Genomic DNA, 116044 nt, shown 5'->3' on the forward strand with positions numbered 1-116044 from the left:
AATGCACCACTATATTCAGGGCACCACATTAAGCAATGCACCACTATATTCAGGGCACCACATTAAGCAATGCACCACTATATTCAGGGCACCACATTAAGCACAATCAGCACAATACTTAATGCACCACCATAAGCAGCACAATAATTATTACACCACCATATTCAAAGACCGCAATAAGCAATCCACCACTATATTCAATGCACCACAATAAGCAATTATTGGCAAAGGCGGAAGGATGAAGGTGAAAATTCTTCCCCCTCCGTTCACAATGGCTAATTCCGGGGCTAACAAGAAAGCCCCGTACTTAGCCCCGTACACACTCGTAGTGAGTCGCTCTCCCCCACTTCCGTTCGAAGAGTCTGTATCCGCTTATGACACTACCCGTCAAGCACATCCCCCACTAAACCACACATGCACCTCGTCTATATTTCTCTGCGGAACCTCTAACGAATTGGTACATGCGGGGATGTGCGTGTACGTGTAGTGAATCCTGACGTGAAGTTTGTTTCTGTGTAATGCTTGTTATGAGTAGTGCTGCCATCTGCCATCAGCTTTTCTAACTATGAGTGAAGTGTAATGATTGAATAATTTATCGTTGTAGGCCTGTTGCTCTCTGTGGCGAGACTTTTTAATGAGGAGATCGGCTCGCATTTGCGCCACGAAGTTGGGAGCCACAGGAAACCAACTTCAGCCGACCACCACTGCGGTGACGGTGGGGTTTAAACCCGGATCCTTGCGATGCGTGTCCGTCATTACCCGTCAAGCACACCACCATCTGCAATACATCACAATAAGCAAAACAACACAATGCGTATCACCACGTCCGGTAATACACAACAATAAAAAATAAACCACCGTCATAGGCTATAGAGCACAATAAGCAATGCACCACAATATGCAGTGCACCGCTATGCGCAATGAACCACAATACACCGTAAGCACTGCAGAATAAGCAATACGGCACGTGATGCACTAAAATATGTAATATATTAAAATATAATGCAATATGCGCAAATACAGAAAAATATTTGCAGTGCACCATACAATAAGCAATGCAGCACGATACCCCCATACACCGAACACACCCCCCCATACAACGCACAATACGCGATGCATCGCAATAAGCAAAGCACCATAATACGAGCTAAGACATACATGCTAGACATCATCATGAGCTGAGAGAAATGTATTCGGGTTTGTTTTAGGCATTGGTACAAAGTCGATTAGTTAACTTATACTTGTTTCAGACAAGTAACTGTTTGCAGCGACATCTAATGAGTCTTTATATGCTGAGAAATTATCATAAGCTGAGAGAAGTGTATGGGCTTTTACTATGTTTTAGGCATTGGTACAAAAGTCGATTTGTTTACTTATATTTGTTTCAGACAAGTAACGGTTTGCAGCGACATCTAATGAGTCTTTATATGCTGAGAAATTATCATAAGCTGAGAGAAGTGTATGGGGCTTTTACTATGTTTTAGGCATTGGTACAAAGTCGATTTGTTTACTTATATTTGTTGCAGACAAGTTCGCAATGACATCTAATGAGTCTTTATATGGTAAGTACAGTAACTGAGGGCTGTGTATTGGGCTTTTACTACGTTTTAGGCTGAAAATCGGATTCGTCCATGTCATATGTCACATGTCATATTTATATTTGTTGCGGACTAGAAACTATTTGTAGTGACATGTATACAGGCTGACCATATTTCCTTGAGAGAAATACGGGAAATTAGAATTCCAAATACGGTAAAATATGGGACACCGCCAATTATCGCCAAAAGTGTACAAAGTTGACAAATATTGCTGAAATTGCGAAAAAATCGCAATGGCGAGAAACGAAGCGTTACTGCAAATTGCAGTGGATTAAAATGAATTCCACGGAATAAAACATTCAACAAGACAAATGTGGGAGATTAATGTTCTTATTTATAATTGTAATTATCATAATATAATTTGGGAAAAGGAAATTGGAACTCCAAATACGGAAAAATACGGGACATCGCCAATTATCGCCAAGAAAAACACCAAAAGTGTACAAAGTTGCCAAATATTGCTGAAATCGTGGAAAAATCGCAATGGTGAGAAACGAAGCGTTACTGCAAATTGCAGTGGATTAAAATGAATTCCACGAAATAAAACGTTCAACAAGACAAATGTGGGAGATTAATGTTCTTATGCGGCATGTAAAAAACGGGAAAAACTGGGACACTTTTGCAAAAAAGTCGGGACAGAAAGAAAAACCAAGAAAACCGGGACTGTCCTGGGAAATACGGGACGTATGGTCACTCCAAATGTATTGAGCTTTTATATGCTCACCATTAGTAGACTTACCGTATTTCCTCGAGAAAAATACGGTACATTAAGCTCAGAAATACGGAATACCGCCAATTATCGAAAAAATTGATGTGCTAGAATTAATTAAGCATATTTGCTAACTCGTACACAGAAAAGTCACCAATCTCGGGAAATGAAGTCCGCTTCAAATTGCAATGAATTTAAAAAAAACATGAAAAGAATGTGAAATGATTTTTTTTGTTTGTAGTCGTGATATAATTTCTGAGTTCGGAACATACTTCTATTTGTTGATTTGATGAATTTAACTCTTGCATATCGGGACCCATTTGACCCCTCGGGACTAAGTTATGTGTATGTACCGAGAGGCTACCACATCTTACAGCAGGGCCCTAGGATGGGCGAGATGGTGGGCCCCCACATCCTGGAGCAGGGCTCCTAGGCTTGGATCTTTTCAGGCCCCCCGACTAGACTTTCACGGGCCCCTTTATGACCAATTTATAGCATGAAAAAGCAAAAAACTCTGAAAATCGTCCCGGGCCCCAGGGCTGGAGCCTTATCAGCCCACCCCTTGTAGGGGCCATGGCCCCAAACTAGCTTTTTCACGGGCCCCCTCTGTGGTTAATTTATAATGTGAAAAATCAAAAAGTGATAAGAATCGTTCCGGCCCCCTACTAAAAATCTGCGTATTGGGTGCCCGTTAGTGGATGTGAGGGCCCTCGATTTTATTCGTTGTAAAACTAATAAAAATGAGAAATTTTCGTGGCCCCTCACAGAGTGGACATCCGACAATCCTCCAGGTCGGGGGCCCCCATGAAAAATTTGACAGTTCCATTTCGGAGCTCCTAGAATGGATCCCATATCTCATACATTTTTGTTTAATATTGTAATATTTGCAACCATCGGTAGCCCGAGATAAAGCAAGTCTGGGGCTCCACTAAAAGTATGCGAATTGTGTCCTGGGTAATTGGCGGGAGCCGTGGATGATGAAAATGAAAATTCTTCGCGGCACTCGCAGCGGGGGACGTCGGACAAGCTTCCAAGTCGGGGGCCCATGTGAAAATTGACAGGTTTCATTTTGTGGGCCCTGGCTTAATCTCATTGTTTTGTTGTTTAACATTATAAAATTTGCAACATGGGTAGCCCGAGATCAATCCAGCCTATGGTCCCACTAAAATTCAGCGAATTGGAGTCTGAGGACCCTCATGGAGAAGTTTTCTGGTGGTACTTGATGAATCATGTTTTTTTTTTTTATATAAAATTCGCTTTAATAATTTAAAAAATAATAATTATAATAATATATATATAATTTATAAATAAATTATAACTAATTTAAAATTCTCTTTTTTTTTTAAATTCGCTTCTTCAGTAAGCTGGTGCTTTCACACGTCTCTTTTACAGAGGGAATTGTCCGCCAAAGGCGGTATAGGGGACAGAACCGCCGTTGCCCCCCCCCCCCCCCCCCAGTTCTAAAATATAAAATCACAAACTCAAAAACTTGCCTGTTCCTATGCAACAGAAATCGGTTACGTTTTTTGGTGAAGTTTTCATTTAACTATCGGGAACCATTTGACCCATCAGGACCAAATTATGTGCATGTACCGAGGCGTTGTGGCGGAGTTTCGCCAACGCTTGGCGTTAAAAGTTACTCCGCAGATCACGCGCGCCAAGCGACCGAAAAAGAAAAATATATAGTGTGTGAATTTTTGTAAATAAAATTAATGTGATTGTTGACAAGTCGTCTTATAATTACAGCGGAGTCAGATATGCGTTATCAAACCAACTCAGTCAGCATCCAAAAGCATGCCCCCCCCCCCACATCCTGTAGCCGGGCCCCCAAACCAGCTTTTTCATGGGGGCCCTCTCCTGTGGTTAATTTATACTGTGAAAAATCAAAAAGTAAGAATCTTTTCGGCCCGTCAGTCCTACCCTTTTGGGAACCATGCAGAGATATATGTATAATATGTCACCAGTGCTTGCAGCGCACAAGCTCGGGATATCCGGAGAGTGGTATTGCACATATATCTTCACGGGGAAAGCATAAGGTTTCATTTCCAATAGCCTTTGATGGATCTCAATGTTTTCTTGCTGCTTTAACATTGAAAAATGTGCAATAGCGGGAGCCCAACATATATCCAGTATGCTCCCATAAAAATCTGCGAACTGGGTTCCGGTTCCTTGATTGGGCGGACCTGGGGTTTTATTCATTGGTAAAATGACTACAAATAAAAAATTTTCGTGGTCCTCACGGAGGGGATGTCCGACAAGCTTCCGGATCAGGGGCTGCATGGGGAAGTTGGCAGGTTTCATTTTGGGGGCCTGGATGAATTGCATTCTAAAATTCTTCAAATTGGGTCCCGGGTGCTTGATTAGGGGCCCTGGAATTTATTTGTTGGTAAATTGAATACAAGTGAAAATTTTTTGTGGCCCTTACAGAGGGGATGTCCAACCATCTTCCTGGTCGGTGGACCCATGTGGAAGTTGACAGGTTTCATTTTGGTTTCATCATGCTTGAATCAAGGAGGTGATTACGTAGAGAAATGATATAAAGACCACTTAGATATATAAGGTTAATTATTTATAAGATTATAAATATTTTTATTTTTAATATTAGCCAATAGGACGTTACTTTGTGGATGACCCTCGTACATGCAGTAATATCAATTTGAATGTTTTATTTTATTAAGCATGAAATTAAAAATGTATCCATCTATACAGAGTATCCTGTAAGTACTAGCATGACCTTTATCACACCATCCGTCCATGTTAGAGGTGTGACTCCAGTTTATAAAATGCTCAACAGGCATTAAAAACTTACCCTGTAGCAGTTTTGACAGTTAAAATACAATGCGTCACAAAATAAAAAATCTAAACTTTTATATGGTCCCTGTGTGCTTAAGAAACAAATTACAAAAAGTTGTTGCCCTTCTCTCTCTCCTGATGCCATAAAAAAATTCCATATTTCTAAGTGTGATATTCAATGAGATATTTGAATTCGAAAAACAGAGGAGGAAAGAACAGTGTTGAATGCAGATGCTGTTCTTTTCCAAATTTCCTACGTTTCTCGAATTTGAATATCTCTGTGAATATTGCACACAGTTGGGAACACAGAATTTTTTTATGGCATCAGGAGAGACAGGGCAAAATTTTTATAATTAAAGATTAGAGCAGGGGGGGGGGGTGTGGGGCTGTATAAGGATTTATTTTTATTTTGCTACACACTGTATTTTCACTCACTCTCTAAACTGATACAGGGTAATTTTTGAATGCCTGCTGAGCAATTGTGCCTCCATGACAGATGGTTGATGAGATAAAGGTCATGCTAGTACTTACAGGACACACTGTACATTATTAATATTGAACTGCATCAATTCATAGTTAGCTATTATATTTTAAATTTTTTGATGACCCATAAATTACGTAGAAGAAAGTTTGCAGCTTCAATCAAATCATTTTTCGATTCTAAAACAAACAGGTTTGAATTTCAAAAAAAAAAAAATCTACTGCCAATCACGAAGAATAAAATCTATCCGCAAACATACATTTCTACTCTCTTTTAATTTAAACTTATTTCTTCAATAAGCATTTAAGGAAGTCACTATATTGGTTACTTTGGTTTGCGTGACCCTCAAAATCACCACTGGGGGGGGGGAATGTGATCCAAAAAAGCTTGTATTCATGACCAATCTAAAAAAAATGTGCTCTAGGTCATCTTTTAGCAAAAAAAGTTGTTTAAATGGAAAATTTACTTCATTCAGAGATTATGATATAGAAACAAAAAAAAAAGAACATTTATTGCAAATTAAAAAAAAAAAGGTTTTAAAAACCACCCAGAAAATGAAGAGAAATGAAAACTTTGAATGATATGGACATTTTACATACAAGTTGCTTTCATGAAGTGTACAGGAAAAGAAAAAAATTCACAGTAGTCGCAGTTCATAAAACCGAACAGAAAAAAATGAAATGTATTTTTTTCTCTTGAATATGTTATGTCACCCACGAATACACACAAACACGCACACATAATGAAAATATAATTTTTCTTCATTTCGCCTGACTGTCCTCAGGAAATTCTGTCAGGTCACAAGTGAGCACTCGACTGATGGTACACTCGCCAGGCTGCAAGATCAGAGAAACAAACATCAAAATCAAATTCATACTTCATACATGATCTAACTATCGGAACACACATATAGAAAAATATAAGAGCAATTCACTGTAGTGAATTGCAGTTTCAACCCTCAGCAATTTGACAACATTGTAAAAAGCCCCCTGCTACTTCCAAATCAAGGCGGAAAGAGATAGAGGGGGGGGGGGGGGCTTTTTTTCAATCCACAGTGCGTAAAACAAGGATGGTAGGGTCATGTCTCTAGTGGTGTAGATAGTAGCATGCTTGCCCGGTATGCACACAAGAATGAGCAGGAGACCACTGCTGCTCTCTCTGTTCCACATGTTAAAGACTTACGAAACTTTTAGCAAACAAAAACAGTATTGAAATACTGATGCATCCCATCTGTATTTTTCATAGATTTCAAATATGCTGTTTAGTAACCTGATGTTAAGTTTCCAAACATGAAATGATGTAAAATGTTTTGCAATGGCAGACTCATTAGCTGAACACATTTTATTGTGTAAAGAACACACTACGTTGTATCATGCTTATTGCTTTCTATTATGATTTATAATATTGCAGGGAGATGTGGAAACAAATTGAAAAGTTATTAGGGAAGATTTCTTTCAAGGTACAAGTAACTTTTAGAAATAAATTGAACTCAATGCACCACTGCCTTCTGAATTAAAACCAATTCAACATTTACATTATGTAAAATGCAGAAAATTATACTTACATCTGGAACAATTCCAACCAAAGCATCTGCATGACCATAAAACTCTTCTTTGAGGGAAATGACGATGCACTGAAATGATGTCTCTGTTTGTTCTCGGATGAAACGAGCAACCTAGAAAACACAAAATGTAACAAAATAGTACTCTAATGGCTTCAATATAAGAACCTATATGAATACTCAGATAAGTTTACCATAGAGTTCTTATGGACCTAGCAGATTTCCTACAAGCTTACGGAATAATTTTCTGGAACAATAATGGACCTTTCTTCCTGCACATCACGAGGCCATCGCCAAGGGTAATTTATTACTGAGTGAATTGTGCTGAAAGTGAGTGTACATACCTAACAGTCTGAGTGTGTGTATAAATTGTCTGAAATTTTCAGTGATGCCATCTTTATTTCTTATTTTGAAGTGAAGTGTAATGATTGTGTATTTGTACCATTGTAAGACTGCTGCTCTCTGTGGCAAGACATTTTAATGAGGAGATTGGCTTGCATTCGCGCATTAAAGTTGGGAACCACAGGAAACCAACTTCAGGTAACCATGACTGTGGTGACCGTGGGGCTCGTATCCAGGTCCTCGTGATGCGAGTCCATCACTATGACTACTCAAACACCACAGTGGCAATAATGGACCTGTTCCAACGAGACAACTTAGATAAATTAATAGGTCTCACATAGGCCAAGGTTCTATTGAGTTTTCTTCAAGACAAATGATTGATAGCTTTTGAATACATCAAAGTACTCACCAGGTTTACACAACCAGGAAAAAATACTTTATATAGGGAGGGATTTGTTTTCTTTTAAAGATGGCCGCTACACACACTGCTGTAGAAATGTTGTCGAACGAAACCAGGATATATTGTTTATACCACAGGCCATTTACACACACACACACCCACTACCTCACAGCAGATGAACTCACCCTACCCTTCCGATGGTGACAACAAGAACAGAGGCTATTATGAGTGAGCGGTCTAGCACAGTATGCTCATAATGTTTTTGAAACGGCAGCAGAACTAGATAAAAAAGTTAAAGGTACTGGAGATCATACAGCTTTGCAGTGTCACCAAGGTCTCCATGAGTTGTGTAGAGCATCTGCATTACTTTTTCCTTCAGAAAAAAAACCAAAATAAGTGAAAGCACACATCGAAAAATGCTCCAAAACGCTAAAGCACCGGAGAAGGAGTGTTTGTTCAGTCACTGGGGGTGACATTGCCAGCGGTTCTCAACCTTTTTTGACTCGTGGAGCCCCATAGACCCATTTTTAATTATTCATTAAAGTCACTTATTTATTTTTACTATTTAAAAATATTTGGTTTTTTTTTAATTTACTGGGGTTTTTTCTCCCCTCGAGCAGTAGCGGAGCCCCTGGGGAGTGCACAAGGAGCTCCAAGAGCTCCGCTGCTCTATACAATCTTCTGTACCCTACAGATTGAAATCTGTATATCTTTAACCTAATCCCTAAAATGAAGGAACCACTTCGTGACTTGACTCCTGAACAGAACTCAGTGTCTACGACATACCCAAAGGTACATTCAATGACTTTTTCTTGACTTATTTAGTGATTTAACACTTGTTATTGGGGTAAGGAGGGGGACATAATTTGCTGTTTAACACTCATTATTTGTCAGAATAGCCCTTCTGCTTGCAAAATGAAACATTTTGTCAAAATTCACCACAACGACAATCAACAGTAAAAACCCTCATCATTTCTGCTGCTGGCTGTTGCGATGTTTTTGTGATGGAAACCGACTAGCATTTACACTGCTTTAAAGACAGAAAACCATCTTTAGCTGCCTTCTGTGTGTTTACGGGTATCAGACTTTCACGAGAGGAAGCCTGATAAGGGACCATAATTTTCAACCAAAAAAACCAAGCACAGAAACTTGCTGGGAAAAACCTAAAAATAGATTTGTAAAAAAATCTGTGACCTTTTATATTTCATGGTATTTTTTTACTTCTGTGACTTTTCCATGATGGTAGACACCTTGGAACTTACAACTTAAGGGAATAGACTGCTCTCTTCACACAATCAACAGATCAGGCCATGCTGAGGACTTAGACAATGCTGGCGAAAAGTCTTACACAATGTTAATGCCTTCATCAAACACCTATATAACATACCTAATAATTAATTTATTCTGTCTCTAGTAAATAAGTTGTTATAACCTCCTTGCTGCCAAATCATGACAAAAGTTTCTATTAATGGTCATATGCACCAACAGAATATAGACTACAATCACAGGATTGGAGATCAATACGGAATGATTAAAAACCTGAATTTAACCAATTCGTGTCTATCTCCAATTATTTCACCTGTGATTGCAGTTTAAATTCTGTCTGTGAATACGACCATTAATGAATGTCTATTCACCATAGTCACCAAATGAGAGTTTCCATCACCCAATATTGCCAATCTATGAGTCAAATCAATTAACTTTTCCCCTAATGCGGTTTTTTTTTGTCTGATTAGACAATATTTCTACTACAATTAATAAAACACCAATGGAGAGAAAACCTGTGATTGCAGAAGCAATTTTTAAAAGAGGCCACTTCTCATGTATATGTATTTTATCTCTTTGTATAACAAAGTTTCTTCCTCCCATGAAAAAAAAATTGTTATACTGAACATTTTTCTAAAAAATATAATTCCAAATTAAGTGAACACATATCAAGGAAAATGTGAGCATATTGTGAGAAATTTTCAATATGAGAAACCATACCTTTATAATAAGTCCAAAAAATATGCAAAAACAAACAAAGCGTATTAATAGTTTGGATATTCAGCATACCTTTCCAATATTTGTATTATCCAATGCCGCATCTATCTCATCTAACACGAAGAATGGGGCTGGCTGATAGCTGTGCAACAAAAATTTAATAAGAAAACCAAATATTACATAGGTGAAATAATTGAGAAGTTTTCAAAAAAATCATGGATGAATGACACTGACGTGAAAAAAAAAAGACATGTTACCTGTGGACTGCAAAGAGCAGCGCAAGCGCAGCAACTGTCTTCTCACCACCAGACAAATTGCTCATTGGTTGAAATCTTTTACCGGGAGCTACACAATTGTAGTTGAGGCCTTCCAAATAAGGCTCTTCAGGATTTTCAGGGCCAAGGAATGCCTGTGCACTCTGGTTGTTGGTCAATGCCTATCAAGGGGAGTAAAACGATTTTCAAAATTAATGACTGATATATCTATTGGAACAGCACAGAAAAACTAAACCTTTAGGTTGATGCGGTATGTAGGCAAAGATCATCAAACTTGACAGAATCAAAACCTACTGAAGGGAAAACAATTTAAAATAGCTAATCAAGCACAATATGAGTGTGATATAAAGTGTAATACATCTTTCTATGAAAATTATATTTTCATAGATTGTTTTGGCCAAAATGCTCTTATCAGTATTGACAATATATTGAGCAAAAGCTGGTATGTTGTATTTCAGCACTGTGTTATTGTATACATCTTGTTATCCAAATGGAATTCCCTCACTGATCTGCCGGAATTCCGTGCAATTTGAGTTGAATATATTATTATTAATTATAATTTTCTTTTTTCTTCTCTATTTTCTTTTGTCAACTCTGTATGCTGTAAGTTGTGTTTTTTTTTTTAACTTTTTTATCATGTATTTTACTTACATGGAAAATAGTTCCTAACACTATCCAGGCTGAAATTGGCAAATGTAGACATAGCCTGGGTGGTGTACAGCTAAAAAGTAAAACAAAACACTGGCATGTATATCACCTCTTCAGAAACAGCTTATTTCTAAAATGACATGCCCAGTTATTTTTAAAGCTGATTTCTCAATAGAAAATCATTTCCTACCCTTTACTTTTCACCTGCTTAAAATCAAAAATCTTCACCTGGTCAAAAAAAAAGTGAGCTGTTTTTAGAAGGGCTTAGTGATTTCTGATGTAATTGTGCTTTATTCTAAAATTAGGATATGTTATTGCCTATACAGCTTTGAAACCAATATAATTTAAATATAATTTAAATGTAACTTAAATTATATTTAAAAAATCCAAATAAAAATATTTGGATTTTTTTCTTTAAATTATATGGAAATGAAAAGAAATGTCATTTATTGGTTTTCACTAGTTTTCCTGTGAAGTAATGCACAAAGGAGGGATAACACTCTTTACCTCTGGAGTAGATATCAACAGAAATATTTTTAGACAAAAATATTACTGAAACTAAAAAATATTAATTTCAACGACCTCTTTATTAAAGATATAGTTTACCTTATAGATATCATCAATTCTGTTTGACACATGCTCAAAGCATTTCATGAACTTGTCATATCGATCTCTTTTCACGCGCTCGAATGTCTGCTTACACCTTTTTGCTCTTTTCCTGGCATTTTCAAATTCTGTGTCAGTTTCCTTCATTCGTTCTTTCACACCATCAAGCCTGCAGCAAAATATTTTAGATAGTACTATCAAAATAATTACCAATAACAACAAGATCATTTTGGAAAGATAAAATTTAAGAATAGGTGCAAAAATTCAGGAAAATACAGAGTAAAGAGTTGTAAAAAAGGCCAAAAATGATTAGGCCTACCTCTCCATGGCTTTCATGTTTGGAGCCTGGATTCTCTGTAAGTTTGTCAGCATATCATTGATTTCTTTATTCAGGCGATTGCCTTCTCTCTTTATTTCATCATTTGTATCCAACTGCAATAGATAATAATAAGCAAGGAATCATTTTGAATCTCTAACACTCAGACAAGGAAGTCACAAGAGGATGGTATATAGGTATATAAAATGTATGCTGTGATGCTTATCAGAAAATTGACGAAAATTCCAAAACGTTTGCAGTAATTTTCAAAATTGTCAAGAATCAAATGCTATTGTGCAACTCCTTTTAGAAAGTTTCTTCAATGGTCTTTAAATGCTAGAAATTCAAATGAACTACATTTTTACATAAGTTATTCAAATTAATTGCAAAACTTGAAAGAGGTTTGGTTAATAATTTCTTTGAACTAAAATTATTGAAACATAATATAAAAATTTCTGGGGTTTTTGTTTTATCAGAGAAAATTGCAGGCACATTTATAAGGTACATAATGTTACTAGTCTGGTGATTATGAATAATTGCTGACGATTTTGATGTTTGGTAAATTTTGTTCATATGTTGCAAATTTATCACATTCTCCAGCTCATTGATAAATAAAATAAATCACCAACAAATTACATAAATTTACTGGACATTTTACATAAATTCAGCCCAAGGCTGTGGCTCTCAAACTTTTGTTGATTGCAGTTCCCTTGCCAACCTCTATCTGCTACTCACCACAGCCTAACACAGAATAGCTTTAAAGCAAAGAAACAGATATGTATCAATATCAACAGCACACTGCAATGCCTTTGACAATAGTTGATAGCACCCCCGATGAGCTGTGTCGCACATTTTGAGAAACCGTGGTCTAAGGTGATCAATTTGATTGGTAATGTTGGTACACTTTGATAACAATGAAGAAAAATCAACATTAACAAGACAAATAAAAAATTTAATTTTCCTTTGTTCATCTCTTTTGCAAACTTATTTTGATATAATTTTTTTAGCAAAATATGTGTAGTGCAAGCATCATGCACAGGCAAAACTTATTAGTGATTAAATTAAAGTGATATTTCCATACAATTTCTTTTCCATATTTATCAAACTTACCAACTTCATTTGGGAATTATGCATAATTTCTGGTAAAAGTAATAAATGTAGTGAACATCTTTGTGAAGTAGGCAGCGATTGGTAGGTGAGCAGTTACTTTGCTGAGTGTCCAGGATTTAAGCATATAAATATTGTGATATTAACCCATAAGCTGCTCTGATTGAAAAAAATAGATGAGCATAGTAACCTATTAAATAACATTCTGATTACTTGCAATCACGGCCAACACAAGCATAGGGCTGACAGAGCTCCAGCCCTGGAGCGCAGGTCAATTCTTATTTTATTTACTTTTTTTTTCTCTTGCACTCTAAATTCACTATAGTTGGGTTCTTGAAAAGTCACCCTAGGGCCCGCGGAAAATCTCAGCCTAGGAACTGCACTTAGGGTGTGAGGGGAGCATGTTTGCAGTGCAGGGAAAAGAAATAGGGTAAAAAGAAGTTTGTTGCATGAATGAAATTATAAAACTACATTGGAAAATACATACCTCTTTCAAATCATCCGACAAATCCGAATAATTGATGATGATATGGGCTTCTTTTTCATATATTTTTTGTGTGCTTGGTGTGCCAGATGTGTCAGTCATATCTCCATCTTCATTCTGGCTGGAAGTGTGGTCTATATCATCCATTGAACCTCTTTCCATTGGTAATGTTATATCCTCAAGCTGCAAAATTCCAATTGACATTCATCATTTCTTAATGCCAATGGTTAGGGCATCAATATTGTTACTGACAAAATTTGCATACATTTATGACATCAAAGTTTCAACTAATACAAACATTTGCACTGATTCTATTGTTTTATAGTTCACTTTGATCCCACGAATTTCTCTTTTATTTACAATGAATGATCAAATGAATGAATTTAATGAATTATTATTTGAATTCCAATATAGAAATGCCAAACACCCAGATATACTAAGTTCAATGATACATGTCATCTACACATGGAAGATCAAACCATGGGGTGGTCGAAAATTAAAAATTCCATACCTTTGAATTGAGGGTAATGACATACAGATTAGGAAAAAAATAATAATGCTTTGTATTAATCAACAAATTAATGTAGCTATCTTACCTTGCAAGTTTGGAGTAAGCTATGTCGGTCAGCTCGCTTCTGTTCAAGTTTGGTTTCCAATGATGTTACAGCCTTTTGAGCAGCAGTTATGTCCTTCTGAGAAGCAGATAAACGCTTACGAATCTCAGCAGTCACCTCTTCAACAGAATCAACTTCAGTTTTCTTTGACATCTTGGAAGTTTTTAACTTCTCCAAATTTTGCATCTCTTCATCAATCAGCTGTAGCACATGACAAAGCAACAAAAAATCTTAATTTTTGTCAGCTTTATTCTAGATATTGAGAAACTTTAGAGAATAAGAAACCGATGTCCCAACACAAAATAATTTGTGCTGAATTTTCAGATGATAATTTTTAAAATACCAGTGCTGTGTGATATCAAAACTTGACACTAAATGTATAAATTTAGGATATGAGAAACATAAAGGGCATGTTTGAGTAAATAAACTGAAGAGCAAAAAAAACCGGTACAGGCATGCATTTGCAAATAAAGAGATATGGAACCAATCAGAGTACGGCGCTGCGGTCGGCAACGCCTATATAGCACAACAAGTGTCTGGCATAGTTGTTAGATCGGTTACTGCTGCTACAATGGCAGGTTATCGAGATTTAAGTGAGTTTGAACGTGGTGTTATAGTCGTCGCACGAGAGATGGGACATAGCATCTCCGAGGTAGCGATGAAATTTGGATTTTCACGGTCGATCATTTCACGAGTGTACCGTGAATATCGGGAATCCGGTACAAAATTAAATCTACGACATCGCTGCGGCCGGAAAACGATCGTGCAAGAACGGGATCAACGACGACTGACGAGAATCATTAAACCTGACAGACGTGAAACCCTTCCACAAATTGCTGCAGATTTCAATGCTGGGCCATCAACAAGTGTCAGCATGCGAACCATTCAACGAAACATCATCGATATGGGCTTTCGGAGCCGAAGGCCCACTCGTGTACCCTTGATGACTGCACGACACAAAGCTTTACGCCTCGCCTGGGCCCGACAACACTGACATTGGACTGTTGAGGACTGGAAACACGTTACCTGGTCTGACGAGTCTCGGTTCTAATTGCTTTGAGCTGATGAACGTGTACGGAGACAACCTCATGAATCCATGGACCCTACATGTCAACAGGGGACTGTTCAAGCTGGTGGAGGCTCTGTGATGGTATGGGGCGTGTGCAGTTGGCATGATATGGGACCCCTGATACGTCTAGATACGACTCTGACAGGTACGTAAGCATCCTGTCTGATCACCTGCACCCATTCATGTCCATTGTGCATTCCGACGGACTTGGACAATTTCAGCAGGACAATGTGACACCCCACACGTCCAGAATTGCTACAAAGTGGCTACAGGAACACTCTTCTGACTTTAGACACTTCTGCTGGCCACCTAAATCCCCAGACATGAACATTATTGAACATATCTGGGATGCCTTGCAACGTGCTGTTCAGAAGAGATCTCCACCCCCTCTTACTCCTACGGATTTATGGACAGCCCTGCAGGATTCATGGTGTCAATTACCTCCAGCACTACTTCAGACATTAGTCGAGTCCATGCCATGTCCTGTTGCGGCACTTCCGCGGGCTCGCGGGGGCCCTACGCGATATTAGGCAGGTGTACCAGTTTTTTTTTTTTTTTGGCTCTTCAGTGTAAATGGCTTATGAAAATGTTTGAAGTGTTTAGAATGTTCAATAAATTACCAAGGCATCATTTTTATTTCAGAGAAGAAATCATGTTTAATTGCTACTATTCATGATACACTTAAATTCCATACCAAATGAACCGTCTGATACAGATTTACACTTCCGTCACTGATATTGAATAATTGCTGAAGCTATTTTCTAAGTCTAAATTTAATATAACCATTGAATCCTAAATTGCAAATACCTGCATCTGCTTTGTTTCAGCTTTTTTCAGTTTCTCAAGCTCATGTTCATCTTCTTCAACAGTCTTTGTCCATTTCTTGACATTTTCTGTAAGCCCAAATGCATTGTTATCAGTGTTTCGTTTTCTACATGGTGTTTTAAGCATGTAAGTTAAAGACATGAGAGCAAACAATAAAATTCTTATCTAGCCATGAGAAAATTAATTTATAAAAAAAATTATAAAGTCAAAAGAAAAAGAAGAAACCAACAACAGAAAAAATGTAAAAAAAAACTATAGCACATCAATCAAAATAAAGACCAAGAAAATACAGGATGAGTTGTATTAAGACCTGAAACTGAGCTTTTGTGTACACTCTGCACACCAATGTTGTTACAACAAAACAAAAAAAGAAACTTGAGTATAGTTCTTGTCTCTCCCCCTCCCTACATATTCTCATTAATAGTTGTAATTATCATAAAATAATGTCAACCTTTGACTTAAGAATAAAAATGCAAGTAGGCTTCACGTAAAATACGGGAAAAACTGGACACTTTCGCCTAAAAGTCGGGACAATCAAAAAGCAGAAAATACCGGGACTGTCCTGGGAAATACACCCTATTCATATCCAAATAATTGAAATCCAATTCATAGTTAGTTCATATTTGAATGTTACATGATAATGAATCTACTAAAATGAGTGGAAGGGGGTGAATCTTTCTGAAATTCTCTGTCTCTTTCTATCTGATGTCAAAAAACTTCAAACCCGAATTTGTATCAATCAAAGATTCAGACTCTGTGCACATAGATTAAACTAACACAAAGAGAAAAATGTTTCTCACAAAATACAGAAACTACTACCCAATTACCATAGGTATCCTTAGATTTTTCATACTCGAGCCTGTTGATAATACGATTCTTCTGGTTTTCGTATTCCAGGCATTTCTTGTCTCTTTCTTGGGTCGCCCTGAGTTCTCTTTCTTCATATTGTCTAGACATAACATAAAAAAGTTTGAAACAACAGTTGCAGAATGAAATGGTTTATGAGCAAAGTATTTACAGTGTAATAATATGTGAAATCCCTGATTGATGAAACCTTGCACACTGCTTTAGTTTGACAGTTTTTCTCATCAAATAAAAGTACAAGATAGCTAATTCTATATAATTAATGATCTTAATTTATTTAATGTTATCTATTTTCCTGTCAAAGTGATCAAAACTGGATTTAACATAGAACCATTTTCTATATAGTCTCCACCCTTTTATAAATCAGTCAGAATTTAATTTAGAGACATTATTCAAATTTTCATGAGAATTTTTCAAGAAAAAACACCAGCATTCATTGATTTGGTTTTAATTTCACAGATCAAGCAACTCAGAAAATGACTGACTAGCGAGAAAGACTTACTCACCTTTTTGTGTACATAACTGTTCAGATGAATTCACAGAAATTTTAATGAATTTTATAACTGCAATTATCGCTCATTACCTACCTGATGTTTTCTACACCTATGGATCTGCAGAAATCTGAAAATACTCTGTCCTCGACTGTGTTCATGGACTCTTTAACTTCCTGGATGCGGCCCTCTCTTTCCTTCATTCTCTCTTCCAAATCAGTAATCTTTCAAGCAAATAATGCAAAATATATGCACACATGCAAACATCTCATTTGTAATAAATGTTACATGGGAGTAACCACATTAAATTAAACATATATTAAAGTAAACATGAATATTAATGCACATAAGTTCAATCTTTATACAAAAAAAATTAATCATTTCACTCACATCGAATGTCTCAAGTTGTTTCTCCAATGCAGCAATTTCCTGTACAAGGGGTGCAACAACCCTTCGCTCCTAAGGAATAGGTAAGTATACATGAGCAAAACCCACTTTATTTAAGCTAAAAAAGGTGTTAATTAAATACTAATTTTATACATAGCTCTACACTGTTTTTTACGAGAGAAAAATATTACCGTGTTATCTTTATCAGTAATGGAATACTTGAGCCTCGTCTCCAAGCCCTTGATCTGAGACTGTATGGTTGTGAGGTCAGATTCCTTCCTCGTCTTTTTCATCATTTCTTTAAGTTCTTCTGACAACTTTTCTTTGCGAAACTTGAGATTATGGACAGCTTTCTCATCCCACCGACGAGCTCTCTTGGCCAGATCCCTAGATGACACAAATAATAATTAGTCAAGTATGACATTTGAAATAACATATATAATGGGTGTCTGTGTGTGTATGGTTCAATTTCAGAAATAGGCAAAATGGAAGGTACTTACGTGCTGCCTCCAGATATAAATCCATTCTTTTGGTAATATGTCCCATCCAAAGATACTGCCTACAAATAAACCATCACAAGTATAATTAGAATAAGGTGATGATAGGCATATAAAAAGATTCTGATCAATCAAAAAAAATATATATACAGTTAAAAAGTTTGTTGATTGTGAAATCTATGGAAACCATAATTTTTTATCATAACATAAATGCTGAAATTCTGGGGAAAAAATTGACAAGACGCAGAAGAGAACCAAAATACAACACTTACATCATAACGCTTATTGTCCCCCAATTCATAAGCAACCTTGTTTGCATCCTCAGCTGATTCGCATACTAGAGCATTATTTGTAGCATACAGGACTGCTCGTTTGATAGCTGGTGGATCATATTGAAGCACATCATACAGCAGCTTCACATTTCTTGGTTGCTGGATATTCCTGAAAATTGAGTTTTAAATAATAAATTTAAACAAACCATTGATACTAATAATAATTTACTAATAACAATTGATACTAATAACAATTTACACTAGATGTGTATTTGAATCATTTCAAGAAAACAGCAAATCTACTTGATTTCCAAAAATCAATTTACCTCAATCTCTCCTTTAGGGGTTTAGCATCGATATAGTCAAGAGGTAGAAATGTCTCTGCATCAAGCATCTGTTCTTTCAGGTACTGGATACATGACCTTCCAGTCCGTTCAGTGTCCACCACAATTGCTTCCATGTTTTTCCCAAGAACTTTGGTGATGGCCACATTGTAACGCTTGTGTATTGGTTGACACATATTCACCAGCCTATCATACTGAGAATAATATGGTAAAATTAAGTCATTTATCAAGAAATCAAAATTTGTATTGACAAAAATAATAGTGTTTTTTAAATTTACATTTTCCTTAAAGGCTGTTTGGCTGTTGGTAACTTTGATTCACTTTCAAACATTGTGTAGTATTCGATTTTTTTAACAAAAATAATGGTGTTTTTTAAATTTACATTTTCCTTAAAGGCTGTTTGGCTATTGGTAACTTTGATTCACTTTCAAACATTGTGTAGTATTCGATTTTTCTAACAAAAATAATGGTGTTTTTTAAATTTACATTTTCCTTAAAGGCTGTTTGGCTATTGGTAACTTTGATTCACTTTCAAACATTGTGTAGTATTTGATTTTTCTAACAAAAATAATGGTGTTTTTTAAATTTACATTTTCCTTAAAGGCTGTTTGGCTATTGGTAACTTTGATTCACTTTCAAACATTGTATAGTATTCGATTTTTCTAACATCAAACAAAATACTGTCTAACTTCCATTTCTAAGAAAACTCTATACCTCAAAAAATTAAAAAAATCCTTGCATTTACTGTTCTAAATTAATTAATCGAAGTTCAAGTCACGATGATCGTGTGTGTAAAAAGAAAAAACACGGAAATTCCTTTTCTTTCACGCAAACATGCATTTTCTCTGGAGGTGAAAGAAACCGAAAAGAAAAGATTTTTCATATTATAACACATTGTGTTGATGGATCTTCAGTTATAGGCAGATACTATGATTGATGGGAAGGTGTGGGGGGGGGGGGGGGGGGGGGAGAATGCCACGTGGATGGCTTGTTCAGCATGGCAAAAAGTCAGCCAACAGAAAATTAAAAATTGTTTCAAAAATGTTGTGGGTTTTGAACCAGATCTTTGACTCAATTTTCAAGGATGGAACAATGTTGAATATGAAATTTCAAAACATTTGGGCATTACCAAAAAAACACTTGAAGCTAGAAATTTCATTTTCTCTGATTTGGTGGAAATGGACAATTTACTACAAACTTGCAGCACTTTCACTCACAAAAAAATTATTGCTGAATATATGGCCGACTTGGGTGACAAAAATACAGCAGAATATGCTCAAGGAATAAGAAAAAAATAATAAGTGAAAAATGCTAAGCACGTGCTGTAAAACGCTACGACATTTTCTAGAGCAAACTGAGGAGATGGGGCCCGAAATATTTGTAGATCTTGGTGATAGTATAAATGAAATAGTGAAAACTAAGAGCAAAAAATACGGATAGTGTATGGATAAATGCATTTGCATATAGTGTGATTGAACGCTGGTCATGTAACTTAACCACTAATTTCATACTAATGAAATTAATGATTAAGTTATAGTAATTTTTTACTTTTTATCAATCAAATTTTTTCACCATTTTGCCATGTTTTTCTTTCTTACTAAAGAAACTCATATTTCTCAAAAACCTTTCTATCAAGAATTATTTTTCGGTCCCATCAGCTTTGACATAGAAAGGTTTGACTATATAGAGTCAATTTATTTAAACAAAAAAAAATTAATATCAGAGGCTTTTTCATTTGATCATTTTTGTCACACCACAGTCATTTTCTGCACAGGAAGACTATAGACCGGGACCTACAATTTATTGCTGATTCTGAACGACAGTCTTGTTTTTTATATTCATCGAGAGGTTGGTGCGCTAACCCCTCGATGGGGGACTTCCTGCGGTACAAATTTTTTCTGCGTTCATGTCACCGTTTTTGTTGTACCCCTGTGTCAGGAAAGTTTTCTGGCAAGGACGAACTGGGTATCGAACTCATGACACCTCTAAACATTCTTTGGTACTTTAGGTGAGTATCTTATCGACCTGGGTATCTGCGCCCAAGAAGCTTTTCCCTTCAAATGAGTACTGCACACTACTAACCACTCCAGGAAAAAGACGCTTGAAATGATCGACGATCTCAGCTTTCTTTTTCCTTCTTGAATCTTCATGCTTGTCAACCTGAAACAATACGACATAAATAATTTTCAACCTTCACTGCAATCAGAAATTGATTAAAACAAAACACATTATTTAATGTCTCACAGCCCTCTACAAACCAATTACCAGAAAAAATTCTATGAAGGAAAATATATCACAGGGGATAATTAAATTCTCACAATAAGAAAAGTTTCAGAAAGATGTTTTGCAACTTTCCTGTATCTCAGAAAAACAAAATGCTTAAACATATATTATTACTCATATTATTACCCATATATATTTTACCCACTCATATTTTTTACTCACTTTTGCATCTCCAAGTTCAATCATCAATGACTCAAGCTCCTTGTTGATCTCGGAAACTCGTCGTTTTGCTTCTTGCACCTCTTCTCCAAAATCTATCTCTTGTGCACGCAGCTCATTCAGACCAGCTTCACTCGTCCTGTACAATCCAACAAAGTATAACTAATACTTGGATTTTATGCACACATGCAAACAAGTAAAACTATATATATTCTCCTACGTAACTGCATACTTATGTGTCATCCTGAGATGGGTCCCGTAATGAAATATTTGTAATCGAAATTAAACTCCTGATCAAAAAATAATAATGCAAGAAGAAAGCACTGGATTTAAATGAAACTTGGAGCATGTAATTGTCATATTGAAATGTAGAAAAATTAAATATCAGAATGGAAATTATCATTTATTGCACAGCACAATGACATGAAACACTAACACCTCGTTGGGCTGCTTCTAGCATGGATATGGTTGAGCCGCTGTTAAGAAGCCGCTGAGTCTGATTGACATGTGTGTGCACGTCTTCACATATCCACTGCTCATAACATATCTTAACAGCGTGGTTAGGACAGGCAAAGTTGAGAACAAAATGTCAATTTCTCCCCCCTGCTTGGCTCAATCCAACGATACAATCTCATTTACAATTCTGCAGTTGCATAAGATGTTTTTAAATGTGTTTTAGAGGCATCTATAGCAATCAACAATAGTTTGTTTATCAAGCAAAAATAGAGGTACAATTTGCAAAAGCAGTCCCTGAGACCATTTTGAAGAGCAAAGGAAGAAACACTTCACTCCCTCTGGTGATAGGAATGTTTGCATATAATTCCCAACACTAATCATTCAAATATTCCTTCTTGATGAGTTATTTTTTTATACAGGGAATATAAATATTTTTCAGCTGGTTTGTACATATCCTTAATGAACTTCCATAATCTGCTATTTCCTTCTAGGTTAAATATTTACGACATTATGACTTAATGAACAGCATAATCAGCTATACAATCATTATTGATCACAACCAAAGTAAATAAAAATGCACTTTACAACATGCCATTTGATGCAATACTTACTTAATGTATTCTGCCAGTTTCTCAAGGCGATTCTTGTGCTCTTCCAATTCTGAACGCTTCTGCTTGATTTTAGCTTCAACTTCAGCTTTTTTGCGAATCTCATTATCACACCTGTCTTGATCAGACTTTTGGTCCCTGTTCACTGAATCCAGCTCTTGCAAATATCGTGATGACAATTTTCCTGCTTCTTCTTTTAGTCTATTGTATTGTTCAACCTGTATAATGAAACAGTTATTCTCATGAAGAACAATATTAATATGGATGGGACGAAGTGATCTGGCCAAGTAGTGGAATACCGAATATTCGGATGATGTTTTGGCTGAATACCAAATATTTGGCGGCCGAATATCTATTTACTTAAAATTCATCGAAATTACAAATAAAATTATTGGTAATTTTGAATGATATAGCATTTCAATTATGCAATTTATTACTTAAATAACTATTAAAAACTGTGGTAAAAAAGATTTTTATTGTCATGGTACTGACAATCAAATTTAATGATGATATACAGTCGAGCTTGATTGACTCAAAATCAAGTCACTGGAAGGAAGTTTGATTTATCAAAATTTAAATTATCCAATCAATCTATTCTGGACCTGCAAAAAACAGGGGGGAGTAGTTATCGATTATTAAAATTTTATCATCAGTTATGAAACTATTTTCCAAATTTTCATTATTTATAATTATAATACTGTTCTGAAATCAACATCACTGCAGATTTTCTTCACCATACTTGAAGCCTTATTTACGGAAACAATTCATGATCATCAGTTAAGAAACTGTTTTCCAAATTTTGTTTGTCATTCTTATGCTATCAATGAAATATAATTTTAATAACGTATTACAATTTGTACTTTGACTATAGAAAGATTCAGGTTTTGAATGGTACACCTTGATCCCTAGGTTGAACAACATGATCAGTATCAAGTGATATGCATTCTTGATGCACTCCAACAGAACAATATCAAAATGGACATTAAATTATCATAGAAAGAATTGAGAAAAACAGATTATTCAAAACTTTTGTTTTGAAAATTTGTTGTTTAACAACTTGGTCAAATAGAACAAAGTCTGTGTGACTTTTAGAATTTTTCCAAACTAAATTTGCTGATACAAAAAATTATAATTTTTTTCTCTACAACTCCGAATTATTCAAAACATTTGAATTGAACAAGAAATTTTAACATTAAGTTGGACAGAAAACTCAAGGGGAGCTCATAAAAGTTTGCATTATTCAAAATTCAAATTAACTAAAAGCTCTACTCTGTAGGTCTATTGTATTTTAATAATTACTTAATGAATCAATTTTTTCAACACATGTGACAATTTTACATCTAATCAAAAAAAAATGTCAACCATTATTTACTCTCAATTAGTAATGCATCATAAAATTTATGATTTTATTTTTTCTATTTAAATATTCTTTGCCCCTTTTATTAGCTTAATATGTTTCTTGTCTAGGCACATCCTTCAGTTAATGAACTAGTGAAATTCATGCTCACTTCCACCTTACTGCAGTAGGATTCTATTTTCAGTGTCAAGTTTTCTTTATTCTAGAAATTCATCCTGACATAGCCTCTTTTACAGAAAGGGATATACACTGCACAATAAAATATAATCAGCAAATTTCTAATTTATGTGAAAAATTCTAATTAATATAGTTTTTTAAAATTAGTTTGTCATGCTTGGATTTACACAAATATTCAGTCAAATATCCAAACATTATTTGGCCGAATCGAATATTCAGAGAATAGGCAGAATACAGAATAGTGGCCGAATATTACTCCCATCTCTAAATATTAATTCCAGGTTTTTATAAATAATCTAGAGAGTAGTTTTGGGGGAGTTTTTTTTAACCCTTTAAGTGGCATAATAGAACAAAAAAGAGTGATGTTCTATTGAATCTACCTATGTGCGAGAGATGTAGGACAAACAAAACTCTATTGACTGTACAGATAATCCTTTGAAAAATCAAATCCCTGACTCTAATAAACACCACAACTGGGAATTGGCATGGCAACAATCCGAAAGCTATGAGTGTCAATGATAAATGATTATATCATGGAAACTTTGAAAAAATAAATCCCAACCTGTGAATCTTGCAAGGTCAAGTCTCTTCCTTCCAATTTTGATTCTTCAGCAAGTTGCTGTTCGAACTCTTGTTGAAGTCGCTCCACATCTGCTAACTCATCTTCTAGAGCTTTTATTTCATTCTCGTGAGATTCGTGAACCTTCTTTGCTGCTTTCAAGGATTTCCTTCACAAAATAGAGATGGAAGAAAAAGATTACGAAATCTGAACACAAATTACAAATTCATAATCATACATTTTTTTTATAATTGAATACTTTTGAAACAATTAGAAATATTCTCCCTCCCTTTGAATAAAACAAAATAAATATATATACAGTTGGACCATGATTTAACCCTTCAAGTGACATTGATGAGATATTTCTCCTTTAAGGCTTCTTATTTTAGCATTGACAAACCAAGATATTTTGTAAAGTCGATTTCTCATTGCATAGAACACTTTTCCCCAATACTCCTTGCTTTACCCCTTCTGAAAATCGGAAGAAGGATGCTTAATTGAAAAAGACATGACATTTTATAGGAGAGGGTGTGTTTAGTGATTTCTGATGTGTCCCCCTAAAGGTTTGATAAATTTTTCTTCAAGTCTCAGTGTGTATATTACGAATCTTCATGACTAAAACTGTCTGTCCTATCTATGTGAGATTTGGTTTTAATGTGAAATTATTCTAATTTAAGAAATAATTTCTAAAATACAGCGAAACTGTTTTATACTTGGCTATTTCCAGCTTCTTCTGCATGTGGGTTGTTCTTTCTTTGGCTTTTATATATGCAGGACGTTTTTTGTTCAATTCCACCTCCTAATTCAAAAATAGAAAAAAAAAGTAAATACATCTCAATAAAGGAAAATCACTTGAACCAAAAAAAGGTGAAGCCCAAAATATTAAAATTTATACATTTGCTCATGCTCGCATTAAAGCACAAGCTAATTAGACAAAGACGGAAATTTCAAATCTGATTCAAAAGATTTTTATGGTTCTAATTGGGATTGAAGCACAGAACATGTCAAACTAGAAGCTTGGTATGCTAAGCATACTGCTGATAGGCTGTTTTACTTCGATTTAAATATAGCACAAATATTTATACTTATGTGAAAAAAAATAAAGATCACATAATTTTGTAGGTACTGCAGAAAGCTATTGTATAACCCAACTCCTAATGAACCAAATATAAGACACACACACTCAAATCATCAAAAACACAAATCAACTTACAGCTTCTCTGATTTGCTGCTCGATCTTAGACAGCTCTCTCTGCATTTTGCCATGCTCCTTTTTCTTTTCTTTGATTTCTTCTTCAATCTTTTCCCTCCTGCGACTGCATTTCTCCAGTTCTTTGTTTCTGTCTTGAAGGTCTTCGGTCATGTTTGCTATGGCTTGCTCATTATGGTACAGTTGGAAGAGATGATATATCACTTGCTTTTCAGCCTGTGTTACAAAAATAAAAACTTACAAAGATTTCACACTGTTCAAGAAGTAAAAACAAGCTTCAAATTTTACAGAGCACAGCAGCCAACCTTGCAGGTTTGGAAAAAAAATTTACAGATCAGAATTCCTTAAAAAAAATACCCTTTTATGACAAATACCAAAAATATTTCTATAAACAAAATGGGGATTTTTCATACAGTAATTTCCTGTGTATAACCCGCAGTAGAGTATAATCTGTAAATGCAAATTTTGCTACTTCATGGGAAAATATCATCTTGCAGATTGGATTAGATATACTTATTATATTAAGAGTCGTCATCCTATTGCAATAAGGTGGTACAATAACAAAATTATATATATATTCACAACTATAAATACATGTAGATCATCAGAGATAAGTAAATGCACATAGCAATCCCCCAGATCAGTAAAGTAAAAAAAAATAACAAAAATAATCACAACTTCATATATGATTTTCAAGCAAATCTAAGAATGATTGCACATCTTGAAAGAAATTAAATAATCTGCATATGAAAGGTTGATCAGAAGCATGGGTATTCAATAGGTGTATTTGAGATTGCTTATCTGATTCTAGGGAATATATATAATATATGATGAGATGTGTTTTCACCGGAAAGATATGTACATTGGACAACAAAAAATGACATGGATAAGATAGTTGGCTTCATGTCTATTACAAACTTTGCACTCCAAGTTACTCTTTAACAACAAGATTCTGTCAGAGAAATATTGATGTGTCATTGTTAATCTCAAGTTCATAAAAAAACCTCATTATGCTTATTGGGAGGTTGATGAAAAGAGCTATTCTGCAGCTAATCATCTTATAGATTACAGTAGCAGAAGCATATAATTCGCAAGTGAAAATTTCAGTTATCAAAATATTGAAATTTTGAGTAATGGAAGGGGGCTGTTTGTCTCATTTCTGTAGAGAAAATTCAGATTTTTCTACTTGCATTTGTACACCATCTATAAATGGTTGAAAAATTATTTTTTCCAAAATAAGTTCAAAATATTTGTTTATATTCCAAACTCTCAAAAAAAAAGTTTCAGATAAGACGCAGCAGCCCCAAAACATAAAATGTCAAAATCTGTGACATAAAATATGATATAATAAGAATTATATAATATTAATAATAAAATACAATTTAAAAGAAATATAATTGTGGCAAATATATACTGGAGCCTAATCCTCAGATACAATGCAGAACGATAGCAAGATAGCTTTTCTATTTCTAGAAAAGATAGAGATAGATCTATCTAGTGCATGTAAAAAATTGCAGCAAGATACAAGGAACTAAATTTATATAAGCCTATAACTGCACTAGATTCATGTCAATGCATTACAATCAGGCAATACTATTCCCAATAAAAAAAAGATTATTTTTTGTATAAAGCCTTGAAGTCTATGCCTAGTTGCTGATTTAAAATAATAATAGATGTTGCACCAACATAAATATTATTGGATTTGAAATTTTACAAGTAAAAGTGAAAAAGTGAGAGTATGCTTATTTTTTTTTTAATCAAAACTCATTAAATCTGTGAAAGAATAGAAATGTGTAAATCAGGGCTGGACAAAACACAAAAAAATCTAGGTGCCAGTAAAGATTTTTAGGCAACAAAAAATTTTTATCCACAGGAAAAGACTTTTTCAGGGCATAGTGGCCCTCTTTCATGCTGGTAGATGTGCTGCTAGAAATTCTAAACATTTTGTGTGTGTGTGTGGTGCTCTCTTAGTCTGTAATTTAGTAACTACACAAAGAAAATTTTAGGCACCAATGCCAATTTTTTAGTTGCCGTGGCAACCTAGCAACTGGGATTTGTCCAGCGTTGGTGTTAATTACTAAGCAACATCATGCAAGTCCTAAACATGTCATAATAAATGCGGAAGAAACTACAATCTTGTCAATAGAATACTGAATATGCTTTTTATTTTCTATTTTAGTTGATGCTGAACAACCCTTTGGTTGTACATCCAGAGAATTGAGAAACCTGCACCATATGTGATACTGAGTTGCCAACAGACATTCACTTTAAAGAGGGAAGAGCACTCATTAATAGAAGCACTTTTCTTGAAAGAGAAAAATGTTTATCCATGAAGTTAATTCGAGCTCAATACCCTTTCATGTTACATAAAGATTTCTAATGTTCATATTTTTCACTTGTAGTTCGTGTTAGTAGTTAGTATTAATGCTGAGAGATTAGGTAAAAAAAAATAGATGATATGAAAATATAGCATTTGTTTTAATTAATTAGCAATTCAAATCAAAAAATCTGATTAAGATTAAAAACTTGTGACTTTTTCATCCCTGCAGATAATTGACTCAACAATATCTCGCAATTGACTCACCAATATCTCAAAGGGTCCAAATGTGTCATCCTCAAAAAATTATGCAAAAATTAAAAAGTACATTCATCTCACCCAGAAGCACATAAAAAAATGTTAATCAGCGGTAGAGTTCAATTGTTAACAGTGCAAAAAAATTATTAATATTTACAATAATTGGCTACTCATCGCCTCCCACACTTCTTGGCAATATAAGAAAAAAGACGGAAGAGAGAGGAGAAAATATATATATAACAATATAAGAAAGCAATGAGAGAAAATATAATCCTGTGCACGTTTCCTTCTTTCCCCCTTCCAGCTTCTCTCTTCTAGAAACCAGTTATTTCTCTTTTTTCCCCTCCATTTTTTTGTATATGCTGAACCCACCCGACCATGTGTTGTTTGAATGATGTCACTACCACTCTAGTGTTGTGGGATTTCTTTGTCATTCTTGGCTTCTATTGCCATTCAAAATATTAATATTCACTTTTTCAGTGACCCATAATAATTGCAATTTATATATTTTTATATTTTTGTGCATATTTTAATGAGTAGAGGAAGTGGTAATTTTTTTCTGAACTTTTTGAGGATGACACGTTTGCACCCTTTTGTTGTCAGTAAAATATCAGCAGCTCCTAATGAGGAAACTGGGGAATTTCAGACTCACCACTTCCACTTTCAACCTCTGGTATTTTTCTGCTTCTTCTTTCTCCAGCCTGGCTTCTTTCTTTTCCGCAGCTATGCCTTTCTTCTTCTGATAAGTAAACTGAGTGTCTTCCTCAGCCTTCATCATTTCAGATTTCAATTTGTCATACTCTTCTTTGTGTTCAATGGAACTGCAAAATTAAACAAAAGATGTGATAACATTTTACTTCTACGTAAACCACTAAAAAAAGGGGGGGGGCAAAGACTGTACACGAATTTTAAATTATTTTTTTTTTTTTAAATTCATACAAAAATTTTTGTTCAAAATATCGCAACACGAGACTGAGAAAAACTACAATATACTGCCTATTTAGAAAAAAATATGAAATTGGAGTCAAAAACACTGGTTATAAAACAAAACATTCTGCTATTCATGCATGAAGCAAAAGTTTACAATGTGGTTATGCGAGGGAACAATATATAGAATGTGAATTCAAATAATTTCTTACTGAGATATCTCCTCAAAGAGTGCAGTTCGCTCCTTGGGACTCTTCATTGCGATGGATTCAACAGCACCTTGAAACACAAGGAAGTTCTTGGCTTTCACATTTATTCCGAGATTTTCAAGTTTATTAGCATAATCTGAATGGCTGACACCCTAATTATGTGGTAAAAACATGAAAATTATGCAGTTAAAACATGATACCAACACATTAACACAAAGCTGATATGATAATAATGCACTAATCTAGATATTAAACGTATGCCAAAAAATCCAAAAATCTGAAACAAGGAAGAATCTCATTTGTTTATATTTTTTTACTTCCATTGGAAGTATATTTGATGCATTAAGCCATGCAGCATTAATTTTATATCTAAATTGCAAGTACAGAGATTATTTACAAGTGCAGGGCGACTATAACTGGACTGACACAACTAAAAGCCATCTCGCTCAATCTAACAACTGGAATGGCACAAAATTTCTTAAAGGAACAAATATAGACATGGGGAAAAAGACACTGCAAAAAAAATCCAGATTCCCTTGAAAAAATCGTCCCATTTATACACATTAGACTAACACAATTCATCTCCCGTTGCAATTTTAGACTAAAAGTTGGATCAGTTAATCTTCCAGTAAACAATACCTTTCTAAAACATTGGTTCTTTAATTCTCAAATTGTAAGTGGGGAAAAATTTTGCAGAACTTATAATTCATGGGAAGTTTGTTCTAAATAAATTTGTTGACATGCACTCCACGAAACTTCCGTCAATGCTACCAATGAAGGATTGTCCTCCAAGCCTCTCGCATCATCATGACCATTTATGCTGTGGCTACTACTACTTAACCGTACATGCACCTCGTACACATTCCTCTAAAGAGTTTCTAACGAATCGGCACATGCCGGAATGAGTGTTCTGAGTGTATGTGTGGCCCTAACATATTTATGTTGTCGAGTTGCACTTCTTATGCTCTGACTGCTATTCACCCCCAAGAGTAAACAGTGCTTCATGGCAAACACAATTTTCGACTTATTAAAAATAACGATGAAAGAAATAAGATAGGGCAACTAAACTGTACGTACAGCTCATAAGCACTCCTTTGGGGAATTTCCGACAAATTGGTGCATGCTGGAAAGTGTCCTGTGTGAGCCCTAACATATTTGTGAACCCTCAATGGATGTCAGAGTTATGCATGTTCAAGAGTCTCTGCCAGCTGTCTTAAATACAAAAATTCAAACTACCAAATCCCTGAATTTTTGCATTCTGTAAATATCGTGTTAAACTTTCTGCCTTTTTCTCTGCAGATTTTTTCAAATAGGAAGCCACCACATATTTGCACCTCAAAGTCCAAATCGCAATCACAGAAAACCAATTTCAGGACAACGCAGGTTTAAGGCTGGTATTACACTATAAAACTTTGATAAAAATTCTTTTATAAAACTTGAAAAATGTAACCAATAAACACATCTGTTACATTTGAGCGAACTTAACTCATCTGTCTATTGGTTGTATTTTTCAAGTTTTATAAACGACGTTTTATCAAACTTTTATAGTGTAATCCCGGCCTACATAACACATTTGTTTTGTTTCCCCCGCTTGTACAATAGAAGTCAGCTTATTCAGGCCTCCCAATGTTTGTGTTATAATAAGGTTCAACTACATTTTAAAAAAAAGCTTTTTTGTGGGGGGAAAAACTCACTTGTCCATTGATTTTGTATTCTGAAGACGAACCTGCAACAGTCCTCATGAAATGCAATTCAGAGCCATCGTCCTGTTGGTAGACAGCGTTAACATGAGCTCTGTTAGCAACTGGTGCACCAATGGGGGCGCCATGTATAAGTTCCTGTTAAAAATAACACATATGGGCATTATAACGAGCATTGACTGCAGTTTTTCATAGACCATTCACAAAAAGTCATAAAAAGAAATTAAAACATCGGGTGAATTGGAAACAGAGTGTTGTTGTTAAATCCCAATATCTCTAAATTTTCTTCTCACAACTTTTGTGCTTAAGAGTGGTTCATGCCCAAACAGGCCGATTTCTTCTTTTCATGTTCACTTTTACACTTAACAAGGGGGTACAGCAGGCTCAAGAGCTATATGACGATTTTTTTTATTCACTCTGAGCCATCAATGTTGGGCTTCATTCATCTTATCTATCTCAAAAAGAATAGGCCTATACATGCATAATCGAGATGGTGACCTTATGCCCAAAAAGAAGAAACAATGTCATCTGGTCAAAATTATAGCCAAATATTGCCCAACAGTTGGATCAACTTGTATCTCATTCTCCTTACGCAAACCCATTAAACATAAGGCCAGGCTAACGCTAGATCGATATGACAAGCAATATGATCCAAAAAGGTAATGAATTCACCTGGATTGGTTAAAAGCATGAAATCAATACCGGTCTTTTGTTTTTAACCGATCTGTGTATTTTATATGTCTTGTCTCAGGGCCATAACTACAGGGGGGCAGAGAGAGCAACTACTCTGGGTGGCAAAATTTAGGAGCGACAGTTTTAATTGGGAACAAAGAACATCATTACAAAATTATTAAATTTTAAAGTTGTGGGGACGGCAAAATATTGTTTGCCCCAGGCGGCAAAATTACTAGTTATGGCCCTGCTTGTCATATCAGTCCAGGGTGAACCAAGCCAAACAGTTACTTCAAACCTGAACATGTGATCACCCTAAAACAAAAACAAAAAAACATTAAGGAAGCGGAAAATACAGAATCTTTTTTCACATTTTGTCCCATTTATTAAACAATTATAGAATTTTCATAAACTCACGCTCAGCTTTTTCACCCGCAGGCTTGAGGTCTTCTCTCCAAGAACGAAGCTGATGGCATCCATAAAATTGGACTTTCCTAAGGAAAAATTACCATCAAATTACTACATAATAAAAATCATAATTATGGATTCATTCTGCCAAATTTCTACAATCAAAAATAAATTCAGGTGTTAGCCAAATTTCTTGGGAGCCAATGTCATTTTATTTTAAAGAAAAAATGTCAAAAAATTTTCTGGGATTTAATAAGGACTTTTTGAGAAAATAGACGCCACACTGACAAAATACTAAAAAAATTGTTTTATGATCACACTTCACTTCGTTGATCACACGCATATAACATTAAGTGCTCTTGTGTTTTTTTTGTCATAAAGACCAGGAACTTATCAAGCGCCCGAGTGACACGGTGGTAAGATGTCTACCACCGTGAAGGTTGCTGTCATGATCCCAGGTTCGAACTCGAGGGAGGATATAGATAAGATATCTTCCCAAATGAACTTCAAGCGACCACCGATAGACAGTGCATTCATTTCCAACCCATCTCATTAATGGCAGCCCCAAAGCAGAATGTGCCAAAATCTGTGACGTATTGCACAGAACAATTAGCTCTACTGCAGAACAGTTTGGAAGAAATTTAAGAAAAAGTACAAAAAAAAAAAACACTATTACATGTATGGGGATTTTTATCGCAGAACATTTCTAGTCAGCTGAGGGTTCGTTGCAGAACAGTGCTAAACATTCTGCTTTGGGGAATGGCAGTAAATTGCATAGCCAGAGTTGGTATTTGGTGAAATAGGAATTCATCATGTCCTCATGTTTTTTACAGACCCGCCAACCTTCAGAAGGTGAAAGTAAGTAAATTTCTCAAGCACCCAAATGGTGCTTTTACCTGCCGAGCCTGGGGCAACCACCGATGGTAGCTTCATTACCCCCTCCCCGAACTTCTACAGTTCGGAAATTGGCGTACTGCAATGTGTGATCGAATTTGGTGTGCAGTAAAGTGTAGTCGAGTTTCTCTTATTTGACATAAACGGGCCAGCAGAACGTTGGATAAGCAAAAATGTTGGTTAGTAAGATGTTAAGAAAACGCCTATTAAACATCAAACTACACTGCTGGCCACCGTAAATGCAACACCCTGAAGGAAGCATGCAAATAATATGAAATTTACAACATGCATTAGCGGAGGTGAGATATGCAAATGATTAGAATTTCAGCGCAGACGCACATCACGCGCGCCTGTGGCGCCACTTCAAAGCGCTATTTAAGGCTTGGAGATTTCGACGATTTGAAGTACGGCAATTGTTTTTTTCTTGTGGTTTTTTCAAAAAAACGATCAATTATGCCTTGTAGAAAACAGCGTTCATCTTTTGATCAAGTATCCGAGTTCGACAGAGGAAGGATAGTGGCCTACCGAGATTGTGGATTATCTTTCAGGGAAATCGGTAGTCGTGTTGGACGAAACCAAACAACTGTAATGCGGATATGTGATCGTTGGATGCAGGAGGGTACGACGGACCGACGTGTTCGATCGCATCCACCTCAGTGCACCACTTCACGTGATGACAGGCGTATTGTGCGTATGGCAGTGACGGATCGCTCAGCCACATCACGAACCATAGCACAGCACATTCAGTCTGTACCGCATCATCCAGTGTCTGCGCGTACCATTCGACGCCGTTTACAGCAGAGTGGTCTGTCCGCAAGACGTCCATTGCTTCGTCTACCCTTGACGCAGAACCACAGACGTCTCCGCCGCCAATGGTGCGATGAAAGAAGGATGTGGACGGCACAATGGAATGAAATTGTCTTTACTGACGAGTCACGCTTCTGTCTGCAACACCACGATGGTCGGATTCGAGTCTGGAGACACCGTGGAGAGAGGATGCTGAACAGCTGCGTTATGAACCGCCACACTGGTCCTGCACCGGGTATTATGGTATGGGGCGGTATTGGATATCACTCTCGCACTCCTCTAGTACGCATTGCCGGTACTTTAAAAAGCCAGCGCTACATCTCCGAGGTGTTGGAGCCAGTTGTCCTTCCTTACCTTCAGGGCTTGCCCACAGCCATATTTCAACAGGATAATGCGCGACCACACGTGGCACGCATTGTCCAAAGGTTCTTCGTCAATCGCCAGATTGAATTGCTTCCCTGGCCAGCTCGCTCTCCGGATCTTTCGCCGATAGAAAACATGTGGTCCATGGTTGCTCAACGATTGACCCAGATTACATCCCCCAGCTGCCACACCCGATCAACTTTGGCAATGCGTGGAAGCTGTTTGGTCTGCTGTACCCCAAGAACACATCCAAAGTCTCTTTGAATCGATGCCGAGGCGTGTGGCAGCGGTGATCTCCAACAATGGCGGCTACTCTGGCTACGGATTTTGGCAGGAACCACACTTCACAGAAGTCTATAAATTTAATCATTTGATGCTTGGTCAACATGTTATCTACAAAATAAATATTGTTGCGATATCTCTTGTCTTTCTTGGTGTTGCAATTTGGGTGGCCAGCAGTGTATGTCATAATTTTACATATTACAAACCTAATTAGCATGTTTTACAACTTTCTTTTTGCCACCATACTTGTGTAAACTTCAACTTTTAAAGAATAAAAATATTTTTTGTAGTGGGGCGTCTGATAATACTGAATATCCGATAAGCAAAGGTCAGATAAATGAGACTCTACTGTAGTAACTTTCTTACTAAAACCCCACAATTTACTTGAAATTCCAGCACATGTGGCTTTGAACATTTAAAAAACTTTTGATGGACATAATAAGAATCAAAATACAAAGTAATACATAAGGTGAAACATGTTACCCATATTTTACAAAACATAGCGATATTTTTTGTAATCATTTGGATCACCGACTATTCTGAAGAAATGTCTTTTTTTTTCAATGACATGTCCATTGAATTTCCAATATTTACTGGATGTTTTCGTCAGTAAAAAAAATATTTATTTTATATAAATTTAAATTTTTTTTTTATGAAACGCATTATAATTGACCAAGATTTGTAGAAGCCATAAGTTTCCCATCCCATCCACAATATGTTCAGTAATAAATTAGGAATTTCACCCACAACTGGCATGATGCTCCATACTTTCCTGTGTATAAATCCCAATTTTCTGTAATGAAATATAGTCAGCATAGTAACATGTAGAGAAAATATGGTTAAATCATCTACCAGCCGTTTTATGATTAAACACTTACATAAAAAAAATAATAACAAACAAAACATGCTTAGATTAGACTACTCGTATTGTTTTTGTTACTCATTTTTATCGTCATTTTTTCGTTTTGGCAAGCAAAGTATTATTCCTTTCTCCCGATTTTTCAATTTGGCAAGAAAGACCTACAAAAGCATGACTCCGTTTCACTCTTGGCCACTTCTGATCATGGTTTCGTGCGTTTTCAAAAAGAAAAAAACCGCCAAAATTTCAGAAATGTAACTGTTCGATATTTCACTCTTGACGTCGTCCCCTCATGCTTTCGGACCTTTTTTCTCACCAAAGAAAACAAAATTCACCAAAAAAAACTATACTATAACTATTCCTGGCGATGCGTTGGCGATTTTGTTTCTTTGGCAAGACAGACAGACGTCCGAAGGTATGACTCCGTTTCACTCTTCGGTCATAGTTTCGGACGTTTTCGTCGCCAAAGGAAAAAATCGCAAACACATCGCCAAAAAGGGATCATACAATTGCTGTTCCCAATGATTTTCCCTACAACTTTATCTCTTAATAATGGCCTCCACGCTATTTTTACACTGCGAGACTCACTAAAATATAGGGCAAGTCCTAAAATCGGGTGGAAAGTGTATCTTGGAATCGAGTGAAGGATACACATATGGGATGATTCAACTTAATGAATCCAATTAATGAATGTTCAACTATTGACATTGGTTAATGGAGAAATGGTAATTATGTTGTTCAATAGGATATCAATGGGGTATCAACACAAAAAATCGAAACATTGAATACCTGAGCCATTGGGTCCGATGACGGCCGTGAAAGGTTTCAAGCAGCCAATTTTCTGTTTGCCCTTGTAGGATTTGAAGTTTTCGACCTCGATGTACTTGAGGAATCCCATTTTCCCGATCAGTACAGATTCACATAATCACGATTAAGAAACCCCTTGGAATTTGAAAACAAACTGTATATTGGCAAACATTTACGCGCCGCCACTGCCACAACGTTGCCAGTCGTGTCAACAGTAATTTTCATACACAGAAAGACAGCCGTCCAATCACAAGACGTGTCTTATTTCCAACAGCAGAAAATAGGAAACCTTTTTTTTTGTTTCTTACAGGCTGTGATATTGCGTGCACTCAGATGGTTTCTATGCATTTATTCAAATTTTTCCAGCAAATAATTAATAGGTACAAAATTATCCAGGTTCTATAATTTCAAATATTTCCGAATATTATTCATGTTAACATGCATATGCCCTGACCATATTTCTTTGAAAGAAGTTAGGGCTTTATTTTCACCGATAAGTTAGCTGACCATATTTTCTCGAGAGAAATATGGGGAAATGGGATGGAAAATACGGGACACTGCCAATTATTGCCAAGAATGACGCCAAAAGTGAGCAAAGTTGATAAATATTGTTGAAATTACGGAAAAATTGCAATAGTGGGAAATGAAGCAATTCAGCAAATTGCAGTGGATTAAAATGAGTTCCACGAAATAAAACGTTCACCAAGATTAATTAATTATTTATAGTTGTAATATAATTTATCAGTTGAAAAAGAATTTCAATCTTTGACTTCAGTAAAGAATAAAAATCCAAGTAGGCGTCATGTAAAAAACGGGAAAAACCGGGGCACTTTTGCCAAAAAGTCGGGATGGGCAGAGAAAGGAAAAAAACCGGGAAAGTCCCGGGAAATACGGGACGTATGGTCATCCTTCAATAAGGGGTCATTCAAGTATTACTAGGGCATCGGGGGGGATGGGGTTTCGGATTTGTTGACTTTTGATGACAAAGGGGAGGGGGTTTAAATATTGCTTAGTCATCAACCACCCTTTTTGAAGATATGAAATATTCTAAGCTGCTGACAAGATTTTGCTGACAAGGAGGGGGAGGGGGGTCAAAAATGGCTAAAAATCTGCTTACGTAATACTTGAATGGCCCCTAATGATGTGGAAGATAAGCAAACTTTTTCTCATTGTTTCTGAAATTGCAGTAAATTCAAAAATGGCGTAAAATTATGCACTCTTGCGAATTACATTAAGTGTTTGCGAAAAAATTTTTAACGATTAACTGGACTGAATGAAAGAGTCTGCGCTCCTGACTCTATAATCACCACGGAAATCACTTTTATTTTTCCTAATAGATGACAGCATTAGTAAACTACAAATAGCGGAATCTTACTTTCACCTCTCGTCTGCTTCTTCAAGGTTGATTACTTTAGGCTTTTCCTTGTGTGGCAAAAAAATTGACTGACTTTTTCTTTCAGTTGGCTTGTTGATTTCTTTTTGGAAGTCGAACTAATTCAAGAATTCAACCTTCTTGAACAAAATTTCTTTATAATCACCGCATAAGCAGGGGCGTAGCCAGAAATTTCGTTCGGGGGGGGGGGACCACTTTCATTTCGGGGGGGGGGCCAAAGTGACAGAACAATGGATGTGGCCATCTTTTTCCCTTTTTTCGGTCATTTTCTCACATTTCGGGGGGGGGGGGACCAGACCCCCAAGTCCCCCCCCCCTCGCTACGCCCTTGCGCATAAGGCATCTCTAATTCTGATGCTAGATGACAGCACTAAAGCCGGGTTTTCATGGAAATAGGTGTTATGCGCCGCATGAACCGAACAGTATAATTTCGCGTCGGCAGCAACGTGTTACATAATCACGCTACGCGTTCGTATTTTCCTACCGGGGTGCATCAGGATGGCTATATTATATATAATATATGTCCCTGGCCTATCATCAGCTACTCTGTCGTCTGCGACAGGAAGTGAAAGAAAACACACAAGAGTGAAGAGAACATCGGCAAAACGCGCGGTGCACGACGCATTTGACTCTTCCAGAAGCAGTCGGCCAATCACGCCCGACGTAAAGCGCTGTCGTGAGGCGTATTGCGCTCTGTAGGAAAACAGTCCTATGCTGCTTTTCTTATTGGTGAGTGGGCGGCGTGTCGCGCGGGGCGAATCACGTTGCGCGCGGCGCAGGAAACCTCCTCCTAGGAATAGGTTTGTTGCACAGCGTGAACCGAATTAAACTATTTCGCGCCGACAGAAACGTGTTACATAATCACGCTACGCGTTTGTGTTTTCCTAGCGAGGCGCATCAGATCAGGGTGGCTATATAAAGTACATAGCTTTGGTATCAGCTACTCTGTCGTCTGCATGCTCCGGTTTGAAGGGAAGGAAAAGAAAACACACTAGAGTGAAGAGAATATCGGCAAAACCGCGGCGCACGACGCATTTCACTCCTCCAGAAGCAGCCGGCCAATCACGCCCGACGTAAAGCGCTGGCGTGAGGCGTATTGCGCTCTGTAGCAAAACAGTCATGCTGCTTTTCTTACTGGTGAGTGACGGCGTATCGCGCTGGGCGAATCACGTTGCGTGTGGCACAGAAAACCTGCTCCTAGGAAAACCCGGCTTTACTGTGTGTAAATTTATCAGCAGAAAATTTTTTTTCCACCTGTCGTTTGTTTCTTTTTACGCTTCTTCGTTTTGGACTTCTTATAAAAAAAATTCTGTCTTCCTATACAGTTCAGCTCGTAGGGAACTAAACCAAATGAAAAATTCAGCTTTCAGCAGGGACGACGGAAGTAAAAAAATGATTGTTATTGCTCGCTGCGTTCATCTAACTTTCGGTTTCGATATATGGTGTGACCATGCGTACCGCTTTCAACAAAAATGTCCTGTTTTTGGGCTTTTTCGTCAAATTCAAATTCCACATTTTTTTCGCCACTCCTCGCTCATATATCTCTGCGGTTCCAAAGAAAATTGTTCTCCATCTGAACAATTTATTCGTAGAATCCCCACCCTAAAGCAGGGCACCTAGGTTGGGATCTTAGACGGGCCGCAGAGTAGACTTTTTACTATAGTGACAGAGCGGGGGTCATGTCTGTGTTCGGGCCCTCTATAGTGAATTGATGCAAATTAGCAGCCTCTGAATCCCAACCAAGGCCGTATTCTTAACACCAAGGACGTCGGGAGCGTTTTGAACTCGTGGATTATTGTCTTGTTCTTATAGAGGAAATTATTTTGATTTCTGAATAAGTTCGGGGGTGGAGGGTTGCTCGGACCTATGTCACAAACTACCGCGGGTGATCGAGCACCCACACAATCTCCCAATTCTGACGGATCTGTTTAATACGGCTTTGACCCCCCCCGCAACCAATCAAGAGTGCCATGTCAACCAACACTGCCAGTAATATTCACGGTCTTCCGAATATGTCGCGTCGTCACACTTTTTACGGGCCCTTTTGTAGTGAATTTAATAGCATGAAAAAACAAAAAATAATGATAAAAAAATGTCCCGGGCCCCAGGACAAGAGATCGGACAGGCGCACCCTTGTGGGAGCCACTGCTGAATTAAAAAAAACACAAAACATTATTTAAATGACAGAAGTTTGTTTTTCCAGAGTTATTCATACAAATAAAATTCTAAGAACTCATTTAGATAAAAGTGGACTTACCCCTTGAAGTGAAGCAGAATCTACTTCATCAATGTATCATTACGAAATTCTTTGAGGCAACAAATATTATGTAATTGTCCTTTTTTTGCTCAGAATAATGATGTTTCATCATTCCAATACTCCAAATTTTAGATCACTTTTAGGAGCGGCAAATAGGAAACGGTCGCAAAAATGCCCCTCACACATGATATGGAAAGTTGTTGGACAAAAGTATATGGGTGGCTGTGCAGCAGTAGAAACGAGTTTTTTTCCTCATGTGGCAAATACTGTATACTATATATCTACTCAAAAAAATAGCAAGGGACTTGAACCACTGGCAATTCACTCATTGTATGCTTTTATCAGCGGCTCCCTTTTCATTGAGTAAAGAAAAGGCGGACAGATCCAATTATTGTTAATTGAATGCACGTGTTCAGTATGTACAGTCTGCAAAATACGATTTTTCTTATTTCGTATAGAAACGTTTGGTTTCGGAAAAAAAACCAGTATGTTGCTAACAATATCCGTAGTAGTAATTTCGAGGGCCATGGTGATGGTGCCCTCGGGCATCGCGTTCAGGACCACCGAGAATTTCAACAACAGGAAGCAAATCACAGGAGGGAGTGTTGAATACATGAAATGGCGGGAAGATGACAATGCATTCGGTCAGGGAGGTGTTCATTTTAAGCACAATCCGGTTTTGTAAACCCCGGGGATAAACGACGCAGACCCCAGCAAGCGCCAGACGTGACCCCCACAAGGGTGGGACTGACAAGGCTCCAGCCCTGATACGATTCGCATCATTTTTTGTTTTTTCACTTTATAAATTCACCATAATGGGCCCGCAAAAGATCCCAGCCTAGGGGCCCTGCTCTAGGATGTGAGGGCCATGAGTGTTCAATATTTGTGGAAACAATTACAAATATATGCTTATAACAAATTTTTATTTCTGAATCTCGTGGTGATCTGCTCCCTGCAACAAACCGCTTTCCGAGTCCGATGACATTCCAACATCAGTCAGACCTCGGTATAACGTCACACCTGAGTACCGAATAAATATGACTTCATTAACGTTTAATTCGATTTAATAACGAGTAAACGTTTTGCCATTTAAGCTAGCAGGATTCTAAGAAACTGACATTATAGACGTGTTGATGGTAACAGTGGTCGAGGTTATACCGAGGTATCAATGATTTCTGGAGGGTGAGCCACGTGGTTCTCCCATGAAAGAAGGTCCTCCCCAGCGCTCCTGGCTGGAGTCTCCGGAGGAATGTTTTTCCGATTTTTACCATATAGATTCACAACAGATGGGGAGGGGGGGGGGGGATTGGAAAATCCTGTCCTGGTACCCACAAAACATCTCAATCCAGAAGCCTTGTTCGATGACGTGGGGGGCCCATTGCTGAGAGATACTTTGCAGATAAATTATATTGAATGTACACTATACTGTACTGTATTTTTATAGGGCTGTGATTCCCAATCTGTTTGTTGCAGCACTTTCTGGGTGCCGCGGACAGGGTTTTAACTAAGAGTGTAGATAATTGCTGTTGAGTGTGGGGGGGGGGGCGGGAAAGGAGTGAAACAAATGTAGTTTTACATCACCTCCAAAGTCGATAACTTTGATAGTTTTTGTTTCCCCTAAAATTTGCCATCTTCTCAAAATTGCTGCCCAGGGCCAAAAGTTTTTGTGAAAACACCACAGCGTTTTACACGCCACACGTTATTTTTTTGCAATGACTGGTTCAAACAAAACTTAACTTCTTTAAAATTAATTCCCTGGACCGACAGAGCCAGTTGAGGGTCCCCCCCCCCAATAAATTTTTATTTTTATTATTTTTTTTAATTTAATAATTCAGAACAGCACACATAAATACATGAATACAAATATACAAAATAAAATAAAGACAACAGAACAAAAAGACAAAACATACACTATGCAGCTCTTAGGGACCCATTCGGTCCGTCCTAGAGCTTAATAAATATTTAGCATTTTGATCATTATAATAATAATAATTATTATTAAATCATTTTGTGAGCCCCTCACCAATAATTTCTGAGAAAACAATGCAATGCACCCTCTCTCCTGTGTTCACGATTGAGTCTCGAATATACGGAACGACCAGCAACTTTCAGCCCCCCCCCCAATGTTTGCTTCATGTGGGCGCATCTGCATGCCCCCCCCCCAACATTGGTGGGGCTGACAGGGCTCCAGCCCAATGGTCCGGAATGATTCTTGTCATTTTTTCATTTTTCACGCTGTAAATTTACTATGTAGAGGCCCGTGAGAAGTCTGGCTAGGGGCCCGCCAAGATTCCAGCCTAGGCGCCCTACTACAGGATGTGAGGGCCATGCCACGGCGTATTGCGATTAAGCTCTTTACGAGAGCAATACATCCAAATTAATTTTATTTATCAATTAATCAATTAAATTATTTTTATGGGGAATAAATACTCAAAAGCGCATTTTTTTAGGGTACTAACAACGCTGATTCAGAAAAGATGCCAACAGGAACAGAAATTTCAGGGCATGTGATGATAATGCTGCCTCTCGATATAGCGATAATCCTTCTACAACGATATTTTTTCCTGGTCCACAATCGTTATATCGAGGTTTCACTGCATTTAATTTAGCTATTGTTTATTTGTCTCAGTGTTATTATTAATTTGGTATTTTGTCAAAAATATTTTGGCCCGGGCTCCTGAACTCGATAAGTAAAATATGGCTCTCGGAGTGTACTTGTTTTGGTTTCAATCATTTTTTATTGGCACATTTTTTAACCTCTCTTTTCCTCTTGCATCGTCTGGGAGCCTTCTTCCCCAAGGGTCACGTTCAAACAAAAGAAGAAGAGATACTTCTGAGTTTTCCGACAGCGGGAGCAAGGCAGCTACGATTGGCATCGAGGGAGAATGATAATTGGAAATCGTGTGTCGTCGTTGACCGTGAGGAAAATACTACAAATTGTTCCAAAAAAAGAAACAACTACTGACAAGTCGTTTGTGATTTAAAAAAGTATTAAAATAAAATTTCGAGCAGAGTTTTTACTAAACTTTTTTTGGGACAATTTTTTTAATCATAAAAATTGTTTTTCCGAGCCAAATATGGGAAACGTATCCACTTGAATTTTTTTTTTTGGGGGGGGGGGGGGCTGAGCCGGTCCTTCAAAATTATTGGAGGGGCACGTGGGCCGGATACAAGTTTACGCCTATTGGGGGGGGGAGTGGATGGTGGCTTTTACTGTTGGCAGTGCGGAAAAGTAATTAAAAAAACACGCAAATTAAAATAAATATAGTGATTTAAAATACTTTTTTTAATTACTTAAAAAATTTCCTTCACTTTTTCCATTGTACAACAGGACGTATATTTCATTTGCGTATGCGTGTATGCGCAGAAAATAGATGCACGAGGCATTGTTATCTCAATTTTCATGGTGCATGTAATCAGTGTTTGATCTCATTTATCGAATCATCTTTTCTTTCGTGCACAAGAATCATCGTTGAGATTTGTCTTCTGTAAATATAGAATGCTAAAATGATTATTCACATGCGTTTTGGAAGTAGTAGCGGAGAGGTTTCCTGGTGTTTTAGACGATAACTTCATGGTGATAATTAAGACGTTGTGTATCTTTTCTTCTTTTATATTTGAAGTCATTTATGGATTTTTTTTCACAAATTCTCCCTCACACTGCCAGAAGTCATGAAAAATGGAAGACCAAACGTCGAACCATTCCTCCTTCCTCTTTGAATCTCAATATACAGCATCTCATTTTACTAGGATGTTTTGTTTTTTTTAATATATGTTTCTGTTTGTTTATTTATATTTATGTGTGTTGAGCTTTGAATTTTAATTTTGGTAATAGCGCTGGAATAAACGATTCTGTAGTCTGATTTTTTTTTTTTTGCGGTATAAACTTTAGGTAATAAAGCTGCATTATTATTAGGTAATATTGCATTTATTATTTTTTTTTATTCTATTTTACAAGTTTTATTTTCTCAGTGACTTTTTTGTACTTTTTAAGTACATCGATGAGACTACTCTTGATGTTTTTTAACCCTTTTACACGGCATAATAGCAATAAGCTTCCTTATGATTTTCAGCAATAAATGAGTATAACGTAATGAAAAAGCAATGGATATATAGAGCAGCTTTTTCAAAGTATGCATCGCTGTTTCTAGAAGCATCACCAACCTTTATGTGGGGTGTCACGGCGAGCTTGCGATATTGATTTGTGCATCTATTTATGCTTTGAAGAAGTTCTTTCATACGGGAAAATAGCTATTAATCTATCCTGAAGAGCCGCTGACGAATCATGAATTAGGCAAGGGAGCCGTGGTTGACAAAAGTTTGTGAACCATTGGTATAGGAAAAAGTGTTCCACTGAGAGAGGGATTAACTTCACAAAATATTTGGGCTTGCCAATGCTAAAATAAGGAGAGATATCTTTTCAATGCCATTCAAAGGGTTGAGATTCGTCTGAAATCAGCAATGAAATGTACTGTCTCAAGTCTATTGCTGTGACTACGTTGTGGTATTCAGATTTTATTATGCTCATTTAATTCCCATGCTTAATGGATATACAGGGTGTAAGAGAAAGTCCCTTGGACCTGAAATGACTTGCAAACAAAAAGAGCTACAGCTATGCAACTCCTCACACGGAAAGAGTCCCCAGGATATGTCTTCAAAAATTTTAATTTAAAAAAAAAAAAAAAGCGCTTTCAGTGCAATATTTGAGCTATGTTCAAATGGTGATTGGTATTGCTGAGCAATACCATTCAAATGATTGGTATTGCTTTAGCAACACGAGCAGATATGTTCTGGCGTCCCTGGCTTTCAGCATTTTTTTGGCGACAACTGCGATTTCCCATAGTTGGGAATGTCAAATACCCGTATTCTCTGAAAGAAATATGGTCAAGTCTTATCAACGTTCCATGTAACGTTCCAAATAACTCTTTTTTTTTGTATTCTTTCCTCCATGTCAGAAACCAAAGAAGTTGAATTTCTTTCATTACAGTCAAAGCCGCCCACACAAAGTTTACTAATTTTCCCAATCATTGTTTTGGGTTGCAAAATTTCCTTTTAAATGCGGAGGAAAAGTTTCAATTGTAAAGTTTACTTTTCTTATAATTACTTTCTATAATGTAAAATCAATTTTAGCAATATCACGATGAGTACTATTTAAAATTATGAGTGTATTAAATAATATTAATAGACAACACTAAATTATCAGTAATATCCAAATTATTTGTATTTGTTGTCTTAATTATGAGTGCTATATGAAGTTTCGTGACATATTTGCTTTTTTTTATTACCCTTTTTAAAATATTTATGCCCTCCCCACAAGGAGTCTGACTGAGCTGTAGTGTAAGAAACTCTCTATAGAGTCTTAACTAGAAATTTTGTTACTTCGCCTTACCCTCCCCCATTCCAATTTAAAACTCTACCATTCAAAAATGAAGTGTTTTCCACACAATGTTATAATGTGCAGTAAAATTTCTCTTAACGGTCACCCCTCTTTTACAACCAAATAATAATATACCAGTGTATAATAAGATTATGTGTTTCAAACCCTGATTAATAGTCACCCTTCTTTCACAGCCAAATTGTGTTGTCCTGCCGGTGTCTGTAAAAGAAAGGTTTTACTATATACATGTATATTTCACTTTTTTCTGTAAACCTCTTAAATAGTTCGGTCTAGGGGATTTTCATTCAAACAGAGCACAGTTCCGGTCTATTGCGATGTTAGTGCCCGAGTGGTATGGTGGTAAGGTGCTCGTCTACCATCGGTGAAGGTTGTTGTCAGGGTCCCGGGTTCGAACCCAAGGGAGGATATAGATAAGATATTTTCTCTAACGAACTCTAGGTGACCACTGATAGACAGTGCCTTCACTTCCCATCTAATTAATCTTCTAACCCATCTCACTAATGGCAGTAAATTGCAATATAGGGATATGGCCAGAATTGGTGTTTGGTGAAGAAGTCTATTGCCATGGGCAATTTATACTACCTTATGAGTTGTGCTGGAAGTTCACTCTGGTAACCTAGAGTCTGAGTGCGTATCTGGTGTGAGTTTTAATGCTGCCACCTATTTCTTAAACTGTGAGTGAAGTGTAATGATTGAATATTGTTTTATTTTAGGTTTGTTGCAAGACCTACATACCATAATATTTGCTTATTATGAACGGAGCATAACTCGGGTCTATCATCATGGTACCCTCTCGTATATCTAACAGTCAGAATGCGTATTTAATGTTGTGTGTGAATTTTAGTTTTCCCATCTATGTTTCAAACCAGGAATGAAAGAAATGTAATTATCAAGTATTTGTATTGTTGTTCTGTTGCAAGACGTGTTAACATGGAGACAGGCTCACGTTCATATCTTAAAGTTGGGAATCTCGGAAAATCAACAGCAGCGACCACACTGTTCTGTCGGTGGGATTCGAGCCTGGGTCCTTGTGATGAGAGAGAGTGTCACTTTATGACTGTATGACCACTCGGCGATTATCAGGGCAGTTGGTCATTCTGGTCGAGCGGCGGCCTTTCCTTTATTTTTATATCATTAATTTACTAGAAAGCTGTACCAGGGGCCAGCTTCAAGAATAGGCTCAAGAGCCATTTTAAAATTTGCAAAAAAAAAAGAAAATTTGCTTTGGAAATTTCATGTCTAATGAAAAATTAAAAAAAAGTTTTAACGTTTTTAAAAAGTTGCGAGTAGTATTTCCATTGAAGCCACAGCACACATATTCATCATCTTATCGGCTCATTTCTTCACCCATTGTACTGGGGTGTAGTAGCGCATTGCAAAAAGAAAGTCTTCTAAAGTACCAAAGGAGGCTTAGAGGTGTTGCAAGTTTAATACACAATTCACCCTTGTCATAAACTTTCTTGATTTTGAGGTACAACGGAAATGGCAACAACATGACCAAGGAAAAAGATTGCTGCTGCAGGGGATTCCACACCAAGGAATTGGTGCAGTAATCCCTCAGTGAGTGTAAAAAGGCAAAAATTTCAAACACTGCCATTCCAAATCAGCTAATAAATTTCAGATCCCTATCTAATTAGCCCTTGTGTGCAGAAAAATTACCATGATGTGACAAAATGATAGAAACCATTGTACTGACAAAACCGGGATCGAATGAAAAACTGTAGTGTGAGCGATGTTTATATAAAGACTATTATCACCAAGAAAGAAGCCAAACTAAAAATGTTTATGCCAATTAACCCACTTGATGCTGACATAATAACTATTGACATCATTCGTCTCTTGTGTTTCTGCAACACTGAAAAAATGCTTCATTCAAAGTTAATAGATTATTCTTGTTTCACACAAAAGTTATTTTGGATATCTAAAAATTGACTGATTTTCTTCTTTCAGTTTTGAAGAATTATGGATGCACCTAAAGACGAGAATCCAGAAGTTTTGTCTTCATTGTTTGACACGCGTAAGTGCAGGGTTGTCCTCATAATTAAACATGTGTTACTCGAACTTATTTTTTGCTTGACCTACTAATGAGTACATTGGTAAATTTCATTTGTGGACTAATAAAGTCACATAGGAACCAATTCTTAGACTCGAGAAACCTGTAGTTTGTCACATGGAAAAACATTTTGCTGGCGAAGAAAACATGCCATGCAAATGATAAAAAAAATCTGGGAACTTTCGGGATGACCATGTGACCCATTTTTCTGGGACATTCCCACATTTTGGCCCAGACCTTTTCCCTATCAAAACTATTTTGTTTCTTCCCATATTCTAAATGAAGCCAGCTTGAATTTTCTTCTTCACTGAAATCAAGCTGATTATTATGACTAATATATGCAGACTAAGATTTCGTGAGTATGGTTTCGCCAAATTTGGTGATTTTCCAATTTTGCCAAGGTTTTTGCACCTTGGTGACCTGGAATTATTTTGCTCGCCATACAACTTCAGTATCTTGAAAATCAAGATGCCAGACCAAAAGAAATTCTGCACTTCTTTTTTGGCAAACTAGAACATCATCAGGAGGAATTCTAGAACCAGTGAAGAAAGAAAGTATTGGTGATGAGGTTCAGCAACTCATCACATTTTGAGTTTTGAATTCTTATTCTTGCGAACTCAGCACCAACCAAATTTCTTGGTGTGATCGCTGTTCGAAACCATGCTAGTGGTAACAAAAAATGAAAATGTGAAGTTAATATAGATAAGGTTAGTGCACATGCAAGCTTGAAAAATGATGAAAGCCAAAGCGCCAAGGTAATCAGTTGGCTCCAAAAAGTAATTGCCAAAATTGGTGCAACCCAGCTTACAGAATCTTAGCGAATATTTGTCATTCTAAATTTTTTTTGTGGAATTCATTTCAATCCACTGTGATTTGCCATAGCAGTTTCATTGCCTGTTACTGTCCAGTTTTTAGAGATTTTAGCAACAATTGAAAACTCTGCTCAGTTTTGAAAGATGTGCTTTTCCCAAAAGTATAACTTGATGTTTATTTGCAGTGTCTGAAAAAAACTCTGCTCTTATCTTTCCAGTGACCGGTTTCCTGTCTTCCTACGGATGGCATATTCTGTTCTTTGCTGTCACTGTCAACCTGATATGGACCTCTTTGAGACCGAGCCTGCAGAGGTGGCAAGAGAGGAGGAGGGAGCAAGAACGACAAACTGAATACAATCAAAGTAAAATTCACACTTCAAAGGAGTTTATTTTTTAACAGATTGCTGCATTTTATTTTGAACTTTGTTGAAATGATACAAAATACTCCATGCTTTCACAATACTCATCGCGACTGACAAAATCTATTCTATTTTCATTTTCCTTGAATCTGTTTATCAATGCAGGGAAATGTTGATCAAGCTAAGGCAGAGCCTTTGAAAGAGGGAAGACTCACTGTCCATCTTTGAACAAAGAACGAATTTGCTGCCCCAAGTGATTTTTCAGAAATCGCTGGAAAAGACAGCAGGATAAGGAATTGTTATCAGCTATCTAGCGATAACACTCACGTTTTGATCAGCAGATGAGAGTTTTCTTTGAAGATCAGACACACACCCCCGTTTCACAACTCGGAGCATTCCCAAAGGAAAAGTGTTAGCAGCCTGGCATTTTAAGGAGCTGTAGCTCATTACAATCATAACTAGACAAATCATAACTTAGACAAAAAATTAAATTTCAGTTGAAAATTATGAATGCAGGGGTGGCTGATGAGACGTGTGATCCGTACGGCCACATGCGGCGCCGCTCTTAGAGGGCGTGAATCCAAGATGAAAGGGCAAAAAAAAAATCTTATGTACCAAAAAAATTAGGGAAAATGGTTTCTGTCCGCTCTAGGTGGGGTGCTAAATCCAAGATGAAAGGGCAAAAAAAATGTTATTGACCGAAAAAAATTAGGGTAAATGGTTTGTCTGCTCTTAGGAAAGGCATCAAATCTGAAGTGAAAAGTCAAAAAAAATTAGGGGAAATGATTTCCGTTCACTGTAGGAGGCGGTTGGGGCTTGCAAGAAGAATCATGCATGGACTCCGGATGAGCCCATGCATTAAGACGGCATTGGTGCAAGTGCCTGAGGGATTCAAAACTTGGTACTGCCATGCATTAACCCTTTGCAGTCCAGAGGTTTTTTTGGCACTTTATTCGTGCAGTTTGCACTCTATAGCATCTCCCCTGCAATTAGGAAGTCCCCTGGATGCTTCTTCCCTTGCGGTTTTCCTATATAGCTAACAAGTTCTGCCAGGAAGCCAAATTCACAGGGGCCCTCCTATTATTGTAAGGGGCCATTGTAACAATGAAGTACTGTTGTTTCCTGATGCAGATTATGCTTAACATAGGATGGCAAAAAAAAAACCACTCTGCTTTGGCTAAATTACTAATGCTTACGTTTCAGACTAATGCAGCCCATGTGTGAGAAAAATGAGAAATTTCTTGTAAAGGATGGAGTAGGAGCCGATATGGTCAGCATTGTTTCATGCCATAAATGCACTGCAAACAAGAAACTATTTATTTTAGATACATATTTAGTATTTGATTAAATTGACCATAGCGGCCCCCAGATGTGTGGCCACATTGTCCTAATCCTGAGACTTTTTTTGGCGTGGAATCAATTTATAATAACTGAATTATTGTCTAAATTAAACCATAATTAAAACAGACGGAATGATTGCAAATAATTTTTTAACCAGATTTAGGACCCTTAATATCTTAGCTTCTAATCATTTTCCTTCGATTAATTATAAATGATTTTTTTAACCATTTTTAGTGCCAAAACTTCTAGGCTGTAGTGATTACTAAGAAACCAAAATCCCTAGTTACGACAGTGATTGGTTTTGATGAACTAGTATTAAGTTGCTCCTCTCTTGTTGACTGTTTTGATTCATTTCATTGACATGATTCTTTTGTTTAAATAGAACATGTAAAATCTCTGCCCTACTGTTTTTCTTTGTGATAAACTAAGCTGTGTCACTAAAAAATTAAATTTATCATTCAAAATTTCTTATTTCTTCGACAGATCCAGAAAGGCTAATTTCCTTGCAAGAAGGTCTGGAGAGATCACGCCGCCGCCTCCAAGAAGAACTGGATCAGAAAGCTAGAGAGCACGCTGAGAAAGTGAAGAAGGTAATGCATGGTAAATTTTGTGCAAGATATTTATTCCCAATGATGTATCATTCAGTTGTGGTGTGTCTAGTTTATACAGAAGTTCTGGAACCAACAATAAATTGTTTCTACCCGAGTGTTCACTGAATAGCAGTGGTTTTGGAACTTCTGGCATCTTGTAGCCCCTTACCCTAGTGATCATTATCTTGGCACCATTGTCTTACCCGATATTTATTCTCCCTTAGTTCCCTTGCCCTCATGACAGCACTGTCACAATTGGCTCATTTTGAGTTTCCCAAAATATTTTCTCAAACAGGCAGAAGAAGAGAAACGCCAGGAGAAGATCAAAAAGTGGGAGTGCGTCCAAACTGGCCGTTCTGCAAAAACCCTGGACGAAGATGCTGGACTCCCCGCGGCTGCAGACTGGAACACGAGACCCAATGGTGATAAAGGTGCCCGATTACGAGGGCATGATTATAATCCTCTGACTGGAACTGGTGGTAGCAGTGGATATCGTCCATCACGCAGTTTCGGCAATCGCGGTGGCGGATGAGGTTAACATTGCATGCACAGGATCGAGAGAGGCGAAGGGCTTGGTTGGTTGTACATTTATTTATTAATATTCATTCACTAACAAACAGTTAAATGCCAAATATGTGTTGTACACTAGCCATTTGTGGTTTCTTCAAGGTGGTGAAACTCCATGCTGAGAAGGCTCAGTTTCTTTCTCCTGATGTATGCCGAAAATGTGTTCAGATGCAGCAATTTTACCTCCATTCTTCATGAAGAGAAGAGGTAAACAAAACATGAAGCTGTGTTGATCTCAAAATGGTCTCACTGTTGATCCTCGGCTGAAGTGCTGTACCTGAATACTTAATGTTATATATAATAATAATCTGTTATATATAATTAAAAAATATCATTATTTGCGTATTTAGACAATTTATGTCATTACTAATAAATATCAAGTTCCCTCTGAGGCTGACAAAAAAACAATTTTGACCATCAAAGAAACCAGTTTGGCAATTATTTCACTGAAATCAAACATTTTTTGTGTCTAAGACGGGCTACCTGCTGAACCTATTTATGGTCAAAGCTGCTTTTTTTTGCCCTTTCTACTCTGATTTGGCACCACTGGTATAAGGGCGATAAATAGTTGTGTTCAGTAGAGGTGTTGCAGTCTGTCTTTCAAAATAGAAAGAACAAAAGTTAATTACGAATGCAATACAGTGAAGGCGCAAGAGTCCATTATTATAAGAGCTCACACCAATTTCGTTGATAGGTTACCATCACTATCAGAGAAAAACATGTTACTACTACTTAACCATACATGCACGCGAAGTTTGTTTCTGTGTAATGCTTGTTATGTATAGCGCTGCCATTAATTGCTAACCAAGATATAGGTCACTACAAGCTTAATGTTAATTATTGAATGAAACAATTTGTAAGTTTTATAGAGCATTTTTGAGTATTTCACAGAGCACCATAGTGCTTGAAACCAGGTGAAATTTGATGCTCTCAACCCAAGAAAATGCCTTCATATAAGGCATTGTAACAAATGTCTGGCAATCTGAATTCATGTCGTTAGTCCTCATGCCCCCCCATCCTGCAGCAGAAGCCCTTCTATGAATTTTTAATGTGGAAAAAAAAACCCAGTAGAATCAGCCCGAAGCCCTTGTGGTATAATCAGACATGCCAACATTGGCTTAAAGCTCATCAGTAGTGATGAATGTTCAGCTTTGCCATGGGGGTATCCTCTTAGGACAACATAATCATAGTACAATAAAAAATAATCACTCAAATTTTTAATTTTAGTTCAAAGTTCAGTGGCACTGGAACTTAGAGGGCACATGAGCCCCACCCAGAACAATGTTCCGAGGTCTCTGAATCCCTTAATTCATGAATATTCAATGCAATCCCAACCTGCATATGTCATTGTTAGCCATATATAGGGGCGTCTAGCAACCCTAGATTCCTGTTTTCTTTGTATCGGAGCTCTTACGACGAAACATTCTTTCTGACACAAGTTCGACCATGCACATGAAGCCTGGTCCGGACCTGCCACACTGAACCATTTAAAAATCTGTCTTTTACCCACAGTGTGGGACGGTTTGACAGAAAACAGGTTTTTGGGCATCAAGTAGAGCCAACACCTTCTATAGCATAGCAGAAAGCCTTCACACGAAGCTTTGGTATCACTTTCACCTGCAGCCATTAGATAAAGCAGGATGACATATATAAATATGTTTTTGCAGTATATGCAATGACGATAGGTGAAATGAATGACTTCAGTGGGTTCGCACGGAGGCTTTCTGCTATAGGTCGGTCTTGTTAGAGAGGCTGGTTTAGACTTGGCTTTACAGATTGTCTTCTGGGCATAGACAAAACAGATCAGCTCCGAGTTTGTCTTCTCTCACATATGTATACGAATTCTTCATTACAGTAAAGATCGATGAGATTTTATAAAAATAAAACCCCACAAGAAACTCTAACTCAATTTTTTAAAAACCAATTTCCGTAGTACTGGGAGTGTCTCATAGCAGCTGGCAACTCTGCATAATGAAAAGAAAAATCATCCCTGGATTTTTTTTACTTGGACTTATACACAAAATGTGCACCATAATTTTGAATGTTAGTTGCTGTTGAAATGAATTTTTCCACCCAGACAGAAGTTTTTAATGACTACTCTATTTGTTGAACCCTCAAACTAAGCAAATGAAAAATTAACAAAACCACCAAATGATGGTCCACATACACCCCCCCCCCCCCAATAACTTTAAAAACTATACGATTTCTGCTTTGGCAGAACCATTAATTGTAATCTACTACATTTGTATTATTTGGCATTGTATCGATGATTCTCTCATTTAAAATAAATTTCCTTGATAGGTTTTGGTAGGGAAAGTAGCACATTTTACCAAAAAGACGAGTGGCAGAGCCATCTTGATTTTTCTGAGGCCCTTCCAGGCAAATTCCGAAAAATTTTAACCACATTTCATAGCTGCCAAGTCTCCCGAATTTTATCTTCATCGCTCGATCTCCCGAAAAGTTCTTAAATCTCCCGAATTTTTACGAAAATCACAAAAATCCCTAATTGTCCCTAAACATTCCCTACTTTATTAAAAAAAATCCCCGCTTATGAAAACAATCCCTAAGGAATTTCTTGTGGGGCATGAAGCCTCTTTTTTTCCCCTTTCGAAATGACGTCACACGTCGTAAATGGGGAAATTCCCTTTTTAAGGAAGTTTTACAAACCCTCTGATGGTAACAAGAAAGTTGTTTGTCTTATCGTGCAGGGAAATGGCTTAGCAGCCAATAGTCCTGGATAATAATTGAAGTTACGTACGTGCGATATAACAAAGCATGAATAATGATAAGCAAAACCATATTTAATCAATTTTAAGGATACTTATTCCGATGAATTTCCTTTCATCAAACGTTCCAGAAGAGGGCTGACTTTTCCTTTTTGTACAAGTTGTGTTACGGACATAAACATCGGTCATGGAAAGACTGCCATCATCAGTCGTGAAGTGAAAAAAAAACATCAAGCAAGTGTCACAAAAAGTCAGTGTTCTTCAAAAATTGACAGTGTTTTCCTTCATCTTCCGATGATTTTGGGGTCATTCGCGCAGAATGTTTGGTCACAGCGTTTCTGATTGAACATAATATTTATTTTTACATCATTGAAGTTTAGGCCTCCAATTTCACTTGTTTTTTGCGTAGGAATTTTATTCCCAAGGGTTTAACTTCCATGTGTGTAAAATCCTTATTTTAATTTGACTTCAGTTTTTGAGTAGGGATTTTATTCCCTACGCTTTAACTTTTATGTTTGGAAAATCCCTATTTTATTTGGAAAAATCCCTATAGGGAGTGGTTTTAGCATAAAATACGGGTTTGCGCGAAAATCTCCCGAATTTTCATTTTCAAAAGTTGGCAGCTATGACATTTAATTTTTGCGAGGCCCCCTCTTTTCTTGGTGCCCCATTCGTTAAGACGGCTTTGACGAGTGGTAGCCCTGCTGGCCATATTTTTACCTTGCCTATCATTTTCAAAAATTGGTTGCAAATATTGAAAGACTCAATTCTAGAATAAATTAAAAAGTTTGGAAACAGAATTAGTGAAAAAATTAACTTATAAAAACCAATGGGGAAAAATTCAAAATCAATAAAATAATAATGGTAAGAAGTGATTTCAAGATATATTTAAAAATTTTGTTTCCCATTCTAATTTTTACTAGCATTTACCAGAATGGGTCATTTTTTTACTTGAGCCCTTGGTAAAAAATTTTTTTTTCTACTTGTATCTACTCTATAAAATCACAAACTCGAAAAGGGCCTGTTTCTAAGCAACCAAAATTAGTGACATTTTTGGGTCAAGTATTCATTTAACTCTTGCATATATCGGGACCATGTTACGTGCATATACCGAGAGGCCCCCAATCCAGCTTTTCAGGGGCCTTTCTGTGGTTCATTTAGGTGAACCGGGTAATCGGTTGAGAGCCCTGGATTTTATTCGTCGGTAAAACCAATACTAATGAAAATTTTTCATGGCAATCACAGCGGGGATGACCGAAAAGTTCCAAGTCGGGGAGCCTATGGAAATCTTGACAGGTTCTAATTCGGGATCCAGTGTGGATGTAGGTGTATCTCATTGATTTTTGTTGTTTAACATTGTAAAATTTGCAACACATCGGTAGCCCAAGATGTATCCAGTCTGGGGCCCCCACTAAAATTCAGCAACCCTCCATGGGGAAGTGTTCTGAGGGTACTTGATGAATCTCATTTGTTTTTTGTTGCTTTATTATTGTAAAATTCGCTTCTTCAGTAAGCTGGTGCTTTCACACGTCCCTTTCCATAGCACGCTGATGAAGTGGGGATGAAATAAACAAGATATGTTGTGAAGAGTAGTGGGGGGGGGGGAGGTGTTGCCGCCGAAGGTGGCAGAGCCCCCCTAGCAATGATAATAAATTTGATTTGATAGAAAAATAATTTCAGAATTATTTAAAGTGACTTGAGATTAAAATTAATCTCAGAATTAATTTAAGAAGTAATTGATAATGAAAGAAATTGCAGAACTAAAATCTATCATTTTTGTCCTAGTTTAACCTGGGGAACCCATTTGCCTCTTCTAGTAAGATGTCATTAAATTACACTAGTTGGTGTTCTGCGAGCTTCGTGGGAAGTTTCAATTTGGCTCACTGTGACTGAAAAGTTAAAGACCCCTGTAAAAAAAAGCTATAATGCTGCGCTATATATAGATTTCAAAGTAAGCAACAAGGTGATGCTAACCACTTGTGTTGAGTAAACATTAAGTAACTGACATCAATGACTGCACTTCAGCTTCGAGAAACACTTCTATTACAGACATGGGCACCTGATCAATCTAGCACAGTGAGCACACATCTGGTGTTTTTCGTGTGTTCAATAAGTGCTTTCATCTACCTTTGGATATGAAAGTGAGCAATCTGCAGATGAATCAATATCTGATATCTGTAGATTGTCTGATTGCTATACATAAGTAGGTCTGATCATTGTAGCCAGGAGTTGGAGGAAACAAATTTCAGCACTAGGTAGTTGAAGAGATCTGACCTATATTATGTAAAAGTCATAATGAAATCATGCAGTACCTCTCTGAAGTGTTGTAGAAAAAAAATACAAGATTCCGATTACAAAGACTGATGGTGATAGACTGAAAGGAACATTTATTCTCAATAAATGCGTGTCAAAAAAAAAAGGAAAAAAAAAGCATATGTTATATATACTCAAAATAAAAAATTAAAAAAATTCATTGTCAGAAAAAATACAAATTATAAAATGTACAAAAAAAAATATCCTGTAACAGCATGTACAAAAACAAAAAATCTTGATAAGTCACCGGTATAGAAAAAAAAGATATACACAAAGGATAGGCAAAACAATCTGAACACTCTTAATTTTTACACACTAAACATATATACAAGCATTTACTATATTCTGCAACAACATACTGAGCAGATTCAGAAATGAAAAATTCTCGTTAGTAAAGCTCAAGCCAAGCACCCACAGGTCTTAAAATAAGTCAAAGGACTGTTTGCGTTACTGTCATAGCCCACAGTTTCCTTCACATTGGCTGGCTTTATTCATTTCTTGTGAACACTGACAACATATGAGCAGACAGAAGCAGCTGGTGTTGAAAAAGAATCCAAGTTGGTTGTTGAGGGGACAGAAATACAAATAATTGAATTGTGGCAACAGACAAAAAAGAAAAGGCTAGAACATGTCTTCCACCACCACAACCTGCAGCTGGAACCCTTGGTGGATCCTCTATAGTGAATTTATAACAGGAAAAAATAAAAAATTACGAGAATCGTGCTGAAGCCCTGCTTTTGTGGGTGCCAACAAATTAAAAATCTAGCTTTGATTTCGTAATATGGGATGTCAAATTTTTTTGGTCACAATTCATTGAAGTGAATTGGCGCCCCACTTTGATTTACAACCATGGCTGCTTCTGCTTGTTGATGATTTGTCAGACTTCAGGGAGAATTGATTTTGGAAACTGTGGGTCTTTCTTGTTTGCTAGGCCCTGTGCAAAAATAATAGGGCCCTTACCCCAAATTTTTTTCTTCTGTGAAAGAGGGAATCAAAAATTCAGAATTTGCTAGAAATTTGAATAAAAACAAATATTTCCAGAATTTATAAAAATTCAGAGTAAATGAAAGAAGTATTTTTTCTCAGAATAGATGAAAATTCAGAATTTCGAAAAGAAATTATTGTTACTGTAAATGTGGGTCCCCTCCCTCTTGAAAACACGGGGCCTGGTGTGATTGTACCTGCTGCACATGGAGATTCTGCTCACAGTTTAATGAAAAAGACTTTTAGGTAATTTGTAATGCCAAAAAAACTTGCAATGACCAGCAACTCGGATCATGGATGTCCTTGCCAAGTATATATACATGGATACAATCATGCTTGTTTGTGACCATAGAAGTCCCGGCCAACTTCGAATGAAGGTTGGCATGCACTCTTATAACGAAAAGTTATGAGTTGATGAAAAGATAATTTTGGAATTAATAGAAGGAAATTTAAGAATTAAAGAATTTTAGAATTAATGGAAAAAATTTCGGAGAATCAATGAAGTGAATTTCAAAATTAAATCAAGGAATAGTTTAGGAATCAATGGAAGAGATAATCATATGATTTCATGAAAAATAATTTCAGAGAGAATTAATGAACAAAAATTCCACAATTTGAGGAGAAATAATTTCAGAATTAATAGATAAAAATTTCAAAATTTGAAGAAAACTTATATTCATTGTTCAATTAAGAAATATTTTCACTGTTTAGTGAAAAAATTTCAGACAATTAATGAAATTTTTTTTTTGAAATTAATGGATGAAAATTTCACAATTTTATTAAAGAATAATTGCAGAATTAATATAGAAGAAATAATCTCATAATTTAATGAAAAATAATTTTTAAGTAATGAAAATAGATTTTAGAATTTAATGGAAGAAAATTTCACAATTATCAAAGTACAAATACGGTGTGAATAAAGGTCTGGATTTGTATACTATGGGCCCTGGTGTTCCACCCATTTAGAGGGCATTGTCAACGGTAATACAACGAGCTACTCTTTCAATTTTAAAAAATTAGATTGTGTATCAAGAACAATTCTACTGTGTAAAAAATAAGAGCTTTCAGATTATTTTGTCCACCCCATGTATATTATAGACCAACCATATCTTACATGAGAACAAGTCTTCTCTTAAGTAATTCAAAATCGTCAAAATAGCATTCATTTTTCAGGCGATAAGAAAGTCTATGTTAAGAACTGTGTCTAAATATTCAAGTATACAAAAATTTTTACATCCAATTCTTATGATATACTGGATAAATACAATGTTTTATCAGAGTTCCGATTTCAAAATGGTTATAAAGATAACAGCTATTGTTAAAATTTTTCAAAATTTTGCATCACAGTGTTATGTTTAGTGAATAAAAACTTATTCACTATTTTATTCACTGATGAATAAAAATTTATTTACCAGTATTGTTTAGTGAATAAAAATTTTTTCAAAAATTTGACACTGGGGAAAAGCGATACAATTTGTGCTTCAGTGCAGTCGAAAGCAATAAAAATGTGATTTGTGAGTGGGGAAATAATTGTTCAGTATGATGTTTTTGGGTTCCGATACAAGCTGAAATCTCAAAATAGCATGTACAACAATAGTTTATGCTGCAGATGCGTGAAATTACATATAATCTAGACAATTGAAAGCCCACACATGCACAGTTACATCAATTGGAACTTCATTAGTTCAAAGGTCTCTGCTTGAGTGGCAATTAATGCTTTACAAAGCAGCATTTACACAACACCAGTGAAGCAACCCTAACATGCAGTAATTATGAAAATGACAGAATAATCAACCGCCATCTTGTAATTCTGTAAGCATGAATGATCATCAGCTCTATGTCCATGTGTGCCCGAATCCAAGGCCTCAGGGTACTTGAGCACCCTTCCCCACCAATAAACTTTGTGGGGGTGGGGGGTAAAAATAAATGTCCTCCATAATTCATGAACATTCAACACTCTCCTCCTTTGGTGCGTTCTTGAAACTAGGATGTCTGAAAATTCAGATGTTCATGGAATGGACACATTACAAATTTAGCAGAACAGAAAGCCCTACCACTATTGGGAATCACATTACAAAAACCTCTACAGAAACACTGATATACAGTAACTGGCACCTCCCATCTGATGAAGCCTCACTTCTAGTGTCTCGCTATTGAGAAGTTAAACTGATTGTTGTAAGATTTAAGCATATCAGAGTGTAAAGTAGTGCATAGTGGATATTTGTTGTATTGCTGGGGTTGCTTTCAACCACAATAAAGCACTAATTGCTCCCTCCCACATTTGGAGACAAATTTTACAACTAAATATCTTTTACTTCATCAATATGAATGCCATTCTTTCATGATTTTTTTAGCTGTTCTCGCCAATGGATTGTGTTTCAAACCATTCTGAAATTGGAACTTTGATCACTGAATACTCTGAGATCGTCAACTCGATTTACATTTGCTGCTGTTTTTTGAGATCCTGAAGGCATCCAAATATAGTTGAGAGCTCCTCCACCAATGTTTCCGACCTATAGGCAACACGGATATCAGAAACATTAGTACGGGTTATGTCGTTCCCTGCGACTCCTTCTTTCAGGCAGTTTGGACCGAGCCAATGTTTTTTGACCTATGATAAAAATGAGAACAAAAGGGAGGGAGAAGTTTTCAGTTGCAATATCTTGAGAGATTCACGTCAGATAACAAGAGCTAATTTATATTGAAGGGTCGACACACATTATAATGATGGGAGGATGCATCAGACTTTTTTTCATTTAAAGACTATCCTGTGCAGTTTTCCTTTCAATATAACCACCCAATACAACGTCTGTTTTTGGCAAAACAGGAATCCTTGTAATGAGCGTTAGCCATTTTATAAACCAGGTCAAGAGCATCAAAAAAGAAGGATACTATACATAAAACTGGCTTACTTGTTCAATCCAGGGTTTAAGCTACGGTCGAATTTTTTGCAAAATGCGAAAGAAAATCTTAGAATGCGAAAGTGGTAGCCACTTTCGCAAAAATGCATACAGGAGGTACAGAATGAGCAGACATCCAACCATCAATCATTACATTACATTACATTAGCATTGTAGCATTTCGCTAAAGCTTTTCTCCCCATTTTCACTTTTTTGCAAAAGGAATTTTTTATGTAGCTTAAACCCTGGTTCAATCTCCACATTTATGTAAATAAATTGAAAAAAGTGCTGATAATTATGAACATAAACAAATAAAAATTGAAGTCTGTGGTGTATATATAAGACTGATCACATTGGATTCTTAACCTATGTGCTGCGACCAAAATTTAAGTCACAGGTGACTTCAGAGATGGGTTATAAAAATCCACTTACAGAAAATCTCGGAGGCTCCCAAATTTTTACTCCATCTCCCCCGGACTTTCTCAAATTTTAACAGTGATTGTAAAAAATTCCTACTTTTCAGGGAAAAAATTATTCCCAAAGAATTTACCCAGAAAAAAAAGACATCATTATTATTAGCATTTCCCTGAAATGATCTCATAAGCATGATGTAAATTGAGTGGCCCAGTTGCAAAACTTGTTAAATCCAAAAAGTTGACAATCAATATTTTCGTGTCATTTTGTTCATCGAGACAACCTCTGTGGGGTCTGTGGCTCAAAGCAGTTCTAAACCTTCGAAAAAAGCTTCTAAAATCTGTTATTGTTGCAAAACTCTGCAAATCACTCTAGCTGACTGCTGCTGCAAAACTCAATAAATCCTAGCTCTTTTCTACCTTTTTACGATATTATAATTCTCCTATCAATATTTTTCACATATTTTTGTTGGTGGCAACACTTCAACAGAGCGACAACACTGTTTCACAAAAGGATTATCCCTTTTTCAGTTAACTGCTGGTTTGATCGTGTTATTCAGTGATTTTAGTTATTTTTATAAACTAGTTTTACATGATTTCATGTCTTCTGAGCACTAAATTTTAACTGATGGTCAGTTTGTTGAACCAGCTGGCCCAGGCCATTGTAAAAGAAAATAATGACAACAGCCAACGTCTGTTCCGCCTTTTGACATCAAAAATAGGCAAGATGACTTTGTGGCAAATAGCGATGGCTTGCACAATGTCATGTTTTTGCAAAGGGGAAAAAATCCCTACACTGTTTTCAAAAAATCCTTTTCATATTTTTGTACAGAATTTGGAACTGTGCAAAAATCTGCCCGATTCTCATTCTCCAAAGTTGGCACCTATGCACCTACAGCCACACAAGGATTGCTAAACTATTACAAACTTAATTTGCATAGGCTTCCTTGATTAGTTGTACAAATCTACTGACAGTCCTGTTAGAAATGCACTCATTGTATCACTGGTTTCACTCATTTAAAAAAAACCAGTCCTGTGGGCTGTGAAGTTAATCTTGTTGATTTTGGGTTGTGGCTGAAAAAGATTCAGAACCAATGAATTACATAGAATGAGGTCTTGAATTACATACAAGAGGAAAAAAATGTTATTTAGAAAAAGAAGCTGCTTGCTTTCCACTGGGGGGGGGGGGGGGGGAGATAACTCTGCCCGTGAAACTATGAATGCTCGAGTACCAGTAGTTCCCATGGTTCTGCAGGAGTTGCAAAAAATACTTGCTCACTGAAATGACCAGCATCAGATGCCTGGACAGCTGTCGAATCGTTCAGACTTTGGGCATGAAACATGTACATGATGTTCCAGAAGAAATGCAGAATTTAAATTATGCTTCATTTTTTCCTCGCACTAGATGTGTAGACTACTGTAGGCAGCAGTATGTAGTTTGCATATAGGTGAATACAGTGCTTCATGAGACAAGAGTGTGTCACATTAAGGCCCATTTACACGCGGTAAGTGATTAAGTTGGTAACTAAATTTTAAGTTGCCAAGTAATTACGATGTATGCAGACGATAAAGGCTGTTTGCACTGGTTTAATTGGTAAGTGCATAAGTGATTTAGTAATTTAATGAAATAAAAATGGTTCTATTTTTTCCGGTTAAGTAGACCTATGCACATGCGCCAGTGAGCGTGGCCTGCTTGGAGGGGTTTATTTTGATCTCAAGCATGAACCTGTTTATGATCTGTCGTCTCCTACTGTTTTGCTAGAATTCTGCAGAAATATAGGATGGTGAAGTGGCCAGAAGACAACCTTCAAGTTTGTTGAAGAATATCTTCGCCATGAATGTTGAACTATAGAAATGAAAACTACCTTAACAAACAAGCTAAAAATGATCTATGTTGGAAATAGTGAAAGCTGTGGAATATTCGGCCGACGTGCTGCCAGTTGAAAAAAAAATAATTAAAGATTCAAAAATATATCGGGTGCTGGTGTGGAGGATTCATTATATATTAAAAACTGGATGGGAGGGGGGGTTGGAATATTTCTCTCATCCAGAACGAATTTGCTGCCATCTATTGTAAAAATACATAATCAAATATTTAACATAAAGATAGCATCTCATTAAATTAAAAAATAATAAAATTTCAAATAATTTTTGTTTAATGAATTTTTATTATTTAATTTTCAAATGCCAAGAATCTTCTCCCATTATCTTTTCGGCTTACATAATTCATAACTTATCTCCTCTTTAACTTTGATTAAAATATCATATAATTGATATTTACGTCAGTCTATAATATATGTTGTGTTCTTTTCTTCCCCTCCTGTGTAAGTGAAAGTAAATAAATGTATTCTTTTAAAAAAATATATAATGTGGCTCTGATCACAGTATTTGTAAGTTCTACCGGATAATCTTCATCCATTGTTGTGGAATCTATGAGCTTATAAAAAAACACCTCTTTGAATGCCAGATCATTAATATTATTCTCCCGCACGTTGCATCTCTCTCCCTCCGTTGATTCGAGTCGAATGTAGCGCCAATTGCACTCGCCTCCTTAAAAATTATTCAATAAGCATCTACTAAATCACTTATCGTGTGGACACTGTTCTGAACAATCGGTTACTTAAAATTCAGTTACCAATTTAATCACTTACAGCGTGTAAACAGGTCTTTAGTTGAAACACATTGTAGGTGTTTAGGGATACGATGCTACATTGATTACGAACGAGAAAATCACAAAAACTTTAACATCCAGCAGAGACATATGTTACCATAATAACAGAGCCAACATTCGAATGCTATACTGTTGCCATTCCGCAACTAGTTATAATAATAATCATAAATTAATAACATCTTCAACAGCAGGTACAGTAAAAGAATATTGTTGAAAGTTGAGTGGAATATTGTTTTAATTCATTTCTATTGCACACATGATTGCCAGGCTTTATTTCTTAAATGAATTGTATGGGTGCAAAATACATTTGCAATGTCAGAATCTGCTACATGATTTTTCTCAAAATTAATACCAGATATGGCCACAACCCCAACAAACTTTCAATGTATTTTTATTGCACTTTAGCGACATCGAACAGTGCTTATGTGCTGATACATGAATACTAACCCAATCAAATGACCAAATTCTCTGACAGAATCATGTGGTACTATTTATAGTCTAATTACCCCAAGGTTTGAGTATTATCAGACTACCCTATACACTGCTGTCTACTGCGGTGTTATAGGATGGTCTGATAATACTGCGGTGCTATTCATTTTAAGAAAGGGAAAATTAAATATCTAAATCCTGAATCACTTCTGGGATGTAGTGATTCATTTAACGTTGTTTAAAATTCCAATACCTGTGTTGGGAATCCGCTCATAAGAACACTGTTCCTGGCCAATTCACACATATCACAGCTACTGAGTTTCCAAACTTGAGCTGCAATGCTATACTCTTCCATCAATGGTTCCTGTAAGATTCAAAAATAGTTTTTCTCTCTCAATGGTGATAGCATGATAGTGACCAGTGGGTCACTAAAAGAATTCACTATCATCTGTTAGTTACAATCTTATTGCGCAAAATTTAATGCATTGAAACAAGAATATCAAGAGTATAATTAAAGCTTTATGGGAGTCGTCTTCTTTCAGCCACCTCATTGGGCATCTTGCCTGTTATGGCCTTTGTATAAGAAAACTTATGAAACTGTTTTATAGTTGTATGTAGCAATGTATTTCTTAGGAAGGGAGGGGAAGTGAACAGGTATTAATATTGATAGGATAGATGGAGAAATGTCTCATCAAGTGTTAGATTTGAGGGTTTGATTAGTTTTCATTGTAACTTTGATATCTCTTAGGAATATACCTTTTTTCCTTCTGTAAAATGGATAATTTTTGGGGGGGGGGGCTTATACATAGGTTTTCAATTTTTTTTTGTCATTTTTGTTGGCCCTCAGCTAAGAGGATCAGTTTATATATGAGTATATACAGTCAAAATATAATTCAGTAAATCATGAATATCGATGGACCTTAGCATCAATTAAAACAAGTACAAAATTTGTCAAAATGTATCAGACAATAATTTTTTGTGTGTGAACCAATGAAGCTAGGGAGGCATGGTTTAGTGCACATCTGTAGGGGGATCCTAGTGTGCATGATGGAATTTTTATTTGCCATTACTTTTTCCGTTACTTTTGGATCACTTAGTAGATCACAGTGATAAACGATTGTTGTGGTCGGTGAAAGCAGAAATCCGCCCTGTTTTAAGAATATTAAATCTCTACCAATTGAAAGTCTGCAAAAGCATGGTGATTGACAAGAAAAATGCATAAATGTTAGTAGTTTTTTTCTTCAAATTCATTGTATAAATGCTGAGAACTGTGAATGAAAATCTCTCATTAGCATGAACTCAAATACCACCAGTGAAATCAATTAAAGAAATAAATGTTACATTATCCTGTATGTACTACACTTAATCAGTTATCAAAATTCCTCAGGAGATATAAACCATAAACAATATTCATTCTATATTAAATTTAATTATGTGCTGCACAAGCTTATTTAGTGTAGGACATTCTCAATAATTTATTTATGCATACATACAAACATACTGATTTCAAGACCTCGCTTATACATATCAGTTATAACATACACTTCTCAAATCACCTAGAGCAGTGTTTCTCAACCAGAGAAATTGGACTTGATAATTTGATTTTAACTAAATGAAAAATATAGTCAGTAAATATAGACAGACCCTGATATAATGATGACAAGTTTGTCATCATACAAGATCGTACCCTGATATAATGCATGTATGAATTATCATGTATATCGTGTAGTATGATTTATCATGTTCACCAGCAATGTGATGCTTGGGTATTATGCATAATCACCAGTATAAGTGACAATTTTTTAGTACTTATTTAAATTTACCGAGGACACTTGGATACTATCCATAATTGCTGGTAAAAATGATTAATTAAGGGAAATTCATCAAACTTACTAAAATGTTTGGCGATTATGCATAATAGAAGATTATTATGCATAATATAACTAAGTTTATGAAATTTACTGTAACCAGAGCTTCCCCACTCAAAAAACAGAAAAAGTTGGACTAAAAAGTAAGACAGGGGACGGTAACCCCCTTAGACACCATAATCATAGCATAAAAAAAATCCCTAAAATTAAATTTTTTTTAAATTTCAAAAACAAATTTTTTTTTCATAGCACTGTCTCAGTACAAGGATGACGTCACTCTCCGCTACCATACGAAGGTTTTTAACAACTGGCTGTTGCGAAGACATATTTCGGAGAGAGAAAATTCAACTGCCCCTGCGGGAAATCGAACACCTGCGGATTGTTCAATTCCCCGCAGGGGCAGTTGAATTTTCTCACTTTCCGAAATATATCTTCGCAACAGCCCGTTGTTAAAAACCTTCGTATGGTAGCGGAGAGTGACGTCATCCTTGTATAAGTCGCCATCTGGTGGCAACGTCAGCAGTTGTGAGCTTGGCCTGAGTCTGGTCCGGCCGTCCATGTACGGTCCCTTTCAGTGTACACGAGCTCCAAGGAAAGATTGAGAGATTCTGTGCCTCTGTAGTCTAGTGCGTTCACCCGGAAAGTGAAAGGACGTGGGTTCGATTCCCCGCAGGGGCAGTTGAATTTTCTCTCTTTCCGAAATATATCTTCGCAACAGCCAGTTGTTAAAAACCTTCGGACTGTTTCAGTATCCTATAAGATTGATCAGTATCCTATCGTAGCACTATTTCAGATCCTAACAAGCACAATGACAGAAATAACTTTGTTACAAAAACAATTTTTGGCCAAAACACTGATAATACTTTTCTGTCTCTCTCATAATATATATTACATTCTTTTTTTGGAGTTTTCCACAGTCCAGTCTGTCATCTCTGTTCAACAATACACAGTACATTATGAAGGTATGTGAAGTTTTTAAGAATGAAACTCTTTCGAGACCACTTCAAAAGCACAGTGAAAAATGTGTGAATTATTAGGTCCGATGTAAATAAATCAAGATGAACCGGATAATTTTCCTTCGTTGTCCATCCTTTTTTTTTTAAAGGGATTTGCTTACATTTTACTGTTCAATGTCAGTAATCATTTCTGACAAATGAAGCCCTTTCATTTCTAGCTCCTTGCAGAGCATTGTAAATATTGTTTATGCTTGTTCATGCCTTAAAAATACAAAAGACAATTGAATGCTATCGGGTAGCATCAGAATCACCACACCTATAATAGGCCTATACATCCACTGCTTTATAATGCAAACTGTTGTTTCACTTATACACAAAATGTGCACCATAATTTTGAATGTTAGTTGCTGTTTAAATGAATTTTTCCACCCAGATAGAAGTTTTTGATGACTATTCTACTTGTTGAACCCTCAAACTAAGCAAATGAAAAATTAATAAACCGAATGGTCCGCATACACCCCCCCCCCCCCAAATAACTTTAAAAACGATACTATTTCTACTTTGGCAGAATCATTAATTGCAATCTACAACATTTGTAATATTTGGCAATGTATCGATGATTTCCTCCTCAATTAAAATCAATTATGCCAATTTTGTTGATAGAATTTGATAAAAAAAAGTAGGACAAAAACTAGAAAGTATGACATTTTACCAAAACGAAAGAAAAGTAGGACGAGTGAGAGCCCTGCAAAACATATGTACATATATTTAATCTCACACTGTGAATCATATCTCGAAATGAAATATTTTCATAGCTGCCTTATGGCAGGACTGTCTTAAGAGCACCTCCCCCCTTCCCCCCGGCCAAGTGATTTTTTCTGTGGTCCTACCTTGAAATTTCTCAAAAATTCCAACCAGATTGCATGTGAGGTCCCCAAGCACGAAGATGACACTGCTTTGTGGAGTCGGACGATATCAGATGTGCCAGAGTTTTGCATCGAGTCCATAAAAGTTAATTTATGAAGTCAACAATTTTATGGAGAAATGCTAGTACTTCTATTGCTGCTCAATGTTATGATGCTCCCAATTTACAAACTGACATTTATACAAGCTAGTCCTCCAATCCCACAGTATTTTATTTAAACGTCTTTCCCATTTACAAAATGATTGTTCAAGTTTGTAAAAACAAGCATAAATACTGTTACATGAAAATCGCAACTCCTAGATGAATTTCAACCTACTTTGGTAAAATGAAACTGTAAAGGATCATCGGTAGACAACGATACACACAAGCCTCGACTTAGGTACTCCGGCAGCGGATTGCGATGATAATTAAGAAACAAAGAATTGTTGCTGAGAGGTGACATAGCGATACCGATTTGGCACAGGTAATAAAGATATTGTAATACTGGAACCTGGAAAAAAATAATTGAAATGATCAATTTCGGGATCTAGAGTAATTTCTTTTCGATCAACTCATCATAGAGGTGGGAGGGTGAAGACATAGATATGCTTATACATACCTTACGCAGCAGAAGACCATGAGATATATTCTCACTAAGTAGATAGCCTCCGACAAGATGCTGAATCGGCCCAGCCTCACCACTGTGTGGCCTCAGAACAAATTTGTTTAGACCTCGTTCCCTAAATAAAATATAATAAGAAGCTTTTTTCCTAAAACCAATATTCAAACCTCATCAAATATCCATGAGCTTAGTTTTTCATGCTTGAATATATTTTAAAAGATATCAATATAAGTTCAAGTTGAGTATAAAAATGAAATCTCTAAAAAATTCAAACAAACCTCCTGAAGCAATTCAAAACACACATATTAGCAAACATGTAATACAAGTAGTAATTGTAAGGCGGATTCTCAATATCACTCCAAGAAGGCGGCGTTGGCACGTCTTTATCAAACATTGGGTTTTCAGGTTTTGACTCGTCATCGACAGAATCAAATCCAGTGACCTTAACCCAATTGAAAAAAAAATTAATAAATTTTCGATAAATATTTAGAAAAACTTCTTCACACATTTCTAAATTATTATTGTAATGTACAGGCTGTACATAATTAAACCAGTCATCAGAAACGTGTGAAATTTTGTGGAGGACTTCATGAAGTAATGGGAATTTGTTTCAGGGGAAAAATCAATTGCATGTCACCACCAGAGAGCGTTTCCCTTTGAATACCTGTAGTAAACATGTAAATTTATGTGATGTCATGCAGCAGCTGTTATAAAACCTTGAAATATTTGTGGAGATCTTGTTTCTCAATGTGTTTGCTGCTCACAATGAGGATAAGTTTACGAGATCGTACTTTCTTGGTCAAGTTGTTTTACAAAAATAGCAATTCTGCAGCAACTGCTCTACGAAAATATCAGACTTGGAAGAGAAGTAGAAAAGGTCCAATGAATGTTTGAAAAACCTTTGGAGTATGATAACGAAAATGAAACCACAGGATCGTTGGCTGTTCATCCTGGAAGAAGAAAAAAACCTATTTCTATAGACGCAGTACAGGAGGTTTCACTTCAGGTGGAAGAGGACAGAGTATAACATTACCATTTAGGTCCCGCAGAAATGGTCCTTATTCCATCCATTAAATGATCACACTGGATTTAACTTAATGAACTGGGAAATGCATGATAAACGTTGCAAGAGCTTCAAATTCTCGTGGTAGCACTAATGTCAGGCGTGTAACAAAGGTGTTGGATAGGCCACATTCAACTGTCCATAAGATCATGTGGAATATCCTTCGATATTATCCGTACTTGTGCAGTGGTTGCTTCCATGAAATTATAAAGCTCGACTCAGGGTCTCACTGCAGTTTCTAGCTCGCGTTGAGGTCGATTCAGAATGGCCTTGGAATATCCTCTCGACAGACAATGCACATTTTCACTTGGATGGTGCAGTCAATACTCACAAATGCCAAATTTGGGAACCATAAAATCCACACGCTATCTTAGAGGTTCCACTGAATTCACCAAAAATGATATGGTGTGGATTTACTGCATCCTTTATTCTCCATACAATTTACTCTCCTACTTCTACGAGGAGTTATGTTCTACAGGTCCAGTATGCTGTTACTGAACAAAATTGTTCCAGCTCCGCAAGCACGTCACTGCCTTACATACACAATTTTTAGGTAAGATGGAGCTCCTCTACACATTGCAGTGTGTGTTAATGTTGTTAAAACATATGTTACAGAAGAACGTGTCATCAGTCGGCACTTCCATAATCTATGGCCTCCCCAATCCCTGGACCTTAACACTAGAAAGACGGATCGCGAGAGTATACCTAGAAAGACGGGATGGGGTCAAAATGACCCCCCATAGTTTTTTTGCAATTTTCAGATACCTTAATGTTTCAAATCACGGTATATTATTTTTAACACACAGAGTTATAACACAAAAAACAAAGGGTGAAACCACTGGCCTGTTGATATATTTTGTTTTTATCTAATCTAACACTCAAAGCATTCTGTACAAATCACCTCTCTCAATGCAAGTTTGCCACACTTTTTTTTTGCATTGCGTACAAGATTAAAGTGTTTTATTGAGTGTTTTTTAAGTGCAGTTCCTTCTCACTTGGCATTTCTGTCTCCATCAATAGGTGTTTTGCATCTTATCATATTTTGAATTGTAGTTTTCAAGTTGAAATACTCAGCACAGAGTTCTTCACATAACTGCAATATGTAAGTTCTCCGAGTGATTTTTTTCTTGTGACTTGTTTGTACAAAATCCAAGCATTTATCGTTTGCATATTTAAAATGTTAGAAAATACATGCATTGGCCAGCGACGACTTCCAGTCTTAGTCGTGTATAATCGCACCATTTGATCCACGCTGTCGACTCCATATTTAGTTTCGGTATTATAGGCAACTGTTTCTGGGGTCTTTTTTTCGACAAGGTATCATTTCTCACGATTTTACGTTTCTTATTTCTCAATGGTGTTCTATTTTGTACCCACGGATGCACCGTTGGAGAAATAATTTTATTTTGATTTGAATCTTTGCCATCAGAACCGCTACTTGCATCTCAACAGTTCGACATAGGGTAGATCTCATGCTCTTGTGCACTTTCATCATCACTGCTTCTAGATTTTCGCTTATATAGTCTTTGCAACTCCTGGAGTATTTCTTCTTCAGTAAATATACGTTTTCTCGCCATTTCTAAACTGGTTGAAATGGTTACGTGCACTCAAATTTTCTGCATCCCAGGACAAACAATTCATCTGATAATCTGGAAAGAATGCTAGACAAAAACCAAAAAATTACACACCTGCTGACGGGCACTTGCAAATAAGAATGGGAGGAAAAGAAAGGTCACACGGAAGGTCAAATGCAAAACAAAGACTTTCAGAAGGATTATAACCTACTTAAAAATCAATTGTGACGATGACAGCTGTATTTACCACATAATGTGCTACAATTAAAGGAATGGTCGAAATGACCCCCCTTCTCTACTTCACCAAACACAAACTCTGGCCACATCTCTATATTGCAATTTACTGCTATTAGTGAGATGGGTTGGAAGTGAAGGAGCTGTCTATCGGCGGTCGCCTCAAGTTCGTTAGGGAAAATATCTTATCGATATCCTTCCTTGGGTTCGAACCCGGAACCCTGACGACAACCTTCACGATGGTAGACGAGCATCTTACCACCATGCCACTCAGGCACATGAGCACCCTTCTGTCTTTCTAGGTATTATCCGCTCGTATCTTCGTTGTTAAAAAAAAAGATAACGAAAAAAAAAACTTTGGTATACAATAAGAACATGCTAATTTAGGAAAATTCGAGAAATTTCAGGTGGATCGGTTTATTCTTAGCAGAGATATGCAAGCTTAAACAGCGTGAAGAGTCATAATGACCCCAGTCCGTCTTTCGAGTGTTAATCCATGTGATTTTTGGCTTTCAGGCATTTGAAACATCTGGTAAGTCATGACAATCCAAGAACTCTACCTGACCTTAAAGGCAGCATTTCATGCCACATGCTGAACATTTCCCCGCACACATTTCGATCATTCGTGGAGCATGTGATCTTGTGATTTTCACATGGTATCTGAAAATGATGCCCATTATGTGGAACATGTTTTGTTGCAGTAACAATTGTAAAAGTGTTTAACAATTATTAAAATTGTAAACGTTTACCTAAATGTGTCATTTTTTAATAAAACGCCCTCCCTGGTGGCAACATGTGCAACTAATTCCCCCCAAACAAACTCCTATCTTTTTATGAAGTCCTCCACAAAGTTTCACAATTTTCTGATGACTGGTTTCGTCTGTATAGGCTACTTTATAATAGAGTATTTTAATTATGAACACCCTGTATGAGTGCAGGATGACATTTCATTTCAATATTATCATATCGCAAATAACAACAAATACAGTCAGTGAAATGAGCGCTTACATATTTCAAGAATTTATAAAGCTCTGGATGACTCTCTGGGTTGTTTGTCGCCTCAAACAATGGCATAAATATATTTTCTAGAATCTCTTGGAAGTTTCTGACCAGTTTATTTGACTTGAAAATATCGCTAGAAAAGAGAAGAAACAATTCAAATTTACATCTAATTTTTTTAACATGCCCAATTTATTATAAACCTGTAACATCATGCATGTCATGCAATATGGTTTACCGCGACCTTGTCTCCCCTTTAAAAAGTCTAGCCATAGAGAGCAACAAGCCTACAACGGTTCAATTAATCATTACACTTTGCTCATGGTTAGGAAAATTGACGGCACATGGCAGCGTTTATAACATTTACACACACATTCAGGCATGTACCAATTCGTAAGAAATTCCATAGAGGTATGTGTATGAGGTGCATGTACAGTTTAATTAATATGGTTTACCCACGTTATAATCTGGCCATGGCATGACGGGATGTGTACAGAGTGGTGTGTATTTTATCTGTTGTGATCGAAAGATGTATATCCAATGGCTTCGTGAAGTGCTACTTAAACTCTAGATACTGACCATTATGCAAAGTGATTAAACAATAGCTGGCCACTTTGCAAAGATGTTATACACGATGACATATCTACAGATTCCAACTGCTAACCCTGCCAAAATACATGCATGTCTACATAGTTTGAGAGTTGGAAGTCAGGCTGGACTTTTCCACTATAAAACTTTTTATAAAACTAGAAAAATACAACCAATAGGCTTATTATATAGGGTTTTGTAAAAGATTTTTCATCAAACTTTTATAGTGTAATCCTGGCCTTAGGCATGATTTGTATGCCATTGCATTGTTTGACAGATGTGTATATTGTGGAAACCAATTTTTACAAGAATAACTTCTCTTGAGATAAAAGGTTGTGAAATGTGTGATTTAAACATTTGGGACTATCCATATCTACTATTATTGAAGATGTGGGACATGCACATAGGCATAAACTGGTATTAGGTACATGTGCCCAAGGTGTGATGGGATGGACCTGCATGGCTGGGGTAAAAAAAAAAAAAGGAGGTTTTATTAGTGGATTTCCATTTTTTTGTTCAGTCAGGTTATAAAATTATAGGAAATTGCTCCTTTATCTTCATTAGAATAGTCATTTAAATTGTGTCATTGTAATATTAATGAATAAACAGAACTCTAGCCATGAAAATGAGTTTTGTTATCACAGCAGTCAATTTTTTAAAGACATTTTTACATACAATTTTGTATTATCAAAACAATTTGGTTGACCAACTGAAAAATTAAAATTCTTAATTATTATACTGCTGCTCACTCCCATGGCTATATGGACTTGTTAAAATTTTTCCGCTAATCAGAAAGTTCTTTTAGCATTAATTTTCAGTCATTCTGAAACAACTTTTAAATATAAGTTCTGATTTTGTGCTCTTTTAATCACTGGAAGAAACAAAAGTTAAATAAAATCATCACGTAATTCATGTGTATAATGGGAAAGCTCAAAAATAGGGAGGGGGTTAAAATAATTACTTTTCTGCGCCCATTCTTTGTTCGAAGTGCCTCAGAGTAATTTCTACGACAAGCATGTGCCATGATAACAGTCATCATATTCAATTATTGAAGAGAGGGAGACTAGCATTTTTAAGAATTCTTTGACTTGGTAGCGAATGGTTATTAACTTTCAACTTGCTATAACCGAATTCTTTTTGTATCATTGGCTATTTGACATCACTTGTAAATCATTCATTATAGCAAGATTCTCATTATAAACCATACTAGTTATAACAGACTTATACTGTATTCTAAACGTACAAATCTCACACAATTCCATAACTTTCTGTCCTGTATGAGGCTATTCATATAAAAGTTGAGCAATTCTGCAATATTCACATCTGTACCAGCCAAACGCCAAGTGGTATATGTACAACTGATTAACTTTCATTGCTCAAAGGATGTAGGTATATTGACAGAGCATGCATTTTGACATTTGTCAATTCAATAAGATATAGTAGGCCCCTTCCCTGTTCAAACAATTTTCTTAATAGAATAATAAAAAAACAAGGGACATGATGGCATCCAGTATAGATTGAATCAGAAATTCTATAGAGGAATGTGAATAAAGTGCATTTGTGGTTAAGTAGAATTTAGATCTAATTCTGTGGCAGAATTTGGGTTTTCTTCTGCACAAAATCACTTTCATAAAATGCATGTAGATTTAAGAAGAAAAAACTTACTATAGGCGAGGAATCTGTATCACCCATCTGACATTCGGTGAGAACATGTTGTTCTGTACAGCCCATTTGGCAAGTTCATCCCATTCAGTTCTTTTCCGGCCATATATTGACAATCTAAGCTCAGCATTTTGGTACTTGCTCTCTTCTAAATCGCTCATTACCTCCTGCCAGATGAGAAAGGAAGCTTATAAGCTGTAAATTTTAAATTATTCCATCCAAGACTATTTTTGATACACTAAAAACTTTGATGCATAGAACTTTTTTTTTTTCCCAAGCCGAGCACAACTATGGGCAATTTACTACCTAGTGAATTGTGCCAGAATTGTAAGTGCGTGTACCTAACAGTCTGAGTGCGTATCTAGTGTTGTGTATGATTTTTCAGTGCTGCCATCTATGTCTCAGAAGTGAAGTGAGTGATGCATAGTGACTGAATATTTGTACTGTTTGTAGACCTGTTGCTCTCTGTGGCGAGACTTTTTAACGGGGAGATCGGCTTGCATTTGCGCCTTGAAGTTGGGAACCACAGAAAACCAACTTCAGCCGACCACCACTGTGGTGACGGTGGGACTTGAACCCGGGACCCTGCAATGCGAGTCAGTCACTATGACCACTTGACCACCACAGTGGCTGATGCATGGAACTGTAAGACAGCAGTTCTCAACCGGTGCTCCATGGCCCCTCGAAAAAATAAATCACTGAATTCAATTTTTTCAAAAGAAACTTATGGCCTCCACCATAGTAATTAGCCTATATACTAAATAAAAGCTTCGCAAGTCAATAAGGTTTGAGAGCTGATGGGCTAAAAAACACGAAATGAATCTCCAACAGCAAATTTTGCTCTTTTCTTTCATCGCTGCTGACATTGTTTCTCTGCACATTACGACAAAAGTAAGGGATGCCACTAACTACAGTCGGACCCCATTATAACGAACTCCAAGAGACCAGAGGAAATCATTTCGTTATAACGAAACTGTTATAAAGGAATTCCAGGTTACTGCATTGCTCCTATGTAAACTTATCTGGAAGATTAGAAAAGTGTTCATTAAAACAAGATCTTTGCTGTAACAGTATTCGTTAAAACAGGATTCGACTGTATATATATATCATTGATGTATATAGCGATTTTGTGTGAGAAGCTGCACTTTTTAAGAGCATTTAGGACACTTGGGCAAAGCTATTTACTGAGGCATAATACCTTTAATTACCTTTCTCCCCAAAAATTTTGACCAGATTCAATTTTAATAGGAGCCCAGGTGGGGCCCATGTATTAATGGCACTATATTCAGCCAAAAACAAGCAGCAATCTATGTCTATAAAAAATTTGGTCAACCTCAGGAAAATTCTGAAAGGCTCTGGCATATGGTAATTCTAGTTACATAAAAATAATTTTATGCGATTGAAATTCTGGTTGCATGTGTTCCCAAAAGATTTTCATTGGTGAGCTCTGATGAGTTGAATTTGAGAACTTCCTTCACATTCCTCTCATCTAATGCCCCTCAAATACAACAGAATTTGTCATTTTAACTTTCATATCTTTAATTTACAAGCTTATTTTTAAGATAAAAAATCACACTCCAGAACAAATATCACAGATTGTGATTTACTGAATAAAGTTTTCATCACACTCTAGTGAAACTGCTTTGAGTTAGAGATACCTGTATTGAACAAAAACAAAGTATATTCAAAATTTTCATTTATAATTAAACTAATAAATACCCAATTCGACTCACTTTGTGAAGTTTTTCACACATTCTCATAGTTGTCAGTTTTAAGAAATATTTCTCAGTCTCTATATAACAATAAATCCTTCTACAATGATATTTTTGGAGATTATAAAACAGTTACAACAATAATTTTCATATTTCACTCAAAATCACCTTCAGTAAATTTTTTAATTCCTCACACCAGCTTTGGTTCTTTCAAAGATGATTAATAACGTGTATTTTTAGCTACCCACCCTCCAAAAGTGTTAATGAAGTTGCTTTGAAGCTGTTGGGCGCAGTAGCCCAGTCGATAAGATGCTGGCCTAAAGTACCAAAGGATGTTAAGAGGTGTCGCGAGTTCGATACCCAGTTCATCCTTGTCAGAAAACTTTCCTGACAGGGGTACAACAAAAAACGGCGACTTGACCGCAGCAAAAAACTGCTACCGCAGGGAGTCCCCCATCGAGGGGTTAGCGCACCAACCTCTCGATGAGTATAAAAAACAAGCCCGCCGTTCGGAATCGGCAATAAATTATAGGTCCCGGTCTAATTAGCCCTCGTGTGCAGAAAATGACCGTGGTGCGACAAAAATGATCTAAATGATCATTTGAAGCTGTTTTCTGTGTAGTACACAAAAGTGGTGTAAGAGAAGCTACTTCACAGGGCAAAACAACCAACAGAACTTTATTCATCAACTAATCAATTAGAATTTTTTTGCTGCTGAATAAATGCATATATGGTGGCACTAACAACGGCAATTCAGAAGAGATGCCCACATCACCACAAATTCAGCTATGCCTGATAATGCTATCTCTTGATACAACGATAATCCTTCTGCAATGATATCTTTCCTTGGTCCACAGAGTATCATTGTGTATACCAAGGTTTCACTATCTTAATTATGTGCCTTATCTAACACCCCTCAAATACAACAGAATTTATACAAAGTACGAAAACCTGAATAACCAAGAGCAGATCAACATGTAGTTCAGAAAGAAGTTAATTGGTGGTTCGATTCGTCACAGAGGAATGTGAATTTTCTTTTCGAACTACATCTCGATCTCTGCTTGATTATCCAGGCTTTCGTACTTCATATGAACAGCGGAGAGTGATGTCGTTTCTCTCTACAACAGAATTTGTCACCTTAACTGTCATATCTTTGATTTTAATCCTAAAAAAAATAACTTGTAAATTAAATTCTAGAACAGCGTTTGCCAGTACACATCAAAATTCAATTTCACTCCCGTCAATTTCATTGAGGAATGAAAATACTCCTTGATATTTTAAGTATTCTTTTTTAATAAAGTTATTTCTGTCTCACTGATAGAAGAAAATACCCCTTTTTGTAAAAATACCTCTTAAAATTTTGGAGAGGAGTGAAATTTGTCTTCAAAATAACACTTTTGGATAACACTGCTCCAGAAAAAACATAGGTTGTGATTTACTGAATTAACTTTCTATCACATATTAGCGAAATCGCTTTTAGTTAGGAATACCTGTATTTAAAAAAATAAAATCTATTCAAAATTTTCATATTAAATATCATAATTAAACAAATAAATACCCAACTTGACTTACTTTAAGAATATGTGCAAAAAACTTCCCATTCACATAGTTGTCTGTTTTAAGAAATATTTCTCGAAGTCTACTCTCACCTATTGGATTATACTTGGCGTTGAACTTATCGAACCTATGAAATGTGTTTCTATCCTGTAAATAAATTTTTCATTAACACAGCACAGTGATGTAATTCAAACAACCTTCAATTTAAAAGAATTCATAATGAATGAGGAAATTATATACCTAATACAAGGATCTTCAACGTTTAAGAGACAATGCTTAGACATTGCTTTTATCAGGGTTACCAAATTTAAAAATAAAAATTAGGGAATGTTGGAGGAACTTAGAAATATAACCTGCTACCAATGTTTTATATATACAGTAGAACATCGATTATCCGAACACATCTGAACCGAAGGGTGTTCGGAAAAGTGAAAAGTTTGGAAAATCGATTTTGAAACTAATTCAATAACACAAAGCAATAGATTGAAATTCAGCAACAAAAACCTTAAAATAATTAAAATTAACCGACTTATTCTGAAAAGTAAATGAAAAAAAAAAGCATCACACATAAGAAAAAAAATGAATCCATCTTTAATTGCTTCTAAACTTGCTTTGACATTTTGCCGTCCCATCTCGTAATAGTTTCAACATTAAAAATTGAAGCGGATTAGTGTTAGGCCACGATACTAACCACGTGAGACATTTCGTGAAACACTATTCTGCCTCACTGTGCGTTATTACATCTGCCGTTGGTTCATCTTCATCACTTTCACAGTCCTGATCAACTTGGTCGTTCACTTTCGTAATTATTTCTCTGTCATCCAAAAAAATTATATCCCGGATCGTTACTATTAATTTTCAACCACTGGGACACATCCTTTCATGACAGGACTGGAATACAGGGAGTTCCTGAAGCATATCTTAGCATTCTTTTGAATCTGGAAAATTTCAATCGTCTTCAGTGGTTATGTTAAAACCATGAAAATACGGGCATAACTTTCTAAATCTTTGCAAGACTTTAGCCCCAGAGACTTTAGTCCATCTGCTGTTTTCAAACTGGCTGCAAAATTTTTATTTTATCACAATTTTTTTCAAATCACTGAGGGTTGCCACACTTAGTCAGTATTCAGCTGCAAAAAAAGATTTCCACCATCACCCACATTCAATCTTTTTTTTCACTATTTCCACTTTTTTTTCTATGTTTAAAACAACACATTCTCTATGTTTAAAACAACACATTCTGCACTTGAGAGAGAGACAAAAAGTATTGACACTGGCAAAGCTAAAGAAAGATTAAAAAATATCTGTTTTAAGCAAGCTAGGATATACTCCCTCCCCCCACCAACAAAACCGTGATAAGAACTGTTTTGTTGTCAAGAAGACCCTTGCCTCCCTTTCATTAAGGCACACCCTCAGGATTAAGATAAATTCGTAGACAGGAAAAAAAGATGACAGCTAAATCTGCTCCTATTCACGTGTTTGTTTGCTTGTCAATTGTTTGTAACAGCATACACTGTACCCAGGTGTGCCATTGTTTACATCTATAGCTCACAGGTACGGTATGTACAATTGTTTGGAAGTGGATTATTATACAATAGAACGAGGCTATCGAGTTGGGAGATAAGAGGATTCAAGTTCCAAGAAAATACCAACTGTATTCAGCATCGTTGACTATAGAAAACTGAAAATGAATTAGGTTGCAAAGGTGCTTGGTTGATCGAGTTGTTTGTAAAATTGATGTTCGGATGATTGATGTTCTACTGTAGTCAAGACCATAAATTCTTGGGTGTGCACACGCACACACACACTTAGTAAACCAACTCTGTCTATGCTCATCATCAGAAAATGAGAACTTTCAGTAGAACTTCTCGATAACACACACCCTTGGGACTAAAGACTTAGTCCATTAATGAGGAGTGTCCATTAAAGTACAGTAAATTATATTGAGGCCGTCTATGTATTTAAAAAGTGTCCATTAATAGGAGGTATCCGCTAGCAGGGATTGTCCATTAATAGGATGTTCCGCTGCATGTAGAAATTTATACAAACTCAAATCAATGCCACAATGCATATCCTTCAATAGAAAAAGGAAGAAGGGTATTGAATCACATAGTTAGACATGAGCATCGAGCATTCTAGGGCACTTCTTCAGTGAGCATTATGTTGCTCTCCAGAAACCGGTTGAAGATAACTGATCTAATACTTACAGCATGTACATCGAGAACATCTACGCTCAGGTCGTAGGCAGTCAAATTTAAGGAGTCAAACACCTGAAAATAGAGATAATATTACTCAACATCAACAGCAAAAAATTGCGAAATTCACAGAGCATCAAGGCATTCAATTCATTCATTAATGAATGATTAATCATCTTTGTCTCTCAATACTAATACTTAAAAAAAAATTATTCAACCCGGTACAGAGCAACTGTTGAAAAATTCCGACTTAAAGACATGTCCTATATGAACCATAGGTTAATAAAATGTGCAGCCCTAAAACAATTGTGAAATGGCAGAAGTTACACCAGACATAGCTGCTAAGTTTTAGTACAAAACTCCTGCAGTGTACTGACAAACACTGAAACGTTTTAATAGCAAGCATTTGAAAGATGTGATTTTGGAAAAGAATAGTAATCAATCCTCGTGATGATTGTCTGATAAAAATTCAAATAGCCTACTGTTGTGATCTGGTAACACTTCTGACTAATCTGCATATCAACGAGTGTGCGCTGCTAGTGCCACTCCCACCTTGAAGCATATAGTCGCAAGTGGAATGTGACCACTACTACTACTGCTACTACACCATGTAACTCATCATATACTTGTTATGGTTATTTAATCTAATGTTAATCATGCGATAAATCTAGTCAGATATCAGCATGGTGTTGCTGTGTTTCGATCATTTCCCCCACTACACCTACATCTAATTTCTGTACAGGCAAGCTAGGCCCTCATAATTTGGGGGCCCCCAAATCAATGTAACATACAAAAATTTGCTGGCAAAAAGCAGCATCTCTAACCCTTTATCATGTGGGACCTCACTTAATTCTACTTTGCGCATAGCCAAGCTCTGCAAATAGATTTTTAACCACAAAACTTTGAATTTCAAAAAATTACTTACATCCCTCACTGTACTAAAATTTGACAAGTAAAAATTAAAAATTTCATGAATTGAGATAAATACAGTGTTTACCTGGCCATAAGACTAATTTCTTTTCTTTATAGAATTTTTATCTTGAAAATTAGGTGTCACCACATGTAAATCCTTGAAAGCTTTATGCCTCTTCTTTGAAAACTTCTTAAAGCATTATCACAGCTTCTGCTGCTGTTACCCTCCCACACATAAAAAAATATCCTTTGTGCTAAAAAGTTTACTTAAATCTTGCCATCGAACAATCAATTAAAGAAAAGTGATAGAGGCTAACGAAGAAATACAAAAAAAAAAAAAAAAAAACCTATCTTGGTAGGCAGTTTCTTGAGGACCGGATACTGACCTGAATGGCCAAGTAATGCAGAGGTTAGTCAAAGAGAGCCCAAACAGAAATATTGCAACTCACCCTAAATAATTATCTTTACAAAATTTTCCCAAGATTAACCTCATCAAAATAGAAGGAGCCATCTCTTATGCAAATAATAGTCTTATAGTCAGGTAAATACAATACACATATCTATGTAAAGTTACTATCCACTCTAGAAATGTGTTTATGCATGAAGAAAATTATTGTTTTCATCCATAGAAGCAGCTAAAGCACCAAAAAAAAAAAAAAAAAGCGAAGTGCAATAAGGAAGGTGTGTTTTTTTATTAGTGCTGAATGAGTGCCAAAGGCCTTTAAATGCATTAGTGTTGCTTGCGTACAAAAAAAACAAAACAAAGAAAATAAATAATAATTCACCTTACTTTAGGGGGTGAGGAACCCAGGGTACGCAAGTCGCCTTTTTTCAGCTTGACGAGGAAAAAAACAAAACCCAAAGAAAGGTACAAAGAAACAAGTTTTTAAATCTGAACTTCAAACACAAGATTATACGATATACTGATAAACATATGCTCTGAAGTCTCAAAATGATTGACTCCTTGTTAAGAATACATTCAAGTTATGCACCTGAACGAACAGTGAAGTTCAAGTAATAATGAGTAAATGGTTATTTAATAAACCACAAAGTTTATTAATTTATTTAATTTCAATTGCTGCACCTAGAACAGATTATATTTCTCATGTAAGGAACTTGTCGAAAGGAAGCGGGTTTATAAATGGCATGTAGGCCAGATTATCTTATTTGAGGAACTAGTGATATGCTTTGGCATCGGTAACAAGGCATCAACTTGCGCCTCACAGATGTTGGTCACATGCCAGCCCTCAGATACAGGAACAAAAGTAATTTTTGTCAATCATTTTAGACATCTCATAAAGAATAGTTGTCTGGGGTCTTGCAAATCTTATGATAAAATTTGGCACTATTTAATGTATTATTTATTTATTCAATATTGCTTGGCCGAGGCTTATACAAGGGAATGCGATAAGGAAGTTTGATAGAGACGATTGATGTTACAAAGGAAATCAAAAACTGTTGTACAATCAATAATGTTTGATGGGAGGTTGTTCCAATCAGTTATTGTTTGAGAAAAGAAACTAAATTTGAAACAATCTGTGAATGTAAAGATTGGTTTCAATTTTTGTGAATGGTTAATTTTTTTTGAAAAGTATGAAGCTGAAATTAGAAAATTGGAAGTGTGGTATGAAAATGGCCATGAAAGATTTTGAAAAGGAAAGTTAAATGAGAGATATATCATGGGTGAAAAGCAAGGTTATCTTGCATATTGAGTTGGCACTTGAGTTCAGTGATGGAGGCAGAGGATGACCAACAATTAAAAATGAAGCGGGCAGATTTATTTTGAATAGATTCTAATTTGTCTATGTTTGAGAGAGAGAGTATGGGGGGTCCCAGATTTCACAGGCATATGAGGGTACAGGAAGGATGCAGGTTTGGAAGCAGAGATGTCTGAGGTGATGGGTGGAGTTTTTGAGGTTCCAAGATGAAGAAAAAAAAAAGGTCGGCAGAAATAATTACACCCATATATTTATAATTAGAAACTTTGGTGATTAAGGAGTTATTGATAGTGTAAGAAGAACCGAGGAGAAGTCTTTTGCGAGTAATTTTCATAAAAACTGCTTTTGAAGAATTAAGGGCAATTGCCAGGACAAGCACCATTCTGATATAATGTTGGTTATTTTGGAGAGTGCTCGGTTGGATTCGTTGTGCACTGTTTGGTAGATGACACAATCATCTGCAAAGAGTCTGATATGACAATTGATAGAATTAGGAAGATTGTTTATATAAATCGAAAATAATAATGGAGAAAGAACCGAACCCTGGGGCGTGCCAGACTAAACTTGAAGAAATGGGGGAGTTCTGGCCCTTGAAGGAGACAAACTGACTGCGGTTGGTAAGGAAGGCTTTCACCAATTTGAGCAGTTGAACATACACCAAGGTTTTGGAGTTTGAAGTTTATTGTGGGGCACTCTGTCGAAAACTTTAGAGAAATCCAAGAAAATTATATCAGTTTGGACGTTTTTGTGTGTCGATACTGCTCGATAAATCATGTATGAAAAGAGCTAATTGGGTAGTTACTGATAAAGATGATCAAAAGTTTTGTTGATTAGGGAAAAAGTTTATTGAATTAAGGTGTGAGCGGATTTCCTTAGCAATTATGTGCTCAAAAAGCTTGCAGGAAGTAGAGGTGATAGCGACTGGTCTGAAATTAAGGGGATTTGAAAAGATCCCGATTTATGAATTGGGATAATCTTACCAATTTTCCAGTCAGAGGGCAAGTTAAATGAGCTTAATGAAATGTTGAAGAAAATTAAAAATTTCATCAGTGCAAAATTTGAGAACATGATTTGGAATCCCATTGAGCCAGTGGATGGAGCAAGGGTTTCAGTTTTTTTAAAAGGTTCAAAAGGCCTGTTTTAGTGAAGACAGGAATAGTGTTGAATAATGAATTGGAAAATGAGTACTGAGAAAGAGTGGGGTCAGAGAAAAAAGCTTGATTAAATTCTGTAGCGATATTTCGAGGTGAGAAGTCGATGTTATCAATTTTAAGGGAAGACAGACCAGCTGATTTAGGGCAAAGGAAATTCCAAAATTTTGAGAGGTTAGTTTGAAGGAATTGAGGTAAAGAGTTAGTTAGGTAATTTGTTTTTTGGGAAAATACAAGATCTTTAAGGTCATGTATAGAGTCTGAGATCTTATTTCTGAGAGAAAGTTATTGAATTTAAGTTTGGAGACATTTCGGCGAATTTTACTTTTTAAATAGATATCACCACGATTGATCCAGGGTTTAAAGATGTATTTTGAAGAGGTATTTTTGATGAGAACAGAGGCTTTGCATTTTTCGATAACAGCTTTGAATTTACTTCAGAGAATATGAACATCATTTGAGGAAGGTGATGAAATGAAATCAGGGAAATGGGTGCGAAGAATATTTTGCAAAAGGGGAAAGTCTGCCTTGTTAAAGTTGAGTTTTGCAGCGTGTTACCTATTTCTTTTTTTTATATTAACGCATGGGGGAAATTGAAAGGGATAAAAAATTATTTTTTCTTCTACATTTTTTTGCTGGCAAACTGGAGAATTCCGTCTTTGCTACTCAATATTATTCAAATTTATTTTCAAATTTCAAAGCAAGAAATACCATTACCAGATTTAAAATTTTCAAATCAGTATTACACACACACACCTATTTCTTTTTTTCCCCAACAGCACACATGATCAAAAGCACATAGAAAAGCCAATGGCTATTTCAGCACATACATTGAGTTTTACCAAAGCTGCTTTAGCATAAGCAACGAACATACTGAAAAAATTCATAGAATAATTGCAAGTAAAAACAAAAGTAAATCCCATTCAAATTTCTGAAGATATTAAAAAAAAAAAAAAATGTAATAACATAGAACTCTGAACAATTTTTTTTCTAGGTGTGTATTTCCCAGTGCGTATTATAGTGATTATTCCAAATTCAATGTTTTCTTGATTCAATAAATAAAATTGTCTGACTGGTCCAATTTGTTATACCAGGATTTGACTAACAATCAGTCTTTAAAATTTACGACAATTCAAAGAGATGGACACAATCTCATACAATTACACATTGAAACTCACATACTTAAGAGCAACGTATTTATATATACAAGATTTGGCATTATAAATGGAATATATTAACCAACGGGGAAGTATGTTGGGGGAGAGTAATATCATTATATGGTGATACCTCAGCTAACAAACACTTTGCCTTACAAATTTCTTGGCTAAAAAAGATTTTTTAGACATTTTTCTACCCTGGCTAATGAATACAGATTCTAACAAATATTTTTTAGGTATGGACACATGTTTGAAATAAAACAACCGCTTTGTGAACTAAATTTCTGTGCAAAATAAATGAATCCTACGTGTAACTGTCATTCTCCCCAGATTAATTTATTTCCACCTTGCAATCGTTTTCCAGATACATACACCTTTTTTTCTCTTTCAGAAAGATTTTAAGCCATTTCATGTGAAGTAAATGATTGAGCTATGAGAAAATTCATTTGAAAAAAGAAAGCCTTAGACTTAAATGGCTCAAGTGCATATGGGAAGAAGCTTAATACCAGGCTTGTGTGGACCTGGACATTCTAGGAACTTATTTTTTCCTTGTGCATGAGTGCAAGAAATAAATTTACTGACTATATCACATAGCACAACACCTCGCACACTTGTTTTTATCACTATGCATCATGAATCTCACTGCATAGTATAACATAGTGTAAAATATGAAGATATTCAGTTTTTCATCCTCCTTTAAATTCTCGTTTATCCAATTGTGAAGATATTTATCTCAGCCCCTTCAGTCAGGTTATATATGTTTTTATAGTGCTTGTTAGTGTTTTATGAAAGTTATTTTGAAATTTTGGGCAGTTCCTAGAACGAATTAAGCGATTTTCCATAGAAACCTATGGCAAATCGTGATTCAGCTAACAAATGAAATTCTGAAACAAATTATTTTCCTTAGCGAAGGTACCACTGTGTAGGAGTTTCACTTTACTTCTTGAAATGGGAATGCTCTATGTAACATTTTAAATAAAAAACCCTAAAATTGGGGAAATATTACTGCTAGACTATACATACCTAGCGCACAATTATGCAGCAGCATTAGTTACATCCCCAGTCCTTACAAAAGACATCAGGGAGAACCTCTGGGATCAGTCATTTTTTTTACACCATAAATTTACCATAAAATTTTGAGTCGAGTAAATACAGGACGACTGGCAACTTTCAGCCCCTCAATGTTTTCTTCAGGGTGCCTCTGATATATCAGTATTGGGAGCAAAATAAAATTTAAATGAAATTTTTGTTTCTAATTCAGTGTTTGGTTATGAGATAGAGTCCACCTATTTTTAACCACCTTCTCCATATTCAGACAATCTTATTGAATCCCATTATACATAATTTATTTTGCAAAAAAAAAAATTGTCAACTAAAAAATAAACTTTCTTATTCTATCATACCTCTCTTAGAGTGAGGTGTTTTCCACTGGAGATGCAAACTATCTCATTTGGACACTTTTTCATGGTCCTTTTGATGAACCTCAGCAAATGCTTCTGATTCATGCACGATGCAGCATGAACATGGGTGTCAACCTGTGAACAGGAAATAAAAAGAATAGATTTTGTGAAAGTAGGTCATATAGAATTAAAATTTTGGCAGCTTTGGGTAATATTGCTGGATACAATTGCTGTTGCAGCAAAAGATTGCAAAAAAATCTGATCTATGATATTGCACTTATAATCAATAACACTGTTATACTCGTGATTATAATTATTCCCCAATAGATGCCGACAGTTTCGGGAATGATAATCAGGGAGATCTTCACAAGAATGGGAATTTTTACAACAGTACACAGACAGAACATCTGATGCACCCATGACCCAGCCCTGAAGATCATAAGGGATATAAAGTAAACCTGAAGCTGAAATCCTGCCAGTAGAGCACTGGTAAGGCAAGACGAGAAACAATTCACCAATTTGAGTAATATTAAAAGTTCGAGAGAGGTGTCAATCTATTAATTTCTTCCAGTCTGCCTTTGCTATGATCAGAAGGAATAAGATTTTTTTTAAGCAAAGTGAGGATTTTTAATTAATGAAAGCAAAATCGTAGGGGATAATGTGGCACAGCAATAGCCATTGCAAATTCGTGTAAAAGTAACAAATTATTACCCAACAGTAGATTAAATTGCCTGCCATTACTATACGCAAATCAAAATTACCCCAAAAAAATATCACTATCAGACAAAAATGAGACAGACTAAACTAAATGTATACTCATCTAGGACACCAGTCATATCCCCCTTATTGTAGACTGCGTAGAGGCCAAACAGAGGTTGGTTAACTTGGAAAGGCAAATTTTGTCTCCCCTCCCTAAGTTGAAACATTTCTTCATGATTTGAAGCAGTGACGATAATTCACTTAAGCATGAGATGTCATTTTAGGGAGGATACAGGGAACTGACTTCTTACGGAAAAATGATTATTAGAGTCGTTTTTTTTCCTATCAGAAGTGAAGATATTTGTAATCGAGGTTAAAATTGGGAGTTATGAGTTTTTCAGGAGTCTTGGGAGAATATGATCGTAGGAATTTGAAAGTCTTCCAGAAAATTCTAGAGATTTTGGCAGCAATGTTATACAATTGAAAATAAATAAAATGAAAAAGCTTCTAGTTGAATCTCATAATGGGTATCAATCATACACCAACCTTTCTGATGTTATAGAAATCTCGATGTGGCACAGCTTTTTGTTCGGCAAGTTCTCTCAGTTCATTCAGTAAGACATGAAGTTGATACTTGGATGACAAATAACTCAGACGTCTGTAACAGAATGATTTCCTACCGAAGAAATCAAGAAATAATCACTCGACTGTTGTGTTTTGAATATTCTTTAATTCAGAAAAGTTTTAGGAGGCATCCTTATGATATACCAAAATAATAAACATGCATAAAATCATTCAATTCTCATGATGTTAAAAACTTTTTAAAGCAAAGGACATTTGAAGAGTGGGGAGATAAGAGGCTGATCCACCAGTGTGTCCCCCTCCCAAGCAAAAAGGTTAGAGGCTTCCAGCTTATGATGGCTAAACAATGGCAAAAAACCTTTTAAACTGGACTCTTGTTATGTGCAAGAACTAACTAGAACTTTTCTTCCCTATCCCCCTCACTCACTAACTCTGGTCATATCATCACATGGCAATTAACTACCAATTGAGTTGAGCTGGAAATAATAGTAATGTAATATTTCCGTCCTTGTCTCGCACAGAGGTAGGATGTATTGAGGTGTCATGTATTTAAGGTTGGTGCAGATCAGGTAAGAAAAGAACTTTTTTTGTTGCTATTTGCTCGGATCAAACACAAGCAAACTTAATGGTCAACTTCATGGCGATAGACGCGCATCTTACCACTGCGCCACTCATGTTCCAACTGACTAGATTGGAACTCAGTTTTGAAAGAGATTTAGAATGGTTATGCTTTTGTCTCCCTCTTACGAGGATTGGATCCCCAACCTGCAGCACTAACCAAGGTTCAGTCAGCTTCTTCGATACAAATTTACATTTTTATAATAGTGATTAATGGAATGATTGATACTCTAAATGGCTTTTCAGAGTAATAACTTACAGAGGTCCATCAGCAATCATGGCACACATGAGGTTCATATCAGTAATAAAGGTTCGCAGAGATGGGAATGGATAGTTTACACGTCTTCCGTCTTCCATATCTTCTCGATTATTGTACACCTGCACGACACCTTCTTCCATCTGCAATGCATAGTTTAAATTTGGCAATAATTCACCACCCCATGGGTCCTTGCTACATTTTGGCACTAAAAAAAATAAGCATCATAATTTATAACCAATTCAAAAACATACACATGTATTAAAACATTCATTGTAACTGACTCTACACAAATAATAACTGTGTGATGGAAATAACACAGACTGTGTAGAGCTATATGAATCACTAGCTATGATACCCGGTGCTGTCTCGGTTATCTTCAATTACTGGGAGGATTGAAAATGCGACAAACCATCATAAAAGAATAAACTATTATACACAATACTGGCAGCATTAAAGAAGCGACAAACTATTTTAAAGGCATAATGCATGTCTGAAATGCATTCTTAGCGAACCACATTAATCAAAGTTAGCATTCCGAAAGTTATTGTTGAAGCAGAGAAATCTTTGTTGCACAACATTTTTTGCCCACTTCAGGCATTTTCACAGCACTGGCGAACTTTCAAAGTGGCTTATCGTTCAATACGACTCTTGTTTCATATATATGCAAAGTTTGACGACGATCATACTAAAATTGTAAATTTTTAGGAAGATACACAGAGAAAATAAATCATATGTATATATAGATAGATAATCCACATCAATACATCCTGGATAGTCACAATTACTATAGTCCTTGGCGGTGACTACAAGAGGGAGTAGAACTTATATCGCCTCTTAAAGTTTGTCCCATGAATTTAAAATCACCCTGTATGTTCAATATTCTAAGACTCCTAAACAAACATTTTTTATCATAGAATGTGCAGTCAAATCATAATAGCAAAGGTGGTAGAAGATGATTTTAGAAAGTGCTGAACAGTACTTCACCAAAAACAAATATCTATTTTTCTGACAGATTTGCGGCGATACGATATGTGCTATTAACCATTCGAGGGTGCATCATATGCACCTTCGGATTAGACTGAAGTTTGTTTTAATGACCATCAAAGTTATGCTTCCCCAAACAATGATCAATGAGTATGATGACTTGTGGTAGAATTTGCATTACCCAGGTCGCACAATGAGAAGGCCTACCACATAACAATACCCTGCACCCTCGAATGGCTGATCGCACTTTATTGTAACAAATTTGTGAAAAATATATTTGCTTTTGGTGAAGTGCTGTTGTGCACTCCCTAAACCCCCCCCCCCCCCGTACTGTCTTTGTCATTGTGATTTGACTGCACATTCTATGACCGGAAATGCTTGTTTATAAGTCCTATCACTTTTGAAAGCCTGTCCCATGAATTTGGAATTCCTCTGCATAAGAGACAATAACATTCTATGCTTTTTCAAGACACTAATCTATGTATAAAGTTATAGCCCATATTTTATGTAGCTCTCTTCGCTGCAGGATGGTGTTGATGTTTTTTTCTGGGATGTCAAGACTGGATTTCCAGCAGCCCACATTTGTTGGAAAGTTCAAAATCTGGGAAAATTTAAGAATCTGGGTGCATCCGATTAATCAGTTGCATAAATTTCTTTGGATGACCAACCAAAAAGCTGCTTCTTTAAAAGGAAATAGATGAAAATTATGGATCACTGAACCAATTCATCGAATAGAAGAGCAACTGAGTAGAAAAATGAAGTACTTGTTGAATTCTGATATTTGTTTCTTACAATAAAAAACAACTGATTCTTACAAATACACTAAAAAAAATGGATAATTTTTTAACTTTCCCTCATACAAGTAGTAAATACAATTCCACTTGTTACAATGCCTTTCTTTTTTTCAAATTGAGCACAACTCAGGTCTATCACCATCTATGGGCGATTTACTACCTAGTGAGTTGCGCCGGCAGTGTAACTTTTGTGTATCTAACAGTCTGAATGCATATGTAGTGTTGTGTTTGATTTTTCAGTGCTGCCATGTATATTTCAGAAGTGAAGTGAGTGATGTGTTATGATTGAATTACATTTGTACTGTTTGTAAGTCTGTGGCAAGACTGTTTAAAGGGGAGATCGGCTCGTGTTCGCGCCTTGAAGTTGGGAACCACATAAACCCAACTTCAGCTGACTACCACTTGTAGCGATGGTGAGATTCAAACCCGGGACCTTGTGATGCAAGTCCGTCACTATGACCAATTGACCACCACAGCGCCTGTTACAATGCCGTCAACCCATGTACTAGGTAGGCCCTATATTATAGAATAACACTAACCTTCATCTGGCTGAAAATTCGGGTATGAATCTGAAGACGTTGGACCATTGACAGGAACCGCACCAACAGAACTCAAAAATCTAGCTGTTGTTGCTGGGAAAGATTGCTTAGACAGCTGCGTGTAGTGGTGTCTCATCTTGAGAGCTTCATACAAGAGTTGCGATGCTTGCTGCAAATCTTCTAAAGGAACCTGCAAAAAATGTGTGAAATTCCAGGAATCATTTCATTTGTAAACAGATTTGTTGGGAGAGATTCCCTCAGATATTTTTTAATACAGATAGGGATACAATAGATTATCTCTGGTATAAAGTTTCTCGTAATAAATATAATTACTCCAGATGTGTCCTCTCCACTGACTGCTACTCTTTGGTAGTGAGGGACGAAATCATGCTCTGTAAACTGATCAAGCACATCTATACTCTGTTCGTCAACTTCTGTTCCGAGATGGCTCATTTTGTCCTCGATATCTTTTTGAACCCTTGATACATGAAAAAAAAACCAAGTCACAATTGTGTTAATGCACAATACCTTCATGGATATTATACAGGTTCAAATAAAACATAATGAATGAAACCAGGCATGACCCTAGATTCATCCAACGAAACATAGACAAAGCTGACAACTCAAATACAGTTATGGAATACAACACTTTTTTTTTTGTCAGTGCCTGTTAGAATCAGTGACAATATTAAGAATCAATTCACATTTTTGCAGTTAAATGAACAGTAAGATATAGGGTAGATTTAGGAATGTGTCAATTCGAGTAAGTGCAGTTATTTCATAAGGGGATGAGATCTTGGCAGCGCTATATGGTTCTATATTTTTAGTTTTAGCACAGAACATGGCCAGTAGATCCAGAGTGCAGTAAACTTTTTTAACCCTTAAAGCGGCATTGAGGATATATCTTGCCTAGTTAGAAGCCTCTTATTTCAGCACCAACAAGCCCAGATATTTTGTAAACTTGATTTATCACTTTCCTATCTCTTAGTTTGCATCTGTGGATAATTGAAAGATAGCCTACTTTATTGTAAAAAAATTAGCATTTTGAAATGGGGGGGGGGGAGTTCTGTTTTTTCTACTCTGCTGCTTCATAGGGTTGAAAAACCTATAACATGCCCAATCGAATGAAGCATGGCACGAGTCTATTCCTAGGTGACACCGTTGTTATTTTGGTACAACGGAGATAATAATTAGTCTCAAATGAGAACATCCTGTGGGACAGAGAACATTTGATGCAAACCAGTATTTTGGCTGGCAAAGTTGTGCTGACAATTATCTTTGACGTCAACATAGTGGTCCACCTCAACAGTACTGTGTTTTAGACGCAGGTTCCTTTTCACTGCGTGCACTTGATGAACAAATTTATTCATTGACATTGAACAGACAAGCAGAGATAGACACTACCCCACTGTCACTTGAATATCCTCCTCCTATTCAGATGGCACAATTCTTGGGCTAACCACGTTTTATACTGTTAAAACAAAAAACACAAAAATTGTGGAGTTCTGTCATCTTTTGGTCCCCCCAGCCGACATTTATAGGTTACTTTATCTCATTGGAATAACTCGCATGATTCAGCTTGATGTTATATTTTTCCCCAAAATTTTTTTTTATAAATTATGCAAAATAAAAGGTAGAGTTAATATTCAGTTATGATTGGTCCACGAACATTTTCATCACTAAAAATACATTGATATTCAGCAACACACGAATGTTACATACTTGGAAGAAAGTTTCTTCTGTATAGCAATCCTTGATTCATGCATTTCGATCGGGATGTGGGAGACTTCATACGGAGCAGATATCTCATTCGACATGATCTTCTCTTGCGAATGATGGATGATTGTTTGTGCAGCTTCCTTATGCTCTTCTTGTTCCAGTGGCGTCAATATTATTGGAACCTTGAAATCAGTGTTTAAGTGATCTCCAGATTCGCTCCCTCCTTTAAAAAAAATGCAACACGCAATTATATTGAATTTACCTCAATGACTTCAAAAATAAAGTGAATACTTTTGAAAATGTTGGAAGAAGTTGGTCGAAAGAAGAGTCAGAAGTTGGCAAAAAAAAAAAAAAAAAAGAGTTCACTGAAAACATTTCAAGAGAGAAAATTTTTTGGAGTTATAGTCATCCAAATATGTATGGGAAGTGATTGCATAAGCACGTCCCATCAGTCAAATACAAAAAAAATAATTAGAGCACTTATTAACGTTTATTCCACTCCCTCACATATGAACTTTTTTCTCCACCTAAATATACCCCCTAGTGCGTCATTATCTATATTTTCACAGATCGATAATAATTTTAAATAAAAATCAACTCGATTTACCTTTCAATACTTCAAGAACATCGAGTAGATTTAGCAATACATTATCTATACCACTTAATCATAAAACAGTAAAGAGAAATCATTTTACGTTTCTTCTTCCGAAATTTTACAACGATCTGCCATCTGACATTGTTGACTGCACTTTATTATTTGTATTAAAAAAATGTCTTAAACAATATTTGCTCTCTATAAATGATAATTAAAAGCTATTTTTAATATGCAATATTTTTTTTAAAAAAAGGAAAACACTACCCCGTCAGACCAGACACGACCCAGGCTCTGTCCCTCCCGGGAAGAAAACACTACCCCATCACTCAAAAATTTGAATCGCACCTTCTGTTGTTGCCATTATTTATTTTAATACTAATTATTTGCTTCATTTATAATTTATTTTATTTATATGAATAAAACAAATCACTCATCTTAATTTAAATCAATGTAATATTTTTGCCTGTGTGTGTGTGTGTATGTCATATTCATAGATGATTTTTCTGTCTTGTGTCTTTGTTTTGTTTGTTATTTATTTTTTAATTATGATTAGTTTATTATCATCTACTATTCATGTTTGAAAATTAACTCAATGATCATGTCCACCAGTATGGATCAACAATGGTCCCTTGGATGGATTTTCTTCATTTTGCACAATATAAGTTTTTTGATGTGATTAATAAAATTGAATTGGAAATGAAAATATAGGAGATTTGCTCCCTCCCCCATTATTAATTGTAACATGACGACCTGGGATCTTTCACAAATTCCTGCATTTCAATTTAATTCCTGTTTAGGCCTCAGTGACCTCTTGGTTACTGGAAACCACCCGAGGTACTCGCTGGCATTTCGGCTCGGGCCAGTTATGTTCGCTAAGTCTGGCAGTCAGGGGGTGTGGCCTTTTGGGACTAGAGGTCAGGCTACCGATGTCCCACATAAATTTTGTTTACACCCGTGTGATGGATCTTGTCGTATTACCTTCCTCTCCCAATCTTAGGGTCCCGCAGAGTCGTCGTCTAACTCTGTATAAAGAAAATAAATGTTAATGTGCAATATAAAATTGTGATAAATGTTTTGCAATATATTATACAAGAAAAATATACAATGTTTTTACCTTCATGCCGTCTGTGGGCCATGGACCACTCCTTGGTCAATAGTTTCATGAGAGTTTCAATGTGCAATAGACCCATTGTTGCAGACTCTGGCCAGGTCTTCAATGTTTACCTTTCCTATGTTGCCAACTTCCATATGCCAAAAGTTAAAAGTAATTTTGTTTCGTATGATATGTAAATGAGTTTTACTGTTCAGTATGTTAAAGTTTTTACAGGCTGTTGATTCTGCTGTCTGATTGGTTCTTGGAATAGAGGTTTTTCCTTAAAAACCACCACTGTGCAGAGAAAAGGGCAGATCTAAACAAACATACAAAGTGCAGCACTTAGCAAGGCGTCTTGCCTTGTGCAGAGTACGTCATTATGTTCTGGTGAATCTCTTCTACGACCTAGGGGCTCTTATGCCTAGCAGCCGTGGGAAGACGAGACATGGCATATTAGCTTTCTCTTCGGGATGTTGACTTTTCACTGAAACCGGTCTAGTGTGCCTCACCGGGAGAAGGGAGACCTCGACAGGGACAGCGGAGCAGTGCTGATACCGTCATAGAACCTCCATCACATGAGATGCTGAGTAGACACCGTCTCGAGACTCAACTACTTGGGATACTGGCCAGTGACATCCATGCAATAAGAGAAGCTGATACATGGGTGCAACAAACTCAGTCTAACAGATTGACAGATCGGTGAGACCAAATACATTTTGATGTGCAATAATTACTAAAGCTAAAACTGTAAAAGATTGTTGTTTATGTTTAATCCTTCAACTGTAAAAAACTTTAATGTTAATAAATAATATTAGTGGAAAAAAATATTGTTTGTTTCATTATTGTCATTCGCAAGAGCTAACTTTACATTGGGGAAAAGTAAAAATAGAATCCGGGATGTAACGACGGCCGGTACGTTACACATGCTAGATTCTGATTCTGTGAGTTGGTGCCATTACAAATCGATTAAAAACCTGAATTTCAAGATTTTTAACCAACCCGTAATGGTTCCAACTCACAGAATCAGAAACCAGCATGCACTATGTTTATACTCTTATAAGCAGGGGAAGCTGGTACACCCACTGGATGTGACAAACAAATTTTCTCACATTATGACTAAATTTTTACTTTTAATTAGAAAAAATTTAGGGTCAAGAACAAGATACAGACAGCATGGTACTTAATACTGTGACAAGTTTGTAAATGTCTCACCAGAACACACAGAACACTCTTTCTCCTCATCTGAGCTCTCATCATCATTTTTCACAGACTTGGCCGAATAGTTTATGTAATCCATTATGTCTATATCCTAGTGGGGGAAAAACATTGGTTTATTAATGATAATTATAATCTATATTAGCATATCATTCGGATGTCACAGCAGCTCAGTCATTTAATACGGACAGGGCTAATAAGACAGAAACAAAGTTTATAGTAGATTTTAGATCTTTTGAGCATGATTTATACGATAAAAACCTTTTAATGAGTATTAATAGAAATCTTTGTTGAAATGTGCTTCAGTCAAAATAAACTTCAAGGCACAAAGATCCAGACCAGCATTAGAACTTTACCCCCATTCCCAGCGCCTATGGGCTAATAGTGGGAAATCTGACGGGCTCAGATAGGCCTATGAAGGAGTGAATGAAAGATGTATGTCAGTAAGTGAGTGCATGTAAGTGAGAAAAAGAATTAGGTCAAAATTGGGGAGCATGGCCATGGCTGAAAAAATTTTAAGCCAGGTAAAAGCATTCGCGAGCCACCACACACCAACGGATCCAGACAGAGCCACAATGAAGCAGTCCACACAACACTACAAGTACATCAAAAATGGATTACATGTGTAAAACAGCAAGCTCAAAAAGACGGTCCAACATCAAAAATTTTTAATGTATGTTTGCCCAGTTCAAAGCGAGTCTTCGCACGGGGAGGAAAATTTTTTTTTTTTTCGTGATTTTTCTGTTTTGATATAAATGCGAGTAAAATGCGGATAAAATATGAGTAAATGTGAATAAGATGAAAATATGATACGAATAGATAGGAGCCAGAAAAAAAAAGTTCAAGAGAAATTGAAAAGAGATGAAATTATTTTACAACACTATGTACAATCTCACTATGCTAAATTTTCCCACCGAAGGTGAAAAATTTGCTTCAGTCTTCTATAGACTTTACGTCTAGCCGAAATTCTTGGCTTAGGGGTTTCGCTGTAATTGACGATTTCTTGTATATGACTAAATTCAGACGTGGCCATCAAGTCAAATTGATGTCTATTCAACTGTTTAATATAAGAAAAAAATTTTGGCATCTCCAGGTCTCTGTGAATGTTAGAATTTCGAACAAACCATGGAGCGTGAACAAATCTACGGAGAATTTTATTTTGAGATCTTTGCAGAATTCTAGCATTTGTTTTTGTTGCATGTGCCCACGCAGGTGACGCATATAAAAGTGTTGGTCTTATAATGGATTTGAAAAGCAGAATTTTGTTTTTCAAAGAGAGCTTGGCCTGCAGAAACGTGATCTTATTGAGAGCACCTAAAATGTTATTGGCTTTGTTGCACGCATATTTTATATGGGGTATGAAAGTCATAGTTTTGTTGAGTATACAACCCAAATATTTGACTTTTTTAACTGGTTTAAGGGGGTGTTCTCCCATATAGAGTCGTCTAAATGGAGGGATTTTCCTTCTGTTAGCAAACCAAGCAAATTGGCACTTTGCCTGATTAAGGACCAGGTCTGATTCATCACACCATTCAACAATGTTGTCTACTGTTTCTTGAAGATTGTTGGCCGTCTGACTGGCCCTCCTCGCATTGCATAAAACTACAGCATCGTCAGCGAACAAGGCGAGGATACCCACCTGAGGAGCAGGGAGTGCATTTATGTAAATAAGAAAAAGTTGTGGCCCTAGAACACTTCCCTGTGGAACAGATGCAGTAATATTTCTAATGGATGATAATTTATCACCAATTCACACTTGAAAGGTTCTACCTATTAAATATTTGTGAAAGAACAAAATATAATGGGAGGGAAATCGGTAGTCGATCATTTTTGCAAGTAATGTAGGATAATCACATTTGTCGAATGCTTTACTAATATCAATAAAGGCAGCTGCAACAAATTCGTAGTTATTAAAGGCTTCAGTAATGAATTCAGTGACTCTAATCAGTTATGTGACACAAGAATGCTCACGCCTAAAGCCATGTTGTTCAGGGCGTATGACACTGTTTAATGTTAAGAAGTTTTCGAATCTGGATGAAATTATTCTTTCAAAAATTTTGCTTCCATTAGATAAGAGGCTGATCGGTCTGTACGAAATCAGAAGCATCGGGTCAGATCCTGCTTTGAGTACAGCTTTGATGATTGAGTGTTTCCATGGTCAAGGAAAATGATTTGTTTTGAGTGCAGCGTTAAATATGTTTGTGAGAGAAAAAAAACATATTTTGTGGAAGATTTTTCAGAGCAAGGTTCCCAATAAAGTCGTGACCACAAGCTTTTTTAATGTTTTGTTTGGAGATAATATCTGTGATCTCAATGATCATTTGATCATTTTTGTCGCACCACGGTCATTTTCTGCACACAAGGGCTAATTAGACCGGGACCTACAATTTATTGCAGATTCCGAACGGCAGGCTTGTTTTTCATACTCATCGAGAGGTTGGTGCGCTAACCCCTCGATGGGGGACTCCCTGCGGTAGCAGTTTTTTGCTGCGGTCAAGTCAACGTTTTTTGTTGTACCCCTGTGTCAGGAAAGTTTCCTGACAAGGATGAACCGGGTTCGAACTCGCGACACCTCTAAACATCCTTCGGTACTTTAGGCGAGTATCTTATCGACCGGGCTACAGCGCCCCGTGACCTCAATGATGTCCGTTAAATCAATGTGTTGATTGTGGTGATGAAGGTGATAATGAATGAATTCAGCAACCCTTCTCCTTAAACGAATTTGAGTGTTTAAGGATTGCACGTGATTCGGGGAAAACTGCTTTTCAAAAGCGTTTGCGAAAGTCTCAATTTCATCCTCTGTTACTACAGGTCCATTGGGTCCTAAAAGTCTGTTTACAGTGTGTGAGCCTTTAGGTTTGCATAATTTCCATGCTTTCCAGATATTGTTGTTTTCAGCGGAAGCGTTCTCGATGAATTCTGTAAATCTACCATTGACCTGGTACTGTACCTCTTGTCTAATTTCTCTGTTTAACCTATTTAAAGAGATTTTGCCTGAACGTCGTCTGTAGCGTTGCCACAACCCACGGATACGATTTTTATGTTTGATTTTTTGCAATATTTCTTTTGGGAGGCCGTAATTGTGCTCCAGAACCACCTTTTCAGTGGAAGAATTTAAAATTGCCTCATGAATTGTATTAGTGAATTGAATTACTGCATTGTCGATCTCCTGGGCACTAGCTGAGTCAAGGGACAACGTGGGTTTGTCCTGCAGAATATCCTGAAATTTGGCCCAGTCAGTTTTTTTTTAAATGCGTCTCCTACGTGGGCATAGAAAATTTACCTGAAAAAAGACAGGATTATGTGGAGGTGTAAGAATATGTTTTGTGTAAGTATTGATTTTGTGTAAAAAATTTTTGGACAAACCAAAATCAATTACGTCAGGGCGGTGACTGGGGATAGATGGAACATGAGTGGGAGTTTTTGTGGAGTGGATGTTAATAAAGTTGTCAAGGCAGAACCTCCTAAGAACTCTACCGCACCTGTTGGATCCAATGCTATAAAAAATTGCATTTTTACTATTCCAATCACCCCCTATGAATGTTGGTAGTCTTGAATTAAAAATATTCTCAAGTAAGGAGAGATCAAGATTATTCCTACAGGGTTTGTATATAGCGCAGAAGGTCATTGTAGTTCTGTTGACGTAAAGATTGATAGCTATGGCCTCCATTTGAGTGGAAGGGGGGAGGGAGATTTCGTAAAATGAAAAGGAGTTCCTCACATATATTGCAACTCCTCCCCCCCCCCCCGTCCAAAAAGACGATCTTTTCGCACACCAGTGTAACCGTTGATTTTTATATGTTGACTTGGTAAGAGCCATGTTTCACTTAACAATAGGATGTCTACTTGATTATTGAAAAGTTCCTCCTTAAGCTCATGAATTTTATTTTTAACGCCATTTGCGTTCCACACCATTATAACTAGTGGGCGTGGGGGAGCTTCTCTGTAAGAACTAATTGTTTGGCAGTAGAAGTATGGTAATCAAAGATCTCTCCTTTAAAAGTCTCATCACAGAGAGCAACAGGCTCACAATGGTACAATTATTCAACTTCACCCATAGTTTGAAAATTTGATGGCAGATGGCAGCACTATAACAAGCATTGCACTTTTTGTCTGCCGTCAAATGTGTTTGACACCAAAAATTGCTAAATGGCTATATCTTCCCTCCTCCGCAGGATCCATGCCTGAGTGAAGACACCTTTGTAAGGAAATGTGCTACCTAGATGTATTTGTGTTAAGATGTGGGTGGCTCCAGACACCCATGCTTTTGAAGTGTTTGTGTTCTTCTCTCTCTCATTCCTGTTTCCAGCAAACACCATTGGTAATGAAGTGTTGATCTTAACAACCGTGACTGTCAAAGTTTCAACTTCAAGGATTGTTACTATTCCTATATGACATCATGAATTGGTCCCAACTGCCGTTCCTGTTTCGGAGCAAGAAGTAGTTTCCTTCATTTACATATGACGTTACCAAAACTCAAAGCCTGGGATTGGATGGCTCTTTCGGTTGTCAAACCAGTTAAGCATGGCTGCCATGGTTTTCTCTTTATATAAAGAAAGTGTGCCATTTTTGCATTGTTTTTTTTTCTGTTTGCACTCAGTTACAATTATGTTACGAGCGGGACTATTTTTAAGGTGAGTGCATATTATTATTAGGCCTATTTCTGAATTTTAAAACATCTAAGATGACAGGATATCAAGATGTGGCCCAGTGCGTTACATCTTCTGCTATGAATGGAGTGGAGGCATACAACTTCGGCTTCGAATGGAGTGAAGGCAGACATCTCCAGCTTTGAATGAAGAAGGAGCAGACATCTTCAGTTGAGAATGGAGCCAATGCAGACATCTTCAGTTGAGAATGGAGCCAATGCAGACATCTTCAGTTGAAAATGAAGCCGAGGCAAATATCTTCAATTACAAATGGACTGAAGGCAGACATTTCCAGCTGCAAATGGACAGGAGGCAATGAATGAATGAATTTGATATGGATTAGAGGCCAGCATTTTCACCAGCGAACGAAGCTGATGCACAAATCTTCAGCTACAAATGAAGCTGAGGCAGATACCTTCAGCTGCAAGTAGAGTAAGGGTAGACATCTTTAGCTTCAAATGGAGTGAAGGCAAACATGCTCAGCTATGAATGGAACGGAGGCAGGCAGATCCCGAGCAATGTGAGTGTCGGAGAAACAACTTATTGTGTACAGATGCATTGGATCATTTGTATTTTACAGAAGAAAAACTTTCCAATATTATTCGGCTCTTGGGAGAGGCGATGGGGAAAATCGCCCCATCGCCCTGTGGAATAACCCACAGAGACAGTTATCATTTTTGGTTTTTCATGAAAAAGTGCCCTGCCCCTAGGAGCCTTGCTGCATGCTGTGTGTGTGGGGGGGGGGGTCATGGAAGTACTTGTCAACTAACTCAACATTGTATTCAATACATAGAAACATGCCAGGCCCTCAGACCCAGATCCAAATGCACGAAATCGTCGTTAAAATGAAGGCAAAGCTTCGCTTTAACCGAATTTCGTAAATATTTATCGATAAAAATATTTGGTATTAATGCACTCTTAGTTTCGACAGTGAATTATACAAGAGCGCAACTGAGTACTTTGCTACCCGGGCCAAGCACGCAATTTGGCACCCCATGCAATGTAGAAGGACCAGTAAAAAGAAGAGTTTGTCGCCCCCATCCAGTTCAGCGCCCGGGGCACCAGACCCTCCCCCCACACCCCATTGCAGCACTTAGTATATAAACAATCTTCCTTCACTAGATATCTATTTTGAATTACTTCCATTTTTATTAACATTTATCAATTATTGCATTGGAGATATTAGTGATTGAGAAACGGAAAATTGACGTTATAAATGAAATTGCGTTGAATACTCACAACCTCTTCCGATTTTTGCTTTGAACGTCAAAAGCCAACGTCGAGCCCATTCAAAATCTTGCAGACGAATGCTTTGCACGGTCTGTTGCCAAATGCGGTGAACGAAATACTTGCTTTATTTTTGTTTTCAACATCCACTCACTCTTGAGCCTGTTGCTTGAGCGCTCACTCATTTCCCGCAATTTGGCGTTTTTTTAAGGATTTCTGTTGTACTTGAGCGATTTTACATTTTTAAGCCGGGTTTTCCTTGGAGCAGGTTTCGTGTGCCGCGCGCAACGTGATTCGCCAAGCGCGACACGCCGCCCACTCACCAATAAGAAAAGTAGCATGACTGTTTTCCTGCACAGCGCAATACCGCTCTCGACGGTGCTTTAAGTCGAGCGTGATTGGCCGACTGCTTCTGGAGGAGTCAAATGCGTCGTGCGCCGCGGTTTTGCCGAAAAATCCCCTTCCCTTCAAACCGGAGCATGCAGACGACAGAGTAGCTGATGCGAAGGCCATAGACTATAATATAGCCATCTGATGCGCCACGCTAGGAAAACACAAATGCGTAGCGTGATTATGTAACTCGTTGCTGTCGACGCAAAATTATACTGTTCGTCTCACGCGGCGCAAAACACCTATTCCTAGGAAAACACGGCTTTAGCTGCAACTTGTAATTGTCTGTATTTTCCGCACCGAATCTTCACATGTTTCCCGGGGGAAAATATGGTCAGCATAGTGCTTATGAAGTATATGTGGAAATACTGCCGCTCTTGCTGCCATCTATCCAGTAATTCAAGAACTTCATTGATGAATTAGCAAACAGAAAAATAGGACCGATGCTGCCATCTGTTGAGTAGAAAGCCAAGAAAATCTAGCACCCTAGTACTCTTCGCGTACTTTCTTTCAAACCGAGCACAACTCAGGTCTATCTCCATCTACGGGCGATTTAGTACCTAGTGAGTTGTGCCGGAAGTGTAATTGTGTGTGTACCTAACAGTCGGAATGCGTATATAGTGTTGTGTTTGATTTTTTTAGTGTCACCATCTATATTTCAGAAGTGGAGTGATGTGATTATGATTGAATTAAATTTGTGCTGTTTGTAGGTCTGTTGCGAGACTTTTTTTAAAGGGGAGATCGGCTCGCATTCGCGCCTTGAAGTTGGGAACCATAGAAAACCAACTTCAGCCGACCACCACTGTGGTGACGGTGGGGTTCGAACCCGGGACCTCGCGATCGTCACTATCAGGGCCGCAACTAGATGCTTGGTCACCCGGGGCAAGCGCGCATTCTGACGCCCCTTATAATGTTGAAGGAGAGGTTTCAGAATGAAATTTGCACCCCCTCGGGTCCCCCCGGGGCACGAGACCCGCCTGCTCCCCCCTAGTTGCTGCCCTGGTCACTATGACTACTCGGCCGCCACTGCCGTCTAGCTTTCAAGAATGATACTAGATGTGAGAACAATTTTATTAATTAATTTTTTCTATAAATGTCAGATGGCAGCAGCTATTTCATAATCGGTTTCATTTTCCTGATGATGTTGTCAGTCTGTCGATAGATGACAGCTAAAAATTAGGCACTAAAAATTCCAATATTTAGACGTTAAATTAATATTCAAGAAATGAGCGAAAACAAATTAGTGCAAGGGCTCACAATTTAGTGCCCTCAAATTCAAACAGCATATATCCAAGGGTATGGCTTCCATCCTAGGAGCAGGGCTCCTAGGCTGGGATCTTTAGCGGGCCCATATGCTAGCTTTTTTACGGGGCCCCCTCGATAGTTAATTCATAGCGTGAAAAACAAAAAAAAACGATGACAATCATCGCGGGGCCCAGGGCCCTGTCAGCATGATCTTTGTGGGAGCCATAATACTATTACCATATTCCAAGGGTGACTCAGAGCCGTCCGTCTTAAGAGCATCATGGGCCTCCGGGCCAAATGATTTTTCTGAGGCCCTACCAGGCAAATTTTAGAAAATCTCAACCAGATCCCATTTTTGTGAGGCCCAATTTTCTCTTGAGGATCCCCCTTGAGCCCTATAGTGATGGGGAGGCTCATATGCGTTCTTTGAGCAAGAAAGATTTCATAAGCATTAAAAGCCAATACATTTGAGTCAGACAGAGCCTAAAACTGTTCAGAATCATTTTTAACCTCTAAATTGAGCATTTTCAATTTTCCGATAAATTCTAATGCCTTTAATGTATTTATTATGCCATTTTTATTGGACGGAGCTGCTAAGGGAGGGCAATAACAAAGATAGGTGTGCTGGTGATCTAATATATTTGTACACACAGTATATGTTACTGAAATCAAATGATCATGCCCCCCCCCCCCACGCCATCAAATCCGTCTCTACCTATGAGAATAAATAGTTTTTATCGCAAATTTTTGGTTTTTTTCTTTCTTTAAACATCATTTGCCTATTCGACAATGGAACCTCTCTACAACGGATAGTATCCGTGAATACATAGCGAAATACCTTCAGACCCTGTTTCATAGACATCATAATTGTCCGTTAGTGGGAGATGTGAGCTAACGTGGAATGTTCAGGTTTTCATTGTATACCCCATAAATGAAGCCAATAGTACTGCCCTTTTCCTAACATATAACAATAAAATTATTTTGAATGCGTATTTTACAGGTGGAATTAGTTTTCTAGTTTTAAACAGGTTTTCCACATAAAAATGAAATATACTGTCTGTGGTAAAAATATCAGTATGCCTTTTTTGGGGTCATAACACCGGTCAGGGGAGGCTTGAGACGAAATCCCCGCCCGTGCGGAACCAGTCAGCTGTGAATAGTTTTCTTTCCTTCGTGGTGCGGCCAGGGCCGTCTTAAGAGCATCATGGGCCCCCGGGACAAGTGATTTTTCTGAGGCCCTACCTGGCGAATTCTCGAAAATTTGAACCGGTTCTCATTTTTGTGAGACCCTTCTTTTCTTGAGGCCCCCGGGCCGTGCCCGGACGGGCCCATGCGTTGAGATGGCAGTGGGTGCGGGGCCTATTTTTGGTTCTCCCCTTGCCACTGCCGAATCGAAGTTATGGAGATTCGGCTGAGACTATGCCTACCCAAATCCACTTTTTTTGTTTTTGGTGGGAGTGTGAGTGTAAATTCCTTTTCCCTGTTTCTTTTATGGTCAATATATAATTTTTTTTTTACCGTTCAACTTGGATTTGGCACCTCTCCGAGAACAGTGACCCCGCGCGCGGTCGCACCATAGGTAGCACGGACCAAAAAATGCACCCGACGCCACTTATATTTCAAGTTCGCTTCAAAATTTTAGCAATTGTTTTTTGGTGTGCGGTCATGTGGTTGATATGACGGACTAGCATCACGAGGACCCGGGTTCGAACTACACCGACGGTGCAGTGGTGGTCGACTGACGTTGGTTTTCTGCGGTTCTCAGACATACTCCCAGTTGAAAAGTCTCGCCACGGAGAGCAACGAACCTACAACGGTACAATTATTCGATTATTTCAATTCGCTCAAAATTCGTAGTAAATTGTCCATGGCTATAGGCCCGTGTTGTGCTCGGTTTGAAGGAAGTAAATTTTTCTGGTGTGCCGAATATGAAAGAGTTGAAACGCAGAGTCGTTTGGATATTTGCTGCAGACCACCCACAACAAAGTGTTTTTTTTTAATATATCAGCAGCAGTTCCACTGTACTGTATTCGCTGCCGGGCCGCGAGAATATATTCATTACCCTTTCATTCCTCAAAGCATTTCCACGCGAATAACTAATTGGCTTATCTCACCACTATGGAAAATACACTGCTGGCCACCGTAAATGCAACACCCTGAAGGAAGCATGCAAATAATATGAAATTTACAACATGCATTAGCGGAGGTGAGATATGCAAATGATTAGAATTTCAGCGCAGACGCACATCACGCGCGCCTGTGGCGCCACTTCAAAGCGCTATTTAAGGCTTGGAGATTTCGACGATTTGAAGTACGGCAATTGTGTTTTTCTTGTGGTTTTTTCAAAAAAACGATCAATTATGCCTCGTAGAAAACAGCGATCATCTTTTGATCAAGTATCCGAGTTCGACAGAGGAAGGATAGTGTCCTACCGAGATTGTGGATTATCTTTCAGGGAAATCGGTAGTCGTGTTGGACGAAACCAAACAACTGTAATGCGGATATGTGATCGTTGGATGCAGGAGGGTACGACGGACCGACGTGTTCGATCGCATCCACCTCAGTGCACCACTTCACGTGATGACAGGCGTATTGTGCGTATGGCAGTGACGCTCAGCCACATCACGAACCATAGCACAGCACATTCAGTCTGTACCGCATCATCCAGTGTCTGCGCGTACCATTCGACGCCGTTTACAGCAGAGTGGTCCGTCCGCAAGACGTCCATTGCTTCGTCTACCCTTGACGCAGAACCACAGACGTCTACGCCGCCAATGGTGCGATGAAAGAAGGATGTGGACGGCACAATGGAATGAAATTGTCTTTACTGACGAGTCACGCTTCTGTCTGCAACACCAGGATGGTCGGATTCGAGTCTGGAGACACCGTGGAGAGAGGATGCAGAACAGCTGCGTTATGCACCGCCACGCTGGTCCTGCACCGGGTATTATGGTATGGGGCGGTATTGGATATCACTCTCGCACTCCTCTAGTACGCATTGCCGGTACTTTAAAAAGCCAGTGCTACATCTCCGAGGTGTTGGAGCCAGTTGTCCTTCCTTACCTTCAGGGCTTGCCCACAACCATATTTCAACAGGATAATGCGCGACCACACGTGGCACGCATTGTCCAAAGGTTCTTCGTCAATCGCCAGATTGAACTGCTTCCCTGGCCAGCTCGCTCTCCGGATCTTTCGCCGATAGAAAACATGTGGTCCATGGTTGCTCAACGATTGACCCAGATTACATCCCCAGCTGCCACACCAGATCAACTTTGGCAACGCGTGGAAGCTGCTTGGTCTGCTGTACCCCAAGAACACATCCAAAGTCTCTTTGAATCAATGCCGAGGCGTGTGGCAGCGGTGATCTCCAACAATGGCGGCTACTCTGGCTACTGATTTTGGCAGGAATCACACTTCACAGAAGTCTATAAATTTAATCATTTGATGCTTGGTCAACATGTTATCTACAAAATAAATATTGTTGCGATATCTCTTGTCTTTCTTGGTGTTGAAATTGGGGTGGCCAGCAGTGTATTATTCGAATTTTTCAGTCTAAAAATCATACAAGGGTTGAGATGAAAAAACCTTCCTATAGTTCTAGGACAAAAGCTTCCAGAGCTGCCACCCTAAATTATAGGAATTTGGAGGATCCCTCTTCTTCTATCGCACTGAAAATCACTCGTTTTGTTGAAAGGCCCCCAAGGAAGGGAAATACGTGTCTCTGGTCACCGCCGTATTTTTAATTGTATTTTTTTTTTCTTTTCGCAATTTTAAGTACCCGTCGTCATGAAACCCGAACAATACAGCAGTGGGGGGGGGGATTTCCATACTCTCGGTCCCTCTGTCTTGAAAATATTCTACTGCTTCAGGGCTCTCTGTTGACCAGATGACCCTGCTGTTCGCGTGTTCACTATTTGCCATTGTCGGCACCCCAGAAAATGTTCTGAAGACAATAATGTCATGGGAAAACTCGGTATCCTACGTTCCTTGGAGACGGGAAAAACATCTGTGCTACTCGCCAGTGACCAAGCCGCATAACTTCAAAGGGGTAATGGCAGTTATGAGTGATTGGGAATTTCCGGGCAATGGAAAACCACCTTCTCGACCATTCGACCGGCTATTTATGACCAGTGGTAAAAGCCTCTAGCAGTCCTACTATAAGGATGGAGTATGTATTCACCTGTTCTCGGAAATGAACGAAGTATTTTACATATGCGTGGCAAATGTCAGCGACTAGTCAGTGAAGCACCAGCATATTTACCGAAAATATATTGTGCTTTGAATCGGTCATCAAGATTCACATACTAACTAGGGGTGTTGATAAAGAAGAATACTGTTTTTTTTGTTTTTTTTTTGCAAAACACAGTGAATTACGTTAAGAAAGTTTTCGTTTCGAATTTTATCTAGTGACGTATTCTTCATTTTTGTTGAAATGATAAATTTTTGAAATTTATTAAGTTACACATTTCAACATAAGCATCTATCGTGAATATACTGAAACGAGTGTTTCGCCCAAAATTGAACAATTTCCCGCTCTTCAGCGGACTTTTATGGTGAGTTACAATATAGAATTTTTTTTATATCATTACCTTCTTCCTAGCTAAAAGATTAAATACAAAATTTGATCGTAAAATGTATTTTACACTAAATTATCAAAAAAGTGCTAATTAATAAGTGTTGCGTTGATGACAGCACAAATAAATTTAATTGCCCACTGTGAATGTGTGTGTGAAAACTTTGTACTTTTGCAAACTATGTGAAATTATTCTATAAAATTGAATATTAAGACGTTTCGATTGATTTGCGATAAATTTGCATTTTCTAATGAGGCAGAGGCGCTGAAATGAGAAAACATTGAGGGGGGGGGGAGCTGAAAGTTTCCATTTGTCCCGTATATACGGGCTCAAGCCCTTATGCAGGAGAGGGAGGGATGCGTTGCATTGTATGTTCATTAATTATTGGGGGGGGGGGGGGCTCAGCCCCCTCGTAAAATTTATTGGGGCACTCAAACAGCCTCAGTACCCAGGTTCCGGCGCCTATGCAATGAGGATGTTTACTGCAGTTGCAGATGAACTGCTTCGTTTATGTTTTGACTTCTGCACGTTATCACCGAAAAAAAAGAAAATGTTAAATCAGGATAATAAGGATTCAATTCATTAAAATAATTTTAATTAATTAAAATGGTTTAAATTACTTAATCAATTAATTGAACAAGTTGAAGTTAATTAATAGGTTAATTAAAATGTCTTAAATTAATTAAAAGGGTTTAATTTTCGAATAAAGGGGTTTTAAATAATTAATCAAATAATTAGCTCGTAATATTCCAGACCGGGCCGTAGTAATTTGATTCACCGGGCCGCGGTTCTAAAAAGGTTGAGAACCACTGCTCTAGGAGACACGGCCATAGAAAAGACACAGACAATAAATAACCCAAAAATTTAAGGTGTTCTTTGTCGGAGACATACTTGGAAATAATATGGTACCGAAGTTATACTGATGGTGTTTTGAGCTGTCAAATTACAATAGGGGAATAATTCGGGTAAAAAAAAAGCAAAATATATTATTTCAATATTATTTTTTGAAACATCGTGAAGACTGCTGCAGAAAAATGGCATAAAGTTACCGGCTTTTTATGGCACATTGTTTGTAAGAACAGGAGTATTTCGAACGATTCCGATAACAGACTGAATGAATAGAGCTATAGGTATGCAGCAGTGGCTTTTTCAAGCATTCTTCACCCGTGGCATCCTTGCCCTAGTGAATGTTCATCCTCGGCTTTCCAGAGCAGTTAAACAAAGAACCATTCCGAAGCAATGAACAGGCAAAAATGAATATTGCAAGCTCACCGCGACACCCCTAACAAAGGTTAGCGACGTCCCTAGGAGCCGCGATGCATTGGTATACAAAAACGAGCAGTGAAAACATTCCTGAGCAGAAGCCGCACCATGCTAGAGATAGGCCTATCTCTAGTATGATGATGACCCAAAGGGGGCATTTGTCGGTAGGGCCCTTTCACACGGAGCGGATGCGGATGCGGGTCCGGAAGAAGTTTTAACAATTGGAATATACTGCGCCTTTCAGACGAGCCGAAAAATCTCCGCACCTAGGAAATGTTCATGCGGGTCCGGACGTCGTCCACATGTGTCAAAACCTAAGTGCGGGCTCCGCATCCGCACATAGAAGTTTTGACAATAGGTTTATTCGGAGCTACTCACACGATGCGGATGCGGAGCGAATTCGTCCGCATCTTTGGCTACTTTTTGAAGGTGATTTTTCACGGAATTATTTTAATTATTTGCCATAAATACCCTTAAAAACACCATATGATGGTCCCTGCTCATTAATATAATGTACCTACATACGTGTATCCCTTCGTTTCCTTCTGAGATTGAGATATAGCAACTTTAACTGCCTTTTGTCCATATTTCACAATATTATACAATAAAACCTGCCGACAACGGCCACTGACGGGACCAAAATTATAAGCCGTTCTGTTCATTACGGATATTTAATTGACTACATACTTTAATAACTTTTAAATTTAATTTAAAAATTTTAATTTTTTTCTTTTTAAATTTTTTAAATTATTTAAAAATATGAATATCTGAAATATTATTTTAAATATTTGTCATGTTTTTAAATTTTTAATCTGTTAATTTTTTTAAATTTTTAATCTGTTAATTTTTTTAAATTTTTAATCTGTTAATTTTTTTAAATTTTTAATCTGTTAATTTTTTTAAATTTTTAATCTGTTAATTTTTTTAAATTTTTAATCTGTTAATTTTTTTAAATTTTTAATCTGTTAATTTTTTTAAATTTTTAATCTGTTAATTTTTTTAAATTTTTAATCTGTTAATTTTTTTAAACTTTAAAAACAACAACTTTTATTAAACAACGTTATCCACGTACGGTATTCACTCAGGGCCGGATTAAGACGTTTGAAGACCCTAGCGCTTGAATATTTTTGGTGGTTCCCCCCGAATACCTACAAGTATATTTTACTCAATATTTAGTCTATAAACTTAAAAAAATGAAATTTTATATTTCAGAAGTGACTAATCTAAGGATGGGATTTCACTCTAAAAGGTTTATGAAAGTTATTTTATAAAACTTGAAAAAAGCAACTAATAAATTGCAAGTGCAACCGATAAATTTATTAGTTGCTTTTTTAAAATAATTATTATAAAATTTTTATAGTGTAATCCGTACTTGAGGCCGAGATTATACTATAAAGTTTTGTAAAAGATCTTTTATAAAAGTTGAAAAATTCAACCAATAGGCGCATCGGTTGCATTCAAGCAAATGCAACCGGTGATTTTAATGATTGAATTTTTCACGTTTTATCAAAGAGCTTTTACAAAACTTTTATAGTGCAATCCCGGCCTAAGACAGAATTGTGATGTGAATATTTCTAAGCACAGACATTTTGAAAGTCCCAACCCCTCCCCTTTTTTTATACTTGCAAATTCTTTGATATTTGCTGAATTTTTTTTTTTTTTTTTTTTTTGGAACATCGAATGTTTTTGGATTGGATTTTTCGAACATTGGATGTTTTTGGAATTTTCTTTCATATTTTTCCGAAAAGACAGATTTTTTTTCAAAATTTTTTGAAAATATTTTAAGATATTTTCTCCCATCGACTACTTGTGAGGATCGGAATGGAGGCATCTTTAGGCTCAATGATAAAAACCACCAAAGAATGCCTCTAGGCTGCCTATGGGCACTGAATCAGGGGTGAAGGAGAAAAATAATTACAAAAATTGCGAAAAAACAGTTTTTATGCACGAATTTCGAGCTAAAGATGCGGGCGATTCGTCCGCATCTTCAGTGCTCGTTTGAAAGGGTATGCGGACCCGCGTTCGCATCCGCATCCGCTCCGTGTGAAAGGGGCCGTAGATGGGCAAGGAATCCAAATTTATTGAGGTATTCAGCCAAATGGAAAGTCAACTGGAAAAATGTTGATAAACAGTGAAAAGCCCCAAAGCAGATATGCTGAAATTTGCGACGTACGTCAAGGAACAACAGTACTTCTGCAGAACAATCTGGAAGAATTTTAAGAAAAGTGTAGAAAACACTATTATGGTGATTTTTACCGCACAGAAAATTTCCAGTCAGTCGAGGACTCATTGCAGAACATTCACCTTTGAGGGTGAAAAGATCCTTTACAAGGAACAGAAGAAACTAATTTTTCATAAATCAGCTTTAGTATAGACCTAAACCTGAAGAATCAGATGCACCCAAGTTTCCATCACTCATGCGATTTCGAATCTTCCCGAAGGATGGAGGCAACTAGAAAAGATATAGTCCGACTATCTTTAGGGTCTGGTGGCACTTTTTGGAAGTGAGGGAAAGGAGGTTTATTGAGAGGAATAGAGCATTGAATAGCATTCAAAAAGTATTGCATTTACTTGCGCTTATTTATCTACTCGAAGTTTCCCCTTAAAATTATTTCGATGTGTGATTTTATCTGCCCGCGCGAGAGTGAAAACACAATCATAACAAATCTACCATAAATATTCTGCCCTAGGCGGCTGCTTCGTCACCTGATGCCTGGCGCCGGCCCTGTGCTCCGTTTTAGGACAAACGGTTCACCAGTAATTTGCGGCCCATGGAATTAAGGCATCACCCTGTAGGCAACGTGAGGGCGCTCGAACAACTCAGACAGCATATGACAAGCTTGTGTCAAATATGTTTGCATATTATAGCAATTTTTTTTTCTGCATTGCTGACGTATGTAAGCAAAAGCTAAGATCCCCACCATAGCATTTCATATTACGAAGAATTTAATTTCAATTTACTGTATACGCGATTGACGTTTTCACGAAAATAACTGCGGCGCGCGCTGTCCAATATTGCCTATTCCTATTTTATTTTGTCCCAACGGTGCCTTCGAAAAAGAGGTTTTTACTATGAAATATATAAAATCTATTTTTAAGTATAGCCTACATATCTATTCTAAATTTGTTTCATGATATACAGGAAGAAACAAAATCGATTTTTCATAGCAAAGCGACTTATCACATAAATATTGAAAATAATTATTTACCAATAAACCTCTATTGTCTTTGGTTGATTACAGTATGGAGCAGCACACAGTGTCGTATGTTCTAGATATTGCGATTAGAACATCGTTTAAATACGATGCAAGGTTGCGCAAGAGAACCCTTGAGGTCGATCGATCGATCGGTAGTATATATATAACGATTAAATGACATGGCATGTTGATTCTTCTCAGGAAGGGCCAATCTATCAAGTGAATATATATTGATAGAACTTTGATGTATATGTGTATAAGGTAAAAGTTAGATTAAGTAAGTAGAAAGAGTTCTCGAAAGTTCCGTGCCAAATAAAACGTGAAAGAAAAATGGGAAGAAAGAGAATGATGTTGATGACACATTTGCGTGTGTCAAGTTCTGGTGTCCGATAAATTCTTTTTTTCGGTGACTTTTTTTTATGAAATAGATCGGAAAAGTTTGTCGTCTTTTTCTTCGATGAGATTAAGGTCAACAAGCAAGTCAGGAAAACAAGGACGTGCTGATCTTGGATGAATGGCGAAATAAGCTTATTCAGCCGATCGTCCCAAAGACAATTTCATTTCGAATTGAAATTATGAATTGTGTAACCTGCTACTTCTTAACCGTACATTCAGCTCGCGCTCTGCCGAATTTCTAACGAATCGGCATATGCATACACGCTCAACCCATGACTTAAAAGCCAAACGCGGCTGTCGGAGTCTTCTAATGTGGCCCGCTACTGCAAACCTAATTTTATGAAAATGAACAAAGTGGCACATTTACTTATGTGACTCGCTCACAATACATTCCCAAATCCACTTAAGGGACCCATGGCATATTTACAGACCACTTTAAATACCCGCGGCCCAGTCCTAGATCACTTGAGTGGCCCGCAGCACGTTTATAGAGCACCAAAGTGAGACTCGCGGTGAAGTTTCATATCATTTAAGTGACCCGCGGCATATCCATGGATCACTTGAGTAATCTGCGACACAGTTTAAGATCAAATAAGCGACCCGTGGTGCAGGGCCACATCTTCTGTGACCACAGCAAAGTCCCAGATCACTCAAGTGTCCCGCGGCATGATTACAGGTCACCAAAGCGGCCTGCGGCGCATTTCCGGATAAAAATGTGGTCCGTGTCACGTTTTCAAACCAATAAAGTTGCCCGCACTCTCCTAGAGGTTGAGCACCCTTGGTATAATGTGCATGTATGCATACGTGTGGTCCTAACGCAGGGGTACACAACGTCTGGCCCGCGACCAAATGCGACCCGCCAAGGTGGTTCATCCGGTTCGCGAAAGGCTTTCTGGTAAAAAAAAAGTGTCAGTAGTAAAAAGCTGGCCATATTTCTTTCATATAGCAATATGGCAAATCGGGATCCATACGCATCATCGACAATTCTCGCAAGAAAAATTGTCAAAGGAAGTAACGTTGTCAATTCTAGCCGAAGAAAGTGTGAAAGAGAAGTACAGTTGCTAATTACAGTCGAAGAAATTGTCAAAGGGGAAATTTTTGCCAATTATAGTACAAAAAAAATTATCGAAGCAAGTAAAAAAAAGTGATAATTATAGTATAATTTTATTTTTGTCACGGCGAAGTGAGGCTGCTAATTTTAGCGAAAGAAATTGTCAAAGGGAATTAAATTTGCTAATTATAGCCAAAAAAATTGTCAAACGTGAGTGAAGTTGCCCACTATTGTTGAAATTGTTAAAAAATCACCGATGGTGGGGGAAATATATTTACATTTTAAATGAGTTTCAGTAGAGAGATCTACTGAGAAACTCACTTAAAATGTAATTCACCAAAAAAAAACCATATATGTTTGGCAAATATCTGAAATAAATATATTTATCGGACTATATAACTATTACACATTAAAGTGATGATTATCGTCGTATAATTTATCTCAATCCTTTTGTGGCTTCACTTAAAAATATAAATTCAAGTAAAATTCACTGAAAATCGGGACATTTTATAAGTCGGGATGACCAAAATTACGGGAGTGTCTCGTAAAATAGGGTCATATGGTCACCTTTTACACTCCAGCTTCTAGCCCGCGAGCCGCAGAAATACCACATATTTAGCCCGCGGACTGAAAACGTTGTGCACTCCTGCCTCTAGCGTATTTTGTTGTCAGAGTAGCGCTTATATCGTGTTCTTGCTTCTTTTTTTTTTTGTTACCTACTAAACAACTTTGCATTATAGGATATTTGAACATGCCATCTCCAACGCCGATATAAATTGGGATATAAAAAGGACGAAGTGCACAAATGTATGTACGTACATCGCACAAAGCCAAAGGCGGCACTGAAAAACTTTGGTTGATGCAGAAAAATCTCTTTTCGATATTGTTGTGTCTTCGGTTGTGAGATATATCGCTGTTTCGGCGCGCAAGAAATGTGAAATACATAGCAATAATCTACGGACCACAATACGGGGAACAGTGTAATACGCGATGCACCACAATTCACAGTACACTATAATAAGAAACGCACTATAATACTCGCTGCAACACAATACCCAATGCATCCTAATACGCGATGTCCCCTACAATGCATACCACTCAATACGCAATAAATCAAGCTACACAATTATACAATACAGCATGAATCTACGTTCACACTCTTTAGTCTGCCGCACATCATTTTCCGAACCACGGATACGGTGGCCGCACTGCTGGAAAATTCGATTGCGATCTTCACTATCCACTCCAGGACGAATATTTCACAGCTCCCAATCCCCTCCCAAATGCAAAATATAAGAATTAATAACAATCATTCCAGAACCGCTCAGAACTCCCCATTATTAAAACCGTGGTGAAAACAATCATTTCAATAAAGTAACAATAGGAAAGAGGAATCAAAAATGTTGGTCTTGCGCAGGGCACCAATCTTTGTCCAACAAATCATCAGAGTCGGCATTCTAACAGGTTTATGATATTGTGATCCCCCTGATATCGCGGAGCATTTCTGTATAACTCAATTCACGCCAAAATACATATCAATAATGGAAAACGTTTACCTTGTATGTGTGTTCTGCCCTTCGTGAAGACAAATTACGTTTTCTTAATAAGAAAAGACCGTTGTGTTATCACACATCAAAACGCACAACCCTGATGTGCCGTCGTCGATCCGATAAGGAAAAAAAAAACACGATCACGACCTATCGGCTCGGTTATTATGTAGTATTTACTGTCGATGATAACGACATCTGTCACTCGCCTACGCAATATTATTCATGTCACCAGTGCGTGTTTACACATCTATAACCTGCTTTCTTCTTCTTCCAATATATCCGACATCACTATGAAAGCGCAGGTGCTTTGAAAAAAATCAAACTCTTATTGCATGTTATTCGACCTTATTACGCACATTCACTTTCAGTCCGGCAGACACTTTTATTACAATAACGCGAGAATTCCGTAAACACGTATTACTTCTCTTCCAGGCACTCACATTCCGTTTATAAGAGATAGAAACTCTCTCTCTCTCATGTGTGCGTGCGTGTTTATGTGCTAAGCCTTCAACTTTCTATAAATACTTCTCATATCCCCGCGGTTGCGGAGATTATTGAGTAGAAATTATTACGAGCCGCAGTGTTTTCACTCTTCCATCATCTCCTCCGGGAAGACTCGACTCACAAATCGTTGGATTTATTATCAAGCTGAACTAACTCACTTTACTCGGCTGGAGGAAGAAAAAATGTGGGAGGAAAAGAACAGAAATTCGGAAAAAACGCATTAAAAGTCTTTGCCTGTTTTTATTTTTTTATATAATTTACTGAATAAGACGTCTTTTTCTGTTCTAAGAATAAACTGAGATGTAATTTTTTTTTTTGTTTTAAATAGGATATGGAGATGATAATTTTTCTTTTTCGCTTTTTTTTTTAGAGATTATCTGGCAATCTCGTCGAGAATTATCCCGTTTTTCCTCTCTGTTTTTGATGTGTGACCTGAATTAGAAGGGATGACATTCACAAAAGCCAAAAAATATAGATTGATAACTACGGCTGTAACAACACCTACGGCTATAAACGTCAATAATTGAAGGTCCGGGCTGATTCCCATAGAGAATAATGTTAATGAACCTTGCTTAAAACGTCGTTGAAAAGCAACCAACTCGGATATAACGACAAATTTTTCCGTCACCTTTGTTTCCGTTTCAATGACGTTTTCCCAAAAAAATTTCTTGGGTTAGAACTGATCAAATGCAGGGATGTTCGTCTGTTGTTCTGTTTATACAGGGTGGGCAAAAATTCCTTAGAAACTTTAAAAATTCATAACAACCGGAAAAATAACCGAAATAAAAAACGGTTTGCAGAGTTAGCATCGCTAGGTCACGGGAATTCTTTCAAGACGGGGGGGGGGGGGGGGAACTAAAAAAACAGCCGATAGGTGTCACTGACGTACACAAGTGAAAGAAAGGATGCGCAAATAACGAACAGAATGTCTCCAAATCGTTTATTATAGCACTGTGTGTTCTCCACGTGACCACCACTACCACGAGGGATAACGCATTGCAGGCGAGTCACAAATCCAGCAACGGCAGAGTGCATCAGGTCCACATACACAGTTTACAACGGTGAACTGGTTGTGGATTGGGAGCGCAATTACTAATAACCGTCTCATTTGCACATTTCCACCGAAGTCGCTCGTACCAGCGCCACCTATCGGCTGTTTTTGAGTTTTTTCCCCTGAAAAAATTCCCGTGACCTAGCGATGCTAACCCTGCAAACCGTTTTTTTCCCGGTTTTTATTCATTTTTAAAGTTTCTACGGACTTTTTGTCCACCCTGTACCTAACATGGCGTTAAAAAAAAGATTTATCACATTTTTGACGTTCCGACCTGCTCATTTGCATGATGGCTATAAAAGCATTTTTGTATTTTGCCCTTCCCAATTACTTTTTATATATGTTACGGTATTTTTTGTATTTTACTGGCTACATTTCCTCAAGAAAAATACGGT

General features: G+C 37.0%; 3 protein-coding genes across 3 annotated transcripts; 1 reads left to right on the forward strand and 2 right to left on the reverse strand.

Moving 5' to 3' along the window:
* Positions 1-6233: 6233 nt before the first annotated feature.
* SMC1 (structural maintenance of chromosomes 1) lies at positions 6234-36207 on the reverse strand. Its single transcript, XM_089238430.1, has 27 exons — positions 35961-36207; positions 31976-32052; positions 30881-31024; positions 29190-29338; positions 28703-28871; positions 25479-25691; positions 24979-25064; positions 24269-24434; positions 22176-22390; positions 21112-21247; positions 20749-20826; positions 18649-18860; positions 18323-18491; positions 18054-18112; positions 17745-17940; positions 17557-17625; positions 17263-17390; positions 16639-16760; positions 15794-15879; positions 13900-14118; positions 13307-13486; positions 11716-11828; positions 11397-11565; positions 10125-10303; positions 9940-10009; positions 7146-7256; positions 6234-6417 (listed from the first exon to the last, which is right to left on the reverse strand). The coding sequence occupies exons 1-27, from the start codon at positions 36067-36069 to the stop codon at positions 6343-6345; spliced, it is 3699 nt and encodes a 1232-aa protein (XP_089094556.1). The 5' UTR covers positions 36070-36207; the 3' UTR covers positions 6234-6342.
* Positions 36208-44579: 8372 nt separating this feature from the next.
* Positions 44580-51092, forward strand: LOC149081493 (selenoprotein S-like). Its single transcript, XM_089238431.1, has 6 exons — positions 44580-44705; positions 46976-47042; positions 48109-48252; positions 50074-50180; positions 50476-50755; positions 50850-51092. The coding sequence occupies exons 2-5, from the start codon at positions 46988-46990 to the stop codon at positions 50710-50712; spliced, it is 543 nt and encodes a 180-aa protein (XP_089094557.1). The 5' UTR covers positions 44580-44705; positions 46976-46987; the 3' UTR covers positions 50713-50755; positions 50850-51092.
* A 4748-nt stretch (positions 51093-55840) lies between these two features.
* LOC149081494 (AMP deaminase 2-like) lies at positions 55841-111128 on the reverse strand. The gene is made up of 18 exons (XM_089238432.1): positions 111110-111128; positions 94550-94646; positions 91653-91872; positions 90264-90408; positions 89931-90120; positions 87614-87818; positions 86701-86830; positions 85459-85590; positions 80820-80864; positions 79130-79192; positions 76938-77069; positions 73657-73820; positions 71413-71539; positions 67812-67975; positions 67531-67651; positions 67249-67422; positions 63437-63547; positions 55841-59381 (listed from the first exon to the last, which is right to left on the reverse strand). The coding sequence occupies exons 2-18, from the start codon at positions 94632-94634 to the stop codon at positions 59208-59210; spliced, it is 2382 nt and encodes a 793-aa protein (XP_089094558.1). The 5' UTR covers positions 94635-94646; positions 111110-111128; the 3' UTR covers positions 55841-59207.
* Positions 111129-116044: the final 4916 nt, after the last annotated feature.

The sequence above is a fragment of the Pholcus phalangioides genome, unplaced genomic scaffold, assembly GCF_987345545.1.
Source record: "Pholcus phalangioides strain wild (caught in Gottingen) unplaced genomic scaffold, Ppha-v1.0 ptg000010l_1, whole genome shotgun sequence".
Taxonomy (NCBI): Eukaryota; Metazoa; Arthropoda; class Arachnida; order Araneae; family Pholcidae; genus Pholcus; species Pholcus phalangioides.

Excerpts from the sequence above, each read along its gene's own strand:
- SMC1 (XM_089238430.1), bottom strand. The coding sequence starts at position 36,069 with ATGGGATTCCTCAAGTACATCGAGGTCGAAAACTTCAAATCCTACAAG. Across the intron at positions 18,861-20,748 it reads AGCGTCTTTTTCCTGGAGTG|TATGATAGGCTGGTGAATAT; the intron begins GTTAGTAGTGTG and ends TATTATTCTCAG. Across the intron at positions 6,418-7,145 it reads TGGTTGGAATTGTTCCAGAT|CCTGGCGAGTGTACCATCAG; the intron begins GTAAGTATAATT and ends CTGATCTTGCAG.
- LOC149081493 (XM_089238431.1), top strand. The coding sequence starts at position 46,988 with ATGGATGCACCTAAAGACGAGAATCCAGAAGTTTTGTCTTCATTGTTT. Across the intron at positions 47,043-48,108 it reads GTCTTCATTGTTTGACACGC|TGACCGGTTTCCTGTCTTCC; the intron begins GTAAGTGCAGGG and ends TTATCTTTCCAG. Across the intron at positions 48,253-50,073 it reads ACAAACTGAATACAATCAAA|ATCCAGAAAGGCTAATTTCC; the intron begins GTAAAATTCACA and ends TTTCTTCGACAG.
- LOC149081494 (XM_089238432.1), bottom strand. The coding sequence starts at position 94,634 with ATGGATTACATAAACTATTCGGCCAAGTCTGTGAAAAATGATGATGAG. Across the intron at positions 90,121-90,263 it reads GTGGAGAGGACACATCTGGA|GTTCCTTTAGAAGATTTGCA; the intron begins GTAATTATATTT and ends CATTTTTTGCAG. Across the intron at positions 77,070-79,129 it reads ATGTTCTCGATGTACATGCT|GATAGAAACACATTTCATAG; the intron begins GTAAGTATTAGA and ends ATTTATTTACAG.